The sequence below is a fragment of the Musa acuminata genome, chromosome BXJ3-5 (assembly GCF_036884655.1).
Source record: "Musa acuminata AAA Group cultivar baxijiao chromosome BXJ3-5, Cavendish_Baxijiao_AAA, whole genome shotgun sequence".
Lineage (NCBI taxonomy): Eukaryota > Viridiplantae > Streptophyta > Magnoliopsida > Zingiberales > Musaceae > Musa > Musa acuminata.
In genome coordinates, this window is record NC_088353.1 from 42,032,015 (window position 1) to 42,170,480 (window position 138,466).

A 138,466-nucleotide genomic window follows, 5' to 3' on the forward strand; every position below is an offset into this window, starting at 1 on the left:
GCATTGTTACGGCCAAGGGGTTCGGAGTTGGTAAGTCGGGTACATCTCACGGTGCGATAACCGCCCCTGTTGCTGTCCATCGTCTCATCACCAACTCGTGACCTTGTTCTGGTCCTCGAACCGGTGACGGCACCGGCGATTTCTATTGATGCGGAAAACAGAAATCGGATCCCCTGAAACGACGGGATCCGTCTTACCCCTCGCGCTTAGTCGGTGGCGTTTTCGTAATTAGATCCGAATACGACACTGTTTAACCGTCACGCTGAACCAAGAAGCCCAACCGCCGGCGAAAGCGCCAAACTTTTGAGTCGACGTCATCGCCGACACGTGCTGAATCCCCCATCGCTTTCCCAGATGGATTGGGATTTCCCACAATCCAACTTCTATTCGGATGAAGGCGTCTTCCAACATCCGACCGTCGGATGATGCCCTGGGTTTCAGTCACCCCGTTTTAATACGAATCGTTTTGGGATCAGGGTTGGACAGGATCCCGACGCTTCGGAGATTCCAATTCCTTCCGGGTTACTATAAAAGACCCTTCGCCTTCCTTTCTACGGCCGCTTCAACCACTTCGAGGTTTCCTCCAAAAAGATCGAGGGGGAGGCCCTAAGAAATCTTGAGGAAAAGGAGCGAAAGCGTGACCCTAGATCGGCTGGTTTCGGCGATCGTCCCAGTGTACTTTTCCGGTGGCAATGGCAAGCACCTCGGCAGCGCTGTCACAGCTCTCACCGCTGCAGATATCGTCGACGCAGGCGCAGGGCGGGGCGTTCGGCAGGGCGTCTCTGTACGTCGGGGACCTTGATCTCGCCGTCAACGAGGGACAGCTGTACGATCTCTTTAGCCAGATCGCGCCGGTGACCTCCGTTAGGGTTTGCAGGGACCAAATCCGCAATGTCTCCCTCGGCTATGCTTATGTAAATTTTCACAGTCTCCAGGACGGTAAGAACCATTCGAATCTCAATTAGTTTTATCATTGATGTTTCGGTTTCTTCCTCTGCTCTTGATAAGGTGTACTGGTCTTTTATGATCGCTGCCTTCATGTGCTGGTTTTTGGAATTGACATTGTGTTTGTCTTCTGCTTTTGGAAATTAATGTTGACGACGATCACTTCATGTCGTGCTATTTGTTGCTCTGTAAAAAGTCTTTTGTTGCTTCAGACTTATGGTTCAGATTTTGATTTTTGAGTTCTTAATTTCTTATTAGGACTCTTATCGTGTACTAGTCACGAATTTACTTAAGATCTATTGGTGTTAATTTGACACTACTGACCGGGTAATATCCATAGAACGGACCAAGTAGCCGAGTATTATATTGATTATATCAAGATGTTGCCTCAACAGAGCAAGTATGACAATTTTGACATGGAAGAATCTTGTGTAGTAATGTGCTAAATTTTGGGGATTGTCTTTTGAAGCCCTGTAATCGATGTTTGTTTATTATGGATCACATAAGATAGTTCAAGTGTCATTGCTTGAATGATCTAGAAGGGTATATGTGTAGTAACCTTTATGATCACTAGTGGATCATGATATCATTTCTTTTGGACAATTTTTTCTAGAAAAGCCTCATACTTTGGGGTCTTCTGAGATCGTATCACTAAAACAAACAGATGTTTTTATTTATTTTGTTTTGTTGTCTTTGTGGTTCAACCTGGCCTCCACCTGCTAATTTTATCAGGCTGATGTAATATATATGAGGGTTGTTAATTAGGTAGTCATCTTTTAGGTTTTGCTTAAATTGCAAGTTTCTTTTCTGGCTATCATTAATGCTACTAGTAATTCTAACTTCTAAGTTCAGTATCATATTACTTTCATAAATTTATATGTGAGTTTTAAGAATAAAACAATGGAAGATAAGGGCAGGTTAAGCTGTAAGCAGTCAATTTGCCCATATGTTTCAAAGGATTATAAATTGTATCCGTAGCAGAGAACCATAGTAAACTGTAAGCAGTAATTTTGCCCTATTTTTTTAGAAGGATTACAGATCGTGCTTGGTTTCTACGTTATAAGTTTCTGATCACTGAAATGTTTTCCTTGTAGTTTTGTGATTGAACTGATGATTCTTTTGAATAATGGCGACAAACAGTTTCATATATTTTTTTTTTCATTTTTAAGTAAATTAAGCAATATGTCATTAAAAGCTTAACTTTCTGAAATAATTTTGATCCCAGTTTATGAGATACAACTTGTAAGTTGTAACAATCAAATTATATTTTTTTGCACAATCTTGCCAATGAATTTAATTGTATGACATAATCCTCAATTTTTTAAACATGAACCATCTGGACCTTATTATTCAAATGCTTTGCAGCTACCCGTGCCCGGGATGTCTTGAATTTCACACCACTAAATGGAAAACTCATAAGGATTATGTTTTCTAATAGAGATCCCAGTATCCGAAAAAATGGAGTTGGTAATGTATTTATTAAAAATCTTGACAAAACAATTGACAACAAGTCACTGCATGATATTTTTGTCGCCTTTGGTACTGTTCTCTCTTGCAAAGTGGCTACTGGTATCACTGGTCAATCAAAAGGATATGGTTTTGTTCAGTTTGAAAATGAAGAGTCTGCTGAGAGAGCTATTAGCCGACTAAATGGAATGTTGATTAATGACAAACCTGTTCATGTTGGTCACTTTGTTCGACGCCAAGAAAGACATCAACCTGAAGGGCCTCCAAAATTCACTAATGTGTATATTAAAAATTTGCCTGAACCTTACACTGATGAGGACTTGAAAAGTTACTTTGGGGTATGTGGCAACATCACAAGTGGAGTTGTCATGAAAGATGTAAATGGAAAGTCTAGGGGATTTGGTTTTGTAAATTTTGAGATGCCGGAAGCTGCTGCTGCTGCAATTGAGAAATTTAATGGAACAGCTTTGTTTGATAAAGTTTTGTATGTTGGGAAAGCTCAGAAAAAGTCTGAAAGGGAAGCTGAATTAAGGGCCAAATATGAACAGGAGCGAAATGGAAGATTGGAAAAACTTCAGGGGCTTAGCTTATATTTGAAGAACCTTGATGATTCTATAAATGATGAGAAACTAAGGGAACTGTTCTCCCCTTTTGGTACCGTAACTTCTTGCAGGGTAAAAAATCTGAACCACTAACCTTCATTTTAGTAAATTTCAGGCAGGTTTTTAAGTCTTTGTATGTAATTCTATGATTCTATCCAGGTTATGCTTGATACCCATGGGCAAAGCAAGGGATCTGGTTTTGTAGCCTTTTCTTCCTTGGATGAAGCTAATCGGGCTGTAAGTAAAGCAACCATGCTTAGGAACTGCTATCCTGTTTTATTTTATGATTTAGACATTCTTGCACTTTTTAAAATGTATATCTAACATGCAATGCCCTTCAGATTAATGGATTGAATGGGAAGATGGTAGGAAAGAAACCATTGTATGTAGGTATATTTCAACGCAGGGAGGAAAGAAGGGCTATGTTGCAGGTATATAATTACTTAGCATTCTAGTACATCAATTATTTGGGAAATTTTCTATATTTTGCAGATTGTTGGCCAATATCTACTTTTTGTTTATTGCTGAGCTCCAATTATTCATGCTTGTTATCAGTGCAGCTTTAACATAAGTACAGTCTTATCAAGCATGTAAGATCTATTACAGTTCTTGAAAATTTTGGTTCTGGCGAGTGGCACTACAGTAATATTTGAAACTTTATGGTTTTTCCTTTATTTTATAATGGCACACTTGTTCCATGATTGGCATACCAGATTGAAATCTGAAGTGTATTCAAGCTAGTGACCCAGAGCATGGGGCCCTCCTGTGAGAGGCTACTTGTTTTTGAATATGCACTTGCTGATATTTCACCTCACCCTCGATGTATTCTGTAATGTCACTGTATTGCACTTGCTATAATTTCTATATACATGCCTATTACACCTTTTGATGTTTAGGAAATTTAACTCATCTTCATATGTTGTATCATTCTTTACCTTTTTTTATGCCTTCATTCTTTTATGTATCTCGATGAGTTTCCAGGCCTCAGAAAAATAAGATCTAATTCTCAGTTTATGAAGGCTGAATAATCGATTGAGTTATTCTGATATCTCATCTGGTCTGTAATGCCTTTGGTGTAGAAATACAATGATAACAAGTCTGGTTCTATGCTGGTTTTGATGTTTAGTTATTTGAACTTTAAAGACAATGTGTTAAGATTAGTATGAAATTGTTAGTTGATATGAAGTTATGGTATAATTTGTCCTGCACATAAATCAGGTTTTGGACTTGGATCTTTGTGGATCAAGCCATAAATTAGGTGTAAGTCAAACATGAATCGTACATCATTCTCCTAAATTAAGTCATTAAGGTACGAAATAAGGGTTCAGATTTACCATATTTTGTAGAGATTAATCACCGGATCTTCAAACATCCTTGAGAAATTAGTCTTGTCTTTCAACAAACTCTTGAATAAGACAATTAAATGGTAGGGAAAAGGTCCATAAAGATAGTTGAGATGAGGGAAAGAAAAGAGAGATAGAGTAAGGGAAAGAGGATTGATGATGGATGGTTTCAAGAATGAAAAGAGGAGTGACAGGAAGGGAAATGGAATAGAACTGTTAGAAGTGAAAAGAGGGCTTGTCACCTCGGAGACCTGGGTCTGTAGGGGGCCTAAGTTTTGTTGGAACCTTGGCAACATCTAGACTGTATGGAATATTGTCGTTCTTGCTTTTTTCCACGTATAAGTGTTTTAGTTTTTTTTTATTTTGAATTTCATTTTTGTATATTTCAATTTTATCTTGATATATGGATTTGGTTGACTCTTATTGGACAAGTGGAGGAATAGTATAAATTCTGTAATTTCATTTTTTCTGTCAATTGTATAGTTTGCGTTTTTACCTGGATTTTGCTTCCGACATGACTCATTAGACTTGTTTGCAGGCTCATTTTGCTCGTCTCAATTCTCCGGGAGCTCTGGCACCTGCCATGCCCACCATGCCTGGATACCATCCTGTTCCATCCAGGCTTGCCCCTCAGCAACTCTATTTTGGACAGGGTGTTTCCAGCCTCATTCCTTCTCAGCCTGCAGGCTACGGATACCAACCGCAACTTATTCCAGGCATTCGCCCAGGTGTTGTTCCAAACTACATGATGCCTTACAGTCCACAAAGGCAAGGGCAGCTTGGACAGAGAACAGGGTCTAGACGAGGAGGTGGGACACCACAGTTAATGCAACAGCAACAACAAGTAAGCTTTCATTCTGGCAAATGTTGTTACTTTTGTTTAAATACATTCACTAATGTTTTTCTCACATATTATATGAACTTGTGACTTAGTACAACTAGTTGGAAATCTCTCAAATGTCTAATTTAATCTTTAATCTTTACATAAGATGCCAGCCGGGCTTCTGGTTTCTTTGAACTTCTTGCAACTTGCTGGTCCACTCTTACTGCTGATGAAAATGTTCAAATCATTAACCAATTTAGATTGATATCCTGATGTTTCTACTCAACATACATGTTCCCTGAGTTATTCATGACTCATTACTCTGTCATTCTGATGTGCTTTGGTTCAGTTTTTCCTTTGAGGTCCTAATATAATAAAATTCTCTTTATTCAGGTTTTTCTTTATACGGCACACTCCCTGTCATTCTGAGGGCGTGCTTTATAATTGTCCCAGAGATCTTTTATACATTTTTTGCTTCAAACCTGGTGCAGAATTCTATTTATATACCACAAATTGGAATAGCATTACACTTCTATATTTTCAGAGCCCAACTCACACCAATCTGCTAATACTTGCTGAGTGAATTGAGGGAAACAATTGCCATTGCATATTTCATTTAATTGATCTCATACTTGAATCTTCTAAAATTATTATTTATGAAGTTAAAGTGCAAGCAATTTGTGAAGTCATTTGATCATCAGGTTCTCACTTATGATTTATCTTCTAAAATTATTATTTATGAAGTTAAAGTGCATGCAATTTGTGAAGTCCTTTGATCATCAGGTTCTCACTTATGATTTATCTTCTAAAATTATTATTTATGAAGTTAAAGTGCATGCAATTTGTGAAGTCCTTTGATCATCAGGTTCTCACTTATGATTTTACGCCTAGCTTAACATTAGTATAATGTGTACTTTCTGGTTCAAAAAGTTTGTCATTTCTTAGGATCTTAGTTAAAATTCCTAAGCCTAACTCGATTAGCATTGTTATTCTTTCTGGTTCAAAAAGTTTGTTGTTTCTTAGGATCTTAGTTAAAATTTCTAAGCCTAACTCGATTAGCATTATTATTCTTTCTGGTTCAGAAAGTTGTAGTCATTTCTTTGTATTTTTGATATAATTCACCAAGAATGCTTGTATTGTTGAATGATCACAAAGTTTTGTTTAGAGCTCCATAATTCTATAATCTTTCTGGTACCATTGGTACTTATTTCATTTTGCAACAGATGTTTTATTACTTGATTTCTTTTAGAGTTATCTTGCTAATGTTATGCTTATTGTCTACAAACGGAACCAATATTTATCATCACCAAAATGGCACTATCTTTCTTTGTTGATGAAGCTTCTTTTTACTGCATTGTCATGACCTGTGACTGTTCATGTTCAGATAATTCAGCAGAATGCTAATCAAGGCTTTAGATACATGCAAAATTCTCGAAATGGGGTTGACCCGATGATGTCGCCTCAGGGTCTGATGGGTTCGATGATGCCCATGCCACTTGATGCAAGTGGTATTCATATCACTTCAGTGGACGCAGTACATCCTTCTCCAATTCCAATTATGACTCTTGCCTCTGCTTTAGCTTCTGAATCTCCTGAGCGTCAAAGACTGGTAAGAATGTTTTGATTGGCAAACATGCTGCTAGATGTTAAGCTTTCAGCAACATAGTATGACAATGCATCAGTTAATTTTGGGTGAGGTCAAATGTCATTTCTACGTCTGTAGTCAGGATGACTGCTACTTTTATCATAATCATTATATTGCTAATTCTTTGATGATACCTTGGCATTAGTTTGGGCATGCAATGTAATCATGCAGGCACCTCAAGATATCCTTTTCCTCTCTTTGAACATTTTGCTTTACCTTCCATCCATCTTTTGTTGCTATTTTCTTTTGATTTCAGAGTTATGTTTTGATCAACAATGAAATAAATTGGTTCTAGAGTCATGTGCCATATAGATCTTAATGTTCAATATGGATGTACCTTGGTTACTATATATAGTGTCATATCATGCCACATGCAAAAGCACTAGTTGACCTAATTAATTATGCAGGGAGTCTATAGAAACCCTTGACCACACATTGAACTTATATGATAGTTTGCTTCACAGATTCTTCTATGTAGTATTTGCACCTAATCCTTTTCGAGTATTACTGGATTTCAATGCCTCCATTCACTTCTTCAGTTTTCCAATTAATAGCTCTCTTCCGACCTCTGAATAATTATTCTTGTACCCAAGGAATAATTTTACTGTTGCTGTGGTTAATCTATCAAGTGCTAAGTTGATAGATTGGTGGTGCTGATCTCTGGAATTTGTCCTTAAGATGCTAGGAGAGCAACTATACCCCCTTGTGGAACGAATAGAACAGGAGCAAGCTGGCAAAGTGACCGGGATGCTGCTTGAGATGGATCAAACTGAGGTGCTACATCTTATTGAATCTCCAGATGCACTTAAGAAAAAGGTGGTGGAAGCCATGGAAGTCTTACGCTTAGCGCATGCTACTGGTCCAAATGCTCTTGATCAAATCGACTAGGTAACCTAAATTAACATTTATTTCACCATAATTGTGTGATTGAGATATTTCATACCGTTCTTGGCTCCACATTTGAACCTGGATTGTCATTTTTCCGTTTTTGGGATATTTGGCATGATCGAGGAAAGAGAGTTTATGTACCTAACGGATATTTTTCTGGATTTTTTACTTTTGGACAAAAGTGGCCTACAGGGTTTTAGGTTTTAGGAATTATTTGTTTATAATAATGCTAGTACTTTTAAATGATTCTACATTGGCCATTGGAATGATTCATTGTTTATTGGTATTGGTATTGGACTTGCTGAAGCATGTTTAAGATCAACAGACTTCATTTCCCAATCACATGCGAAGGTCATCCTGCCAGTGGCATATGCAAAGAGTGTGTGCGTGTGTGTGTGTGTGTGTGTGAGAGAGAGAGAGAGAGAGAGAGAGAGAGAGAGGATGATGAGATGATAAGTGGAAGGAAAAACAAACAAGAAAAGAAAGTGAAATTTTAAAATAAAATGCTACATGTTTCGTATTATATTTCTTAAATCTATGGTCCAGTTATTTAGTTATTTCTACAAGAAAAGGAAGAGGTTGTGAACATTAGCAAGATATATTTTTTAGCTACAAAAGCCAGACTATTCAAGTCCCATGCTTTGCAAAAAGTCATGTTGAGCACTTTGCATGCTTTCTCTAATACATGAAGAGATGTTTCAATCATGAAGGCCGTATTAGACACTTTAATTGATTAGGTCACACCATGTGCTCGGAGGTACTTCGGTTGTGATCTTGCGTCTTCCTCCATGGCAGCCTCACCATGCCTTGGATGCTCCTCTGTGGTGATCTTGTGTCTTCCTCCTCCATCGTGTAATCGACTTGGTGCAAGTAAGGCAATCTGCTTGGATCGTGCAATGATCGGCTTTATTAGATGCAGTGGCGTTGATGGCATGATCAACATGAGGGTGCAGTGGACTCGAGAAAAGGGGGTTACAGTAATGTGAGAACATAATCAACTTGAGAATGAATGGTCGACTTGAAGGCACAACCAAAATAAGGACATGGCTGACTGCCTTGAAAGCACGACCAACATGAAGAAATGGCCAGCATAGAAGAACACAATCAGTGTGAAATACGACTGACATGAGGATGTGACTGTCTTGATAACACGAACGATCAACTTGAAGATGCAATTGACTTGAGTCAGACATGTCCAATGTGATCAAGTTATGACCCAACATAGAACACAACCAATTGAAAATACGACTGACATTACGCTGTGACTACCGTGGTATCAAGAACAAGTCAGATGCGAATGACTGACATGTCCAATGTGATCATGGCCGATCTAACGATGTGATTGACTACATCATATAGTTGGTTACATTTAGTATCTCGATCCTTACATTTTAAAAGTTAGATTGATATTCTTATAATTATGAAAATAAAACATCTAGATCAATTTATCATTACGCACTCGGTCTTAACAACAAAAACATAAAAATAAAGAATAAATAAATAATTTTAACGTTTTAATTGATGATGACGAATGACGTCAGTGGTGACGAACGATGATGATATCGCTAGGAGATAAGACCGCTCTATATTTACGTTGATATAATTGTCGAGTGACGAAAAGACTACTCGATATTTATATCAATACAAACGCAAATGTAGAGCGATGAAAAGATTACTAATACAGATACCGAGCGATCATTTCACAACTCGATAACTACATCAATGTTGATACAAATATAGAACAGCTCTTACCTCTTATCGTCACTCTCCTCATCCACAACCTTAATGACAATGTCGCTCACCAACATCGACTAAAACATTAAAATTATCTATTTATCTTTTATTTTTTATATTTTTATTGATGAAACCGATAACATTACGATAAATAGACCTAAATGTTTTACTTTCGTAATTATAAGAATACCACTTTTAACTACAAGGAATAATCTTAACTCTCAACTTGACAATAATTATTTTAAGTGCCCAAGCACAACCGACTTGAGGATGTAGCCACCTTAACATCATGATATCCATCTTGAAGATGAGGCCAATATGAAAAAGCAATCAATAGACCATCTTGATGGCACGGTTGACTTGACGATGATTGTGCTATTCACCATCCAACAATCCAAACGATTAATCATGCTCACAAGACAACAAACATATTTACAAGAACAAAAGTATTGATAATGAAATACAAACATTACATGTACTTTTTTTTTTCCTTTTTTCTCCTCCAAAATGTGCAAAATAGAAACTATTGCTAAAAAGTTATGAATAATAAATCAGGAACAAAATTAAAACATTCAGACAGAAAATGTTGCTCCACTATAGCAAGTAATAACCTGCGATTAAAAGAGAAGAAAGATGGGGTTGTAGCTAACAACAAACATTAGTATTTATCAGACATAGTAATCTACCTTCTGCCTGTTTAACCATATTCAAATATGGATATAACATTGGCAGGTCCAATTACCCTTTCTGCGTCATTCGCCTCAGATATCCGCTTTTCCTAGTCCTTTGCTTTGCCAAATGTTTATATAACCACATAGCTGACATTTTACAGAAAGGGTAAGGCTTACATCTGGTCCCTCTCATAAACTTCATCGACAAAGACGGCATGCTCTTTCCAGGGACTGTTCTCCTCGATAACTTATTGTTAGCAGAGTTACATTTCTTGACAAATAATGCAATAAAGAACCCTTCCGTGGCTTCTGCTGGATCAGTCCTAAGCAAGTGTTCAGCTGAGACCAAAACAAAGAAAGAAGCATTTTAAGCATAATATCATAATGACATGATTCAAAAGACCTACAAAACTTGATGAGAGCTTCCTTGTTGGTGTACTGTACTCACCACCTTCAAAGACTGGCAGGCCACGGTGAGGCCACTGTGGGAAAGGAGTTGCAAGTTCAAAGTTGAGCGATGTTGCAAGAGGGAGGACTGATTTAATTACATCCTCATTCTCGGTTTGATGAACTGAGCATGTGCTATACACAACACGTTCAACTGCAGGAACTGTGAAAGAGAAGTAAGCTGGTCTCTCAACCAATAGGGAAAATAATGATCCTACTGGAAAAAGAAATTACCAAAAAATAATCAATATGAAATTCTGATATTTATTCACATAAATAGTGACGATGCCTAAGGTAACCTCATTTAACTGGTGGTTTTATAGTATCTCCTTCCAATAAAATCAAGCAGTACAGCCATAAAATCTTCAAAGTAATATTCTCAGATAAGTTATTATGTCCTTAATGAAATCAATCAAGCTGCAAACAAGCTTGCAGTTGGTTATTCCATCACTTCTACAGTCCTGCATATCAAAGTGCTTCCAACGACACAAGCAAAATCATAATAATTTTGTCAAATGCCAGAAACACTACAGTGACAAGGATGAAATTTGTAGATCTTACAAAGAATATAGAGTATGATAAAAATGCAGTTAACATATTGTGGAGGATCCATACAAAAAACCCTTGAAGCTTGAACTGAATAAGAAGACAAAATCTGCATTGACGATTATATAAGCTCATATCTGACTATGATCCCTTCAAATCCAACCAAGATCCTTGTTGATTAGATCCGATCAAGATTTCTTAAATCTAGTCTATGTCCGTGTCAATCCAGTCAAACTGCATAGTTATTAAATAAAAACCAATGAAGTACATTCAGTATCGTACAATAATATTTGAATCCTTGGTTATCTCAAACTATACATGGAAATTTCAAACCTTGGATCAACCATAAGGGTAGTGATTTGCTTTGTCTTTAAGACAGGACAAATTAGGAGCTATTATTTCACCATACAAATTTTTTGTTCTCATGAATTTACAAGGATCATTGTATGTGTGTGTGTGTGTGTGTGTGTGTGTATATCATCTAGTAGGGGCTTCCAGACCCCTATTACAGAATTTTGAAGCATCCGGATCAACTACAAAAATTCCAAGCCCCCTATTCTAAACATGGCAAATACTACTATTACTATTAGGTATTCAAAACAGTGATAATGAGGAAATGCTAGAAATATAGATGCATTTTAGAATGATATGATGGGTGACAGAATCCAAAGACTATGATTTAATAAAAGAAAAAAAGCAAAAGATTCAACTTTATGTTTTTGTTGAAGCAACATACAAGACAGTGCATGCAAAAGAGCCTTTCTTTGAAAAGCAGCGAGCTTTTTTACTCTCTCACTGTTGCAAGCATCAGCATCATCACCTAATTAACAATAAAAAAAAAATCTGACAAACACCACATATAGAAAAAATATAAATCAATGTGTAAAAGTAAAAAAATGTAAAGAATATAAGCTTGGTTCCTGCTGATAATCCACCACAAGAGTAAAAGTACACTCAATCATTTCTTCCGTTTTAATTCCCGCTTCGAGATTAAGACAATGAAACAAACTCTAGCATAAAATAATAAATGACAATGACAGTCAAGAAGACTCAATATTTACTTCCATGAGTTACAGGAACTTCTCCTGACAGTTAGACAAGGCATTGGTATTTTTTTCCTACTGGTGCTGAAGCACTCATCTTGGTTCATGGTGGTCTCTATTATCTTTGTACTTTGGGATTTGTGAGAGGAAGCTCAGTGGAGTACCAGACGGACATCAAAAACTTCATCTTTTATAATCTTCTGCATATTCTCCTTCTGTAATTGGATTATTGGTAGTAAGTGGTTTTTGAACAAAAACCGATTCTAGGTTGAAATATAAATGGAGATCAGGCAGGGTCTTCTTTGCAATAAACCCCTCAAGGAGAGGGGTTATATATAAAAATCCTGAAAAAATGTTATACTCATAATATTGTTACTGTTTGTTTAATGTTTATTTTTTTTAATTAAGGTAAACAACCTTAGGACTATATACATATTTTTGTACATTATGGATGACAAAGACTTCTATAAAATAAGATCCAAATTAATTAAGTTATTTATAAATTAAACAATTTAAATCTTAAATTTAGAATAGGACTAATTCTGGCTTTTAGCTTTAGACTAATTCTGGTTTCCATGTATTGAGGTTTCGACATGAGTTTACTGCTAACATATCCTGGAACTTGACATCTAATAGTAATTTCCTTAATAAAAAGTAGAATAATGTAGACTTACGATGCATGCAATTCTGTGAACCAAAATAGCCACAATTAGGATTCCTAAACATGATAGGGAAGCTTAAGGTTGTGAAGATAGACTAAAAAGAGGTAAATGTTACATAAATTCCTCATTTTCAGTTGAGGTAATTTTCACATAATTTTGCAAATTTTCAAGTGCATTGAGAAAACAAACAAGAATCTTTACAATCAATGATGCAATTCAACTCCCTATGTTGAAAATATTGCCCTATTAATGGTTACCTTTTTTGTATGATGGAAGAAGGTAATCTAATCTTTCAGCTGAAATTCCAGATCCAGAGCATGAAGGATCCAACAGAATAGCGCGAACCTGCATACACCACCACCAAATATACAAAATTGTATTGTATGAAACAACTTTTGGCATATTGATATTTTGTAACTAAGTTGATCATATGGTTTAGTTTGGCCAGCTTTGACCAGGATGGACTGAATAAGGGTGATCTAAATTTAATGAACTAAACATCTTAGCCAAGGTTGTAATAAGTGAGTCATAAATGCTATCTTTGGGATTTAAGTCTGGATGAACTACTTTGTTCTCATTTGATACATGACTATATGATTTCCCCCAAAAAGCAAATAAAAAACCTGAGAAATTTCAATTACCTGAAACCATTAAATAACCTAAGTGATACTAGAAAAAGTTTTCAAGTACCTCTTTGAACACAGGGTCACTGGAATTTATGTCCAAAAAGTCGCCATTAACAATGTCCACATCTTTGGATCAAGTTAAGGAATAACAATTAGGCCTTTTGCAACAATAGTCAAATTGAATTATATATAATCATGTATTTTATAACATAAATAACATACCAATGTTTAAGTAATTTTTCAAGTTAAATGCTGCAGATCAAACACTAATGACTCGTCGAACAAAAGAAAGTATCAATCCTTGAGGAAAAAAACAAGAAACTTGAGCAATACTTTGAATCTATGAAATTGACATCCTTACTCAGAACATGAAATTAGTAATGTCATTTCTTCAATGCATTGTTCAATGCACTTGTGCTACCACAGTGCTACATATAGAATAGATCAATAATTTAAGCAATAACTACAATACGAAGCACATATTAGTTTGACAAAATCTATATTTTCTTAGGAGCCTATGAATGACAAAATGTTCATTGAACTTTTATGTCTTTTGTTTTGGCCAGTCTCATGGCTGGCTTGTAGAAACAAATACTTCTCCCACCTGCCACTGTGATTGTATGCACATCAGAGGGAAGTTGTACAGCTTATATATTATATGTCATATGGTTATGCCTGTTATAATGGATCTTTATCATGATTGGAGAATAAACTGTTCTTCTTAATAAGAAGTGGAACTGCCAATTATTGCTATAATACTCGCCAATGACTGCCCCTTTAAGAGTCAGATCAGTAGGTTACGGTAGGTGCTCCGGTTTTGAACCAGACCGCAAGTTAAGATTGGCCTCCAGTTTGAGAGAAATGAAGCTTATAGAGTGGGATCAAGAGTTTGTGTAAGAAATGGGGAAAAAACAGTTTAGGATCTTGAGAGGAATGAAAAGGAGCCAAAGAGGGGTTTAAAAAGGCTCCCAAATTCCCTTAAATGAGTCTTCAGAGAATCCGATAACCAATGGTAGGCATAGCACCTGGCAGATAGGCTCCAACAATAAAAATTCAGGTGGTATGCCCAATATGATAAGAATATCAGACGGTACCCCTAATTTCAATCTGGACCAAGCAGATTTGCATGGTCTGCAGGCCAAAACCTGATCAAACAGGTAAATAATGGTCAGTATGTACCTGTCTGACTGGTGTTATGAACAATGCTAAACTCTTTGGTACTTTGAAGATAGAGATTATTATACACCTAGTATACATTACATGTGCAGTGGCAGCACCATATAATCATGCACAAGACAGAGTACACTAACATGCAGCCTGTTATTGACACTATGGTATCAGCTCAACATGCTATACTCAACACCTGATACTCCAAAAGTTCCTAGTACCTTTAAATATATAATAAAGAGTGTCAGCTGAAATCCAAAGGTAAATTTGCACAAAATACATATGAAAAGAAATGCCCCTGAAACAAATAAGAAGTAGAAGAATATATATGCCAAAAAAGATAGTGAGTTGCAAAATAACTCATATCCAACTTCAGACCTTTTTTTAGTAACCATCAATTGAACAGGAATTTTAAAAAAAATACATGTCAATTTGGCAGGAGGATACATCCGAGGAAATAAGGAGCATAAAGATAAGAGAGTAAAATTGTTCTTCAAATTATTTTTGAAAGAAATGCACGAGTTAAAGGATACTAGGTGCTCCAGACCGTCGAATAGTCTTTTCTAAAATTCTAACCCTTTCCGCATTAAACTCACAAGCTATAATTTTACCCTTTCCCCTCATAAGTGCAGCAAGATGGACAGTTTTGTTTCCTGGAGCCGCACAAGCATCAAGAACCTTCATAAAGCATAACGTATTGTATTATAAATATGTATAATTTTATAACAAACAGAAGTAGCAAGAATATAAATAATGTCATATAATCAGCATATCATCTCCCAGTCAGTGCTGTAATCAGCATACGGTTCCTTGTAAATAAAGAATAAAATGATATCCTCTAAATTTAGAAAAATGGACCACAAAAGAGGAGGTCTTTGCACTGATCAAATGGCTTAATAAAATGCATTGTGCTGATTGAATATCTGACATGTAAAACTATACTCCAACCAAAAAAAATCATAAACACTTCTAAACCAAAAGAATGTCTTAGAAAAGAACTGGACTAGAAAACTAACATCAATTGCACTTGACGGAACAATGTTTAAATGAAAATCGCATAATCTTTTGAAATAAGCATTTCATTGGTATCTCCCAAGTTTTCCTTCTCTGAAGAAATGAATGACACTAAATTTCCTATGTATCAGATATATCATTGCCACGATGATGGGAAAAAAAATCTGGATATGGCAATCAGTGGATAATGAATAAAATCAATAACATATATTGCACTTTGATGTTCAAATGACAAGTCAATTATTTAAATGATAAAAGTCAAAGATACTAAATTTTCCCAAGTTACTATAAGTATCTTTCCCAACTTTTCTTTTTCCGCAGAAATGAATGACACCAAATTTCCTATGTATCACATCTATCATTGCCACAATGATGGGAAAATGAATCTCAATATGACAATCAGTGAATGACAAATAAAAACAAAAACATCACTTTGAAGTTCAAATGACAAGTCAATTATTTAAATGATAAAAATCAAAGATATAAACAAAAATACTCTAACACAAAATTATAGAAATAAAATGGCTTCTAAATTTCTTTTATTTTCTCTCTTTGAAGTCAGTGACCATGTTTCTAATCATTTCAAAGAAATGGAGGGAGAAAATCCAATCATGATATGGTATTTCAACGTGAGTCATGCAATTAAAAATACCAATATGAATGCTTGAACTAGAGTATACTAAGAATACCTTCCAACCTGGTTTAGGACTTAATGCAATAGCCACCATTGAACTTGCTTTGCCCTGAAAAAACATGAGAACAAACTTAAAAACAGTTAAAATAACAAACTTGAACTAATTGTGCTTCATTGATATGCTTATCTGTGCATCTACCTAATTCAGATGCATCAGCTAACGGATTCAAGATTGCACACACCAAGTGCATGAGACCAAAAACCAAGCATTTTTTTTTGGCAAAAAACATTAATGTTTTGACCATACAAGTTTGAACTGGATTTTACAAATATAACAGCTAAATGGTATATGGACCAGCAATTTCATCGAATCTCGTCCGAAATCAAGCTCCCTGGATGGTAAGCTGACAAATACCGAGTTGTACAGTGCAGTAAGCCTATCACTTAATACCGATACTCATTGTACCTTGTTTTATTTCTTCTTCTTCACTCCACTCTACTGCCTTACTGCTGCCCAATGGGTAGCACTGGTTCAGCTTATTTTGTTTGGCAAGGATTTAAAATCTCGGTTGGGTGACAATTTCAATAATTTATCACACTGATGAGGAGTACAGTGTACAATTGCTTCAGGTATTACCCAAAAAAATAAAAAAAATAAATTTATTGGAACAAGACCATATGATCCTTTATCAGCCCATGGTTGCACTTGCACCAGTAAATATATCGATATCATATTGTACGGGCTGGTATTTGAATCAATGTCCGCCTCCTACCACTGGTATGTGTCTTCTGCCTCCACCTCCTCCGTGTTCTCCTCCACTAGTTTTCTTCTTCTTTGCCTTCTTTACCTCCCTATCCTCCTCTTCCTACCCTCTTCTCTACCTCCTCTCTGGTTCAGGTTATACACACATACCAAGAATCCATAAGTTATACCAAAACTATACCGATCTGGTTGCCATCCAGTATTGGCACCAGATCAAAACTTTAAACTGACTTGATTTGATTCTTCATCCAAATGGCTGCTAATACTCAGGGCTAGCATAATTAATGACTTCACATAGTTAATGATATACATTAATAGCTTGCAAACAAAAATTCTTCCCATAATACATATAATTGTTGACTTCACATAGTTGCTATGTACCTTGATCCAATACACCAATCATATTTTAAGATATACCCTATTTTTGTTTCAGTGTCAGTTCATCAAATTTCCATTATAATTAATCCAAGCAAATCATTAATTAGAAACATTAACAGGGATGAGATTTTTAATACAGAACACAAGCAACAAATAAGGCAAGAAGGTGACATACTAAAAGATATTATCTAAACACATCAAATAGACCTACCTGCAGGAAGAAACTTCCATTTAGAACCAAAGGATGATCATGCAAATCAATGCCAGATGGAAGAACTAACACATCCGGGATAGTGTCATCTCTTGAGACCTATTAAGAAACATGTTCAATCACCATCAAAGTTTCTATGGATTCATTAAATGAAAGTGCAAAAAAGATAAAAGATAAAGATCCTAAACAAAGAATGTGATAGATGGCCGAATATTAACCATTACAAATCAGTTCAGTCACTGAAGAAAAGGCAAATTTTCACCCTTTATTGCTTGCAAAAGAGCTTCTTAGCCTTCTTTTTCTTTCAAAAATTATATAAAATTGCATTTCTTATCTTCATGTAGGATGTATAATATGATAAACTGACACAAAATTGCATAACCACTTCAGATCTAGGAATGTCAATGGGACGGGACAGGGGGTGGGGAATGCTTCTCTCATCCCCATCCCCGTCTCATCCCTCATCTCCACCCCATTCCCCATTTAGACAAGGCAAATATGGGGAATCCCCATTAGGTGCAAGAGAACCCGTGGGTTCACCATATTCTCCTAATTAATCCATTTCATTTAAAAAAAATAAAACTATTATCAAGATTAATTAACAATACTCAAATTTTCAAATAATAACAACAATATTTGTAAAGTTTACACATCATAACAATATTCAAATACAAATATATCCAAATATAACCACAACCAAATAAATACAAAATAAGAAAATATATTAACAATTTTCTCCATTAAAAATATATCCAAATAAATTTACAAATTAAAAATTTTCCCCATCAATCCCACTTTTCCAATTTCCGTACTCACATATCCATGCAAGATAGATCCTACATAAATAAAAAAAATGTATAATGTGTCAAACAATAAAAACTTAAAAATAAACAATATTATTAAAATTAAAATACATATCAATTACCTCACAATTATCTTTAGCCTCCTCCAAGAATGAGCAATGTGTTGAATATGATATTAAACATTAATTTATTGCATAAGCAAAAATAATTGAGAATTTATACTAAATAAATTATTTTGCCCAGACGAAGATTTTATTCTTGGGGTATCGAATTAGCGAATGATCCATTCGGATAGACAAAACGAAAGTGCAAGCTATGGCAGAGTGGCGAACACCAAAGAAGATACCAAAACTGAGATCCTTTATTGGTTTCGTCAAGTATTATTAACGCTTCATAGTTGGGTATTCGAAGCGTGCAACTCCACTGATGGTGTTGCTGAAGAAAGAGCAGCTTAGCGATGGTCAGACAAATGTGAAGCAATATTCCAAGACCTAAAGGCTATTCCAAGACGTAAAGGCTATTCATAAGTTTGCACGTAAAGCCTATGAGAACTTGCCAACTTGCCCAACACCTGATGAGTAGTCATCTATGAACTTACGACTATTTATTTGCCTTATCAAGTCCTTGTTTTCTCTTTCCTCTATTTTCTCTCTTGCACAACAAGAGTTTTCTGAATTACTTGTAAAGCTGCCCTCTTTGCAAGACGTTGGGACTTGTCCATCATTCGTTTTCGGAACTAATCAATTTGCTCGTTTACAGGTTCTTCGGGACCTAAACGAGGTTGCAACTAGGTTAACCCTTTGCGAATAAATAACGCAAGAGTGCCTCACGACTTAGGCAATTCCAGATAAGTCTGTGATAGTGCTGGGGAGGGGGGTGTTGATACTATTTCATTTGGTTCAATCGAACCAAATAACTCGTAATTGACTCAACCACGGCTAAACCCAACCTAATTTTAAGGCGCCTAGCTTGCCCAATATTTAGGCCCACATATTGATGGAGTGGGGACAGGACTGAGGACATGGTGGGGAGTGCTTTTGTAACATCTCGATTAGTTCCACATCAGAAGTGGGCAAGATTAAGATTGGGTTATAAAAGTTTGATAAGTGTACTACTATTAACTTCAGCTTAAGCATTTTGACTAGTGGTTTGGGCCAAACGAAGTTGATATGCCAATTAACCCATTAGGCCCAGGTCGTGACATTTGGTATCAAAGCCGACCTAGTATTTGAGCATAGTGAGAGGGCTCGAGTAGAAAAGAGCTACCGGTGGATGGAGTCAAAGGACTCGTCACGATGTGGAGCCACCATTAGGCTATGCCTCATATGCACCATGCTAGGGTTTGATTTGGGCTATATTGAACCTTGACGAGGACGTCAAGCTCTTGACTGAGAGAGATTATAACATCCCGATTAGTCCCAATTAGTATTGTGGTTAATGGTTTGGGACAAACGAAGTTGACATAGGCCAGTTAGCCCATCAAGCCCGGATCATGACAACTCTACCCATCCCCGCCTTATAATCACATGAAAAATAAAAAATGCCCCCCATCCATGCCCAACTAGTGATAGGTCCCCACAAGTATAGGTACTCGCAAGCATAATTGACACCTCAATTCAGATCGGAGGATCTTCAAAAGAAAAAGATAGGCCCATCAAAATGTATATTCTAGAAAAGGAAAAGAAGGCACCTAGAAAGAAAACATAGAAACAACAAGTTATTGAATTGAAATCATGGCAAGCAATTATATTGCACAAACATATATGATCCTTGATATCATTAGATCCCACAACCATGAGATATCTTGGAATTCAACTCCATGAATGATGATGGAATGGAAAGATGATAAGAGAGCATCTGCCTATTTCCTTAAATGTCACTTATTTTCAGAGAACCGACATAGTGTGTGCAAATTTGATGATGGGCAAGCAGGCTCCCTGTTTCACATCCCTTTGATTATTTAGCATTGACAAGCAAAAGACATTGTCCATGCTCATGGCACACATGTAATTCAAACAGCTCCAATAACCCATATTGCAGCTGCCCAAGACCTTGTCAAACAGAAGTGCTGGTTAGCTTGTCAAGAAACTTTCAGCAGTAAGTTGATTATCATTGAACATAAGGACAACCAATAGTTTGTCTCAGTATTGTGTTAGTGTCCATACATTATTTGATGAATAGTCTAGATTGTTCTTCACCAATGGTACAGAGAAACATATATATGAGAACTTGGGAATAACCCATTCATAGTTATCTATCGATTATAAATACAACTAATCTGCCACCAAAATTAATCATGCAACAAAGATGTTTTCAGCATAAAACTTGAGTAAATATTTTAGTCAAAAAATTTAATCATACTCTTAAATGTCACATAACTGTACAAGTCATTCTCTCAAAAACTGCACTAATAGGTCTTAGCTGTGGGCAACTCTCAGTAGTTGCAGATTAGTTCAAGTAAACAGAAAATATTACAAATGGTTATAATTAAATATAATAAGAGAACTAAACCACAAGTTATCCACATCATGAGAAGCACAACTTCATCTTCATTAAAACAAATAAGATTCAAATGAGAAATACCACAAAATTAGATTTCTCTAACTCTCGTATAACAGACTCTGCATCCACTTTGAGTGTATTGACACGTATATACCGAGGTTTAGTGACTGCAATAAAAAAAATGTTCAGCAAATGAATGATGAGAGCTAGGAAGTGAGTAGAGCATGAATCTGACACTAGCATGATGGGAACTCAGAAGTGGATTTCGAACAGAAATCCACTTAAAACATATGCACGAAATGGGTTTTCTTGTCTTCTGACTGCAGAAAGTACATTTCTTACTATAATATATCCGGTAAGAACTGTCCAGCTTCCTAATTTTGTCTTAATCTCAGGTGTCGTTGAGATAAAACACTAAAAAGAGGCATATTTACATGTTGGACACCATAAAGAATTATTATGGAAAATGCTTTGGCTATCTACAATTTTCTCTACTTGCAAAAACATGTAACTCATGCTGCTACTGAAAGAGAGTTTTTATGAATGTTAACACAGACATAGGTATGTGTAGTATGCTTAATTTAAATTGGATAGAGATAGAGAAAAGTATAAGTCGTGTTTCTTGGTAACATCCACGTGTACTTCATTAGTAGAGAATAAGAGTTTAATGATATTTGAAAAGCATGATACAGTAAGAAGATAATGGTGTTTGAGTAAAAAGAACTAACTTTTATCAGTAATTACACATAAAACACAATAGCGAAGAAAATTCTAGTCCATCCAGTATTTAAAACAAATATATACATCTTTTCCTGGATGTTAATTAGGCTAAGACTATGATTGGGAACACAATTGCATTTTTAATGTGCATTTAAAGAAAGAGCTCTGAGTGAATGTGCAATCCTCGAATGTTTTGAGTGGTTGGTAAACAATAAATGAAAATTATATTTTAAGTGTGCATTAACAAAGGTGTTGTTTGGTAAAATTGTATTTCAAAAGTACATTAAAAATTATATGATACATTTACCTTTATAATATTTTAATATTATTTCAAAAATAACTATATTTTTATTTAAATTAATAAAATAAAATAAATGAATGCACAATCTTATAAAAATTTCATATGACACAGATATATAATAAATAAATAATATATAATCATATAAATGAATGTAAAATAACCTTTGGAAATAAATAAATAAAATTATAGACTTGTGAGAGAAAGGGCAATGACAAAAATCGAGAGTTGAGATGAGGAAATGAAGGTTACGGTTTTTATTATATAGTGACAATCTTGTGATTTTAGATAATGTCATAGGGTACTTCAAAATTTTTTAAAATTATACTAGTAGTAGTATCCCACAAATCCTGAAATCCTAACGCTATCCTGAGATAGTGTCAGCATTCAACATACAAGTCAAATGCAATTTTAAAAATATTTACCAAACACCAATTCACATTTAAAATATTCATCTGGCCCTCAATGCACATCTCCAATGTGTTCTCAAATGCACCCTTAGAAGAGAGTCCTACATCTTCTACATTAGTTTTATCACATGATAAAACATAGGCCCAGAAGCTAGCTACAATCATCACCCATGCACAAACACAGTTTTTTTTCTGGTGAATGATAAGTCTCCATTGGTTCAAAGGACATCTGATACCATCTTAAGCATATTAAGTTGGCAATCAGATACAAATTTAGAATTATACTTCAATAATCTGCTTGGCTACTCTTCAAACAGCAGGCTCCCATAATTGAATCATAAATAAAGAACACAAAGTATGAACTTCAATTGCTAACTCATATATCACAAATAAGAAACTAGAAAGAATCAAATCACACCTCTAACATCATTATTTTGGAGCATGTCTTCAATTTTCTTAACTTTATGTCTAGCAGAATTTCGTGCTAATGCAGTCTGAAGTGAATCTTTATGAAGTACAAGAAAATTCTCAACATCACCCATCACTGCAGTTTGCTGAAAGAAAACAATATATGAGGATGCAATATGTTATATCAACAAGACTCATACAGCTCATGCAAACACCTATAAAGTTTTGGATTTGAAGATTGCATAAAAATCACAATGTGAACAACGGGCAAACAAAAAACGATGCAAGATTGTTAAAAGTTCAAACTATTTGTGCAAACAGTTGCAGTACAAAAAGATTTGGTGAAATAGCTTACCTCAAAATATGCCATGGACCTTCTGGCATATAAACAAAATTAGTTAACATTAAATTTATCAGTGGCCTCTTATTTTAGGGGAAAAAATTGTATTTATGTATCAGCCTTGACAATAGTAAAGATATGTGCTGCCTACTTGGTCTCGTAAGGCTCATCTAATTCCAGATACAAGTAGGCACCAAAGTCAGTTCAATAGACTTAAACTACAACATTCAGAAAAGAAAATTTTAAGAATCATTATCAACTAATCTCGTACGGATTGTTCTTCCTTTTCATAGATGCTTCCTCGTAACATAGAAGACCAGAATGAAGTTTTTAGCAGTCAATGCAGCTTCTATAGAACAAAAATCTAAGGTATACTATAAGCATGACAAGAAAGCGATCAATTGCAACAAATTATCTTTCAAAATTTAAATGAGAACAAGAAAATGATTAGAAACCATATGATCATTGAAATCCATATGTTCATGCACATACCGGTTTGCTTAGATTCTCAGGAGAACTTAGTATAGCATTCAATAATAGCATTCGATATATCAATATCTTTATTATGAATAATTCTAGAAAAAAAAGTTCTCTCAAAGCATAAATCTCAAATCAATATGACAGAGAAAGAACCTTCCAACCAAGGTTCATAATTTCCTATATTGATAGTGTGTTGGTCATGGCTCAGACTGGTACCAGACCAGTATGTACAGGTGTACCCAGTGTCACTGGTACATATTTTCAAAAACAAAGAAAAAACAAAACATATTGGTTTGTCCAAGGCTGCCTGCACTAGATGTCCCTCCTGGCACAAGGCCTGTACCGGGTAGCATAGACCTTTTACCAGATAGACTGCCTGATTAAGTGCACATGTCGATAAGTTGTTAAGCATGTAAATACCACTCATGCCAAACTATACCAAGCGGTGTTGCAAACCTTGCTTCCAACTTCTCCCTTAAATCTATTTGTTTTACCATTCTATAAATCTAACCTACCATGACTCAAAATGGTGTTTAGGCTCATTCCATATACATGTGTGCCGACTAAATATACTTTTCTTTTACCAAATAATAATTGGAGAAGTGCCACCATGGAGAACAAGACATCTACCAACATGTTGAAGAATGTGTCAACCTAAAATCACCTCACAGAAGATGCTTGTGCTACAAGATGTGCAGCAAGTAACAAACATAGCATGAATTATCTTTTTGATAATCAACAGATTATTCTCAGGAAAGCAATATAAAGGTTGCCAACATGAAAAAAACCTTGATGTCTAAGTCACTAACCTGGCCAAAGAGAATATCATATGCAGTAACATATATGAGTTCCTCCTGCTTCTGTTTTTTTGAAAAAAAAAGGGATATTAAACATTAGCATTATAAGATTGACAAGGTGGAATGTTGATAATTAATAAACAAACACTCAGGAAGTAGGCTAGAATAAGTGTACATTTCCATCACCTTCCACTTTCTATTCAGTATACTAGTTGCAGCTAAAACATCTTTAAGAATCGGAAGATCTGTTAACAGAAAAAGGAATTTTCAGAATTTTGTATTCATCATGTATGAAACCTAAACACAAACCAAAAAAGCAAGCATCATACAGGCAAAACAAGCATAACAGAAAGTAATTCAAAATCAGCAAAAGAGCATCTTTTATATAGCTGGGAACATCGTAAGCATTAAATTAGTTCAGCAAGTTTCAGATTATAATATTCTGCATTCATATATAGAAGGCCCCATCTCAAGCTTACATATTATAATATAAATCAGAAAATGGTGCATAACTGAACACAAAAGACTGTACTAAAATTCAATAAGGGTTCCGTTTAGCAGCACAAATGCATGTTTTAATAGCCCTTCTAGCTGAATCAGAAATACAACAGAGACCTCCTGCAGAAAGCATACGCAATAATGATAAAATCAAGAGTTTCTTTGCGTGATGTATTAGATCTCATAGAAGATCCTCTTGCTGTCTCGTTCACTCTCAGTTGCCTCCCAAGAACCATTTATCGCTATCTCAAGGTAAAGCCTTCCATAGACCATAAGTTTGTCTAACTAAGTAATTGAACCTACCCTTCGCTCCCAACTCATCATTCTCATCGGGAAAGGGTGATCGATTTGGTCCTGATATAAGAATATACTTCCAGAAAACCAACCTAATTTGAAAAAACAAGCCTACATACACCTAACCAGCAATCACTGCCACTAGATTACACCAACACGCTTTCTGATCCCAGACTCATTCAACCTAAAGTACCGTCCCAAGGAACCATATCAGGACAGAGAGACAGGGAAAGGAGCTGATGAAGACGTGTACACTTGAGGGTCTGGCAGACCAGGGCGAAGGTGGCCCTCTTATTGCGGACGGAGGGGGAGTAGACGAGGGACTTGATGGAGGCGGTGGCGCGGCGGGCATCGTCGCCTTGGAGAACGCGCCGCAGCACCCTCGCCGCCTCCCTCCTGGCGAAGTAGGCCGACCGCTCCGCCCCATTCTTGCTGCTCATCCGGCGGTTCTTGCTGAGACTCCCTTGCGGTGGAGGAGGAGGAGGAGGAGGGCGCGGCGACATGGTTCGCAGCGACGTCGCGGCCGCCACAACCGCGGCTCGAAGTCGCAGCGAAGTCAGGTGCTTAAACAGAACGGCTTTATTGCTAATCCCCTAAAAGCCCATATAACCAAAGCCGTAATTCCTGGAAATCAATAAAAGCACACATAATAATGCAAAGAAATTAATACTATTAATTTAAGTTAGAGATAATTCTTTAAATAAAATTCAAGTATAAAAAAATTCATATATTGGTCTCAGATTTGGACATTAGGGTTTCTTCTACTTGTCACTATATGATAAATAATACAGGACTAACATTTTAATTAGATCAAATATTATTGCACAAAAAAAATAGTTCATAATATTGAAGAAAATTTAAATCATTTCTTTGTTGTTGTGTTGTCACATAAAAAAAAGAAAATTCTCCTAATTTAATTTTATTGCATAAAGAAGAAAATTTATATTTATTTCTTTGATACCATATTATTGAGCCAAAAAAGAAAGTTTACATCATTTTATGGAAAAGCAAAAACTCCATTTAATTTCTTCACTATCACATTGTGAAAAAAATAAATTATTTATTATCAAAATATTGTGAAAAAATATATCATGTAAAAGAAAAAAAAATTGTACCATATCTTTATTATCATATTATTTTATGAAAAAGATTGTTCACACTATTTCTTTGGTAGTATGTTATTGTGAGAAAGAAATAATCATATAATTTATTCGACATCAAGTTTTTGCATAAAAGAAGAAAATTACTATCATTTATTCATTATTTTATTATTACACAAACTATAATCTCTCGGTGTATATTAACCCTTCAATGAAATTTCAAATAAAAAAACGAGTCAAATACATCATCATTAAATTAATATTTTAAATATAAAAATTATTATATAATATTTTTGAACTCTTATATTACCGTCCGAAATATAATAAATCATAATTTTTTAAGGAATTCAACTGAAAGAAAAAAAAATGCAATCAATCAAAATAATAATACTTCATGTGTTTAGTAACATAAAGAATATAATTTTAAAGATAGCATCAGCAAAAAATATTTGCCACATCTTCCTCAAAATGCAAACAAAAGGTCACCTATTAGGAAGAGAAAATTGATCTGCTACAACAGTGGTAGAAGTAAAACTTAGAATGCCAGTGCAAGGACAGGTGCATTTAAAAGTGATACCATGACATCTTCCTTGTTCTTAGGATCATGTAGAATTTTTTTTCCTTACATGAGACATGGATATGAGATATATATAAACATAACCAGAAACTTTGGTAACATTTGAAACATGCAAAACAAAGGTAAACATGGAGTAAATTTTGGAATATAAAATTAAATTAACAGTATAAAAAATGTAAATTATACAGCTTCATGTTTGTCAACTTGAATTCAATAGGATGTCAAACATAAACATGTCAAGCAAGTTGAAGCATCCATACATCATCATTGCCATGTATGAGGCATAATCTGTTTACCTTATATAATGGTGTAATGGCATAATTCATGTCTGAATCATCCATATATCTGTTTAGCATAGTTCAACATTTGTAGAGATGCAATTTCATAGAATCAACACCTAAAGTAGGCATAATCTCAAAAGCTGCACCCCTGAAGTCCTAAGGTTAGCCAAACATGCAAGTATAGTCACTTCAATACTTGATATTTGATGGACTTAAAAACTCAAGTTCTCAAGTAGATAAATAAAGAGATATATAGATAAATATATGTGGGAAAAAAAGAGATGACAATCCTTTACTCAAGTAGAGAAATTACACTCTTTTGATGTAGTTTTCCTGAGCTGATACATAGAAAGTTTGAGTAGATAAGCAGCATATTTATCTCTCTTGCATGTAGTTTCCAGATTGAAGGAAAAGGCAAGCAGTACTCAGGAATAAAAGCTCTGCTATGTTTGGTTGAAGTGAGTAACAGGGCATTGAGTATTGGTAGTTGGCAGTGGAGCTGAGAGACCATACTCCCAACATATTGTCAAAGGCAATTAAAAGTGAAGAGTAAAGAAGACAAATGAAGAGACTGGTGCTCCTCAGAAACCAACTTCTGCATCACAAGCTTGAATGTGTGTTTCCTCAACAATCACCTTCAGCTTGAAGTGCTCAGCTTTTGTTTTCATATAAGTCTGCCTGCTCATTGTTAAACTATTGATGTCAAGGATGGAAGAGCCTCATGTTCAACAGAGATATCCAATTGTTAGCATTAAGACCACCCAGTTTCGAGAGTGAATTATGTTGGAAAGACGAAGAATTCCTCTACATAAACTGAGATGATGTGGTGGGAACAGTCTGGTTCTATTCAATTATGTAATAAATGATGGAAACAATATGTTGGTTGAGAGGTGACATATTTGAATCACTGTGGATATAGTGAGCTCATGAATTACAATTGATTGGCTTTTCTAAACTGTCAGAAAGGTTAATCTGAGACGTTCACAGTGAGTTACTAGACAGAAGTTAAAGGAGAATGGTTAAGAAGGCCTACTTGCCACACTATACAGTCTTTAGTAGCTCAATCTATTGAGTTCTGAACACTGCTAAAACCATGTATTAGCAGACAATGAGAGGAGCTGAGGCCTGCTTTCATCTACTTGCTTTCCTTTTCCTTTCAGATTTCATGATCAATTCGTCTGCTCTGGATCAGATACCACTGTTCCACAGCCAGATGGCCTGAGGAAGACGAGCAACGCTTGCTCTTTCTATATATACTTCGGCTCAGGCTTCAGCAACTGATGCGAAGGCCTTTGAGAGCTGAAGCACCCTTGACAGTGCTGGAAAGCATCTGTCAGGGACTTCAATGGTGGTTGATCACCATAGTGCTGAAGAGTTTCCAACAATGCAGGGTTCTCTGCAGAAGAAGAGAAAGAGCAGAGATGTCATTTGCCAGAGTTCTGAGCAGTCCAATGAAGTAAAGGGAAATTGCAGAAAGTTCTCTTAAATGGTCTGTTCTGAATTACTCAAAGCTCTTTGTTTGACATGTCACTTTTTTGTCATTAGGACACAGAGGAAAGAAAGGGCTGCAGACAGAAGAAATCCACAGAAGAAACGAGCACACCTGACAGAAAGAGACAACGGACACAGGTGAGCGGAGAGCCCCCAACAGGATACATTTATGTGAGAGCCAAGAGAGGTCAGGCAACAGACAACCACAGCCTTACGGAAAGGGTAATCCTCAACATAACTCTCCTGTCTTGTGCATCGAACTCACTAAGCATCCATAATTCACATGTTGTTGGAGCTCAAAAAGCTAAACATAGCAACTTCGAATTCTGTGCTGTGCGTGTGCGTGTGTGTGTATGTGTGTGTCACAACACTTGAATGGGCATCAGGTGAGAAGGGAGAAAATAAACCAGCGGATGAAGCTTCTGCAAGGTATTGTCCCTGGCTGTGACAAGGTACAATGCTCATGTTCCTCGGTGTTCTCTCTGCTTTTCCTCCTTTCTCAAGAATAATGGAGGTGATAACATCGCGAGTATTTTTGCGATGGATTGCTTCGTTTTCGTGATCAATAGATTGCAGGAAAGATCCTTCAGCTGGATGAGATAATAAACTATGTGCTGTCCTTGCAGCGCCAAGTTGAGGTATATAGTCAAAACAGTTGCCTGCAGTTTATCATGCTGAAACTCTAATGGAAGTTTGGAGATCACCATTGTGCAGGTGCTCTCCATGAAGCTGGCTTCCATGGATCTCAAGTTCCGCGACTTGTTTACGGAATCCATTGGCTACGTAAACCAACAGCAGGTGATGAGCAGAAAGAATTATAATTTCCTGTTAGATTGTTGTCCAAATGGAGAGCACAAATGATGGTGATGGATTTGGGATCATTCATATCAGGAAACTGGAAGCATTCCGCGACTCTCTGTGCCAGTGCAATCTGTGCTCCAGAGCAGTGCAATTCAACAAGTCGCTTTCGATGAGGCCACTGGAAACAGCATCTCACATCTTTTGCTGCATGGAGGAGGAGCCACAGCTTTGCCTCAGGTTGTTTTACTGCATGGTCAAACCTTCCACCTACTACTCAAAATGACACAGGAATTCCTTCTGACACTACCAGTTTCCTGTGGTTTCAGGACAATGGAGCATGTCTCCCCATGCAGGTGGCTGATCAAAGACATGAGCTCTTCAACGAAGTAGTCCTCAACAACATCTCTTTCTTTCCAGTGAACTAAATTATGGAGAAAGATGACCTCATGAACAAGAGGTCATGGGCAGATTGTCTTCCTTTAAACCCACCTTAAATTAGGTTATGGCCAATGGCTTATCACAGAATCTGCTCTGGAAAATCTTACAATTCATAACACATGTATCCGTATCAAAGAATACCGCATATAAAAATAATTAAGATTCTCCATCATGTTTGCATATTTGATTTATCACTGCAAGATTGCCTCATTATTGACACTATTGCTTCTCATTTGAGTTCATCACACTTAGAAATATTGTTATGCTGCTGATGTAGGACCCAAGAGTAGTCATATCCCACCAACATAAAAGCAACAAATCACAGTTTTTGGATGTAGATGTAGATGTTGATTCATTGCTTCTTGCTAATTTTCATACATCTTTTTCCATTTGCTTGTTTTTTTGGAAGACATCACCTTATCCATAACAAGCTTGACTATTGATAGAAAGATTGGGACTTGAGCATGAGTCCTTTTCTTCAATTGATTTGATATAAATGTTCTTTTAAAATCATCATCAAGTATTTGTTTTGATTATTTCCTTTGTTTTTTAAAACTTTGAGCTCTTTGTCCATATATTTTAGAGGGCTAATTATATATTACACTTATAATTAGTTATATTTAGTATCGAGATTTTTATACTTTTAAAAGTTATATTGAGATTTATATACTTATATTATAGGGAGTTAAAAAATAATTTTACAAGATTAAATATTAAGAAAGAGAAATTTTATTACATTAACGAATCGAAATGCTAAAGATAACTAATTATAAAAAATATATATAATTAGTTTGATTTTAGAGCTAGTAATGATAGATTATTTTCGGATCAATTCTTCAAATTATTTAAATTGCTTGGACAATTAATTTGAACTATTAATGTCCAAATCACTCAACATTTTATCATCATAAAAATTCATGCCAAGAAATATGAAATTGTGTGCTTATTACTTGCTATCAATTTAACTATATTAATTTTACTTGGTCGTGACTTAGTTCACAAAACCACGAACCCCGTCGCGACGCATTTGACCTGCGCCTTATCCGTCAGTCAACTCAGTCAACACGGTCCAGTCCAAATGCCATATTTGTTCCAATATGCATTGTAAAATCTGCCTTCTAGCAGCATCATCGTTTGGCCACGTATCCTGCAAGCAATTCAATGCCGGCCTTTTGGCCGTTCGATGTGACCGCCACCTTAGATCCGATATAAGTTGTGCAGGGGAAGGTACGTCAGACGAAGACAAATTCCCTCACGGTGCCCTTTTGGACACTCAAACTACATACGGCTTCTCTCTCCTTCTCTCACTCTCGCATTCTCTCGAACAGTTCGCGGTAGCTTCGATGGCAGACACCGATCCGCCGGAGCCACCATCTAACGGCGGCGCAGCTGTACCGACGGAGCCTCCCGCGGGCCCCTTCACCGGTTCCAAGCGGCAGCGCCGCCCCAGCGTGCGCCTTGGGGAGATAGGCGATCAGCCTGCTGCAATCCCCTCAGATCACCACCTCCGCCGCCATAAGCACTGGAAGGTCACTTCTACTGCCCCCGGAGACCACACAAAGCCCCGACCCTACCACCATCACGCCGCCTACAGGCACACTTCCAAGACCCGCCACCTCACTGCCCTCGCACCCGGCGAGGACGATGGCGCCGACATTTTCCCTCCTCCTCCGCCACCGCCCATGTCCGATGACGGTGCCCTCCTCCCTGTAGATGATAACGTCGACCCCTTCGGCGCCGGGGGCCGGCGGGTCAACCGTGATCCGAAGTCGTGGCGGGGCGCGAGGCGGGTGCGATCGAGCTGGGTCTCCAAGGCCGACGAGGGCATGGAAGGCCCCGACTTCAAAATGGGCGGTGGCGAAGACGCCGCTGATGATGGATTCCCAGAGGGCTCCGGTAGTCCGTCGGAGAGGAACGACAGGAGGGCGGCTAGGGTTAGGGTTTCAGAGAGCAGGGATGCGGGTGTTGCTGTCGAAGGAGATTTCCCCTCCGAGACGGATGGCGGAGATTGGAACGACCGGAATGGGCTGTGGCGATCCGGGGAGGACGGTGGGGTGCGGTCATGGCTGGAGGGATTGGGGCTCAGCAGGTATGCCCCCGTGTTCGAGATACATGAGGTAGACGACGACGTGTTGCCGCTACTGACGCTGGAGGATCTGAAAGACATGGGAATCAATGCGGTTGGATCGAGGAGGAAGATGTTCTGTGCCATACAGAGGCTGAGGAAGAACATGGGTTCATAAAGTGGACTATGAAGTTTGATGAGCAAGGTGACAATGCATTGAAGCAAGAATGGATCTTCGGTGCCTGAAATAATGCTGGTGATCTCTAACTTAAATTCTTCTTTCAGTATTTCTTGGAACCATATCACCTTGCTTGTTATAAGCTAGTGTCTTGGATCCTTGTATATCTAATGCTGTTTCTTCTTTCATAAATACTATGAGAGATGCCTTCCTAATGTAATTTGTTGACATTTTAGCTTCTTAAGTCTTTTATGAAAGCACCCTTGAAATGTTTTTTTAGTAATGCCAAAATTGGAATAAAGTAAATCATTGTATGGAAGAAGGTTTAGTATAAGAATGAAAATTTGTCAACTATTTAGATTCATCTTTTTTGGATCAAATGTCACTAATGTGGGTGCTGGCAAAGTGTTGTTGGAATTACTTGTACTTTTACCCAACGAGTTTGTTGTGTGGTATAATGTGTTTAGTGGCCAATCTACGATTTATTAATTTGGCATTGTTATTGTTTTGAAACTTTTGATAGTTATACTCCCACCTATAATATCCATTTGAAAAATATATGCTTTGTTGGATGGTGCACTGTTATTTTTATTTCATGACCAACTTTTGTCTTAGTTATAAGCCTATGCTCACTTGTTATTGAGATTCTTTATAGTTCAGTCAACTTATATCTGCTCCTCTAAAAATGAATGCTTGATATATGCACAAAAGTGGTAGATGTAAGAAGATAATATGTTACATTAGTATAGAATATGAGTAAACAGCTGAACTTTGAATGAGATACAAAAGTGTCTGCACTTAATATAAAAGTCAAGTAGAGGGATAAGCTTTACTCTAAATTTTATTTTGAGTTTCTGATAACCAGCTTCTTCTCATATCATGTAATTGGGGAAGCTTTTGTAGGAAAGTTGTTAAAGCATGCATCAATGGCTATTATGGAAATTTAGATATAATTTGATAGATGATCGAATGACCATGTTGATTTCTTCATCAAAGTCCTTATAAGAACAGGGAAAATTCAATTTACTTGTAGCTGGTTTTTATGTGGCAACTACAATTTTTGAACAGTAAATCAAGTTTGTACTGGCTTCTCAAACAAATAAATGAAAAGAACTCTTTTTGGAGATTCAAGAGTCAAGACAGTAGTTAATTCTTTTTCTCAAACCCTCATCAGTGCTCACCCGCTCCTTTCTTTTAAATTTTGATGACTAACCTAATATATCACTTTGAACTTAGTTCCAAAAAGTATGAAATCTTGTGATCTCGAAAATTCTTGGGTGTATAATTAAAATATATGTATAAAGGATCCTGGAAGTAAGTAATATAGTTTTCTTGGCTTTCTGTTTTATTAAGGAGGGGAGTTAGATAAAGGTTTTGTTCATGAACTTGAAGCAGGACAGTTAAAGCAGAGAAGGATGTCAAGAGTGTTGTTTTCATTGTCGTATGCTCCTTAGGTTAAAAAGAAATCAAAGCCTTGTAAGACCAGCTATATTTTTATGATTCAAAATGTTTGGCAGTTAGGAATTTTCCAAGATCAGGATCTCTAGATGAATGTGTGGAGTTGCTTGAAAAGATTAAGAAAAAAATATTGACATTGTTAATGAGTAGTTAAGAATAATTCCTATTGAATACAATAAGAGAAACTTGTTTAAGGTGTTTGGTCTTGAATATGACAAAATGTAACAATTTTGAACTGAAGATAGTACTTTCAAACCAAGTTCTTCAAAAAATTGGGATCAGCTTGGTTATGTGATTAGATCAGGTGGCCAATGTTTTGGCAAAAAATGATGATCTAAAAACAATATATAAACATAAAAATTCAAAAAATGGGAAAATTGGAATCATATATGGTAATGGAAAGTTTAAAAAATTTAATTGATTAATAAAAAAATGGTATGAGAAAGATTTTTATTAAAATAATTAATAAGCATTTGAAATTTTTTGATTCGGTTCAATGACATTCTCAAGCTGTTGTTTAAGTTGATGCAGTCCGATCTTTGACCTCTAGTCGTAAATATCTATTAACTTTGGTTGATTAGTGATGGAATAGGTGTTTCCAGTTGAACTGGAATCAATGAGCTTTTGAAAAACAATTGTTGAACAACTTATGTCTATATAGATTCTGTGAACCAGAAAATAGAATTTTTGCTACACTGTACACATTGGCTATAGCTGTGGCAGGAAAAGAGAAAATGAAGTGGAAGATGGCATCGTTGGTATATTTGACCACCTAATTTGCATTAACTAACACATGGTACACATGTTCAAGAAAACTTATCCGTATGCATGAAAAGAAATACATTCATGTATATGCATTACATAAATCTATACATCCTTTTGATTAAGATATTAATGATATGTGACATATTTATTTATTTATTTATTTATTTTGTTATATCTAATTACTTTTACTTTGACAAAATGTAATACTATGTGTACAAGTGTTTTTTATGACAATTTTAACATTGAAATATTAATTTTCTAAATTTACTATGGAATTTTCACACTATATACATATTGAGGCTACAGCTTGGGCCTTGGGGTCAGTTTATTGTCTGGGATCACCTATGGTATTGGGTAATTTGGAGCATACAAGGAATACACAGCAAAAGATGGTAAAATAGGTAGGATGAACAGGAAGAAGAAGGCTTATGAGTTGCACAATTGTTTTCTCTCTCAAATGGAGCCCATTTGTGATGCTTGTATAGGATATTGTTCTGCTCTTATTTGGACTCCTCAGAATTTTTCGGATAGGAATCAACTGCCAATGGGATATCTTTTTTTCTTTTTACTAGTTCACCTATCTTGTATTGGAAAAGTTTGAGTCGGTCATGATTTTGTTTATGCAAACGAAGTTACAAACCTTGGAAAGTGAGGGGCTATTTGGTCTTGACTTTTTCATCCACTATTGCAGTTGAGGAAATTGTCACATTTTTTATTGTAATTATCAATTTGTTGCATGGATGCAGCAACAACAATGTACTGTAGTGATTTCTGTTCAGAGGATTCATCTTTTGTGATGAAAATGTCAACCATACCATGCGTAATATGACAAAACGGGCATTGGTTGTTTTAGACATTAGTTTAAAATAGTCCATAGGCTATTTGAACTATTAGATACTGAAAACATATAACAGCCTAACATGAAGGTAGATGCAAAAGATAGAATAAGAAAGAATAATACATGGCTTGTTGTTCAAAGATAGAATATTTCTCAAACGGATGTAAAGTGCCTTTAACGAGTTGCACAAGCCCTGTGCCACGGAACACTCTTCTACTCATACTATGGCTTCTTGGAACCTAAAAAGTAGGATGCCAGCTGTAGAAGCCTGCCATAAAAATGAAATAAACTGACAGCCTGTGCAAATGTTGAAAGCTATCTGGTAGCAATCATAGAAACCCTTCAGACTTAAGAATTTAAACTGTTGCAATTATTAGGCTGACCACTGTAGAAGTATATAGATACTGGAGAAGCTCATGGTACATTTTGTCAATAGTGTCGTCTGTATCTGCTCATATTTAAAATCATTTAAATTTTTGTGACCAATTATCCTGAAAGTTTCACTTTACACACATCCCTCTAATATCCAAGTAGGCCTAATCAATTACTGTCCATCTTTTTACTGCTCTATATATAGAAACTATAGGGTTTCTTTCCATATTCATGAGGGCATACACTTTCGTCTTCACGCCTACCTTGTATTTACTTTGTATTTGTGAATCCTTCCTGCAAGTTGCCTAATTTTGCTCCTGCTTGAGATGGATGTTGCTATCTGGTCTTTTCCAGTTTTTGCTGAACTGTGTCTTTGTTGTCATATGAATATGACTGAATGTTTAATTACGAGCTATAAAGCTCGGAACTGCTATGTTCATCGGAAGATTGTAAAATGACTATGTTGTCTTCCTGTTCGTTGATTACCTGCATATCTCATATGTGTGGTATCATATTCGGACCTATATGTTGTTTGCCAGTGGAGACCCTCTTTAGTCGATAGTTTCTTTTTTTATGTCTTCCACATTGTGTAGTTATCGGTGATTGTTTTAGCTGTTAGAAATTATCTTGCATATCAGAAAGTGCATGTGTACAAATTTCCAGTTATACATTCCCTGACTGCATTATTGTTATTGCAAGACTTACTGTTCTAGTTTAGAGAACTGATGTATCTTTCAATACACCAAGCTGATTTGTCCTCTGATTAAAGTACTTTGTTTTTCTGACCAAATATGGCTTTCTGAATCCTCTAATTGCTTCTTTTAACATCTAACCTGCTTTAAATCGGATCAGAATATTCATTAATTGAGTTGAAATCGGTATGAGGAATATAGTAACCAAATTAAGTTGGGAATGAGTTTGGATAGCTAAATTGTTAGCCAGGTTGGGGAATAGGTAGAACAAATTCATGGTTATCTTACTTGCTGTCTTTTCTGAATATTCTTTTTAAGAGTTCACAAGGATTAATTGTGTGCTAATATAGGGCATACCAAGGTGAACTAGAATGTTCCTAAAGAAGGTCATTTATGTTAATTAGCAGCCTATAATTGCCTGAGGACTGGTGGCATCAAACAGAGTAATGTTCAGAAACTACTTAGAAAAATGATTTAGAGAGTGGAAAGGGAATTGGTGCACATTACACAATGTAAAGTAGGATAGTCTTTCTAAAAGCTTTCTTTTTCTGCATAGGATGGATGTATTGAGACCCTATTAAGTATTAAAGCACTCAATAAGATTTCACATCATTAAATTTTTCCAACAAATAATAAGTGACACATTAACGATAATAAAATGCTCATTTTGATATTTCAGTATTAATATATAATAGTGGGATTATGTGACATTAAATGCATTTGTGAATAGCTCTTCATTATTTTCACGTTTCTGGCATGCTTACCGGTGATTCACACTTCAGTTCTCGAATGAGCCACATCAAATCTCTGATTCATCATTACTATATTGTAGAACTGATGGAAAGTTTTAGCATCTTTCAAGCCATTCATTTTTATCCATGTGTATAGAGAAGCTAGTTTCGATGGTAGCTGAATGGCTTACTATGACAGGAATAATGACCAAAATTTAAATTGGGTACCTTCTGCTATTTCTATCTTTCTCTGATTTATGCTTCGAATTTGTCCACAACATTTTGTAGTCATCTTTAATCTATGATAAAAAAAATTCTAATAAAATTGCTTATATATAGTCTTTTAGAGTAATTATTTTTCGCATCTATCCCTCTTGATTTAGGGTTGTTATATATATATATATATATATATATATATATATATATATGACAACCCTAAATCTTTAGATTTAGGTTTCACAATGTGAAGATTTAGGTTTCAAAACCCAAATCTTTGGATAAGTTGTCGACTTCCAACTAATTACAAATTATTTTTCGGTGATAAGTTCTTTCATCAATAAAATTGATGATGAAACAAGATTAAATATTTTATTTTTATAAATATAAATATATATATATATATATATTTTTTTTTTTAAAATAAAAAAAATCTATAATTAATCTACCGACCTCTGAGCTAATACAGGTCAAATACACACAAAATCCACCATACACATGAAAATAATCTAAACCAAATTATTTTGGCCAAAAAGCTACCTAAATGATTCTAGAGGTATGCATGATTTTATTAGAAATCATGCCACTTCCTGATTTTAGCTGACTAATTCATGATCCAGTACACTTATTTTCGGCCTCGGTGATGATATCATTGACTTTGGGTGATGTTTCACGTTACTTTTGCGCCCAAAATAGCACGAGGAACGCATGCATGCAGAAATCGTGGAGTTCTCCCCGTCATCGCCGAGCGAGCGTGTTCACTGTTCCGTTCTCTTTCCGCGCTCTCGCCTGCTCGCCACGCCTGCCCCGTTTTCCTCGTGCCATCCGTCTCCTGCCTATTCCTGCTTCCTCCTCTAAATATCTCTGTCTTGTTCCTCGGGTTCTCGGGACAAACTGGAAGAGGAAGAGGCGGCGGAAGATGTCCGGTACCATGGTAAGAGCCTCCGTGGAGCACGATTTCTTCGGCATCGGCGGCGGTGGCTCCTCCAAGAAACCCACCATGGGGAGAATGAAGTCGTTCCGCGGTAGTCGTCACCTTCCTTCTGATCATCGATCTTTCTCTCCCTCTCCTTCACGTAACTTCTCGATCGACGTCGCTCAAATGAGTATCTTGTGATCCGTCTCAGAAATCCATGGCGAGATCTCGAGGATGAGTCCGGATGTAATAAAGAGCGTGATCGCCGCCTCCAGCACAGCAGTGGAGAAGACGAAGACAGCATTCGCTGCCGCCACGACGCGGCTGCCGGTGCCGAACCCTGATTCTTCTTTCAGGCATCCGAAGATGGACACCGCTGCTCCTGCAGTGGTGGCTCCACTCACCATCTTCTACAACGGGGCCGTCACAGTGTTCGATCTCCCGCAGGAAAAGGTCGGTCATCTACGGTTCCTTCCTTCCATCTTCATCCGAAACATAAACAGGCTGGTGAACAGGCCGAAAACATTTTGAAGCTGGTGGAGGCAGAGATCATCGAGGGAGTTGACGCATCACCCACAGAGCCGGTGGCAAGCAAAGAGCAAGATGGAGGAGGTAAGCTGGCCGATCAACCCACACAGTACTAATCCATGCATACTCATGCAAACAAAGGCGAGAATGAGATGCCAGGAAACTAAGTGTTCCATTCATCTGTTCTTGGGCAGACCTGCCAATGGCGAGGAAGATGTCGTTGTTGCGGTTCCTCGAGAGGCGACAGGGAAAGCAAATATATAATAGTTAGAATTTACGATTTTATTATGTAAGAATATTAATATTTATTTTCTCTCCAAAGAAAAAACATATAATCAAATATTTCATTACCAAATGTCATTAACAGATCAATTATCTCATCACGTCGGATCATCATAACATTTGTGAGTTACAACTACAACACAATTGCCTATCAAACCCAACAAGCTACAGAAAGTGAGGCATCTAAAGAAGAAGATAGAGAAGCACAGAGCTTGGATCAATCACTGTTGCTTAATCTGCTTCTACAGACCGAGGACATGGCACATACGAAGAGGAACAGAAGAAACCCTACGTAGGAACAGGCAATGGAGATCTCAGTTCTTCCACAGAACTTCTCGTAGTATGGGCACACCTTCGTCCACCCAATCTCATCGTTCCCGTACTTCCCCACGTAGCCGATCGCCGCGGCCGCCGATGCTGCGGCCATCACCAGTCCCAGGTTCATCTGCAGTCCCAGGTTCAGATGACAAGCAAATCTCGAAGAGACCTTATGACGTTAAATGTTATTGGGAACATGGAGTTCAGCATCACCAGATCAAATAGGTTCAGCATCCATCCCTCCACCATATGGGCAGCGAAAGGGAGGGACAGCACCGAGTACCCACATGCAATCGCATTGCCGATCACAAAGAACCTGTGAAAGGAAAGGAGATACGAGAGCTCATAAAATAGAAAGAGACGGGCACCGATGCCAAAATGGAACGCATCCGAAACGACGTCTCACGGACTTGAAGGCCGGCGAGGAATTGTAGGTGGCCTTTATCTCGAACCCGGCGACGTTGCTGATCTGCTTGTTGAACCCCATCAGCGCCGCTGCGACGAGGGTGGCAAGAGCGGCCGACGCCTTGCAGACGACATGGATCTTGAGGTACTTGCCACGGGCTCTCTTTGTTGCCTTCTCCTTCTGCTCCCTCTTCAGCGAAGCACTCTCCATGGAAGAACCACCAACGGTGCATGGATCAGGACGAATGCCACGAAGAGACACGAGGGTTGGAGACAGATTTATAGGGAGGGATTGGTGCAGTGGTAACAAACTCGGATCAGTGACTCGGAAATCTCGCCGGCGATTCACGCACAGTTGGCGGCTGGAGAGTAGAGAAGGAAGGCCGGGTTGCCAAATCAATCGAAGCCCACGTAAGTACGTTTCCTCATCGGATTGGAAGACCAACATCCCACGCATCTCATCATCCTCCTCGCCTCACTACAACTGTTGCCATCGATTGCTTCGTCCTATCTCACCGATGTCAAGCTCTATCCATATTGCCATCGGCTTTGGTAAGAGCTCTCCTTTTTCCATGAAAGGAAGGATTACAACCAGACAACAATAATGGCATATTTCTCCTTTATTATCATTACAATTTAAGCTGATGTAGAAGATTTATTGGCCTGATTTGTGATCCACAAGGCAGGCATGCATTGGAGGGATCATATTTCTTTGGTTGGGTTGGGGAAGCTTAATGTATTACAATTTGTGTCATAAACTCTGATTTTTTATGGCAATTTGGGTCCAATATTACAACTTCAGAGTATAAATTCAATATATATGTTATATAGTAAATTATTTTTTTTCACTTAAAATTCTTATCTCCTTGATCTTAATTTGCTAGATAAAACCCGGGCGAATCGGACCCTGGGTAGACCTAATCCTTGGGTTAACTTAACTTCCAAGTAAATCTTAGTCAAACTAGTATAGTAAGTCGATATTTTAAATATTTTTCAAAACTTAATCAATTAAGATCAAAATATATTTGTAATTCAAACAATTTATTATAAAATTCATGTCTAACTCAAGATGAACATCAAAATGCTTGTGATACTTATCTTACCAACGAATTTATATGATTCAAATATAGGGTTTTTTTAATCGGTGTTCACTGTTCTCTTTAATTATACTATTTCTTTTTATTGTCTGTATATATAACGATTGGTAGTGTGTCACAAACATGAATATTGATTCGACACTAAAATTTAATAACCATGAGCTTAAGACTAATCGTTACCATGTAATTATAGTTCTGACGACAGATTGATGTATATATAATGATTGGTAGTGTGACACAAACAAAAATGTTGATTCGATACCAAAATATGGCATATTGATGGTCAGATGAGTTATGTAATTGTTATCAACTTTAATCATAGTCTTGACTTTGACTATTTTATCGAATTCTTTGAGCTTCTATTGATTTAAATATTAGAGAAATCTTATCGCATACATGTAGTTTTTGTAAGCTTTGTATGTGAGAATCTCTAACTTCCAATACTAATAATAATCAGAATATTTTTCTTTACACCATTAAAAGTGGACATAAGGAGAGGATATTATTTAATTTGTAAGATAATGGTTTTCCTCAGGATTTAGAATGGATTATGATATACGTTTCTTATGCATTGATATCAATCGTATCGAACAAAGCCTTATCCATTTTTCTTGTATGGGTGACCAAATACCTTTTAGAAGAAATAGATGAAAATTGCAGATTTATATTTCATTTCAACCATGAATGTAAAAAGACTATCTATATTTTGTTGATGACAAAACATTAAGATTACAAGTTTGCATTCAATCCAAAAATTCATTAATGTCTTTCGAGTCATTCACTCCACAAAAAAATTAAGTTCACAATTTGAACACAAGTAAAATGTAATATTCATGAATTAACTATATTTTTATTTTTTTTAAAGATAAACGATAGACATGAGATTCAAACTCGGGACCTTATAATATATTGTTAAAATTTTTATCGATTAAGTTAGTTAATACATTCAAAATATGTTGGATGAGATTTCGAACCCTCGATCTTTTACAAAAAAATATGTCATCGAGAACCATTATGAGATGGCTTATGAGACTCGCATCCATGACTCTTTTACTCTTCTCTTACAAAGCTTACGCAAAGACGTCATGAATGGAATAAACCCATGTCACTTATTTACCCCGTATAAATACGATAGGAGGAGGAAAAAAACTATCTCGATTACAATACACATTCCAAAAATATTAAAACATATGCTATTGATATTATACATATTTTTGCATAATTTATTCACATCGGTAAGGAAAATTGTTGTTAATTGAAATTGGTTGGATAAGGATTTACAGTGTTATTAAGAGAAATAATTACAATCTATAAGTGAGCAAGAAACATTTTTCCCAATGCAGTAAACTAATGTAATCTCTGTCATCAAAAAAGGAGTAAGAGATTTAACTATATTTTAGAGAGATTTTGATGTCTAATATCCACTTGCATATTTCTTTTGGATGCCAATTAGTTGAAATTACTTCTATTTTTCCTTGAGATAAAGAAAAAAGGAAAACAAAGAAGAAGAAGAAGAAGAGAAAGGCATTCATGACCGTACGTTCACCTGTCGAACACCTACGCTTCTGCTTGTCTCATTCTCCACTAACATTGGGATCTCACTCTACAGATGGAGAGAGAGGTCGAGGTCGGCGGTGGTGGTGGCGGCGGTAGCCGAGTCCTCGGCCGCTGGGTAGGAGGGCGGCGGCACTGAGACGGGACGTTGTGGCAATAAGCCGCCGAAGTACGGCAGTCCCCCGCCATGGCTCGGCACGGCCGGTTCGAGGAAGACGGGCACGTGAGAGGTGCGCGGTGTGAGGTTGGCCATGTAGTATGAGGCGGCAGGCTTGCGGCCCGCGGCCGCCCGCTCCTTCCTGTGAGCGTTCTGGTGACCGCCGAGGGCCTGCGATGTGTGGAACCGCCGGGAGCAGTAGGCGCAGGGGAACATCCGAGAAGGTGCGGCTTCCGCCGCAGGCGGCAGCCCCACCATGGTCCCGACCGGAACCGCCTCCGCCGGCACCTTCAAGAAGTTGTAGTAGCCGTTGCTGCTTGGCTCTGACATTGAGAGGAAGAGGGACCACAGAGAGACGATAGACTCTACGCAGTGGAGGTTTTACTGAGGGTTTAAGAGAGAGAGAGAGAGAGAGAGAGAGAGAGAGAGAGAGAGGGGTGGAGGTTTTGATGTGTTCTTTACGTGGAGCTGATGGTTTGGTGGATGTGGAAGTCCAGAAATGTCCCTGGGCTTGATATCACCTATGCAGCTCTCAGAAGAGCAACCGTGTGTTTGGGTGAAGTGGGAGTTCTTCAAACTGTGTTTACATATATCATTCATCCATGTAAGTGAAATTTTTTTCTATTTTGAAAAATTATCTAAATTTTTAAAATTTTTCCATCTCTTATTTCATAAATAATAATTTTGCTCTTAGCCTCTATCGAACCCACCTCCGCATCTGTCCTGCACCACCATTATCTCCATGGATCTCATCGGTTTTTATCGGACTCGTTCGACCCTCACGTGAGGAAGGAAGAGATGTGACGATCATCATCGCCTCCACGGACCTTGGCGACCCTTATCGAACTCAACCCTACGCACTTCACCCTCATTGTGCTCATCGATAGCCCTTACAAGAGAAAGGTAACGATGGGTTTGACGAAAGCTAGCAAGATCCATGAAGGTGTAAAGACTGTGGGTGAGAACGACAAGGGTGAAACATGTAGAGTCAGATTCGACAAGGTTTGCAAAGGCCCTTGTACTCTCTCGTTCTTTTCAGAAGGGTCGTGGGTTCCATAAAGACAATAATAAATCTGACGAGTTAGAAGGAATTAGAGATGATGGTGGAGGCGACGTAGGGGCAATGCTGAGAAAACGAGTGATCCCACGGATATACGAGTAAAATGATCATTTGGGTGTTTTATAAAAATTGAAGCATTATATAATAATTTTTTAAAAAGAAGAATTTTTTTTCAAAAATAAGCGCTGCACACTATAAATAATTATATTGGATCAGAAATTTGAGAGGATTATGGATAGCCGTTGAAGAAATTAGGAAGCCTGAGATGTCAATGCACGGAGACCTATTCGCGGATGCAGTTAATTTATTGCATGTACTCAATTATTCTCACTTCCCCAGTAATACAGATGATGGTATTTGTCCGCCTTCATCCCCTCTCTTTCTTTTCCAGGCTGTTGCGTGAATGAAGCTCTTGCCATCACCTTTCCACTCTGCGTTGTGTCTGACACTGTGTTCATGATTGATGCAATCAGATTGTTCCCTGAATGAGTAACAATTTAATCTTATACAAATATATAAGGAAAAAAAAACTCTTATTTTTTTTTTTCTTATTCTTCAAATCACTGCTCTGATTTCCATTTATTCATGCAGATTTTTTTTTTCCAATATGAAAAATACTTCTTGGAAGAAAAGTAATAAGGAACTTAGGAACAGTAATAAGGATTTTTTTTGGGGTATATTTAGATTTTATTTTCTATCATAATGGATACGATATGAAAAATATTTATTTTCTATCATAACATATCCTCTTGGAATGATAAAAATATTCAATTATCAATCTTGGATTCTTTCATAATTAATTTTGTTGGTATGGTATTGTGATCTTATTAATGCATATATTATAACAAAAAATAGTATGGATATATGAATTAATTAATTTGATAGTTTCTTGAAACTCAAACTAAGAAATCTAATTTATGCTGCCATTCATAACCTAACAGCCTAAAATATTTCATGGAAATCAAGCTAAAAGAATAATATGCAGAAGTTAACAAAAACTTAGAAGACTTTCACATAAATAACGATAAAATTTATGGAAAAACAGAACATATGCTCAAAGCAAAAAAGATTTGAGGCAGTTATATATGATAAATCCCTGAGTACTAATAATTAATGTCTAAAAGGAAATAACAATATCACAGAAGAACAAGAAACACCATTGGTGGTTCCTTTGAGGCATATTTCCATCAAGTCCTGTATTCCCTGATGCTTCTTACATAGACAGCAAAAGATCCATCAAGAATGACTTCCATCTTGACATGATATATAGACCAAGCAAAGAAAAATACTAACACTGAGCCAAGACAATGAGACTCGAACATTAAAAATGACCTAAGAATATCCAACCTGATGACATTTGCCGCAAAATGGAATGCGATTAAAGTAAAGATGAATGCTATCCACTGCACAAAACCAATGTCATAAACGCTTATCTAATTCAGATGGAATAAGTCGACTAAACAAAACCCAAAAGTGTAAGCAAAAGTTATTGAGAAAAGTTTCAGCCATATCAAGAAAACTTGAGAGTATTCTGGCCTTGTACATTATTAAACAGTACTCAGCAATGTTTCGCTACAGATATATGTAAGAATTTCAGTAGCTTTAGACTTCCAGTCAAGTACTGAAATGAAATATAAAAAGGCCAATAGCATCAATTTTATGCCAAGTCAGATGTATACAGGAGATAACCAAAGGACACACAACATTCATGATTTAACTCCCCCAACTGGAAAGACAAAAGGCAAAAAGGTGACATCAAAAGCAAAACTTCCAAACTAAGCTGCTGCAGCCATGGAGACTGATCGATAGCATGCACGCTTTGCAGCACGTACTATGTCGTCTACCTGCAAGAAACAATTCAAAACCATTATCTCAGACACTAGGTTTCTCTAATAAGCCTAGTTGTTCAAATATTTCAAGCGTGTGCACAAGAATCCAAAGGCATAATAACCTGTGGCACGGCCATCCTCTCAAGATTTGCAGCATATGGCATCGGAACATCAGCTCCAGCAATCCTCTCCACTGGTGCATCAAGATACTCGAAGCTTTCCTCCATAACAGACATGCTACTCAAGAAATCATGGTGTCAGATGTTTGCGTGCACAGAGTGGATGAGGAGTGGAAGAGAGCAAGAGTGCTAACCATATTTCAGCACCTACGCCATGTTGAGGAAAACCTTCTTCAACAGTGACCAATCTGTTAGTTTTCCTGACAGAAGCATTGATAGTAGCTCTGTCGAGTGGTCTAATTGAACGGAGATTTATAACCTGTAAACTAGCTTCTTAGACAATCCAATATGTGGAACATTGCCAAGGAAAACAGGTGTATGAGCTCACCTCGGCACTGATTCCTTCCTTTGAAAGTATTTCCGCAGCCTGAATATATTTCACAAGAAATCGGATATTGGTTTAGTATATAGCGCATTGCACCAAAATTGGGAGGAATAGCATGAGTAATGCCTTGTTAAGGCTAGTTTACAAAGTTGACCTGTGCATATGTTATGAGCAATAGTGAACAAGGTTACACATTATGCCCCTATGAAGCATGGACATACATGAGACAACACAGATATGCTGACATGAGAGTATTAAGAATGCAGCATGCAACACAACAACGACAACCATTAGTATATATGTATATGAGACTTGGTGCCATGGTGAGGTTTCAAGAGTCATAACCTAACCATAGCTCATATAAAGAGGATGGACCAGCAGGAGATTCTTCCCCCTGATCAGAACAGGGGCCAACAGATCCTAATGATTCTGAAACAAGGGGAATAGGTGCCCCATCATATCAACCGCATAAACTGTACTGACCATACAGGAAAGTCATATCAACCCCTCAAGCAAACCCTTGTAGGGAACTCTAAAAGGTTCAGCAAGGTCATATAACATCAGGATTAGCTGCAGCAACATCATGGAACATGATTTGATATGACTTGATGGGATATTTCATGCAAAAAAAAATTAGGACTAGTAGTAAATACTAGTAGCCTCTTGGACATTAGTGGCCATATTAAATGAATCACCATAAAGCCATTAAGGCATGTCTCAGGTATTGGATCTCTATTATGAACTATTCCAAGTGGCAGCTATTGGCAGGTATGTTCTCCTCAAAATTGGACTATACCTTGATAGAAAGGATCATATTCTATCAATTAAAGAATCACTATAGAAATTGTTTTCATTTTAAGAATATATCAGAAGCCTTTGGTTGTGTTTTGAACACCTATAAAAAGTGTAGGCAAGATTTGATCAGTTTTCCTTCAAAAATAAACTTAGAACATGTATAAGGCACCTCTTCCCAGGATGGCTTTGATTATAAAATACAACCTGAATATCAAAAAATTGCATCTATTATCTAAGAGTTGCTGAGATCGAGTATCATCAGGAGTTGCTGGAAGCTATGGTAACTGTACCTCAATACATCTACTTTTCAGCATATGGTTAGCTTAAGCATATGGGTAACATCTCTAGCATCAGTTCATACATCTCTACTTAACCATTCTGCATTTTTTATGGTCAATATTTCTTTTAAGAAGACTGAAATCAGAAACCAAGATGATCGACAGAACATCCAACCAAGATTCGCAATTACTAAGTTGAAGTTGCTGAATCTGCATATGAATAGTCAAATATATTTTTCAAGGGATAAAACGTGCAGTAAGATTTGTTTACAGCGAGTGGCAGATATATCCCTTACAGATTCAAGCCTTCCGAAACATAGAGATGTTCTCTGTAGCCCTTTCTAAAAAGTGCTCTAGCACCATCATATATGTAGTCAGAGAATCAACAACTCATATAGCCCATAACTATATAATAAAGGCCAAATAAGAAAATAACAATAACCAATATACGCAAAATCAACTAGAGAATATGAGTTGTATTGTAACATGGATATATGAAGCAAAACATGTAAAAAGGACAGTGATGAATGATGATCAGATGATGTATAAATGTATATGTTTCCACATAGTGCGCTTGCTAACCTAACACAATGCAATCTCTACAAGCAGCAGCAGCATAAGTCAAACTCTAGAGTCCAAGCTCAATAATGGTTATACCGATCACCCATTATCCTAGTTATTTACGCACCTGCAGAGCATACCCAACCATCTTTGAGAATGCAGTGACTGTTACATGCTTCCCTTCTCGTTCAATCTGTCAATAAGACAAATTAGCAATTAACTGAAATGAAAAGAAAAAAAAACCTGAAATGGAAAGAAACTTTCAGCACATATTTCACCATAAGAAAACCCATACCTTAGCTTTCCCTATTGGAAGGCAGAAACTGGAATCAAGTACTTCAGCTGAAACAGGAAATGATTCTCCATATCTGAAAAGACAAATATGAAACACGAAATCTACATGGTAAGGTCAAGCTTTAATTCATCAAATGATTAACTATTTGATGACTAATACATACAGAAGTTCATTTTCAAGAAAAACAACTGGATCGGGATCTCTAATAGCAGCCTTTAGCAAGCCACGAGCATCTTCAGATGAATATGGACTTAGCACTTTCAAACCAGGAACATGTGCATACCATGCTGCATAGCACTGTAAAAGATCTCACAATTAGCACTCCACATTTCACATCATTAGTCGTTACTGTGATTAAATTCCATATTTCTTGACTACCTTAAATCGAAGAAACCAAAAACCATCTTACAAGACCTAGACTCTAGAGTTTTTTACTTTGTTTTTACAATCCACAAAGTAAAAAAGGTGAAAGAAAAAGAAACTAATTGATAAATATTTTAACCGGGAATGTCGTTTTGCATATCGGATCCATATCACTCGCTGACCACACTGATATGTACTGGTCGGTACCAATGTACCAGTATATCAACACATAGTACACCGGTATGTATTGGTGTCTCAAACAAGAAGAAGAAGAGGAAGGGGCGATGGAGGAAGAGGAGGAAGAAGAAGAAAGTAGAGGAAGCGATGAAGATGAAGAGGGGGAGGAAGCATACTGGGGAGGTAAGCGACGACAAACGCCAACAGTGGGGAGCCATGTGGCATCGGATGGCAATGGCTCGAGAGCCATTCTACTCTGTCTGTGTACAGAGATTATGGCTCTCACTCGTGAGCCCTAATGGAGCTTTGTTTAAGTTTTTTTTTATTTTACTAATGCTCAGAATGGATTGAAGCGAGGGCCATCCGCATACCAATTTGGGCACGGTCCAAGAAAAATGGAGAACCTTGAGTTCAACCATATCTAAGAAACTTCCTCTATCCTTTTCCTCTTTCTATTATTGTGTTGAATGAGGTGAAGAGTGGATAATCATATAAGATTAAGGAAGCATCCAAAGACCAAACAAAAGAGGAAAGACTCTATAAAAGATATTTTAATAGTGTAAGGTCCCAAGTATAATTGAAAAGGCAAGTGTATTGATGACTCTATAAAGCGTAGAATTATACAAATAATATGTTAAATTTTAAGATCAGTGTTTGCTTTCTAATAGTTTTATGCCTAATAAACATCTCTCCAATTGTGTGTTATAGAATCCACAGAAAGATATACCAGATTGATAGATGTTTAAATTGTTAACAGTCCAATGAAAATTCTATCTACATATCGAACAATAATAATTATAAATAATATATTACAGCAGAAACTTGTTCTATAGTCACCTGTGAATGTTGAGCACCAACTCCAGCTGCAGCACCATTTGGTCCTCTAAATACGATAGGGACAGATATCTGACCCGCTGACATGTAGTTGGATTTTGCAGCAGAATTGATGATATGATCAATTGCCTGCAAAGGGCACAAGTTTAAAAGTTTATAATGATAAAAAAAACTGTAATATATTGATATATATTATCCTGATGCGGAACCTACTTGGAACAATGCAAAAGCCAAGTAGGTTCTGCATCAGGATAATTTGTCAGACCTGCTTAATTGCTAGGGTAGTACTCAATGCACTAGGCCTTAACCCAAAGTATCCTAGCTCAATGGACTAGATATACTTAACCAACTTGTGAAGTAGTTATGGTGTATTGCTACTATCATATTTGTTGCTGATCAGGTTTAAATGTGGTAGTTACCAGTTACAAAAGACCTTAACCCATGGTGATATAAGAATATCAACTAGCACATAACCAAGACTGTACAAGAAAACCTCAAGTTAGATTGATGACAACACTATGGCAGAGAATCAAATTATCCTTAACTTGCATTTGATGATAATATGATAGCATAAAGTGTTCATCACTTTTGTGCACCTTCCTGAAGATGTGATTATTTCTCTCGACCCAAACATGGCAAACGACTGCTGCAAATAGGCTATTAAAACAGCTACTGAAATTAGGTTATCAAAGATAATAAGCCCATTTTTTGAACATTCATAACTGCAGTCACAGTCATAGATAAAAAGACTGGTCCGTACCCCATTTAACAGTCAGTGCATCTGACAGTGTCCCAACTGTATAGATAAATAATGACATACAAATTGTTCTTTTTTGTTATATCAGCGATGACCAGAGTGCATATTATAAATACAACGTAGTGTATACTGGTCCAACAAGATCTCTGTAGGGCTACACCAATATTTATTTCCTTGCTCAGATCCACTGATGACATAAATCAACCAGAAAAGTATGTTCCCACTTAATCATCCAATTCTCTGACCTAACTCTTACATACTATATCCTAGCTAAAGTGCTCACTGAGATCTTTTCTTTGGACAACATATCATTTGAGAAATAAACTGATGCACAGATGTGAAATAGCAAATCTAACCTGCATAGAGAAGTTAAACGTCATAAACTCCACGACAGGCCGAAGACCATAATAAGCTGCGCCAACACCAATCCCTGTGAATCCAGCCTATAGAACAGATAGATTCATGAGATGGATGTAGAAATGTCTTGAGTATTGAAAGATACAAATATAAAAGCTTGCAAACAAAATATACATTCTTCAAAATTTATGTCAAGAGATCATGTCAAATTATAATAAATTATAAACAGTAAGAAAAAGATGGCTTTTATGGAAACCTCTGTGATTGGAGTATCAAGAACTCTATCGGGACCATACTTCTCAAGAAGACCCTTAGATATCTACAAAAAAAGACAATTGAACAAGTACAAAAAGTTATTTCATATAAACAAAAATAATGAGCAAATAACTATAAAAAATAATGAGCAAGTAAATAATGGAGAAAATGGAGAAACTCTCAAAAGACAGAGGGATGCCAAACCTTATAGGCACCCTGGTACTCTCCAACCTAAGAAGGTGTAAGATTCGTTAGAACAAGAACAAAGAGGACCCAAGTTCCAAACAATCACTTTTAATGTTTTACCTCTTCACCCATCAAGAAAACTTTGGGATCTGCTGACATCTCCTCATCAAGTGCAGTGTTAAGTGCTTCACGCACTGTGATCTGTGAGAAAGACATAAAATTAGGTTTTATGCTCTTACTGTTAAAAAGCAAAGATAAAGCTACCAAATTAAGGGGTATGTAACCAAGTTCTCATAATCATTTGAGTTATGAGCCAGCAGGAACATAAACTTGTCTTGATTATCAAGTATGTTTAACCAACCATTATTTGCCATTTTTGGGAGAAAAAATTAATCTAATCAAATATGCGAATCAAGACCATTATCATCACCATGACAAGCAACGAGAGGATTAAAGCACAATGAAACAACAAATTGGTATTTGTTTCAAGCTAGAGAAGCCATGGTTCATGCTTTCCTATGATTCATAAGCACATGCTGCCTTTTTTATCTGATTAATTGAAGATAATATGAAATTACCTCTTTCGCTGCGGTCGAGTACTTCTGGGGCAAAACAGATCCAGCAGGCAGAACCCTCTGCAATAATGTAAAAAGGGGAAGAAAATTACACCTGCAATCGAACAACCAGAAACGGCGGAACCACTTAAGCTAGGACAAAGAACAAAAATCTGTACCGTTGCAGACAAGAGTCCGAATCCGAGCTTCCGCCTCGCGACTCCCAACATCTTCCTATCAATCGAAGGCCACCAGCACAAAAACAAAAAGATATTAGATTCATTGCCACAGATACACGAAAACACAACAAGATACGACCCGTTCTTGTATACATGATTCGATCAGCTCAACAAACAAGAAAGGGGCGGGGAGATGGGACAAGACACTCCTGATATCGGCATCAAACCGGAAAATAAAAGAAGGAAACACAATCGGATACGAATCAGACGATTCAAGAGGGGAGGAAAATAGATTACCTCGAAATCGAGAACGGCCAAAGGAAAGATCGGAGAGAAGGGAGAGGAAGACGACTCGGTTTGGTGGCGAGGACGTAAAAGACGCCGCCCTTGGAGTTCTGTATTAATATAGCAAAATATTAATATATTTAAAATATTAATAGCTAATCATGAATAATCATTCTTCAAATATTTAAAATATTTTTATAGCTTCCACCAATTTAGAAAATTAAAATTTACAATAAATTGGTCAAAATAAAACGTCTAATAATTATTATATATACTTGAAGATATCAATTGATAAAATAATAATGATAATGACAATTACATGTATTTATCTACTTCTTATAAAATTATTCTATTTTTATCTTATTAAAGTATGTGATCATGATAAATATATTATAAATATGATTAAATTCTGATTAAATCATCTAATTATGATATAATTTTTTAGAAGACTATCTTGATGGAAGGAACTTTTCTAATTATTTATTTATCTGCTCTCGTCTTTAAATACACAGAGACATAAAAATAATAAAAATAATATAAAATATTAAAAGATTACAAATTACAGCTCTCATATCATTGCACTGATTATTATAAAGGAAAAGAAGATGAGGGAATACATTCTAAACTATACGTAATGATATATAGACCACAATTTCAAATTCTTGGCAGTGGCAGGATGAGTTGTCTAATTCTTAACGGCAGAAATGAAAACAAATAAAAAGAAAAAGAAAGAGTATTTGATCATCTTTCGCATGAACAGTAGTGTTTCATGGTTCAGTGATCCAATGGTCCATGAAATATTCTCAGCAATCATCGTATCATTTTTTTCGGAAGAACAGACGTTGACTTCGAAAATAGAGTCTGAGGGTGCCATTCTCACGTATGGTTGAGGACAGAGGAGTCAACTACAACACAAGCGTCCATTCAATATTTGAAGGGCTGTTTTCTCAGTCACCAACCAATCCTCACTTTCTATTATAGCAGCCAACAGCTCCCGTCACTTACTTTGTTACACCTTCATTTTATATCAGCAGATTGATGCCCATAACGGATCGGCCCATTACGGCCCATAATGGGCAAATGTCTGACCGGACCGAACCGGCCATAACGGTCTGGTCGTTTCGGCTGGACCGTTCGGCTGGCGGGTCGGTTCAACACGTGACGTGGTAGGGTTTTAGGGGAAGCTCGCTTTCGTGGAGAGACGCCGACGGGGAAAGATTTGGGGTTGGAGGAGGAGCCGGTCGAGGACGACGTCGTGAGATGGACAACTCCGCCGAGCTGCAGCGCTTCCTCGAGGTTAGAATTGTTTCATCTTGTAGTGTCCGTAATGTAATGTTTTTCATCGGTTGTTTCTCCTCTTCCTGTTTCTCTTGGATGGTAAGTGGTGTTTAGGGTTGAATGTCGAGGAGCCTTGTAATTGTTGAACGGGGGGCGTATCAGTTGTGGAATATGGGTAGAAGATGTACAATTTGACCTAAATACTCACAAAAAATGTGTGGGTTATTAAGATCAGGGAAAGATAATTTACATTGTGTTATGGCCTGCTTCCTGTAGCAGTTCTGTCTTCGTGTATGCATATATGCCAATTAATTGTTGTTTGAAACTACTCTACTTGCATTCAAATTTATATTTGGTTGAATTGATGTTTCTAATATACTTTAACGTCTTCAGTGGTAGCCATCTTTCCTATTTATTCTCTCTTGCTTATTCTCTAGTAGGAGTTCAGTGGAAATTTTACCTTAGATGGCCTGTTATGTATGAAACTTTTGAGAATCCAGTATTTTTTATAGAGGCTGGGGTACTGGAGGAGCCTTCGGTATTGGTTAGAGAATGAATTTTACAGATGCAAGAAGAGAAATGTAAAGCATTGAAAGTATATTGATTGAAGGCTCAAGAGATTAGTTAAAAAAAAAAAAGATTATAACAGGTAAGTTTGGATTTAAATGAAACGACTGATAGGTTTTTAATAGTCAAGTTTCAATAAATAATTTAAAGGGTGTTTCAGCTTGGACTATCTTTTTCTGAGAGTCACCATATCCAGCTGATTAACTTATCTTTTACCATCAACTTCTTTAGATATCTGCATATCTGAAATGGAGGAATTTATGATTTAGTGCACAAAACTGGAGGCCATAAGTTCTATTGCCTTTATGTTTAAGTACTTGTTTTTATTATTTTGGTTTTTTATCTTTTCTGACTTCTGAAATTTAAATTTGTTGAATCTTTCGTATTCAGATTCATTTTATTCTAATTTTATTCTGGAGAAATGAAAATCATAGTAACAGGAGACATTGCCACTTTGAATAACTTTGTCCTTTATAAACGCTTTGTCTCTTGATAAAATTGAGGACTTGATGAATAGTTGTGGTGGGTCTTCTGACTGTTGAAAGCTCTGAACTTCCTCAGTAATGATTACAAATTGCAATCTTCTTTATACATGCAAAGTTTTGTGCTTCCTTTTATGCTTATCGCTATACAACATTCATGTGAGCGACAACTAAAACCATTTACGTAATGTATCTTTATCCACCATCCCATAAGGAACTTCAATTTAAACTTTGTTAGCTGATAGCCACGTCAATGTTCTACTAGTGTATACATTTGCCATTCAATTCAAAGTAACAATTGTGTTATGTGCTACCAGTTATTGTTTGGCAAGATCTTCTGTCTTGAATATAATGATTGGAAAATCTCAATTGTAAGTAACATGGTAAAAAGATTATTGCAGTTGCATATTATTCTTGCAGAGAATGTTTCTTAGGATGCAATGATAATACGACAGGTGTAGATAAGTTGGGCTTACTTTGAATAATATATATTCATTGCAATGTCAGGTAGATTAGCTGGTAAAGACTTTTAACAATTTGTCTTATGTTTGAATTCTGCCTTCCTCATTTACCCTTTGGCCTTCAAAAAAAAAGAAAAGTATATTCAGCACAATCTCTGTTCCATATCACCATTTTTCTTACTTTCTTGACAAACAAATGGTGATTTGTAACGGCATAGTGTTAGTCACAGAAGATTATAGTCTGTGTTGTATATTATTTGATTGATTTTTTTTTGTTTGTTTGTTTTTGTGTAGCAAGAGAAACAGAAAGCAATGGTTAGTGAGATGGTGGGGAAGCTTACAAGCGTATGTTGGGATAAATGCATCACGGGCACCCCTGGCAGCAAGTTCAGCTCTAGCGAATCCACCTGCCTTACCAATTGTGCCCAACGATACATGGACATGAGCATGATGATCATGAAACGTTTCCAATCCATGCAGTAAATTGTAGTTTCACTGCTTTGTAATTTCTCCTTCCATCTTTCAGCAGCATCTAATTTTTGTTATGTGATGCTTAGACATCTACTTTGTTCTTTCAGAAAATAAAACCCAGCTCGACTTATGTAAACTTTTATGCTCATCTTCCTAATTCTACATGATGTCTTATGTGATCGTTCTCCTGAGAACTCGTAGGACGAATCAGAAAATAAAACCTTGCTTCCATTCTATTGTTTTAATACTGCATGTGTGATGAACCAGGAAACAAAGCCCTGTCAGCATCACTCCAAATCAATGACAACCAGGAACTATTTTATCTATGATCCTCTGCATATAACCTGTGTGCCTCAATTTCTGCTCATCTCTGCTATCATTTGAAGTCTTGAATTTTGGTAATGCTTTAGATACGTCTCAAGTTTCTTTTTTCGATTTAATCTATTTTATCTTTCTGTTTATTTCTCTCTTTTTTTCTTTTGCATTTTTCCTGCAGTATTGTCATTTGGCCTCCGAGTAAAATAGTATTCTATAGAGGTGTCTCACTCTCCAAACCAAGTGCACCAAATGTGCAAGGATCAATTATTTTTGCAATAATAAAGTTGGTGATTCTTCCATAAAATCAAAAGAGACATCGATCCATTACTAGCTGAAGTAGGCTAATTCCTAAATCCAAAAAATATATAAATAACCTAAAAAAAATGGACTAATAACTAAAGGCAGATGGTATTGGCAAGAAGCAGAATAGAAAGATGAAGCTGGGGGCATCATGATGCAGAATGGAGGGACAATTCAGATAAAGAGACACAGCTACAGCAACAAAAAAGTTCAGTGTCACTTTCCACCTTTAAACACAAAACTTGCTTTACAGGTTCATTATGGAAATTTTGTTGGTAGGAGTACAGAATAAGAAGCTAACAATTTTCTCCAATGTAACATAAATAACCCGACTGGACAAGCAATCCAGCTATTCAAAGATGATGCACAGAGTTCTATTTCTTTGATTCAGATACATTTGCCTTCACAATTCTACAACAGATGCAGGAAGGTTTTAGAGTATAATCGAAACAGCCTGCCTACTCAAATTGGGATGGATAAAACCTTCCCACAAGTTATTCAGTCAGGATGAAGAAAAGGCAAAATACAACATGCAAAAATTTCTTGAACTTACAACAAGCACAAGAAATCCCGATACTCTCTTCAGTCATTACCCATCTTTACCGGATGCAGAGTGTGTTTTCTTTCTCTTCCCATGAAAAAAGGAATTAGATAAGGAAAAATAAGCTAACTTGTTAACAGGTACTTGCTATAATTTGCCACTTCTCTTGTACAGGAAAAAAATGGGAAGAGAAGTGTTCAGCTTCAGCTATTAGCACTTGAAGCATTTCGTGAACTGGCTCGTGTTTTCCCCCGCCAATTCTCTCCCCACATCTTTGCCTCTGCCACAGCTCTCTCCCGATCAAAATCCTTTTTGAAGATCCCAGCCATCTCCCTTGGTGAGTCCTCTTTCTCTGATCCTTCTAGCTCGCGTTTTCGGCCAGAATCTCCCACTTCCTCATTCTTTGTAATCATTCCACTCCCTCCGCGGATTCTTCTTTCATCATGGTCACCCCCAGATCTGTTACTAGAGGCAGGCGAGGCATTCGGATCATAAGCTTTGTTTGCCAAGTAGGACAAAGCAGTGACGACATCTGCAATTCCAGGACGGCTAGCAGCTTGTTCTTGGATGCACATCGATGCTACAGCAAGTGCTTGGTAAAGCCCACGCATTGGAAATCGGCCTTGCAATCTAGGGTCGGCAAGCTTTGGGAGTTTTTTTCGGTCGTTGAACATGGGCCTTGCCTGGGAATACATGAAATCTGATGAAACACATGGAGAAAATTTGCATGTCTTTTCATGCATCCTAAATCATAGCATTGAAAACCCGACGAACTTTTCTACCAATAAAATATTATTCACATTTATGCTCATAAAAGTCTCTGCTGCTCTCCAATCTAAACAATAATCCCAGTTTGCCATAGAAATATGCATCTTGAATAGGCAGATGAATGCATTACAGTTGTCAAAATGTTTAACCCAGTCTTTCATCAATTTAAAGTTGGTCCCATATATATGGATAAACTATTTGCTCAGTTGATATTATGTTATATGCAACCAAGTCATCAAATCTAACTTGGAGCCAGTTTCATTTACTATGCAGCAGAATTGCTACTAAAGTTAGTAGTCAACTTAGTGCTTTAAGTGAGTGAATTTAAACTAACCTGTATGGTTGGAACTTGGAACATTATGGCTTCTTGTTGTATGGTGCTCATGACTTGGATTTTCCATTGAATTTATTCAAAAAGATGTATGCCCAAATTATCTGAGTAATTATAAATACTTCATGATTAAGAAGAATTACATTAATTAACGCATATGGAAGGACAAGAATACAAATAGGTCAGTCATAACAGGTTGCTGTGCTCACTTGATAATTTTCCACCATATATTTCTAGATCAAACTTGACACACCTGATATAACTCACAAGTAGTCTCCAACATTCAAGATCATGATAATAGCATCAAACGATAAATTTAGTATGAACAAATGAAGAAGCTTACCCAGGAAATAAGGTTTTGTTCACCATGTGGTAATGCGCTATCAATGGCCTTCCGCCCTGTTATCAGCTCCAGAAGTACAACTCCAAAACTGTAAACATCAGATTTAACTGTCAGCTGTCCAGTCATAGCATACTCCGGAGCACAATAGCCATAGGTGCCCATCACCCTCGTTGACACATGAGATTTATCGCCAGTTGGACCGAGCTTTGCAAGACCAAAGTCTGAGAGCTTTGGGTGAAACCCCTCACCCAATAATATATTGGACGATTTGAAGTCCCTATAAATGACTGGTGGGCTGGCTTTATCATGGAGATATTCCAACCCCTTAGCTGCACCTGCAGCAATTTTCATCCTTGTGTTCCAGTCCAGGGGTTCCTTGTCAGGCGGGAGATCTGTAATCATTCAAGCTCTCAAATATATCAAAACATTATTAGGTTCTTAAAGCTTTGCAGGACAAATGACTTTTTCCAATTTAACTATGAAATAACAAAGGTTCTCGTTGCTTTTAGGTAAAAGTAGTAATTTACTATGTGCAACATGTCCAGCATGCGGGAACAAGATCAAAAGGTGCTTTGGACATGATATACATGATTTCCACCAAGAATAGAAAATCCCATCCCTATTGTACTGAAATATATTCAGACGATCAAGGAAGAACTGAGTTAATTGCACCAAACCAATTTGTGAACAAGTCAAACGATCATATAAATCACAGAAAGTCATATGAATAACTAAAACTGGAGGTCTCTTGAGGTTTATTGCTTAAAGATAAAAGCTAGGACCTAAAGAAATGTGATTCCAAGTCTAATTGAGAACTAACAACTTAGTCTTCAAATCTTAAAGTTTCATGATTCTTCTCAAGGAATTGTTACTTGGTGAAAATTGCAGGCATCATTACATTCTAAATATTGACATTGAACAAAAACCAAAGAAAGATTTCCTTGTTTCTGTTAAAAGTAACAACACCACCTGGATAAGATTTCTCAAAACCCTGTAAAACTAACATGATATAACAAAAAACTTGCATTTGGGAAGACTGGTGCCTGATTTTATGTGTGTGCTGGCACTCAGAAAAATACGTTGAGCCACTATGAATGGAGAACTTGATACTCAAGATACCAACCTTAAAGCAAGCCAGTCCAGAAAATGTTTAGAAAAGTTTGTGGGCCACATGGCTATCCAAAATCATGAGATGATGCTTATCCAAGAAAGCAGAAGAGAATACTTTTATTCCAAAACAGACCTTTTAAGACTGATTTCATTAAATTAGGCTCTACCTACACGTTTCTTCTTTTTTTCCGTTGTATTGAATGTCAATTCAATTTGTCATTTTGCAGCAGGGGTAGAAAGTCCACACATATAACCTATAGAAGGGCTATAAATCAACTAATGTAAACAATTTTAATAGTTCTACTTAAGGAGAGATTTGCCTATTTGGAAAATCAATTGGAATATACTATTAGTTCAATAACTAAGTACAACAACTAGTGGTGATATAGATTGTTTTTGTTTGCAACTGTTAGAACTTTTAAAAGGAAGGAATTCAGCCAGCACACTTTCAAGTTACAGACCAACAGATCTTTATTATGAAAAATGTCATGTTCTTTTACATCTGTTATTTTCTGTTCTCTTTAGATCAACTAGTTCACATCAGATTCCATATTAGAGCAACAGGACATGCTGCAGCTCATGACTTTTGGCCATGATCCTTTTAAGAATTTCAAGCTAATATTGATCAATACTTTGTTTCAAATTTGAGTTCACAACAACGCAAAAATGAGAATGCAGAAATGTCCAGAACCCAAGGTTTGATAATCATGGTTAACTGCCGCTGAACATACAAAAATTTGGCTTTACCATAAGCATATGTTGTCAAGGATCTGAAGAATGAGGAAATCATGGGTTTCAATATGTCGCTTGTACATTCTTGAATTAAGGATCAACAAACATGATAGATTTCCTATTGAGATCCTTGAAGCTCTGACAACCATGAGTTTACAAGTTTATATACCCTCTTTGACAAGATCTGTAGGACAGATTGGTCCTGTAATTCCTACAGCAACCGGAGTGTTGATCAGATAGCAAGCTAGCATAATCCCAGATTCAACTATGAGAAGAAACATCAGGGTACATCAATTTCCGATGATTCTTCAGTAAAAGTGGGGCACATCATTCAATCAATCATGAGCTACAAAGTTTCTGATAGTAAATGCCTTGAACATGATGGCATTATAGTTTGATAATGGATAACAACATCCCCATCACAGAAATTGTTTGGTAAAACTTGTTGTGGATTGCTATCATATCTATGCTAACCGTCTGGCATGCTCAAGCAGGAAAGAACCCAGAAACTAATGTAACAAAGTTTTGGTGACAGCTTGAATTCATTGAGGTTCGACTTCAGAATTCTTTGATCTACATGTTGTTTTTGGTCCTTATGATCTTCCATATGCAGCACATTTATCTCTTCCCTGCAAACTTGAGGAACGTCTTGAGTTTGTGCTTGTCAAGATTTAGGGGCAATACAAGAAGATAAGCATTCTCTCATCTTTCAAGAAGAGGGTCTTGGAGAGTTTTAAAAGTGGCCAATAGGAAATCTAAGGAGAAGAAATCCCAATGTTTTGGTGACCTGATCAAATTAGGAATCAATATACTGCTAAAAGAAATTAGTAGACTCAACCCTGACTAAAAGTTAGAATGTAAGAATATAGAAACTTCCACCTAGTATTATCATGATTTGATCTTAACCTGAACAAGACCCGACTTAATTAATCAAACTTGTCATCTACCAATCAAACTTGGTTTCATTATTGTGTAATGTTGAATTAGACTCACACAGCTGTTTTAGCAATACTAAGCAATTAAAAATTCAGGAATGAGATTTGGCTGGATAAGTGGATTAAGATCATGACCTCAGAGATAATTAGATTTCCCTACTAACAAACTTGAAATGTAGCATTAAAGAAGAGTAAGACAGGCAACCTTTTTCACAAAACTAAGCAAACACAGTGGCCTTTGATTTTCAAAGTATGCTATCCTTAATAGAGCTAATCCTTTCGCTCTTTGGGATTCCATCTCAGACATAAGATGTATACAGCCAATTAACATGTGGCCTAGAGACCTAGATGGTACTTGATGGATGACAATGGAAAAGCATCTTTCTTAAAGGTAGCAATTCACAATGTTAATCAATTGTCATAGAAACTCTGTTCCATTCATGCCACATGAACAAAGACCAATTTGAAAGTTACAGGACCTTACTTGCAATGGTTGTATCACAAGCTAGCAACATATGGAATAGAAAGTCTTCACTCCTACTTTCATATCTTTGACAGAAGAACATAAAAAAGAAAAGGAAATGAAGACAAAAAAGCAAAGTATAAATATATGAAACATACATAGGGCTGGCATCGGGGTAACATGGCGGGTTTGAGTTGATTTTATTCAAACCATTCTTGCCCCACCCCGCCCCTGCCCTGGTTATAGTATCTATCATCCTGGCCCACCCTAAAACAAAAAAGGACTGACGGTTTTTGTTATTCTCCACTCTTCCCCAATGTGAATAGCCTATAAGAGTACATGTAAGCACATGGATTATTTAAAAGATAGGGCACACACACACACACACATAATTGTTGGACCAAATTTTTCATAAGGCAGGGACTTCAGAATATGGACAAGTGAGATCGTCCAATCCCCATCAGTTCTAAAAAATAATCTGCTGGCCCACTTCATTTCCAGTCAAAGACCAGCCCAACCATGCCGGCTTTAGATAATGCACCATGGTTTGCTTTGAGATAGCCATTCCTAAGCATAGGTAGCTGATACTAATCTATTTTCTTGTTCTCTCTTATTTTTTGACAATTAACAAGATACAGTGCTTACAATGCCAGAAAATAAAAGTTAAAAGACTAGAGAAATCCAAACAATGAAATTCAAACTAGGATATAGAAACCATACCATGTAAATGATCTTCCAAAGATCCCAATGGCAAAAACTCATAAACAAGAAGACGTTGATCTCCATCAGCACAGTAACCTATTAGATTTACTAGGTTTGGGTGATGCAGCAGGCTAAGCATCAGTACCTCCACCAGAAACTCTCTATTTCCTTGGAGGCCCTCTCTATCCAACTGTTTCACAGCCACAATCTGCCAACAGAAGTAGAGACAGAAAAGATTCTAATGAACAAGAGCAAATTTAATTCTTTTAATAAAAAAGGAGAAGAATGAAGAGAAGGGGAGGTTCACACAAAAAAAATCCAAATCTCACAACAAAATATGCATATTTTTTTCCTAGGAAACATGTTTGTCTGAAAAGATCAAGAGTACTTATACAACAACTAAAGCAAAGTCATTTCCAAAGAAACTGACCTGACCAGTGCTCTCAAGACGCCCTTTGTAGACCCGCCCAAACCCCCCTTCTCCTAGAAAGCACTCATCTCTGAAGTTCCTAGTTGCAGTTGCAAGCTCCCGAAAGGTAAATGTATGTGCTGAAATGTTAACACTAGACACATCCTTCTCACTCTGCGCTTCCCTTTTTGAGCCTGAATTGCTTCGATGATTCACACTATCAGCTACTGCAGATCCAACAAACATACAGAATAAAGAACATTACAAAATTGTAAGAAACAGATATCGATAGAACAATTTTATCAACAGTAAATGGCAGATAAAAATCCATCGACTCCATGTTGCATCATAAGGGAAAAGGGAACATTATTGAACAAACATCAGCCTGATTAAGCATAAAACTGGGTAGCAAAATATACCATGTTCGTAAATTGTTGCCATAACCTACCAATTTCATACAAAATCACCAGTACAATGACACCAGATACACGAACCAGATCAAAGCATCGAAAGATAAATGGGGTGATCGACATTACTACCAATCCGCATTAAAAATCATCTTTTTATTCCGTTCAATTAATGTTGCTTCTCTAATCTCCAGATCGGATCAACCTTCGATTAACAAGAAAAAACTGAAAGAAAGAAGACGAACCCGAGGACGAACGATCGATGTGGGGAGGAACCATGGGGTGCTCCTCCCGGCTATCGTCCCTCCCATTCCCTGGATTCAACACCCCTCCCCGCCTCGACTCGAAGCACGGGAAGCAACCCATCCCTCCCCGCGATCAGATCCGAGCTCAAGGGGCGAAAAGCCCCTAAAGATCGGCTTTTTCGGCTCCGGCTCCCATATTCCCCTCTCCTCCCCCGCCAAATCGATTCCGGGCATCAAACTCGATTGCGATTCCTTGTGCTCTGCGGTCGGAACCACCGAGCCACCATGGAAGAAACGATCTCTAGCGCCGGGTAAGGGGCACAGCAAGGGGACGGAGGCAAAAGAGGGGAAGCGACGGCGTACGCGTCGGCTCCATATGCGCACGTTCCTATAAGAATCTATCCACGCCTCAATGGAATTTATGAAGTAGAATAATGTTGGCGGTAAGAGATGTCCACTTAAGTCAAAATAAAATTAAAATTAATAAAGGATAATTAATTTTAAAGGCAAGAAAAAGAGGACACATATCACATATATTAATATTAAAATCTATATTTATAATTTATATTATATATATATATATATTAAAATATTATTTATGAGATCCCGAGTTAAATATTTTCTCTAACTTTTTTTTAAGATACTTAAAAATTCATAAAAAATTTCAAGAAGATTAATCCTTTATAAACATACACACAAAATGTTCTACGACCTAAATAAAATTAATTAAATTATATATATATATATATTTTAGAAATGCACATTATATGATTTTTGATGCTACTGTCCTCTTTTTGTTAGTTGGCATACCCAAACTCTAAAATGTCTCAAACATGATTTTCTAAGTATACTTTAAAGCCTTAAAATGTGATTTGGGAAAAAGTAAAACATCCCCAATAAATTCAAATATAACTCATAAATAATTAACACAACATTAATCATATCGATAGGTAATTCTGATCTCCAGGCATAGCAGTGGATATTTTCTTATGTTCTTGAACCTTGATTGGTGCAATTATGTTCCTTTAACTCGGTTAGCTTCCTTCAATTCAACTAAATGGTCATGCCTTCTTCTGTTCTGATCACAGTTATCCTTTATTGGATTAAAAGAGACGTCGGAAGTATCTAATGCCGCCATCAGATTGCTCATCATATGTAGTTATTGTAATTGTTTTATTGTGACAGTCTTCATAATTCTTGAAGGGTTATTGTAAGCTCCCGTTGTCGGTGATCCTCATCGAGGTTATTGATCACCGACGGCTTCGTTCGAGGCAACCAGAAACGTTTGTCAGGAAGATCTCTCTCTCTCTCTCTCTCTCTCTCTCTCTCTCTCTCTCTCTCTCTCTCTTTAAAGACCTGAGTTTAGAAAAGATTCTCGATTAGATTCTTAAACATTTAAATTAGAAATTACTGAAGTAGTTTAGGGATAGAAATTACTGTAGAATCTCTTTTATGATTAAAATTATCTGAACATTTGATTAGGAAAAATATTATCTGAATCTGCGATGGAGTAGCTTAACTTAGCTAATATTCCTCTCTCGATTATGATTTTTAAATTGGGATAATCTAGATACTTAATTCTTCGTAATATGATGCTATAAACTATAATATTCAACCCTTGCATATTTGCATGAGTGAGGTTCTCACCTTGGAGTCATCTGTCTATGTGTCTATGTTGTGGATATTGTGATTAAACTATAACCATTTGATTGAAAAAAATATTGGTGATGTTTAGATTTATCCAACTCGATTTGGCTTACGAGAAAGACTTGAATATTCGCTTAGGCATTAAGATGGGCTCAAATGCTTGCTTTGCAACTGATTTAGTCAAATAGGATTTTTAACATGATTTCTTTGATGCTCATGTGAATAATCAATAAGGGTAGAGTAATTTTAGTAAATAGTATCTGACCTTGATTACTATACTTAATGTAATCTTTTTATAATAGGTTAATCGATAAAAATATTTAGAAAAATAATCCTCAATCTATCACAATTACACATAATATTCTCTAGACTAATATTACGAACTAAAGTTCACGTGTCATAGTTGTGGACTAGATCATCTATGCTATCACGCATCAAGCTACTATTAGGGGATCCAAAAGTATAATTATGTATTGACGGGATATGTTGGTTAATAGTAGGCCAAGTGCCCTTCGACACTTGGCTCGGGATTGGTGTGTTGGAGGAGGCGTTGCCCTAATTACTTCGACTTACTTTCCTACATTAGGCATCAAGTTGGTTTGCACACATTGGGTCGGGACCTGGTCATATTGGGTACTTGATTGATTTAGCCACCTTGAGCATTCATCGACCTAACCACCTTGAATGTCAACCTTGTCGCGTTGATTGTGCGACCATGTGGGTGCTTGGCACATCTAGCTATCTTGGGCATTGGCCTAGTTGCCACCTCAGGTGTTGGCTAACATGATCGTGTCGAGTGCTTAATCGAACTAGCCATCTCAAGCGCTTGTTTGACCTATCACCTTAGGCACTAGCCGACTTGGCCATCTTGGGAGATGGTTGATTAGATCCCTCTAATGTCCAAGTTAATAATCAATGAAGTAATTTAGGGGTAGCAATGAGAGTCTAACTTCGGGGTATAGAATTCCCTTTTATCATAAAAATTCTCTAATAATTTATAATTAAGAAAATATTATCTAAACAAAATAACATTGAATGAGTAACTTAACTGACCTAATATTTCCCTCTCAAATATGGTCTTTGAATTGGGATAATCCTTAGACAATTCTTCACAATACATAATACCATAAACTATAACATTCAATAATGCAAAATAATCCTTCTACGGTTATAGATGTCGATGGTTGTAGTTCTTATATGTAAATGTCTATATGTAAATGAATAAGATTCTTACCTCCGAGTCTTGTACCTATGTTTTTATACCTTGTGATTGAATAATATGCATTAATTATAATCGTATGATACAAAAAATATTAGTGATGTTTGGATCAACCCAACTTAGTTCGAGCCTATATATGTATGACAAAGGGGAAGACTCAAATGCTCCGGGGTTGGGAGGGGGGGGGGGGGGGGGTGTTCGAATATGTGCTCTATGACTAACATGTAGAAAAACTAAGGTCGGGTGGAGTTCCCGATGTAGTTATTCCGATGCTCAAGTAAAAAACTCACATTTTAGTAAACAATAATTAAGCTTAGTTACCAGCCCGAGGTAGTCTTTTATAGAGGATTAACCAAGGAGAATATTTTTAAAAATATTTCTCACTCTGTCATTTCTTGGTACAAGTGGGATGTTCTCTAAACTGTTATTTTAGACTAATGTCCACGTGTCTTAGTTGTAGACTAAGTCTTACCTTTCTCACTCTACTACCATGTATTGAGCCATGTTGGGGGAGAATATTTCCTCTATCATTTATACGAAGGACGTATTAGATATTTTAGAGGCTCTCATTTATGAAGGATGTATCATGCATGTAAGATGTTTATATCATGAAGAATATGTCAGATGCCTCGAATGCTTTTGTCTACAAAGGACGTATCACGTGTTAAAGATACTCACATTCATAAAGGATACATTGAAAGTTAGGATGCTTTCATTTGTGAATGACACATCATACATTTCACATGCTTTTATCCAGAAATGATGCATCATACATTGCAAAAGCCTATGTCCATAGAGGATGCATCAAATATTGGGATGCTTTAGGTTGTTTTAATTGTACTATCATCGAAGGGAGTGCTTCAAGCTATTTTGACCACATTCAGGCTATGTTATCGCGCTATCGTCGAAGGGGGTGCTTCAAACCATTTTGACCACTCTTCAAGCTTTATTGATCGTGTTGTCATTGTAGAGAGTACTTTGGGTTGTGTCAACCATATTATTACCATAGAGGGTGTTTTGGGTTGCGTAAGCTGTATTGTCATCGTAGAGAGTGATTTGAGTTATTTATGATCGTGCTATCATTATAGAGAGTACTTCAAGCCATACAATCATGCTATCATCATAAGGAGCAACATATGTCATTTTGGCTACGGTTTGGGCCATGTCATTTGTGTTGCATCGTATTAAGCGCTTCAGGTCATGTTGATTGTGTTGTCATCATAGATAGTGCTTCGGGCCATGTTGGCCATGCTGACTTCGTAAAGAGTATTTTAGGCCATATTAGTTATCCTGGTGTCATAGAATACTTTAGGCCATTTTGGTCATATTTATTATCGTAAAGAACACTTCAAAACACATTGGCGATCCTATAAGTTGAAAGTAGAGTACTCTCGCTAGAGCGCTTGTTAAGTGGGTTGATGGAATGACCTTCTTTTGATATGGTCCCTCCTAATACCAAAGTGATAGAAAAAATATTGGTGATACCTATATGAGGCCAAGTCAATTTGAGCCCATATGTGCAAGAAGTCTTGCGAAGGACCATATGCTTAAGGATTAAGGAGGACTCAAAGACATGCTTCATAGTTGATCGACACAAAGATCAAGATAGGATGGAGTTTCCAACATGATCTCTACGACACTCAAGTGAATAATCAATAAGTGTGGAGTAATTTTAGTGAATGGTATCTAACATCGATTACCATGCCTAAAGTAATATTTTATAGCATGTTCATCAAGAAAAATAGTTTATGAAATATTTCTCTGAAATATTCCCTCAGACTGGTATTTTGGACTGATGTTGGTTGTGAAACTAGTCTTGCCTTCTGACTGCTGCTGACAGTATTACCATACCTCCCAGCTACTATTCTGGGAGAATATTTGCCTATTATCATCCATCCATCCATCCATCCATCCATGTAGGTTAGAGGTTACAAAAGTGAAACTTCATTCTCCATGTAGTTCCTCTCTTATCACTCTTCTTACTGAAGAAAGTTATAAGCAAGAGAATCCTGTCACATAACATAGTTCTGCATGATATATCCTCTCTCTCACTCTCCATGTAGTTCCTCTCTATCACTACTCCCACCTTATATTTGCAGTTTATGTTAGTAGAGAATAGATAGAATATACACACAACATTCACCAACAACAGTACACTTCTTCTGCACAACCAAAAAGAATATTGAGGTCCAAAGGTTAACTACTGCAGTTTCATATTTGAGTAGAACACTGCATGCATTCTTTTCCCCCAGAAAAACCCATTTTAATTCAAAGTTATTCAAGAAGGAAAACTCTTCAAAGATCGAGGTAATGAAAACAAACTTTGATCTCTTTGGGTTAAGATTGCAAGTTCCATCCTTTTGATCTCCTAAAGTTTTCTACAAGAATTCCAGTCATTGTTCTCACTCTTGTGAATCATCCTGTGTTGGAAAAGCTTGCTGCTGTTGCTGCTGCTGATGGTGCCGCAATTGCCCACCTTCACTGGAACCTGCTCTGCCCCTTGCACGCCCAATCTGCGGAAACAACTGGTACGTGGCCTGCGGATGGAACTCCCCACCGTGGCCATCCTGCGAGAGCCCCAGCTCCAGTCCCGGCGACTGCTGCCCGTGCGGCGCCAGCATCGACACGAAGCTCATCGCACCGACGTCGGCACCAGGCAAGTCCATCCCGTGCATGCCAACTCTCTGCAGGAAGCTGCTCATCGGTCCATTGCCAGTGCCGAAGCTCGAACTGGAAGCCATGAATCCGGAATCGAGCACACCAGGCGGCAGCAACAAGCCCGGGAGGGGCGGGCCGAAGTTAGCGGCCGCCAGCATGGGCCAATTAGGCCGGGCCTGTCCCAGCTCATCAAGCCTGCGGTGGAGGCCGGCGGGGATGGAGGCGCCCGGGCGGGACGTGGAACCAGCCACGGCGGCGGAGGCGAGGGCCGAGGACGGGACGGTGCCCGTGCCTGTGGCGGCGATGATGGACGACTCTGCCTGCTGGAGGAGCCACTGGATGGTCTCCCCGTCGGACTTGTGGCCTAATTCCCTGGTGAGCTGAAAGATCCTGGCGGCGCAGAGGGCAGGCATCCTGATCCTTCTCCCCCTGCCCTCCACCTTCGTGTGCCTGTCCTTGTTGGAACTCCTCTTCGGCGCAAGCTGCCTCCTTTGCTCATCCTCCTCTGCTGCCACCACCTGCGACCACCTCTCCTTCACCGAGACCGTGGAAGGCAAAAGATCTCTGCTTTCTGCTGCTGCAGAGGCCGTGGTGGCTTCTCCTTTCTCTGCCTGTCGGAGGCCCAGGGCCTGGTGGAACCTGGGGGCCTCTTGTGGCTGCTTGGATGAGTCTCTGCGATCCATGGCAAGACAAAGCTTGGATTTTGGGGACCTGGCTGTGGAGATGGAGGCGAGGAGAGGGGGTGCGGAGGACAAGGCTCACAAATTCTGGCGCAGGAAACACCATATACTGGAGTTAAAGACCTTTGGCAATCAGGAACAGACCGTCGGAACAGAGATGAAACCCAAGATTCCCACTTTTCCGGTTCACAGTCTCATCTCGAATTCTTATTCTGAACACTCAGCAGCTTCTCTCTTTGGCTCAGAGACAACAGAGAGGACGTGGAGGGTTTTGTATGGGTTTTATCTGGGAATTTGGACATAGACAGCAGCAGAGAAGAAAAGGCTGAGGGCTGAGAGGAGAGAACAAGCCATGAATAGTTGCTGGTTTCAGCAATTGAGGCTTTTACTCTCTGCCTTAAGTTTTAACTGTCCACTGTTCTCCCCCCAAGAATTCTATTGGTTACTGCCTCTCTGAGTCTTCATGGTTGCCATGCAAAATCCTTCCCATCTCACTAACCTTTTTGGTATTCCTTGTCTTCTATGACCTCTGCCATTATTGCTTCCAGCAGAAAGATTTTGCTTCTTGTAAGGCAATCAAAGGTCTTGGTGGCAGTGGATCCACATTTGGCAGCTTACAACCAGACATCCTGTCCTCTCTCCCCTCTCCCCTCTCCCCTCTCCCCCTCTTATACCTCACAGATGATGTCACATATGCACAGAAAGAGAAAGCACAGAGAGGGTTGACACCAATCACAGTATGCAAAACTAGCCTACAAGTTTGAGAATTGCATTGAAAATGGGAGTTTTGTAGCTCAGTGTTGCTGGGAGATAACCCAACCAGCTCCAAGAAAATGACGTCAAATCCTCACTCATCCTCGGCTCATGGACAATTATTCCTTTCCTTCTGTGTTCTCCTGTTGGCCATTCATGTCCAGCTTGCGCAGGATGGATGGTGGTGGAGGATACTGTTTTCCTCACTGACAGATCCTGTCATCCCCAGGAAAGCTGCAAGTGCTTCCCTTCACCTGTTTGATGTTTCCCATCGTCACTGACCTTTGGTAAGTGCGATGGGTTGGCTGCACACAGTTCAAGAAAACTGAGTTGGAATTTTCCCCACTATCTTCACCTTCTCTGCATGGCTGTGAGGGAAGGATAAATCTCTTCTTCCTTCCTCTTACAAAAGATTACATGGTTAATTTTTCTAACCTTTTGTAAATTCTTGAAAGTATAGTTATAAAATATGAATGGGATTGAGTTGTTAATTCAAAATCAGAAACTAAACTTTTGATCTGTGCAGATGATTAGATAAATTGTTTGCCACTTTAAAATATAAGTTTTTTAATTATAATAACTAAGATAAAAAAAACTATATTATTTTCACTTTCTTGTCCACTTAGTATGTTTGATCTGTTCCTACATTCTCTTTTAACTATATTATAAAATTAATTAATAATATTATCCATATTTTTAATTTTATTAAACATATGGTATGATGAATTGACCCATTTGGTTAACCCAATTATCACTATAAAATATATTATTGTGTTAAATGTTTGCCAAACTTAGTTGAGGGAAATAAATGGGTGTGCTTGTATACATTATTATGAGTTATGTGGGCTTGACAATGATTTGAATGAATCTTTTATATATGGTATGTAATTTTGAATAGTATCGTCTGGTACGAGCAATATACAAACCGTTCGTTACCGAACCGAACATACTATAGTACTATAGTGTTTACTGTAGTACTGTACTATAGCAATACTAAGAAATATTCAAATAAAGATGGTTTGTAGAAGCTAGCAATACTACAAGAACAAGATTATAAGAAAGTTTATATAAATAATAAAAATAGGGAAATCTATATGCAATATCAAAAGATCCACAGCCTAATATATAAAAAAAGGAAATATTTTTTTTCTTGATTATGCACAGTTCTTGGTACATTGTGGTTCATTCAACATATATTTTTAGTTTTTTACTCTACAAATTCTAATTTAGCACATATAACCCTCCAAATATCAAGATTATTCATATATAATATTTTCACTAGATCCATCAAAAAAACTAAATTGAATTACTATATTAGCCATGGTTAACAATAGTTAGTTTGAGTTATAATAAATTTAAAATTTTAAATTATCTAAAATATCATTAATATTCTCACCATCATAAATATTTTGATGATCATTTTAATTGGTGATAGTTTCAACTGCAGTTCTGAAATCCTTTTTTAAACAGCCAAATAAATGAAAATAATTAGCATATTTATGCAAGTTCTTAGGTTAATATATGCTGCACCCAAATTTAGAGGGATAAGTATAATGAGATATCTGCACCTAAATTGAGCTGACTTGCTCAGCTGATCACCTTTGGGACCCTTCCAAACAATTCCATGACTATTGCCACACCTTAATATGAGCTGATGAGTTGAGTGTTGGGATCTACAAATATTGATAGCTAAAAAGCATAAATGATAGAGTTCATGTCTTAGCCATCTAAATGTTAATATTTTTTGCTGGAAATCTACAGATGTAAATCATAAGAAAACTAAACATCTGGAAAAAAAAAAGCTAATCCATTGTGTTTGATTCCAGAATGTAAGTTATCATGCAAATTGAGTGAACAAAACTAAAACTGGATAAGAAAAATTGAAGGGATCAAGCAAAGAGTTATTGCATACAGGATGTGGAGTTGGGGGAGGGGGTGCTCAGTCAAGGAGATTGGTTCTGATGGTTAACAAGATTCAATCTCTTTTTATATCAGTAGAGGAACCATGTTGATTTGAGATATATGAGTTCAGGAAGTTTCTCCCTTAAGTAATTGCTTCCTCCCAACTTGTCCATTGTCACTTCAATAGACACTCCTTTATCAATTAATTATGGTATTTCTGTTCATTAGTTTGAACAATTCCTGATCAAATAACAGGGGAATTTGATTGTTCTTGGTATTTGTAGTAGCTTCTTAACTCTCTTCCACACAATTCAGCCTTTCCAATCATGCAATGTTGACCACAAGGAATAAGTTTTTGGTGGTTGTCTTTGTTGTGGAGCATTTTAGAAGAACCTTTGTCAACTACACTTTTTGTTGATTCTGTATGCTTCTGAAGTAAGTTTGGGTGGTAAAAGTGGTCTGCAATGCAAGCTGAATATTTGTGCTGAAATGCAAAAAAGGCAACCTATCTTAGTGTTTAACTACATTTTTATTATCACCACCTTATTACTGATTTGAGCTGAAAATAATCCTGTTGTCTTACAATAGTGATATTTAAGGAAATATCTTTAATCAAATCAAAGTATTCAGAACACTTTTTAGAGTCTCTAGTAAAATTTTAATCATAATATTTATGAGCATACTACCCTAAATGATTCTTCCTCATCTTATTTGTAGTTGAAACTCTATCTTTTATCAATGTAATTTATAGGTTAATTTTGATTAAGTAGAATTGGCTTGAAGATGCAAGCCTAAACATCATCATCCCATTGTAGCAAATTTGAACTTGTGTTGAACAAGTTGTAATCTAATACAAGTTATTGTCAGACTACACCTGTGAGTGGCTGGAGTCTTAGATTGGGCAATTCCAGCTGTTGGACAAAGAATCTAAAGCTTGGAAGGCCATTAAGAATGAAGACAGTTATAAGATCACATCTCCATCTGAATTGTGTCAAAACTCCCCCAGAGAATTGGTTAGATGTCAATCACAATCACACAAATCATGGCACAAATGCAGTCAAGAAGATACAGATGATTCATAAAGCATTTTGACTTTTTTCCTCAATCCATGGCAAATGCTCTTGCACAAGACAGATAGGAGGCATGTGGGCATTAAATCTCCAGATTAGTTTAAGTTAGCAAGTTGACTAGGAGATCAAAGTTAAATCAAGAAACAGCAGACCTAGTATTCTATTTTCCCAATCCTGGATTCAGTATGGTATTAGAGTTATCAGATCCAATGGCTTCATCTATACAAAACACACCTGATGATATAGGTTTCACTGTGAAAGGTTGAGAGTTGCTGGGATGATACTGCTAAACAAGTCCCCAAAACCCTAATCATTAGAGCAACAACAGATTCCACTCAGCCAGAAGAAAAAGAAGAGAATGTTTAACTCACAACACTAACTTGCATTTGATTACTTCTTGTTCTTCTTGCTGCATGTGAGGGTGGATGCCAATTAGGTCAAGACAGCTAGCCTCATGGAATGTTAAAAGTTGTGATCACATTCACAAGTCAATCCTGTGACCCCACAAAGACATTAAATAGATATATTTATGTACACCTCTATCAGCATCCAACCAAGTCCTCAGCACATCTGTAAACAGGCAAACACAGCTCAGCTTACACAAGATAAAGATGCAGGCTTGGACTTTGGCCTCGAGCTCTGGAAACACAAATAAACCATTGCCGTGTAGAGATCTTATTGGACTGGCAGCAACTCCCAAAGCTAAATAATATGGTGGTGTTGCTCCACAGCAAGTGCCTTCTTGGACAAAGTGGACAAGCACATGGTAAAGGAAGGCTTTTGCGTTTCCCCATCACCCCAATTGGCTCTATATAGCTTGCACTCTTCGTGGCTCTTGTTCTTTTGGCATAGCAGAGCCTGCAAAAATCCATCTTCCTCCTTGTGTTGCCCACATACAGGTGCAGGGTGGTGGGGATCAAGAGAAGGCATAAGGGATGGAGCTGTGGAAGCTATTGCTTGCTTGGATGGGATTAGCGTTGATGCTGAGGACTGGAGAAGCTCAACTGAATCCCAACTTCTATCAGGTTTCATGCCCCAATGTGGAGTCGATTGTTAGGCGGGCTGTTCTGAAGAAGCTGAATCAGACAATCGTCACGGTGCCGGCGACCCTCCGTCTCTTCTTCCATGATTGTTTCGTTGAGGTAAGCTTCCAAACCTTTCATCAAGCTCATTGAAGCATGCTGTAGAGTTTCTCATTTGAGGTGCTCGAGAGTTAAGATCTGCAACATTACCCAAAAGAACATTAGGAGGAGGGCCGCTTGAAATTTCATACAATCAAATTGACATAGAACCGATAGTGAATAGATCTTATGTTATATTTCTTGCCTGAATCTAGTAGCTGGATTTGTCTTCTCAAAAGACAGAGTCAGCTCCAAGAGTTGTACTGCAAATTGCTTCAATGTTCCATTTATGGGCTTTCTGCTCCCGATGATAAGAAGATGTACGCTGATATGGCTTGCAGGGTTGCGACGCGTCGGTCATTATAGCCTCACCCAGAGGCGACGCCGAGAAGGACGCGCCCGACAACCTCTCGCTCGCCGGCGACGGGTTCGACACCGTCATCAAGGCCAAGCAGGCGGTGGAAGCGCAATGCCCGGGTGTTGTATCCTGTGCTGATATCCTCGCCATTGCCGCCAGAGACGTCGTCGTCCTCGTAAGTATTCCGACCGATCTATATCTTTGCGCCGATCTTGACATGGATGAGTTCTGATGGAACCTTGTGGACCAGTCCGGCGGTCCGACCTTCGCCGTGGAGCTGGGTAGGCGCGACGGGGTCACGTCGCGAGCTGATCGAGTAACCGGCAACCTCCCTGGCCCCGAATTCAGCGTCGACCTCCTCTCCTCCATGTTCCGCAAGAACAACCTCACCACGAGAGACATGATCGCCCTCTCCGGTGCTCACACCGTCGGCTTCTCCCACTGCAACCGCTTCGCGGACCGCCTCTACTCCTTCAACTCCACATCAGCCGTCGACCCGTCGCTGAACCCAGCGTACGCCAACGCGCTGATGCGGGCCTGCCCGCGCAACGTCGACCCGACCATAGCCGTCAACATGGACCTCAATACTCCCGTCACCTTCGACAACGTGTACTACAAGAACTTACTGAACGGGGAAGGCCTCTTCACCTCCGACCAGGTGCTGTTCACCGACCAGCGATCGAGGCCAGTCGTGAAGAAGTTTGCGGCGGACCAGAACAGCTTCTTCAAGGCCTTCGCCAGGTCGATGATCAGGCTGGGGAGGCTCGGGGTGAAGACGGGATCGCAAGGAGAGATCAGGAGGGACTGCACGGCCTTCAACTGACGGCAATTCGCCGCACAGCACCAGCCGATGAGGCCAAATTGGATCTGAACTTGTCAATACATTTTTGTCACAGCTGCTGCTTGGAATCTGCAATGGGCAGCAACAACAGAGAATAACATGATTACATTCATGTCGTCGTTTCTAATCGAATATAGTCGATCACATTGTGTTGATTGTTAGATTCTGCAGTGGTGTTTGTGGAGCGCTTAAATGTAAAGCAAGGCTTACATTGGAAGGTACACAGAACAAAAGATAACACAAGCAACAAATAGACTGCTTAAAGCTAAGATATAATAATCAGAGGTGTAATGCAGAACAAGCATACAATCAATTCCAACCAAATAGAAAAAAACAAAATTGATTCAGGCATTGAACTAATCTTGAAGAGAATAATTCTTGAAACATACATATAATTCTTGAGCAAAACCAAATGGTAGTAATGCCATGATACCTCATAAATAACTTCAAGTACTTTTAGTTCTGAATGTTGTGAGGAAACTAATTTGAGGATGACATTAAATGACAAGAACATTCTGAGAAAGCAATCAGTAGTGGTTTCCAGGGCATTCACTGCAGCAATAATGGTTGTGTATCAACTGGCACCCATCAGGCAGCCTTGAGTTCTAAGCCACAAGATGCGGCACATAGTGGAAGCATAATCTTTGAGACCTATGACCGAAATAATAGTGTTACAGTAATACTTGATACACATGTTGATTAAAAAGAGATGCAATAGTTCAAAATTTCAGGCAAAATAATGGATTCAAAAAAAATATTTGATAATTGCAAACCATGATCTAAACGAGAATTAATTGCGTTCTTTGCGAGTGACCATTCAAGAATTAAACCGTCGGCATAGGCATATGCATATGAGACATTGTCGATTGCCTATACATCAGCACAAGTGAAATTGCATGCATAAGGCTGAAAAGTTCAGAAATACCACATGAACTTCTCAAGGCTGCAAATAATTTATGCCCCTGGAATCATTAAGAACATTCACCAGGTCTTCTTTCATCCAATGATACTGGATGTTACTGATTGGTATATGAATACTAGTATAATGCCTATCCAATAGGTTAAAGAAACCAACATCAGATCCAGCCTGAAATCATCAAACAGTTTTGCAAAAATCAAGAGCAATCCAACTTGAAGATCGAGACTCAATATTGGACTTTGAAGTGAAACAACTTGTGTAGGCTTTGAAAGCACTGAAGACAATAACATTCTAAACCAGCAAATAGTAAGTAGATCATACCTGATCGCTTCCCTACGATTTTTCTGGACAATCATTATCAAATCTATGGAAATCTAAATCAAGCACATATACTGAAACTGCTTCGTTGATCATCTCGTCCAAATCAGCAGAATGTTCATTTATGAACTCTTCCATTCTTCTTGGGAGTACTCTGCTACACCTCATTCCTAGATTCATCTAATGTATCCTGCTCAGTAGAATCACCACAAACCACATGCTTTATATTTTCTTTATCTTTGCTTGGCTTCTGTCTCTTTCTTGAATTTTCTCTCTTCATTTATAGCTATGGTAGAAGAAAGGAACTCTTCCAACTGGTTATGGATTACCGACTTGGCCTCTCAATCAACATAGCTTTGTCTATCCATGTATGATAGATATATCACTGCAAAACTTGTTTTCTGTAGTACTCATTCTTGATTTCAAGATGTCCCCAGAAACCCCATTGAGAAATAGCTACTTCAGAAGCACCAATGTGTTCATCAAAGACCCTTCCATTGTCATTCCCAAGGTCATCACTGATGCCTCTTCCCTCTCTTTGCAAGCAAAACTGTCACCAGAAGCGGCATTGCGAACTACAGATGCCTAACGTTCCTCTTCAAGGCATTATTCCCCTGCGAAAAGTCTCTGCTGTTTTTAGCAGCGACTTGTGCTTCTTCATGCACTCTTCTTACTTTCTCATGAGTTTGACGGACAACATTTGCAGCAGCAGTGCTGATATAGAAAAGGAAGTTTGGTCATATACAAACTCAGATTGGTCCATGGTGAAATCCAGCATCTCTCATGCCCATCAAATTGGAGTTGTCTTTTTTCCGAGACCATACATAGAATTGTGGCCAAAGTTCTGACGGAACATTCTTTCCGCGATCTTTTGGCCCAAAAGGGCTCACCTTTATTGCATCCAATTCCATAAACTGCTCCTTCCCCTGTTAGATTTCACCACTATGCATTCTTCGACAGCCGAAGCACAAACTCTCCTTCACTCCGAACAAAAGGCATACAACCGCCGACAGAAGATAAACTCCAAAACACTGAATGCGACGGGATGAAGCCAAAAATTTGTCAAAGTAAGAATTGCTGTGCCCATTTTTTGTGACGGAAAGGAAATTGATGAACTCCAAACCACAGACACGGCAAATAATTGGGAATCTTCCAAGCCGAACAATCCTCATACTTCGACTAGCTTCCATAATTCAAGACAGCAGACAGTTAGAAAATGGAAACCTTGTTGAGAAAAAGGCCGGAATCAAAGAGAAAAAAACCTTCAATGAAGTGTTCCGGAAGTGAGGCTGAGCGATCACTCGGAGAGTTTCGGCTCTCCCAGAATGGAACACTGAAACCTGTTAGTGTTACAACTTTAAGTCGTGGCCTCGGGATCGACGCGGCTTGGTTCGGGTCCGGATGACGGGATCTTCCAGGGACGCTCCTCCTGATTGCTGAGGTGGCCGATCACGGTATTCCGATTGGGACAAGGTCACCGTTTCTGTCGAGAGAGAACTCCCACCTGCGCCTTTGGTGGACGACCTTCGCCCTCGCACCTGCACCAAGGTCGGGTCGGGGAGCTCGACCCGACCCCTCCGACGTTCAAGTTAGTTGATAGCCTTAGGGGGTTTTTTTTGTTGTCTCCGTTCACTCTCCCTTTTTCCCGGAGCGCGAGGGTTTTTATAGCGAGGATTATCGTTGTTTGATGTGCCTGCCCACAGGGAGCAGGATTGTACTTCTGGTGGCGTCTGACATTGCCGTTGGCGTGGCGTGGGGGATCGAGCCTGAGCAGGGTGGTTAATGTGCCTTGGTAGGCATTCCGGTCCGCTTTGACCGGGTGCCTCATCAGGTCAACAGAGGCGTGAGGCGTCATTTGGGGCAACTGATTTCACGCGAGTCTTATCGCAATTATTACCCTCATCAAAACCCTAGATGGTTCCACCTCTTGCACCCCGCGACAAATCTGGATTGAAAGGACCGAGAATGACGAAGAAGAGATCGAGACATCACCGATTTGACGAGTTTCCATCATTTCACGACCGTTTGAATTCGTAGGCCGCTATGAGCATAAAACCACCCATTAATTTCAGTAGATTTGTATTGACAATTTTTTTACCATTTATAATTATATTTTAATAATTTTTAAGATATTTATTAATATATATATATATATTTCTAATGACTAGTGAAAAACAACATCCAACGATATCAAATGAACATAAATATTCTTCTCATAATGATGGGCAACTACTCAATATCGTTGGATAATTCTGACAGAATTCGAAGGGAAATCCTTAGACATTTATTCAGAGCTCGTAAAGTATGTTTGTAATTTACATTGTATATTTTCGAAAATATTTACTCGTGGATCTGAGTGATGTGTTTTTTCTAACCCGTTTTCTCTTTTATAAATCCTAAGGAACCATAGGAGGCTTCGGGGAGACCTTCGCGGACAGACACGTAAGAGTACCATACGACTTAAGCAAAACCATCTAAATCCATGATAAAATAGCATCAAATACATGAAGTGATAGAGAGTAAAATCAATATAACTAGATTCTGATAAATATAATAAAGAGGTGTGAGAACAATAATATAATTAATAATAAAAATAATAAAAATGATATTTTATTATTATTTTTATTATGTATAGCAAATATCTAAAGGTACAAACATAATCACAAGTCAAAATTGCACGTGCAGGCTTACAATTTTTTAAATTAATTTTCTCTTATTCAAATTCCAAATAAAGTTATCAAACTCCCAAGTGTACACTACACATCAATGATATATAGTTGGCTGATAATGGAAATTAGCTGACTTGTGAACTCAAGACAAACTCGACTCGACATCCAGGAAAGAAGGCCTCATCCTCTACCTTGCTCCTTTTCGTCATCTCTTAGACTGACATCAAAGACAAATCCATTTTGTATTCATAAAATCCGATTTTTCGACCAACATATGAAACACACGCATGCAAGATGTATAAAAGGAGTATCGAATCATGTAAATCTTATATATATATATATATATATATATATATATATATATATATATATAAATTGATTAGTAATATATGAGACTTTTCTTTTCGTTTCCATGTATTCTCTCCTTAATACTTTCATTATTTTCGTTGTGTACAATCAAAACTTACATTAGTCATCAAATACACTGTACCTAAATATGAGAGAAAGGATAAAAAAGGAAAAGAAGACGACCGATCTCACAGTCACATAGGCCATTTCCAAACGCGAAACTAGGAAGACATATTACAATCCAAGTCAAACTTGGTCTTTTACCAAACAAAAAGTCAAAATCAAGGCTGGTAAACAAATCCTCTCTAGTCTTTAAAATCTGGTCATAGAAGTTGCAATTCGATGCGTAACGAGGTGTCTTTCTTAACTGTTATCGCAGTGCCGGGTCAATATGTACATTCTCCATTTCTACGTTGCCTGTTTCTGCGACACAGTTTGCATGCTTATCATCTTCGCCCCGCACCGCAGGATTCTCACCTCAAAACTTCCCATTCTACAACTATCATGGAAGTTGCACGAGGAAGACTTAATGTTGTCGTAGCGTATGCGTTCCTCGTAAGTTGTATTACTACAGCGAATGCATGACGTCGCATCTCCGTGGTTTTGGAAGTCTATATATTGGCTTTGCACTTTGGAACCTTTCACTGCAACGAACCGAGATCTCCAAACTAATGGCTTGGGGTTGGATAGTGGGCTCAACAAGCCTCTCGATGGCTTACCCTGAAATCCTCATCTCCGTGGCTTTCTTACTTTCCTTCTTCTTCTTCTTCTCCTCCTACCGCTTGCGGAGGCATAAGCTTCCGTTGAATTTGCCTGTTGTCGGCATGGTTCCAGATTTATTCTCTCATATCAGCCGGGTCCATGATTATGCGGCCGAGTTCCTGGCCGCGGCCAACTGGACCTTCGTGTTCAAAGGTCCGTGGTTGTCGGGCATGGACATGACGATCACATGCGACCCGGATAACGTGAACTATGTCTTCGTTACGAGGTCGTCCAACTATCCCAAGGGCGAGGAGTTCGCCGAGATCTTCGACATCTTCGGCGACAGCTTGCTCAACAGCGATGGCGAGGCATGGAGGAGCCAGAGGAAGATGATTCACAGCTTGATGAGCAACAGGAGGTTCCGCTCTTACGAGCTCAAGGCTAGCCGTGACAAGGTGGAGAAGCGGCTCATTCCTCTTCTGCAGGGCGTGGCGGAGCAGAACAAGGTGGTGGACTTGCAGGACGTGTTCTTGCGGCTGACCTTCGATACTGCTTGCTCCTTGATCCTCGGCGTGGATCCCGGATGCCTCGCCGACGACTTCCCGGATGTGCCATTCGCCAAGGCCTTGGGAGACGCCGAGGAGGTGATCTTTCTGCGGCACATCGTTCCCAAGTTCTGGTGGAAGGCGCTGCGGTGGCTAGGAGTCGGTGAAGAGAAGAAGCTGGCGATGGCGCACAGGGTGATGGACGATTTCGCGACAAGCACGATCACGAGGAGGAAAGAGAGCATCAGCAAAGAGATCAGGTCCCACGAAGACGGCGTAGACGATGAGGAAGCAGCAGCCGACCTGTTAACTGTTTACATGCATCAGCCGACCGTGCGAGAGAAGAACGCACTCGAGTTCGACAAGTTCATCAAGAACAATGCACTGAACCTACTGCTTGCGGGGAGAGACACCACCGCGGCCACGCTCACGTGGTTCTTTTGGCTGCTCTCCATGCACCCACACGCGGAGCACGAGATCCTCGAGGAGCTGAAACAACACTGGCCCGCGGCACCGGACGAAACCCCGAACCCTAACACGCCGTTCGACAGGGACGGGCTTGGGAAGCTCGTGTACTTGCACGCGGCCCTGTGCGAGTGTTTGAGGCTCTACCCACCCATCCACGCTCAAAGCAGGGAAGTGGCGAAGCCGGACGTGCTCCCCAGCGGCGAGAAGGTGCGTCCCGGAACGCTGCTCGTCTTCCATGCGTACTCCATGGGAAGAATGGAGGGACTATGGGGGAAGGACTGCATGGAGTTCAAGCCCGAGCGATGGATCACGGAGAGCGGAGACCTGAGGCACGAACCTGCCCACAAGTTCTTCGCCTTCAGCTGTGGCTCCAGGATCTGTCAGGGCAAGGATATGGCTTTCATTCATATGAAGACTGTGGCGGCCGCCATGCTCCGTAACTTTCGCTTTGAGGTGGTGGAAGGACATGTGGTGGAACCGAAGCTTTCCATCATACTCCACATGAAGAATGGTCTGATGGTGAAGGTGTGTAAGAGGGAAAGGAGCGCTGTTACTGTATGAAGATTAGAATTGTGGCACTTAATTTCGTTGGTTGCTAATATATTACGTTTATTGAGACTATTTGCGGTCAACAATATGTCCTCTCACATGGCTAATTAGAGCGTTGACCGAAGCCATAATTGGTTCCCAATGTTGGTGCACTGCCGCACAGCAGATGGCTTCCACACTTCCTTACCGACCTCGTTATTGGAAAACATAGTGGGTTCCACAACTGGGCCCCACCGAAGTATTGCTAATCGGTGCGATGCATTAGTATTGCTGTATCAAATGTTAGCGAGTCGTACTCGTTTCTTGTCTACTCTTTATTCCACCGGTTTCTCTCACGTCTCCCTCACTCTTACTCTGCCGCCGCACTTTACTCATTCTGCGTTGTCATCGCCAGCGATCATCCGGTGGCCGTTCGTCGGAAGAACTAACAAGAGAAAGGGGAGATTGTTGCTCTATGGCGGATTGGGCGCCGGTGGTAGTTGGGGTGGTGCTATTCGTGCTGCTGTCGCCGGGGCTCGTCCTGGAGGCGCCCGGCACGCACCGGGCGGTGGACTTCGGCAGCATGCGAACCAACGGAAAGGCCGTCGTCCTCCACACACTCGTCTTCTTCGCCCTCTACTCCGTCATCATCGTCGCCCTCCGCCTCCATATCTACACCGGCTGAATCGACGCATCCGGCCGTCCTCTCGTTGTTTCTTGTGCTCGCTCTAGGGTTTCCAGGTCCTCTCACAACTCAAGTTGCTGCTTTATGTAGTCTATCCCTCAAGATTAGAAGGGAATCGAAGTGGTGTTGCTTCGCTTTACTATTCTCCAAAACCTAATCTAGTTGGAATTTGCAAGGGGATTTCGATGCTTTGCTTACATTTGCTGCAAAATATTCTTTTTCTTGTGTCTGTGTCATTTTGATCTGATCTACAGCCATATAATATGGGTGCTCAGAACCCTAGAATTTTAAGAGCTCTCTCCCCTTTGGGTGGAGTTGTTCTGATAGCCACCACACCTCTTTCATTGATGCACACATACTGCTCTGTATCAAGGATTGCAAATTACAGAGTGAGAGGACAAAGTATGAGCGATTTATTATCAGTTACAGATGCAACATTTGGTGGTGTCTCCCTTAAGAAACACACATGTCAGACGAAAACAATAACATTCTCTGTGTATCAATCGTTCGGGTAAATGCCAAAGAGAGCACCGCCAAGCCGGTGGTGGAAAGCTCCAGGGATGGAGGAGAAGGAAATCAGCTCTCCATCTTTTGATCAAGCTGCGTGGATGTGTATGCCGATGGCAATGACCAAGATGGTTAGCAAGCAAAAGAAGAGGATGCTGTGAACAAGAATCGAGATGCCGCTGGTACTCATGTTCCCAAACTCCACCACTCGAGACCTTGCGGGCAGCTGGAACAGGAGGCCCGGAGACAGCAGGATGAAGAGGATCACTGCGACAATCACCGGCCCCCAGTCGGTGGACATCTTCCCTTCTCTTGGTCTGCCTGCGACACTCGGATGATTGGATCGATCAGCTGCAGATGGAGCTTATAACATGTGTTGTGGAAATGGTGGCGGAGAGGGGGAAGGAATTCATGGCATGCTTAAGGACTAAGAAATGGCTGGGGAGAAGCAAAAGGGAAGGAAGATGTAATGGAAGAGCATGCTTTTGAGATCATGCCAACCCTGCACTTTACATACTGCTTTAGGCCTGAGAGGAGAGGAAGAGATCTGGAGACTTGGAAGGCAGGTCAGTTTCTTCACAAGAAAACATGGGTTAGTGATTCCTAGCTTGGCTCTGCTTCTATCATGCACAGGAATGAATTATGCTCATAAGTAGATTGATGGAGTCACTCTCAAGGGAGATGTAGCAACAGGTTGGCATGAACTGAAAGTTCAACTAAGATTTTGTGGTTGGTAGTCTTTTCCTAACAAAACTTTGAGAAGTGCAAAGCAAAAGCATCAGATGACAAACAATGTGTTGGAAGCCGGAGAGGAGACGATCAATATATACGGTCTTATCTTTAAATATTTTAACGAGACTTTCTAATCATATTGTCTCCGTTATACTAAGATTTGTCTTCTTCTAACAAGTAAAATCTGTAGGTGTTGGCTATTGATACTCCATGATTATTTTCTATAGAAGAAAATTAATCTGTAGGTGTTGCCTATTGATAACTTTATGGTTCGTTTGTTAGAAGAAAATTAATCTCTAATGAGTGGCAATACTTTTGTTGCATAATTATGGAGATTGCAATGACACAAGTGGGAGTCTGTCTAGTGGGGTCCATTGGCCTCCATGATGTGCTTACTTTGGAGTACTTAATGGCATAAGCGTCAGAAACATGTCTTTTATGGACTTCCCGGTAATACCAACATAATATGATACGCTATTCCTCAGTATTGCTTATCTGTCGGGAGAGTTCATAAACAAATCAAGATGGCTGTCATTTCTTGTATTAGTTATCCGTCGGAGAGTTTATAAAAAGTTAAAGGAGTATTTAAATTTTTATTTATAATTTTTGTTAAAAGAATTTATATCTTTCTTTAACTCTAATTATATCATTAATAATAATTATTCATCTCTTTTAATTATCGCGTCGATAAGTCTCTTCAAAGTATGTACATATTATTTTATTTTTTTTATTAAAGTCATACTTAATTGTTTATGATTAAAAATATTTTTTTTTTTAATTTTTTAATAAATCCACACATTTAAAGAGTAAAAATATGATGGAAAGATCAATGAATGTATTATTCGTAGAGTAAAAATATGATGATTAAGATAACGACAAATGTGTCTTGTGGGATCATAAGATATCCTTGAGATTAAAAGAAAAAATTTATAGGATAATTATGAAACTAATAATGTTTTATGGATCTAAGTGTTGGGTAGCTAAAAAATAATATGTATAAAAAAAAATGAATTGTCAAGATAAGAATATTAAGATGGATGCGTGGAATTACAAAAAAAGATAAAAAAAATATTTTTATTCATGAATAATTAGGTATTACTTAGGATAAAATTAAAAGAAAATCATTTAAAATGATATGAGCATGTGCTTTGAAAACCTTAAACTGTACTAGTAAATAAAATAAAAAGACTATAATAGAAACTAAAAAGATAGAAAAAAAATCTAAAAAGACTATAATAGAAACTATACATAAATATTTAAGTATATTAAATTTAACTAAACATATGATTTTTTTTCAGATCAATGATAAAAGAAGATCCATGTAATTCAATAACAAAAAAATATACTTGAACTCAAATAATTGAGATTTACAATTTTATTGTAGTTATTATTATGTTCATCTTAATTTTTTTGGCCATACAAATTTTTTATAGATATTATTTTTTAACTATCCTGAGATCCATAAAATATTACTGTCCAATGCTTACATTCATAAAACATTATTCATCTAACAAGCTCTATAATATTCGTTAGTAGATTGAGTTGGTGTATCCTGTTCTATTATTGTTATGTATAAAAGTCAACAATATGGCTTTCAAATCCAAATACATGAGCTAAAATCCCAAGAACAACAGCAGGAGCTGCCTTTTGAGTTGTATCACTTTCACTGCCATCAAGAAAATTAACATCAAAGAGTTCAGCATCAAAATGTACTGCTTCTAATAATACATACAAAGAATAGTTGGAATCAGAAGCCACCACAAGTTCAGAATACAGGATACCATAGCAAACACAACAATCTTAATCATAATTCGATTCCAGCATTGGTTAGTTATTCTACCACAAGTAAATTAAGGTAGTCCATCTTCTTCCAGGTCATGGAAATAAAATGAGAAAAAAAAGCTTCAGATCATGGAGGGATCAGAAGCTGTGCCCCAACAATGTTTAGCTAAAAGATACCTTACTGGAGCTGGACCTAACACTGCCAATAAAATGGAAGGCTTTGAGATGTCCCCACCGATGAACCTTCACCCCCAACATGAAGTACATTTGGGAAATGTATCTCAGATTCATTAGCATCAGAGACCAGAAAAATGCCCGCATGATCGTCTTCCATCCCTGAACATGAAAACACAGATGGTGCTGTGTCGTCGGAAGCCTGCAAGTAATGTGGTAGACCACAATGGTGCAAACTTGAAGCATGAGGCTGACCTGCAGGAATCTGAACCATTTGGCCTAAGCCTGTGTTGATGCTCGGAGTTGGTGCTGACAGAAGAGAGAGAGCACAATCGGAGTCGATAGGTTCAGATGATCCATCAGAGAATATCTTGCCGCCGCTGCAGCTGTTACCGGACGGCATGAATGTCCTGAGATGTGGCTGGCCTACTGGGATTCCTAGTGTTATTTTGCTGAAGGTGGTCTTGTTCTCCTGCAAGAAAGGAAACTGCCTTCCTTCTTGGCTCCAGCTGTGGGTACTGAGAACATTATGGTTTCTGTTTGTGCCATGAGAAGGCAGGCAATGTGCATAGAGAGCAGTGTCTTCGGTCTTGACAGCTCCAGGCCAATTGGGTTCTGGTGTAGCTGTTGGAAATATTGGAGGATATGAAGAAAATGTGGCCCCTGTCCAAGAAGCGGATAAGAAATTGATTCAACTCTCCTTGATCTAAATAAATATGGAAACTTGACAATATTTTTCGAAATAAATTGAAAGCATCCATATAATAGAACTTTGGAAAAAGTGGCACTCATGCAGGTGCAGCATCAAAATCCATACCTGGATTACTGGATACAAGTGGTTCAAACATTTTATTTATTAGGATTGTTCTCAGATATTAAGACCAATGACAAATATATCATTTTAGCATTGTGTGTCTTTAAAATATTGCAGCAAGTAGTAAATAACAACATTTGTTAATGGTCAACCTGTATCTAATGAATTAGACAAAGGTTTAAACTTAGTAACTTAATATCTGGTAACAGTTCACCCATAAAATAAATTTTAGATAAAACTATTTCTCTAATGAATGAAAAATCTCATGTAAGAAAGATCGACAGAATTGCTTAGCAGCTGGTATATTAGCATACACATCATTTTAAACTGTAATGACACTATGTTTGCGTGATGAATGGGCACCAGACACATATAGTGATAGACTTAGCACCTTGATGATTTGCAAACAAGCTCCCTGAGTTTATGGAATCTGGCTGCGGTTTCCTTCGACGTCTATTATGACCTTCAAGACGTCTTCTACAGCTTCGTTTTACTTCATCAAATTCCACCAGTAAATGGAATCTGCATCAGAAACATATGAACGATAAGGACATTAAATTATTCACGAATAGAGGTGAGGCGTAAAACATTCATGGACAAACAAAGGTTAAATGGGAGGAAGCTTTGAAAATGCTAATTGAACTCAACTACACATGACTGGTAGATATGCAACTGCTCTCCTCAAACTATAACACATACTACATACAAATAAAAAAGAAGGAATGCAAACACATCAACAAGATGAAAGCAAGTGCAAATATTCGAAGAAATAACTAGACATTTGAAGAGAGCAACTTAAGGATTGATGCAAAATTAGAGTGGGCACAAAAGAGTAGAATATTCTCCCTTTATTTCACTAAATGAGAAAAAAAGGGAGGAGAAACAATTTTGTGCAAATGCAAGAATTAAAGAAAATGGCTTCAATAAAAAGTGTTTTAAGCACATGGTTAGGCATGGTCCAGATATTTGCAAGATGGAACAAGTCACTGATAACACCAATCTGCTTAGACTGAATTTAGATTGAGGGCAGAATTCAGAAAATGATTTGTGAGGATAAAGTAAAATGTTACTTGCAGACATTGTCAACTTGAACAGTGGCATGGCATCATTTTTTCCACTACAATTGATACATAAATTTATAATGTCTTATTTGGATGTGTAGTTACATAATCAATAAATTTTGAAAAAATATATAAAATCAAAGCCCAGCCAGTATGGTTGATAGGCCTGTTTCTGTTTAAATGATATAAAATAAAAGAAACCTAGTGATGCCATTTTTATTTCTTCTGACGTTCAAAATTTGTGCAAATTTCATACCTCTAACTAATATTTGTTCAAGACTTAAAAAGGAAGAACTAAGGAGACGAAAGATATCTCTAACTAATAAATCAATATAGATTTTTTCCATAAAAGATATAGTAATATCATATTAAAGGAAAAAGTTCCTGAAGAAAAATATGTTCTGATCCTTTACCATGACAAATAGACAGTTGCAGATTCCACAAGTGATATTTAGAAGGCAGTCTTGGAAAACACTTCAGATCAATCTTATCTATGAACAAGCAACAAGATGCCTAAGAATTACTTTGATGAACTGATCAAGAAAAGCAGAGACAAAGGTTATCATAAAATAGTTCAGCATCAGATGAGAGATCCTCACAATGAACATTCATAAAAGAAAGTAACTTAGAAAGCAATTCGACGAGCACGTTGCGTACACAAAACTTGGAGTAATAGAAAGGAACACATCACAAATGGCTACTGACCATGCGATGATTGGGGAATCGGCAGCAAGAAGTTGTTGTGGTTGCATTACCTGCTGCACTGCTGGCAGAAACGCTGCTCTCGCCCACCGACCATCACCACCGGCGTCTTGGAATGGGCTTCGCAGACCTTGTGGCGCCTGTGATACTCCCTGCAACCACTCAAATCCGCCTTGCACCCGTCGACCGAGCATGCCGCTTTCTGGCTGCCATTTCCAGGGTTTCGGGGAAGCCTCTTCGACGCACCAGACGAGGCCGCCATCGTCGGCACCTTAGGTTGGTCTTTCCAGCCATGTGACGGCACAAAATCTCCAGATCCCCCAAGCTTCAGATCGACCGAGCAGTCCACCTCGCTCGGCCGGCGTCCCAGGCCGCAGCCGATGCCAACGCTTGGATCGGCATCTCGGCCGAGGTCTGCTAAATCCCATAGAGGGATCTTGGAGTCCCAGTCCATCAGGGCAACCCCCCTCTCAGAACTCTTTTTCTCGCCTCCCCTGTTTCGTTACCTTACGCTGTTCTGTCTTTCCCTACTCCTACCGCTCCTTCCTCTCTCCATCCATCTTATACCGCTGTCTCCCTGTACGTGACCGATCGACAACACTAAAAACCACCATCAAAGGAACCAGAACCACTAGAGATGGCAACTACACAAGGAGAAGAAGCAAACCCTAAGATGAATCCATGTCAAAACAGGGGAAATAGGAAGAACAGAAGAGTAGACTGAACAAAGTGAGAACAGTGGAGAAGATAGAAGGTTGGATAAAGCAGCAGCACAACCCAAAAGGCTGGGAAGAAACTGAATACCAGTCAGTGGTTGCAGAGAGCAGCAGCAGCAGCAGCAGCAGCAGTAGACTGCTTTGGTTGGGAGCTACCCAACTACACAGTTCCTGACATGGATTCACATGTGAAGGCTCAAAGGGAAGCCAAGCTTAATATATAACATCTCTCTCTCTCTCTCTCTCAAATGACAGTTGTTGATGGGTGTGTTCACTGTAGGTAGGTTTGCAGCTCGTCAACATGACCATACCGACTACAAACAAGATTCAACCTTTCGAGGGTGGAGAGAAGAACAGAAGGAGGTGTTCTCCATTTACTGATCTCTCCAATTACAACGTGAATTGAAGGTGGCATTCCGGACATCAATGGCAGCTCTTAAACACGTAGAATCCCTACCCAGAGTACAGAATCTTCCTGTTTGACACTTGGATTGGACTTGGAAGTCTTTTATTCAACACATAGATGTTGATTTAGTGAATCCCAAAACAGCATGATTAGCTACAACCATCAACCACTGAGTCTTGACCGAAGACAGAGCAGAGTAAGCCATAGTTGTGAATCTGTTCTCCACATGAGCATGCATACGACAGAGATTCCGTTGTGTTTATTGCTTTCTGCAATGGTCCTCAACATTTGAATGCTCGAGGATTTTTCTGGCTTTAGATAAGATTGGCCTTTACATCGGCCTCAAATTTTTGGTAATTCCATTGCAACATTGATTGCAGGGTCAGATGACTATATGAACCTACAAACTATGGGCAAATCCATGACTTGATAAAGTCTACATATGATACAGTACTCTATATATATATATATATATATATATATATAATTGCATTGATGATCGATGCTAGTCATATCATAGACTCAATGCAACGAAAAGACAAAAGGAGAAACTGACAGAGGATGCTCACAAGAGGTTCTCTGGAGAACGAATCGAGGGAATGTCCCACGCCTCTTTCCTTCCAAAAAAATCAGTCATGAGGAGTATAGAGGCAAACTCTCCTAGTTGACACTAGGATCAAAACACAGCACGTTGAGTTCTACAACGCACATCAAGGATACAAGGATAACACCTTAGGCCTTGTTATCAGCAATGGTTGTGGTATTTAATATGGTCCCTCGAAGCATGGAGAAGACAGGAAAATAGAGCATGAAGAGCATCTTAGTCATGGGTTCCACTTGACCTAGAAACAGCTTCTGGTAAATGGACCACCGTCAGGTTCAGCTGAACCTGGTACGAGGAATTATCACCAAAGAACAAAGTCAGAATATGTCACAGGAATCAAATGGACCACAATTAATGTGGATGCCATTGTCTCAGTGGTTCGTTGGATCACACCAAGTTTGTGATAGACACTGAAATAAGTGATGCATTTCGTGTTGTTTAACAAGTAAATAGCTAAACTTTAGTAGGAACATTCGTATTTGTATTTCCATAAATATTTGAAAGAAAAAGACGCAGACCATGAACCTCAAAGACAACAATTGAGTGAACTACTACTCCCATCAAGAATTCAATGAACAAGATTCCACCGATAAATAACATCTATTTTCGTTTCATATAACGCAGGCTGTAATACTTTTATGGTGTACTAACAGCGATCCTTTGTCCTTCAAATTAATGATGATAAAAATGCTGGTAAGAAGATCTAAGGATAAGAGTGAAGATATTAGAAGAAGCGAAGAGAGTAACGGTTATTGACTCTGAGGAGATGATGATGGTAACTACGTAATGCCAATCCATAACACACCTAATCACAATACATCTAGTTGATTTGAACTTGAGCCTCCCACATCTCAACGATTCAGCAGAAACATCAGTAAAGTTTTCTACAAAAAAGAAATATTTGTACACTTAATGCAATTCATATAATTGACTATACGTAGGGGAATGGCAAGAAAGAGATGACGAGTATTGATGTTTCAGAGGCCAATCATAATGAACATGTTATCAATAACTATTTACAAATAAAGATGAAAACTGTTTGGAGCATACTACTAATAATGTTTATTTGCAAGATCATCCTCCATGAATGCCCTCAAGTGCAAAGCACAGAAAACTATTTCATTTTTTCAAATTTTGTTTTGAAATACCCCCATTACGATTTTGCTTGGTCTCGATTTTAGAAAGAGTTAATGATTCGGCTGACCAAAATTCCATAGTATAAACCTCACCAATTATTTCTGAATAGAGTATCATCCAAACAAACAAGTCATGAAGAAAAAGAACATAAAGAAATAGCCCAAAGTGGTCATACATTAACCCTCTCAGAAGGATCCAAGCATATCTAAAGGAAAAAGGAGAAATCTCCTTGGCTACACAATCCATGCTCTTTAAAAGGGACTAGTGGATTCACAAAAAAAGTTGAAAAAGATGTCACACTTACCAACCTCCTCCAATGTGTAGCATCCATTGAGAACCTACGCAAGGAAGGTAAGATTTATCACTAACTTGGATCACTATAATTGAGACAAGACGACAGTATGCACTTCTGAAACACCACTACCTTCACACCTAGAATGTCTGATTAACCCATGCAAGGAAGCCCATAATCATCTCTAACTAAATCACTGCAATAACATATTAGAAGTTTGAAGTAAAGAAGAAATTGGATTATGCAGTTCAGGAAAAAGGGTCAGCAAGCATCACTTACGTTTGAAGTAAAACAAAATGTGAATGAAAACTATAAATGTAAAAAAGAATAGGACATATGTGAAACAGGGTACAACTTGAAGACAAATTGAAGATTCCAAATAGGGTATTAGATATGTAGAAATAAACAGACTACAACTTGAAGACAAATTGAAGAGGGTTTTAGAAATAGGACTACTGAGATACACCTCAATTTTCCAACTGACCCCACTGGAAAGAAGATGATTTCTATCAGCTAGACTGGAATCCCAAAAGACAAGAAACCAAAAAACGAACTTTCTATTAAACCCATTGATGGCAAACTGAGAAGCATATTAATAATTCATGAAAAAAAACAGAAAAGTGAGCGTAATCCCCATAATAAATTATATCCATTTTTATAAGCCCAAACACAACACAAAATCCTTATATAAGTAATGCATAACTAGCAGAACCATCTTGGCAGCCACCTGGATCTAGCAAAAACATTACCATCAGGATTGCAAGATTTCATCAATATTCAAGATTCTTCACTGCATTATTAGTTGAAATGCCTTCCAAAGAGAATTAGGACAAAGCTTTATGCACTGAGATGTGTTTTAAGGACAGACATTCACTTTAAAGAGTCTAGTGCCTCTATGATCCTGATGCAGAGAAGTCATAAACCTGCAATATTTACTCAGACTTGATAGAATAAGATATGGCTTCTCAAGACTAAACATGCTGCACAATGAAGCTAGTCCTGATGATTGAATCTCACCTGGGTACCAAAATTAATCTAAGTAGAATCTTGAAAAGGGAAAACGAGAAATATTTCACACACATAAGAATGAAGTCAATCTATATGTCATGCAAGACCCAGAGAAGAGCCAACATAAAAGAAACTTAAAATGGGCCAAGGGTATTTCATTGATAAAAAGCAAACAAACCACTCCATATGCTACTCAACTCCATAAACCCCTCAAGATACTAGAGCTAGCAACTATATTTACTTGCATAATTGAACATATAGGCCAGACAGATTAGTCAACATATTTACCGGATAATATAAAAGCTTGATTTCAATAATGCTTTTCATACTAGATTGCACAAAATAGAGCAACTGCAACATGGCACAATTAGGCCCCTAAACAACAACAATAAAAACAAAACCATAAGTCTCAATCATTTAAGGTCGGCTATATATTCTGTTAAGTTACAGATATTTAGATCTTTATTTATAGTTTCTATAAACTTCTTTTTAGATGATCTTCATCTAACTCTCGTCATACTACTAAGCATTTCACCTCTTCTAACTACTGCATTTGTAGGTCTCCAGAGCACATGTTCATCCCATCTTAAACAATTTTCTCTCATTTTATTCTCCATCGAAATGGTACATAATTATTCATGACTAAAGTATTATTTCACCTATCTTTAACTCCATATACTCGCCTCAACATTATCATTTCAGCAACATAAACTTTTTGTATATATTGTGATCCTTTATGTATCGTGCAATACCTTTAACAAAACAAATTCTATCTGACATTCATACAATTCAAGAAGACTTTGTATCACCACATGCCATATAGGCCAACAATTGACATGCACCCTGATGTTTGCAATCTATTTTTCATGCAAATATAAGTTGTCAATTTCATCCCATATTTAGCGCTCATATAAGTGTTCTTGTTATGTCTACAAAGACAACCACAGATATCTGGAAAGACATACTAGAAAATTACTAGTCAACAGAAACAGAGTTCTGTGGATGCTATTTAATGCTAATTGGTAGTACTATCATCCTACAAAGAATGACTGATAAACTGGTATCACCTCCTAGATTCCATGGCACAAAAAGGCCTAAAGGAGATGCTAGTCTATGTCTAAACCGATACACATATTAAACATGAAACAAACACATGGCCCAGTAAATTCTGAGAAAGCCAGAGCTCCAAAATATAAAGTAGTATAACAAAAAGTAAATACCATAAACCAGAACTTGATATGTCAACGATAGAAAATAGAAGACCAGCCAAAGAAAACCTAATAAATTAAATTCTACTTGTAAGAGAATTTTGTCAGCTACCGTTATGTTAGACTGCAACTCTCAACTATGACCATACAACTTAATCAGAAACTGCCACAAATAATCAGAATCCCTGTTTTTTTAAGTCTTATGCATTAAACATATTGGTACAGGCCTTCTTGACCATGGACACAAGATTTTCCACCTAAAACTGCAATACAAAATAAGAGTTGACAGATGGAGGAAGAACATTGTGAATATAGATAGTCCTTGATGTCCTCATCTTCCCTTCAGTATAGGCCAATTCCTAGTTAGTGCAACTTTCCAAACAAGGGAAAAAGAATCATAAGCTCACTGAATTCTACAATGCTATCTATGCCTGCAAACAATTTTCTTGTACCCAACACCTCTCCACATACATAGTCTGTCTTGAGTCCTCCCCAAAATATCCCCACCATATTATTACCAAAAAAATAAAGCACCGCTATTTAAATTCGTCAACAAACCTCTAATGCTGTGATGTCATCATACACCATTTAACTACAAAAAGATTATGTTGGTACATGTTATTGTGCAAAACGCACCAAGCAACTAATGAGAATTTTATTAATAAATGTTTGACAACTGAAACCTTAAACTTTTATAATCTAAAATATATAACCTACATATGAGTGCAGCCTAAGGGACACTATTTTGCAAAACTTGGGTCTTGAAACCAAATTACATGTAACAGATTTCACAAGAGAGATATTTAGGTAAAATATTCTTATTAAATAACCTAAAAGTTGACGTGCAACCTTGATTTAGCCAAGTATCTGCACTTGAGTGTATAAAGAGTCATCAAGAGAAGTATGGTCAGCAAATCATTAGCATAAAGCATGGTATCACCATCACCAACCAACAGTAATATCAGCTGTGGAGTCTATATAGTCCACACAGAAAAACTGAGACAGTACCAGTGAAATTGTTGGTGCCTCATGACAAGCAATTACTAACTCATATCATCAATGCTTCCCAACCAGTAACCTGATGCACCATTATAAACAACTTAGGTAACTGATCTTCTGCTGTGTCACATAAAAACTTGAAAGCATATTAGGTAAGTGATTAAAAATAATCTGACAAACAATCAATTGAATAAATTAGTAATACCCATAAATTTGCATGCTGAATGGACGATGCCCTTACAGATGACAGGAGGACCTGCACTGGATTTGACTATGTGCAACACATCAGGCAGCTTCAATAGAAGTGGTCTCAGAGATGTAGGAAAAAGAAAGAGTCCAACAATAGCAACTAAGTTCACCAGGTAAACTATAAAGACTACTGAAGACAAACAAATGATTAGTCCCAGATGCAAATTTGAACATCACAAATTTATCAAAAAAGGTATTTCTGAAGCTGTCATATAAGAAACAGACATAGAAGAAACTAGGATAATTGCACGAGTGCCCTCCATAATGCATATAGAACCATTGTCCTGCTGGATAAGAGCACGGTTAGGCAAAAGAGAAATCAATTACAAAGTTTTCTTGATCCATCCAATATGCTAAGCCCATCTAGCCCGGTGGTCTCTGCAATTATCAGTACACTACAGCAAGATTAACATGTGAGTTCCAAACGTCCAACTAGTTGAAGTCATAGCAATAGAAATAAATCAGGACTTTAGCTCCAAGAAACCACAAGCCTGCCAAAACACATTGAATGTCAGTTGAGAAAAAAATCCAACAGATAGATGCATAATGGAGTGGTCACGATAACAAATGCAGCATTACACGACAACAACAAAAAAAATAAGGGCAACAATTCTCTCCACAAAGCCCTTTGCCAAGAGTCTTTCCTGCTAATTTAGGGGAAAATAAATCATCATCAAATTGTACAAATATATATAGTCTTTGTAAAATGTAGTGAAAGAAACATTTGTCTTTCTCCACACTAGTTCAACACAATGGATATCAAACAAGGTCCTCAACTACCTTCAAAATTATATAAGTAACAAGAACAATAAAGACCAGAAACTACTTAATCAATCTTTTTTTTCCCGTATATGGTCCACAACTGTTCATTATCATACTTATCAACAAACATACTAATGATTCCCCATATTTGTACACATGATCTTAATATTCATACCTACTACAATCCAAAACATTAATAAAACCATCAAGTAGACAGACATATATATATATATATATATATATATATATATATATATATATATGCGCATGAACATTCCAATAGACCTTTAACACAAAAGAAGGTTACACATCATCAGACAAATTCAAAACCAGTGATGCGCAGACATTAAAATTACAGAATCTAAATGCAGGTAGACTGACTGATTTTCGAGATGGGAAGAATGAGTGTCTATAATTATCAAATTAAATATATAATCATGATGACAGAACAAAGAGAAAATGTCGAGAGTGATTACAACCAAAGCAAGTATGTTCTACATGACATGCATATATTCTTCAAGATGGAAAAAACAAGACATGACTATCTACTATAATCAAATCAAATACACAATTTTGGTGATATAACAAAGTGGAGAATGTTGAAAGCAAGGTATACAGTTTCGAATAATACCGTCGGTACGGGCAATGTGTACCGGTCCGTTAGCTGATCGGTACACAAACCATCCGTTACTGGACGGTATATATATATATATATATATATACTGAGCGGTATACCAAACGGAATATCGCTCGGTATACAGTATCATACCGTACCGAGCGAATGTCGAAACGTCGGTACGATACGATATTTCAAATCTTGGTTGAAAATAACATTCACAAAAGCAATTGCATGACTAACACATTAATTCTTCATTCACTGATTTGTTAGCAATTCATTAGAAAGATAAATATAAGAATTTATTTGTAATGTTCTTACAACATGCTTGATCTGCATGGAAAAATGTATAAATCTAGTTGATTGATTCAGAAATGTATTCAAATATACACAAAACACAAATTCCAAAACATGTGTAATTATTAACACAGTTATGGAAGAGGAGAAAAAAAGTGATTTTTATCTTGTATAAGTTCTCTAATTTGAACAATACTCTCAGCAAGTATGTACACCACAATACTAGTTCACAATTAATTCAATATTCAAGTTTAATACTTCTCAACTTCATAAATTTCATCAATAACCAAAATCTCATACAAACTTGTACCATCCAAAATTTTCTCTATATCTAGATCCAGGAGATCAATATTAGTCAATATTGTTTGTGAGAGCAGAATTATGTCCACAATGCACAATTCGCTGTGACACTGCCCCTAACCTTATTGAATATCTCTTTTCCCACAAATAAGAATTTCTATTTTCTCAAGAAACACCTCCAAAATGCTCTCCATCCAATGTCTTAAAAGAAACCTGTACATCTGGGACTATGTGATCAAGACTGAGCAAATTTCCTGAGCTTCTACAACTAGTGATGACAATATCAGCTACACATCATAAATGGGTATGATACAACCAAATATGGTTCAATGACAAACCATTGTGAGTTATCTCGCATACATTTACAAGAAAAGTTCTTTAAGTTCATCATATTGTTCTGCATTTGTGGTCCATAAATCCTGAATGTCTTATTTTCTTACCATCAAACTAACAGGCCAATTAAAGCCCTCTTATACTAATCTTTGATATGAACAGTACCTACAAAGAGTTAGACAAATAATGTACAAGCCAAGCGATTAATCAATTACAAAATGCAAATTATCTTAAAGCTGACTTCCCTACTAGCATTAGCATACTTCACAAACTTGTACACAGACAATTTTTCATGTGTATGTAGTTATGGAAATCTACCATCCTCTTTCTTGCGACGAGTAGACATTAAGAGAAGTGGGCAAGTATTATTTACATTTTTTATGAAAGTTGTATTCAAATTGCAGAGTGGACAAATCAAGCTACTAGTTCAGCTTAAGAGCCTAAGTTTAATACAGGTCAAGCATTATCAAAAGTTGCTTGATATAAGACTGTGTATCCATGAATGTTATTGGAGGTAACATAAAGAGAGAAGTCCTTCAATGGTAGGTTTCCAAATTAAATTCGCAAATTCAGCTATCTCCATCGAACATTTGCAGTGAATCAACATATGAATAGAATCAAGAGATTACTTGTACTTTTAGAAATGGGGTCCTCGATTATAGATGCAAGCTGCAAGGAGAGCAAAGATGATATGTGCTATAGATATTACATTGGCCAGAACAGTCATGTGATTGATTTTCCTGACAAGTTAATCAAAAGATTTAAATTACATAGGCTTTACAAGTAAAACAACTTTTCATTAGTATAGATGTCTTTTATCCTGAGAAGCAAGAAGCAAAGCAGCATAATGTGGATGACAGACCCTATGAAACCACTAAGAGAGTTCTTAAGGTTCCAACAAAAAAATAATATGTGGAGGCTGATTTTATCTTCAAGAAATATTTACTCTTTTAATTCCTTCTGAATTATACTTTAGTATATGAACTAGCAACTGAAACCTAAAATTTTTTGTTACCAGTAAATTTAGCTAGATGCAAAAAAATCATAATATGTAATGGCCCTGAAAAGAGAAACCCAAGAGAGTAGTTAAAATACCTTGAAAGAAAAAAAATAGCATGGCAGCATCATTTCAACTCTGACATTAACTTCTCATACTCCACATCTGATCCATGAGTAGTTGATTGTTCTGCAGAAGATACAGGCTGGGGCTGTGTCGTGTTCGTGACCCATGGTACATTTCCAATGCTCAGCGAAGGATCGAAACTGGGAGGTGGAACTGGTGGCACAACTGGAGCATAGTAAGGTGGATATCCATAAGTAGCAGGAGAAAATGATGGTGGAGCAATGGCTGGAACAACTCCTGGTACTGAACCAGTACCATAGATGTCACTTGGTACAGGTGGAGTAACTGTACTAGCACTCTGTGGCTGCACTCCAGGAGGAAGGTTTTGCATTGCTTCACTAGAAGGTGTATTTTGCACTGGCACACCAGGAGGAGCAGCTTGTTGCTGAGGTGGATACTGCATTGCATAAGGAGGCAGTGGCTGACCTTGAATTGGAGTGTACATGCTAGAACCAGGTGGTGGGGGGACATAGGGAGCATATGGAGGGGGAACTGGTGGACCCCAAGGGACCGGGGCATAACTTCCAGGTGGAGGTGGGGCGTTTACAATGGGTCCACCAGGAATATACTGCTGAGAAGGATATCCACCTGCTGAGGCAGGGGGAGCTGGAGGACCTGGGGGTACCGTTGGCTGTGCTGGCTTCCCAGCCACTCTAACAGCTATAACTCTTCCTTCTAGATGATAACCATTCATACTAGCTATTGCTTGATTGGCCATAGATACATCAGAGTACTTCACAAAACCATAACCTTTGCTTAAACTAGAGACTCGATCCTTGATAACCTTTGCCATCACAATATCACCGAAGGGCGAGAACAATCTAATCAAGCTATCATCATCAAAAGTAGGGGGTAAGTACCCAATATAAAGATTTGTATCATCGATCTCCTTCTTAATCAGGTTTCCTTGTGCACCACTAGGATTGCTCCCAGAAGTGCTTGAACCAAGAAGCGGCAATGCAATGTTCTGCTTAGTGGAGGACTCTGGAGCAGCACCACCAAGTTCAGCTAAGAAGTTCTGGTATTCATCATCCATCTTCTTGCCAGCACCTTTCATGGGGCAGTCGATAGTTGGATGTCCTCCATCACCACAGATTTTACACAGAACGTCACTCTTAAATGTTGAGGTACGTGCAGGACAAGCATACTGCCGGTGCCCGGGCTCACCACACAACCTACAGAACTCCTCATCTCTGATAGTTCCATTCAGGGCTGCGAGTTCCCTCAGCTGCTGCCTCTTATGTTCATTCAGCACTTCATCGACAGGCTGCAGAAGCTTCTCAATCATGGCAGAAGCAGCCTCGAGTGATTCCTGTGTCTCAGCTTCCACCAGCACGTGTAAATCTTCGTTCTCTGCAGGGTCGGGCTTATAATCCCTCTTCTGCAGCAATTTGCCCTCCTTTATAGACCCTTTACCACGGATAACGATCTTGGCACCAGTCTCCTTCTCCATCCTTTTCTGCGTGTTCCCTCGTGGACCAATGATGAGGCCAATGAAGTTGTAGCCTGGATACTCCTTCATGGGGATATAAAGCTTCTTCTGCAGCTTGGGAGGCCGGTAGTCTGCTGGAGGTCGGAACGCTGGATTCCGCTGGATGAGCTGAGAGATGATCTCTTGCCGTTCTTTATTGAGCCGCTCACGGGCACGGTACTCGCGGGTATTAATCCGGATTCCCATATTATCATAGATGGGCTCGGGGGACGGCGAGCGAGCACCCTCAGGGCGGTCATCCAGAGGCAAATTTGATTGTAACCGACGGCTGATCTCAAGAAGCCTAAAATTTAGGGCCTGGACCTCAGGATCAAGGTCCGCGGTGAACTCCTTCATGAAGTCCGGGAGCTGGACGGTGGGCTTGGGCTCCTCCTCCGCCCATCGGGACTTCCTCTTCCTCCCAGTACCACTGCCGTCACCGGCCCCGTCGCCGCCGCCGTTCTGGTCACCCTCGGACGGAGGGGGGTCCCACCGGCTGCGCCGGCGTCGGCGGCGACTGCTGGCCTCCTCCTCCCCGCCGGAGCAGTCCTTGTCGGTGCCGCTGTGGGTGACGGCGTTTCCGGAGATCACCGGCCGCTCGTCGGGCTTCGAAAGCGGGCCATTCGGATGCAAATCCTTGGCTAGGGTTTGCGGATCGAGGGCATGATATTGGTAAGGATCAGCGACGGTTTCGGGAGGTGGAGGGGGAGGGAACCCGTGATCTAGGGTTTCGTGCGAAGGGGGAGGAGGGGGCGGTGGATGAGAGGGAGGCGGTGGGATTAGGGTTTGGTGGGCTCCGAATTCGGCGGAAGGAGCGGAGGAAGAGGAGAAGGCGGCGGCATCGTCCATTAGAGATGAAGAGAAAGAGAAGACGAGGCTTCGGGGCGAGATGTGGAGTCGCCGCCTAATCGACACACGAGAAGGGGAAGTGAAACGCCGCGATGGACTTTGAAGGTAAATATATAGGGTATTTCGTGTTACATGGGCTGGCCCGGTCGCGCTTGGCCCATCATGAAGTTTAATCTCAGACATTGATCTAAATTTAACGGTCAAGATTTAAGCAAACTCGTCTGATCCCTCGTCTTCCGCCCCGCCCTCTCCTCTCGTGTCTCTCGAATCTTCCCTTTCCCGCTCGTCTCCTCCTTGCCTCCATGGAAACCCTAATCCGTTGTCCAGTCCATGATATATCCGGCGTCCACTACATCTGAAACCCCGTTCTAGTCTTCCTCGGGCACGCACACCTTGGCATGACGGCTAAAGAACCCGATCTTCGACATGGTATAACCGTCCTTTTTTATTTCGTTTTTTTTCCACTAAATGCATTTAGATTACGGCTTCGACTTCACAGGTTTCCTTCCCAACTTCAACGCTAGAAAAAAGAACACCTTTTTAATTTTTGGTGCTGAAGCGTTCTCGTAGATAGTGTGTATGAACTGTTTGATGTAATGTCTCAACTGAAAATATTGCAATCAACAAGAACTAGTTGCTATTTGATAAGAGGTACAAATATTTTGTGGATGCCTAGGAGGAAGTTTTAGTGGACATCATTATGCTTTAGCTCTTTATGAAGGCAATTGAAATGCAGGTGGTTGTTTACATATCTGAATGGATCTTACATCGTATGTTCAAAGAGTATGCAGAGGAAAGATTTTTTTTTCTGCCCTAGTGATTTGTCATGCTGTGTTCAAAGATAACTCAGCCCACTGAATGTTTTTCTATAACCAGCCTCATTGTGTTTTTTCTTTAGAAACACACAGGTGGAGAAACTTCTAAAGAGTATGCATGATTAAGATCAGTTGAAGTGAATCAATATAATTGGACTATATATGTGTGTATGTTTATACAGGACCCCTTGTGAGGCATTAGACGTATTAGAATGTCATGTAATCCTCAGGAAACTGGTTTGTCCTAACTTTGTGACATCATAAATGTAAAATATTGATAAAAAATAAAGAAACACTTTTGATCAATGCATGCTAGAAAACAAATCACGTAAAAGATATATGTAATTACATCCCACTGTGAACGTGGGTGTGATTGGAGACTGTAGGAGAAATTGGGTCTATGCTTTTGTTGAATTGGTTTCTCTCAAGTTTGCTAAGCCTTCGGCCCAAAGTAAACTTGGCCCAAGTTGACTTCACTTCTGAAACCAAAACAAATGCAAAGAGGGGTTTGGGTTTAGCTCACAAATTTCCAAGGAGCAAGTACAGTTTTTGCCCTTAAGGGCACTAAACCTTACGGGCTGTATCTTGAATACGTTGAGCCACAATTTTGTGGACTCAGTCTACCTGAGAAAGCTTTCTGACGTAGCTCGAGAAGTCCTCTATAAATTACAAGTTTCTTTCCTGCAAGTGTTACTAAGTTGCATATGATTATAACAGCTTCTGCAATGATTTTTTTTTTTTTGTCATGGACTGTAAATGCTTTAACCAATGTGTCTCTGTGTGTAGTCATGCATGTGATCTAACAGATCATTCCTCTTTGATGTATACTTTTATGTTATCACTGGATGTCTCAACTTGGGATGGGGAGGTGCATTAGTTGCAGTGTCTTTGTCAAACTTTTTGATAATAGAGAACTGAAAACAGTCTGAAGATATATACAGATGACCGAGCTGATCTCATTTCATGTAAGTTTCAAAGAGATGATGAAGATACAAATAAATAATGAAGAAATAACAAGAGAGAAAAACATTGATACACACATTCAGAGATAGAGAAAGAGAGGATCCAAATGCTTGGAACCATTATAACATTTGTTTTTTCCTTTGTTCTTTTCTCCCCATTAACCTCATGATTAAAGATGTCATTAATATGATTTGTTAAAGGGTAAATTTTGGGGATTAGCTTTCACCAAGAACCAAGAGTTGCAATATTATTGCCAACTTAATCATTTTTTTTATACATACTTTGCTATAATTCCCAGTACAGCTATGAATATGGCAAGGAAATAAGTTCCACAAGGTGCGTGCTATTGCATCATTTAAGATCATCAATCATCCCCTTCTGAATTGAGGGGCAAGCCAGCATAGAAAGCTACTCTTTTGATAAATTATTGAGCATGTGTTATATATATTTAGCATTATTTATGGATTTGATTGTAAAGACTATACGAGGGGGGAAGGAAACATAGGATGCTTATCTTAGTTGATGAATTATTGAGCATGTGATATATATTTACACTAACCATACAAGCAGCAACAACACTAAAACAATGAGGGTATAAGATCCAAAGGTCATTGAGCTGGCAAAGAAGTGCATCTTGAGGCCACAACAAAGCCAATAAATGGTACATGATAAAGGTGGCACAATGGTACATCAATTATGAAACATTTCAGAGAGTGAAGAACGTGGGAACCAAGACTCCAGTCCTGTGCAGGATCTTGGTCTTGCTGTGATTCCTCTGGGTAATTCCATCAGTTGGATAAAATGCTGGTTGTGAGGCTATAAATTGGAGGAATGACCAGATGAGCAGATGAGGTGCATAGGGTGGAAAGTGGTCGTAGTGGGATGAGGTTTTGTCCCATGCATACATGGCCTAGGATGATGAGAAAAATTTGAATAACATATAAAGGCTGTTCAAAGTAAGTTTGGTGAGTAACTTACAAGTTGACATGGTTATCAGCTTTTAGTTTTGCCTCGATTAACATATGTTGAAAAGGCTTCAGATGGGCATTGACCACAGAAGAACATATCAATAGTGCTTGATCAATGGATTGGATCGTGACTCCTCCACTAACATGATCTGACAAATGTTTAGAGATCATGAGTCAAATCTGAGATTGGATAAGTGATAAAACATGGTAATGCTCAAGTGATACACTTTTTCACTTCATCGTGCATCATCAACATAATCTTTTTGTCATTTTTGCAGGTTAATTTCTTGTTGCAGCACTATTGTTTATGCCTAATGCCCCTTTGTGCTTGAATCCATGAATACATTGGACCTGGCTATTTAGGTGGAAACTTCCCGACTTGGCACATTGGTAAGCAACTCAAAGATAAGAACAACTTTTCTATTGCATCCTGATGTACTTAAGCTTAAGCAACTTTGCTAGCACTAAAGAAAAAAAGTTGTTGGTCTCATCATGGTCATCAGGTTCCTTATTTTAGGGTGACATGACCCCATGCCGGTGCCTTCCAAATGCCTTAGCCTTGAGACCTTGTCTGTGCTAACCTTTTTAATGGAGCATTCAACCAAGAACAGGTACCTAGTCTCGCATTATCCCCATATTATGAACTAACAAATTAGTATCCACCCCAACTATTTGGGAGTAGGTTTTGTTGATCATGTTTGGTTTGAGGTTATGTCTATTTTATATCCCTTATGTGATCTCTCTAATCTTCTATCACTCTCCCAACTGTTTTAGATCATCATTTGACATGGTTAATGTGATCCAAATTATGTCAAGAAAGAGAAGTTGATTGTGGGCATATTATGGGTACATATAGATTTACTCTTAAATGAATAATTTGATATTATCTTATATTATTAAGACCTTTATGGCTATTTTATCTTAGTATTCTAAAGATAATACTTTAGACCTTTCATAAATCTTTCTTTCTCCAAGTCTTAATTGGTTTGCTTTGGATGATTGTATTGATCTATTAAGTGGACAAATCTATTCTTTTCATGTCATGGACCACATGGAAGCACAAACAGTAAAGGACAAGGATTGTTTATTTCTTGTTGGTCAGTTCCATTGGTTGTCCCCTACACTCCAAGTAGATGTTAAGTAAGATGGAAACTATAGATTGTCAACATTGTATTGGGTTCATCTTTTATCAATCATTGACTAATGGGTCCATGCATGCTCCTAAACTACAGTCATTGGAAAACAAGTTCATCAAGCAATTGAATGATTAAATTAAAGCTAATTAAAAGAAAAAGAGTTGATGGCTAGTTTATCTTGGTTTATAGTGCAAAAAATTAAAATGTGTAGGAATAAAGACCAAGCATAGGATGCATCAGCCAATATATATATATATATATTAGATTCCAGTAGATACAAATTTGTAGATGGTGGTTGTTTGGACGGCATTCTTTTCATTACCTAAACATATTGTTTTCCACTTCTCATTTAAACTTTGCTATACTAAAAAATTTTATATTGTCAATTTCAAGTTGTTATGTCGTATGAAATTTAAGGTAGAAGTTGTTTTTGCATCTAAAATGTTGATAGATGTACTGAATTCGCTTATCGTAGTTTGAGAGTTTGAAATTTCATTCGATAATGTTTTCGTACCTAAATCATTACTTTGATAATGATGTGAATAATTCATTTACAAAGATTTAGTACGAGAAATCTCGTCCAACAAAAAGAAACACCTAAAATATTGGTCTGATTTTACGATACAAAATTTGCTTATCAAAAATCAAGAGTCTAAAATTTCATCCAATAATTTTTACATTTAAAATAATTTTTTTGTTGTGGATGTATTAGGTGCATCGAATTCACTTACCCGAGAGTTTGATCTTTGATCTAATAAATTTAATTACACTTAGAAAATGATGGAGAAATAGAGTCGATGAGTAAGATCATATACATTGATCCTCGGAGTTTCATTTATCTTTTTTCTCTAATCAATCATTAATTATTTCCAACTTAGATGTCTCCCATTCATGCATATATCTGTTCTTCTGATACTTAGAAGAACTTGCAAGAGGTTTGTGCCCGGGAAGATTCAAGCAAAGCACGCAATACAGATGAACATACCACACAACACGCAATTTCTACCTATGTAGTTGAGACTTGCCGCCTTGGGATTCAACTTGATTGCATTTTGTGGTTGTGATTGGACTTCCAACACAAACTTATTTGGATGCGAGCTACAAAGTTCAGCAGCACGAGAAGTTGCTTGCTGAACTGAAACACCAGAAGCGAGAGGAAACCAAGCAATGCCATTCGTTTAGGTTTTTGTGTGTAGAGATCCCTCCTTAGCGTTAATCTTGGTCCAGTTATGGAAATGTAGGGGACTACTGAGGTTGACTTGCTTTCAGGAAGGTTTCTTGAAGCTGTGGAGTCTTCCAAGGAAATGGTGTGTTGGCTTTGGAAGAGAAAGAAACGTAACAGAGAGTGCTTGATCGAGGCCAAGTTTCCTTCCACTGATTAAAGTGGGATGGATGTCTTCTCCAATATTAAGGTTTAGGTTGTCTATGTCAATTCACATAAATAAATATTAATGTGATCATAGCTTTCTTCTTTTCTTTTTCTTCTCGAAGGAAATCAAGAAAAAAAAAATCGAATAAACAATATTGTTAGGGACTACCTATGGTTACTTGAAAGAATATAAGATAAATGATTAAACAGGTTGGTCAAATCTATTAGATCATCATAAATCATAAAAGAAAACATTCTTTGTCTTAGGATCTCAAGCTCTCACCCTCTTGCTTAGAGATCTTGTCAAGATTACATATGATAAAGAAATCTATCTAGATTTATTTTGGAATATTCTTGTCTTATACTAAGATTCAGAATTAGATTTATAATTTATATTGATATTGATTTTGGGACTAGGATAGAAAGAATCTAAGGAAAAGGAAATCATCATACCAATTGATGTCTTTTTTATTTATCATGCATATCTTGTTTTTCATGTTGAAAATACTCCAAACTATTCCTGACATAACAGTTAACTGATCTGACTCTATTTTGACTACCAAAATCTTAAAAGATACTTAAAATAATCAAATGAAATCCTTTATAATCTTCTTGATTCCATATTATAATTAAATCTAGAAAATTGCAGACCCACACCAAGTGTCCACCAACATTTCTCAGTATACAGTAACTAAGTACTTGCCTCACAGCCATGTTGAAGGACAGGTCCATATGTCAGTCACACTAACCATTGTTTCTTTGCTCATCAGCAACATCATCTTGAGTGTTTTTTAAGCTTTTCTTATTGAAGATTTAATGCATCTATGTGCTTCTCCAATCTTGCATAGTCATTTATCTTTATATGTTAATTAAATATTTTATTCATGTTTACTTGTGTGATCCCGAGTTTACGACGATGGTAGTTTATTCCGTATTTATCTATCACTAATATGTTTTCGTTTTGTTAAGAAATAACAGTTATGACATAAAATTAAGAGAATAAATTAATAATAATAATATTAATATAATTTTCTCACACATATTAGACATTGTGAGATGAGAAATGACAACATTAAAGTTGTTGTTGGGATGCAACTTTTGAGACACAAAAGTATCTCCCTCCTAAAACTATTAAAATAATAATAATAATCAAAATGTCATTATTGTTGGACATCATTTAAAATTTTAAATGAATGATTTCAATGTAGTATTATCACTTTTTAACTCTCTAATGAGTATTAGAAAGATAAAATGATGATCGATTATAGTCGTAAAAGTTTGACTTTTTGGATTACGACTAAATGAGTTTACACAACTATTTCTTTTTTTTTATCCCGCAAATAACGTTAACATGTGTTTTCTAAGTTATAGAAACAACCTTTGCACCCATATGTAAAATTTAAAATTAGATTTTTTTCTGAATTATTTCATTTGACTCTTAAAAGAAAATTAATCCTATTGTTAGCAAATATTTTCAGGAGTAATAACATGAGGCCCTCAACAACCTCTTCCAAATAATGGAAAGTCTAACTTCAACTCCATTGTCATTAATATTTGGGATTAATTGAATTGGGTGCTTTGGAAGTGAAACCATTCTCCACATATAGAAAACCAACCAACCTTTTCTATTTGCAAGATAGAAATAGTTTGTCCACATATTTCATCCCACCTGAGTTCGTTAAAACCGTTTCATTTCTTGTTGACTGTAACTGCCATTTTAATTAGGGCATTTGACAATCTTAAATTAAGTGGTAAGAAATAGATATTACTAAGGAAATCCTAACACTAACCTGAGTGATTCCTTTGAATGCACCCTAAAATAAGACATTAGATTATGAAGTACAAGAATTTTGGATCAATTAATAAAATTTTTAATGTAAAAATCATTATTTTTTTGTTGTTGTTTTAATGCTTGTGGGATTATAATTAAAGGAATATCTAATCCTAATTAAAAACACTAATAAGAGATTTCCATTTTCGTAATTTGTGGGTTTCTGATGGGTAAAATAGTCATCAAATTTACTACAAGTCGTCGGGTCGGGATTCCTGTTGCCAATAATGGATAAATAGTCGTCCGTTCCCCCCTCGCCTCCTCCGTAGAGCTCCGTGTCCGACTCATCTCCAATCGCAGGCAGAGATGCGTAGGAGAACCAGAAGTGCTTCCCAATGCCTGAGGGCCCGGCCGCGGATCGACGGCGGAGGAGCGCCGAGGGAGGAGAGGAAGAGGAAGAGGAGAGGAGGCCGGGCAACGGAACGGGGAGCGGAGTCCTGCGGCCGGAAACGGCCGCGAGGTGCCCCCGCGGGGGCGCCGGCGGAGGTCGAGGATAGGGCGGATTACTTCGATGGGCTTCCTGATGATCTCGTCGTCTCCGTGCTTTCCAAGCTCAGCTCCTCCGCTCGTCGCCCGTTGGATCTTATCAGCGCCATGTTGACGTACGAACACTAATCTGGCCTCGCTTTGTTAGAGAGTTTTGTGATGTGATTTTCGAGCTTGATCCTCCCAAAATCGTATCTTTGTTTGGTGTTGTGAGTAAAGTTTTGTTCTTTTTGGGTATCTGCAACAGATGTAAGCGATTTCATGGTTTGGGGCACCATCCGCTGGTATTGTCCAAGGTCAGCGCAGGATGCCTCGGCGTTCGTGCGAACACGTGGTCCGATTCGTCGCATCGATTCCTTAAGCGCTGCGCCGATTGCGGGAACCTGGAAGCGAGCTATATGTTGGGAATGGTATGACTTCTTCGTTGGCTACTGAGATTGAAGAAATGTTGGGAGTTTAGCTAAAGTTGGAATTTTTATGGAAGCAGATTCGATTCTACGCTCTGGAGAACAGAGGGAGCGGCGCGTCGTTGATGGCCAGGGCGGCGATCGGATCGAACCCGGCAGCACTGTATTCGTTGTCGGTAATCCAATTCAACGGAAGCGGAGGCTCCAAGAATGACAAGGATCTCCGAGCCGGCGTTGCGTTGTGCGCCCGTGCAGCGTTCCTCGGCCACGTCGACGCCCTACGAGAGCTCGGCCACTGCCTCCAGGACGGCTATGGCGTCCGTCGGAACGTCGCCGAGGGCCGGCGCTTCTTGGTCCAGGCCAACGCCCGGGAGCTCGCGGCTGCCATGACGTCCTGGCCCGCGTGGCAGAAGCAGCCTCGCCAGGCCGCAGCAGCGGCGGGTGCGACGTCACCAGGGTGCTGCCCCCTCCTCAGCGACTACGGTTGGAACGTGCCGGCGCCGGCCCCGCATCCGGCCAACCGGTTCCTGGTGGAGTGGTTCAGGGAGCGGGGATGGCCGGCCGCGGCTGCTGCGGAGGGTCTGAGGCTCTGCTCCTACAGCGGCTGCGGCCGTCCGGAGACGCGCCGGCACGAGTTCCGCCGATGCTCGGTGTGCGGCGTAGTCAATTACTGCTCCAGGGCGTGCCAGGCTCTGGATTGGAAGCTTTCCCACAAGTCGGAGTGCGTCCCGACGGATCTCCAAGCTCTCGACGGCGATGGCGCCCCCGCCGGAGACGACGTCGCTCCCGCCGTCGACGGCGCCGCAGGCACCGACTGATGTCAACGGCAGAGTTTCTACCAACTTTGAACTATTACTGCTCTCTCTTTCCTTTTTTTTTTTTTTCCTTTTTGTCCCCTTTATTTTTGTCTTGCTGAGCATATTGTAATCTAAAATATTTTTGCTGTTCTAATTCGAAATTAAACCGAAAATTCATTTTATCTTATATATATATATATATATATATATATATAATGCTCTGAAAACAGAGCATGACACCATCTTGATATTAAGTGTTGCTGTGTGTTGTCCTCCATTCCTCCATTAATTCCAACAGCTTCCTCTACCTTCTCCCTGACATCGATATTCCATGTCATCATCGAGTTTGATCCATCAGAGAATGATGCTCTTCAAATCTTCAACTCATTAATTGCAGGTCCATGTCAATGTAAAGTTAATCCTGTTCCTCTAATCCAATTATTCACACCATGTTTGTTCCCTGGCTCATAAGGTAGCTCAACAAGAGTTGCAATTACCAGCAAGCAGTAACCTTTGCTTTACCAGCAAGGAGGAATGGATCAACACCATCAAATCATACATTGATTCAGCTGCAAAGCATAAATAGAGGGAAAGAAAAATATAAGGTCCAGCTAGCTGAAAGGGCCAATGCAACTTCCCCACATATGCCTCTTATCTTATCCTGAATGGATTCAGCTCCACCAAGAGACAGCAAGTGGAGATGGGGTGTGATTTGGAGATGGGATGGTAGATGGGGAGGTGATTTGGATCAGGGGAAGAAGGTGGTGGAGCACTGACACCACTACCTTTCCACCTGCTTGTCCTCTTCCATTTTTCACTTGAGTTTAAGCTTCCCTGCCTCTTTCTCTTGGACTCTTCACTCTCACATGCAGTTTCTTCCCCACAGTAGAGAGAGAAATGAAGGGGAATTTAATTCACTGCCACTGACTTGTTATGACTACACTGACAAGAAGCTGATCTTTGTGGTTCAGTTTGACTTTGGCTCCCCAATTCAAGATGGATTATTTTAGGATTTTAGGTGCCAGCATCTAATGTTTGTGTTTAGGTGGGGAATAAGGGTGGAGGATGGAGGGAGAGGGTGGGGAAGGTAGTGGTAAATAGCTCCACCATCATGTCAAACACCTTCAAGATGCTTGTTGGAAATGGAGAGGAGGGCCTACATCACACTGCAGTCCCATGGGTTTGAGTTAGAAGCTTTAAATGATTGAACCTCTTCTAACATATCTCAAGCAAAACAATAATTTCTTTCAGCACAAGCAATTAAGTATTCAGAGTGCCATATTTTCAAAAAATAAGTATTTAAAAGGCTATATAATGAGTTAAGAAGAATTATTAGGTATTCTTTTTAACCATTTCCAGTGTTAATGAATGCAAATTCATATCCTTAATTTTTTGTTACTACTGCTAAAGTTAAGATCTATAATCATATTGTTTTGATTGTTATGTTCACAAAACTCTGAACATATGATACTACCAATTTAAGGATCTGTATATTATCATCCTATAACAAGTATTGGAACAGATCTAACTTGATTTGATAGCCTTCAAACTCTCTCAAAGTTAGGCAGTGTAATAGAACAAAATCCAGTTCTTGGCCTTGTAAATTTCTTTGGAAATACCTAAAATAATCATTCAAACTCTTTTTAATATTGTTTTTGTCTCCTTCTATTTATTTTAATGAAACAAGAAATAAAATTATTATTTGCTATTACCACCACCAAATTAATTTCTTTACTAGATGATAAAATTATTATTTTGGTGTGGATATTTTGATTCTACTGTGAAAAATGGAACTAATCCTCTGAAAATTTTTGATACAGACTTTGCAAACTAAATCAATCCTACACTAACTATACTACAATGATAAGTAACTTCCAATCTCTCTTTTGCTCATGAATTGGCATTATCTCCTTGGATCTGCATGTAGTTGAGCAGAGCTATTCAACCAAATGCTTATCTACCATGCATTTGGCATTATCTTATTTCTTTGATGCATCACAAAATACTGATCATAATAATTCTGAACCCCCAGTGGTCTACCAATTAGGTATATGAATCAGGTCTGACTTCCTGACAGGGATCTTTTGTCTGCTTGAAGCAGAGTCCAGCAAAGAAGACATTTATTATGATCTTAGTTCATAGTTATGACTTAAATTGTTTCTCAAGAATGTTAAAAGCTCATCAGATCACAAATTATATATGATATTAATCATCCCCCAAACCTGCATTTTGCTGCAGGTTAACTCAACTCTCAGCAAAGCACATTTCAGTTCAGTTATATGCTTATCTACCTACTGCCTCTTCTAGGAAACCTAACAGGTAGTCAGTACTGATGATACCATTTTCATAGGCAGAGAGATAAGAAGACAGAAGAACTGAAAGGTTGGAGTGCATTGGCACCTCCACCTGACCACCATTTCATTTTCCTGGTCAGGTGAACTCAACCAATTCCCATCAATTGCCTCATCCAACCCTACCAACCTTCTAATGGATTTGCACCAGTGAGTAGGTCAGTCCTGAACTGCCACCCCTAACCTACTGGTAATAAGAGAATGCTTTGCCTTTGCCCACCATGGAGTTTATGGTTCTTTTGAGGGCAGTGGTGGTTGCAACCCTACACACTCAGCTCTCCATCACTTACTTTGCACTGCATGCTAAAAACAGAGAGCTCAGGAGTGGGGATATGGTTTCTGTCACCTAACCTTGAGCCCAAGAGGGACCCCATGTCAAGTCAGAGGTGATGCCCAATTAGCAGTGGGAGAAAGGACCAATGAAGAGACAAGTTAGTGAGTTTGGTATGAGGGAGGAAACCAACACCCCATGTTGCACACCAACAAGCCTTAAGTGTCACCTGAACCACCTCCAGCCATGATGACCACCTGCTGTTTCTGGTCCCAAACCATGCTGAAAGATCTGCAGATGATCATCCACTTCCATGATTCCTGTTTTCAGATGTGGAGCAACAGTAGATTTACTCCTACAATTGCCAACTTAAGTATCTTAATTAAAGTTCAACAAGTTATTCAATACATTATCTTATCAGATAATAGTGAGTTATAGAGTCTTTTTTTGTGTTAGTACTTCACACTCATTAAATTAATGAGTTAGTTTTCTTAGAATGAGTACATGAATTTAGTGCAAGCAATGAAGATGAGGACTTCAGTAAAAGATTAGGAAGTTAAAAGTCTCAATCTTTAAGGTTGACTAAGTATAAATATAAAAATATTACCCATGATTTACCAATCACCATCAATTACATGCCTCAAGTCAAACCCAAATTAAGTTTGAAAGCTATACTGCATACTGCTACAGTTGATATTGCACAGTCAAACACAGTACTGAGGCATTATTTTTAGGCATGAATCTTCCTCAACACAAACATAGCAATCCTCAACCCAATTCGGCCCATTAACTCATGACTCTGCAGGCCGATATCGGACCATGAAATCTTAATTTGGCATGTGTAATTGACAGTTGAACCGGGTTCGATTCGGTTCGGCTCGGCTATCGGCCACTCGAGATTTCGGGTCTAACGATATCTATAGGATTCGGATTCGGATTCGGATTCGAATTCGGATCCGGATCCTAAGCGGTTTAAAGGCGTATTGGGGGTCCCTATTCCGAAGCGTCGGTAGACATTGAAAGAGTAGTAGGGCACGGGCTTCTTCACGCTTCCCCCTCCGCTGCTTTCTCCCCGTCTCCTTGACGGTTCGCCTTCTGCTCTCCACCGATCGCGAAGGCTTCGCCTTCGATCTAAAGGCTTCCGATCGCCACCAGTAGCCATGCCTCGGTAATCAAACGACGCTTGCTTCTACGTTTCCGCTTGTCCTACTTTTTCTCTTTTGTCCTCCTCGACCGTTATTGTCTAACCCTGATCGTTCGCTCTCAGGTACTACTGCGATTACTGCGACACTTACCTGACTCATGATTCTGTAAGTTTTCTTCGTTTCTTGCCCCCGCAGATTATGTTGTTTGTTGTTACAATATAATCGATCTATTAATCAGTTTTTTGCTGCTTGATTTCGGTTGCGGTTTTTGATTCGTTTGAGAGCATGGAATAGTGTCACCTAATATTACATGTTCTTATCCCGTGTTGGACTGTAGGCTACTAGCCCTATTCAGGTGGCCAAAAGGTTGATTTGGTTTGTTCCGACTGCTTGAGTTAAATTAGGTACACCCTTGTAGCTCTATAGGGCACATTGAGTCCTACTGCTTTAATTTAGCCCGCACCGATGGACGTTTAGTGGAGGCTTTTGGTTTCAATTTAATCTGTATTTGAGTCCTAGTGGTTGGTTAGGGTCTAAAATTTGTCAATTGGGTCACTTTTTTAATCAAGTAATGGGTTGATCCATAAAATGAACAAACATATGTGACTTGTGAGCTTTATTGGGCCATATTTTGGGCATCACATAGTTCATATAAGTCTCATGGTTCATATAAGTCTTACCTAAATAGGATTTATACTTGATTTGTTAGGGATAGGATGATTGGAGGAGGAAAAAATGAGGTGTTTGAAGAACCTGTTTGGTCTTATGACTAGCAAATCAACCATAATAATTATATATTTATTTAGATAGTTACTGCAAAATATAAAGAGAACAAGAACCACTTACATGTAGTTTCTATTGATGTAGAAAAAACTTATGATATAATTTATAGATAATTTACTCTAGTAGGTGTTAGCAAAGAAATTGTTTTTCAACAATTGTATTGGTGTGACAAAAGCAGTGTATGAAAGAGTAGTTACTAGCATGAGGACTGTGTGAGCATAAGATCACATCATGGGTTATCTTGAGATCTTTTATCTTCTCACATTAATGTTGGATGAACTCACTAGCTATGTCTTAGAAAAGTCCTAGAAACTAAAGATTTTAGACTAAGTATAACTAAAACTGAATATATGAAATGCAATTTTAGCAATGCTAAGAAAAGAATTGAATGTGCAGATATGGTGGTTGCACAAGACAAAAAAGTTTTAGGTATCTTATATCTATTACTGAGTAGGAGAGACTGATGAAGATACTTATGGTCGAGTAACCACAAACTGCTTGTAGTGGAGAGTAACAAGAGTTTTGTTTTATCTTTGTGTGCTCCTTAAATTAGACACAGGAAAAGATGCATAGAACTGATTGCAAATAGTTAGGAACTATGTCTGTCAGTACTACCATATTAATTCAGTCACCCTTTGACTATAACTGTGGACTTATATTAAATAGTTAGGAACTATTTATATTTCTCTTTTTTTATGCTATAACTGTGGACTTATATTGTGGTTAAAAGTTTTAAGCATAATCAAGCTTTAAATTCTTTTTTATTTGTGCCATTTGGAGGTGTCAAAATTAACCATGACTTTTCATATTTCGGTTATCATATATTTTAGGTACTTTATTTGCAGTCTGATGAATTATAAGTATTTTCGGAGAAGTTAACATTTCTAACTGAAATTTATGATGCTGCAGCCATCTGTCAGAAAGCAACATAATGCTGGCTACAAACACAAGGTTTTAATTCTTTCTTCTGTGTGTTCAAGTTATTTCTACCTCTACTTTGCTGATACTCTTTCAAGAACAGGCAAATGTCCGTGCTTATTACCAGCAATTTGAGGAGCAACAAACTCAAAGTCTAATTGATCAGAGAATCAAGGAACATCTAGGCCAGGCTGCAGCATTCCAACATCAAGTTGGTGCAACTTATAACCAACATCTCATGTCCATGCCAGGAAATCGGCCCCCTCTTCCAGTTTTAGGACCACCTATCTTGCCTATGGGAGCACCATCTCAGGGAATGCTACCGGGAGTTAGGCCCCCTCTCTTGCCTCCTCCAGTTGGAGCTCCAGGTATATTAAAAACACCTTAGGTGCCTAAAACTATTCTCGATCATTTGTTTCCTTGCATTTCTAGTTCTTTTTTAGAAGTATCACAGTTAAGAGAATGTATAGAAGATTCTCGTAAAATTTAAGGTCCTTGTCGCCTCGGATCACAAAGGTGCCAATTTCATTATTTGGTAAGCTAGTGGAAGATGAAATAAACACATAGGGAAATTTTTTTTTATAGAGAAAAAAAGATAAATGGATATTTTTGTTTTAATATGTTAGAAAAGAACAATGTGTCAATAGTTATTGGTTAAACCATCCATCTCTGAGTCAAGCTGCTCAATTATAAATACCTGTTTGGATCTAGTGGGTTTTTAGACTAGCTGATCAATTGAGGAAAAATTGCTATTTTGTTTTGGAGGATTAATTAAAGTTAGGATCCTGATACACTTGAGAACTTGTGACAAAAACATGTGTCAGATTCTGTGAGTCTTAATTAGGTTTCACTTGAGCCAAGTTTTAATCAATTTCACAAGTTAATTGGGTTTTGCCTTTCTTTACAACTTAAAAACAGACCAAGTGAAACTTACTAATTGTCCAGCTGCTCCAACATTATGTTGACATGAACAAACATTAGGTTATATTAGGCATTAGAGCATGCAAAAGCTCATCAGGGTATTACAACCAAGGGTAATCGAGATAAAATTGATGTCAAAACTCACCTAGGATAGTATAGCAAAATTTTAAAAATCTGTTATGGCAAGATTTCATCATGTAAACATTTTTGGAGCACATAAGATGGAATTAATAAGTATTGAATCTTTCATATAGATATCTAGGAGCCACAATTGGTCTTTAAATAGAAGAAACATATCATTGTACTGTAGTGGACACTGGCATTAAACTCTGAAGTATATTCTAAAATTGCTAGATTGCCATAATTCTATTAAAGGATTGTGAAAACAACTTTTTGACTGACTAATTTTTTCAGATATATATTTCCAAACAACAGAACTAGCTATGAATGCTGATGATTACTAAGAAAACCTGATGACTTGGCATGTGTTAGATCACAGATCACCCATGGTTATATATGAATGAATATATAGAGAAGAAACCACTACTTCATCTGACAGTTTGTCTCCAATCTCCCTCGACTCCAAAAATAACCAGTTTTGTGCTCCCATTGAAGGCCACAATTGCCTTGTAAGAGGCATGTATCATTTCGTAGATATTGCTGCCTCACCTTTTCTATTTGAGATATGGTCTTCGTTGTTCTAGGTTTAGTTGATTAGTGTTCGAACCCATGCATCTGTAAAGCGAAGCAGAATTGACCTTGCTTGTTCATTCCCCGTTGTCTTGGTAATTCTTCCTTTGCTATTTTCCTTTCATCAAATGTTAAAAGGTTAAATTTTCCATTTGTCAAAATTGGATCAATCTTGATCAGATCAGGCTCTAGAGAAGAGTAATTTTTCATGGCCAAGAGTAGGCACATTATCTTACCATGATATAATTTGTCTCACACACACTGCTAAAGTGAGAAATAATAGGTTACCAAGCTTATGATGAAGTTAATGTGAAGTTTTTATCAGTACAAAAAAAAACGATCAATGACATAATCAAGAGTATTCGATAGTAGACAATTTAAAACTGCAAATTCAATTCAGATTGGTACAGTTACAATTCGCAACAGCAGTTATCATAAGACTTAAATAAATTAAGGTCAAACAATCTCTTATTACATCACATTGAAAATAGTATTCTTCTTTTTTTTCCTCTGGGGCCTTATTGTATTTCTCTGAAAAATTAGTAGAATTTGTTTTCTTCATGTTACATACTGATTTTTGCAAATGATAGAGCATGATTAAGTACTGAAGGAGTTTAAATCTGATAAACCCAGGTTAAAATAAAGGAGTATATTAAATTATGCTTATCTCCTTTGCTAAATAAGATAACCAGCACTTTAGATAGATTGTTCAATCAAACCAAGAAAAGAGGATCAAATTTGGATATTTGAGTCAGAATAATTTAATGTATAATTTTGAGACCCTAAACCGAAGGCATCATAGAAAATACACATAAGCAAATAGGAAAAATCCAGTCACAGCAGTTTTATGTGTAGGCAATGCAGTTACAGTAAGTGCATCTATTGCATCTACTGTGGCTACAGAATCAAGTTACAAGTTACAACAACTATATTTAAACAAATACTGTTAGGGGCACTACAGATTTGGAAATGACACTTATCATTTAGTTGAAAAATCCTATAATACCAAATATATACTTCATAAAAGTAAACTGATAGTAAAGTTCAATAACCAATAAAATGCGTTTTGGTTGCATAGGTGCTTTTTTGAACTGATTGAAAATGTTTCTTTTCTTTGATCCTAGTTTTTAGGGACCGCCAGCCATGTTGTCAAGGGTCAAAGTAAGCAAAAAAGGCACTTAGATAAGTTGAAAATTTGCAAAAGATTGACAGTTTGTTTTTGCAATGGTCGTTTCAGTGGCCATGCTCTATAATGTGGTATTGGCGTTGGTATTTATGCTTTTGTCTAGGTTTTGCACCTTGTTGAGGCAATTAGATGAGTTGTGAATTGCAAATGTTTGCCAGTAAGGTAAAAATGTACAACATTCTCGATTTTTGGTGACCAAGCTCTAAAGTGAGGTATTGGCATAGATATTTGTGTTATGCCAAGGTTTGCTACTCCCCGTTTGTGGCAATTAGATAAGATAGTGAAATTACGATAGTTTGCGGTAAGATAAAGAAAATGTGCAGCGAGAACCTTCTTCGCATGGTTGGTTTTTGATGGCCACGCCGTATTCTGCGATGTCAGCATTGATATCTGTGTTATCCCAAGGTTCCCTACACCCGTAGACGTTTTGCTAGCTTGTTATCTGGCAAGACTAGCCTGTTGTCTGTCGGGATTTGTGTCAGCCCATGTCATTGGCTTGTTATGAGTTGCTTTTCATTCATTCAACCCGCATTTTATTATGTAACAAATCTTATTGAGCTTGGCTAGTACAAGCCATGCCAGTCACACGTGGTTTATTTTCATTTATGGTAATGTTCTTTTTTCTCAATCAATAATCCTATACATTCATCCTGCATCCTGATCGGCAGGTTATGGTCCTCTTCATACTATGCCTACTGCTCCACCATCAGCGGTACCACCTGGTGCTGCTGCATCAGCACCGATGCAAGTTAGTAATCTTCCTAGGCCTCCTCAATTGGCACCTCCAATTTCCGGGGCCATGTCAATGCCAACCACCAATGGTGCTGCACCTGCCATCAATCCTGTGATGTATCAAGCCAATCCATCGTCGACCACAACTGGAAGCTTTGATTCATTCAATGCGGCTTCTGGATCTGGTTGACAGAGGGCATCACATGTATCCACCGCTCCTGTTTCAGCAAAATGCCTTACTATGATGCCTTTTGATCTGCCCCGACTAAGACTAATCTGCTAAATTTGGGTACAAGTTTTCACTGTGTTTTTACATGTATGAATGAATTACTATTTTGCCGATTGCTTCTCGCTTATATTCGTGTTGAATCAGTTCACAAACACCATATGTGCAGACTGAATGGATTGCTATTCTAGAGCTCCGTGGGTCATCGTGAGATGGTTAAAGGTAGAGAGAGTCCACTTGTCTGTATTATTTCTGGAGTTGTGTAATCAAATATCTATACACACTCAGGATCAGTAATAGTTTGCATCGGCATTTCTGACACTTGGAACCTTAAACGAAACTTACTACTTTTTAGTATGATCTTTATACATGTCGAAGAACTTTTTCTTCTATGCTCGTTTGGTCAACAACGAAATCTTGTTTTTCTGAAATCTTTTTCCTGTAATTAAACGTTAATTTCCGTGGCTGCTTGACGAACACTTGTCTTCGACATCTCATACGGATGGATTTATTTGTTGTTTGCTTTGGCATGCAGGAGGAGGTATGCATGTTTCCACGATGATACCATAGCATCACGAGATTATGCATGCCTCTTCCCTCATTTGAGTCTCCCCTTCTCGTGCAATCTTATTTCTGTCTATTTAAATTAAACTTCACCCGAAGGACAGTTTTCTAATCCTCCATATTAACATTAATGCATCATTTTAGTAAGTCATTTTATCCATGATGGATAAGGTCATTATTCTTGGGAATGGAATTCCATATTTATAGCTTATATTAATCTCTCTGCAAACAATAAAACATGCGAAACTAAAATATAAAAGATAAAAATAATCATGACTTGCATATAAATTCTAAAGCCATGAGAGCATAAATGTCCATAATAGATAATACCTCTTCTACCTCCACAAAGAACATATAGACGGAAAAGATTACTACCATTATCTTAATAGTCATCAGTCATTCTCAGTGTCTTCGTTTATTCGGAACGCAACCCTCCGAACCAGCCAAAGAGACACGAAGGAACGGTGTGCTCGATCGACATCGATGCCTCTCACTGTTCGCATCTACTTGTGTTGCTCCAAGAAAACCCTCCTCCCCCTTCCTTCTCTTCCATGGAAATCGACCTGTACTTGTTCCAATCCTGTATCAGACTCCTCAGGCCACGCACCTTCTCCTCTGCGCTCCCACAACAGTTGGCCTGCACCGTGCAGACCTTGCTCGGCTCTCCCCTGGGCTGGCAAAACCCTCCGAAGTTAGCGGTGTCGAGAAACTGGAATCTCAAGTTGAATGGAACGACACCATCGGCCAATCCCTTGGATAGAATGGATTGCCGGTCTGCGGTAGGATACTGCTTGCACAGCAGCTTCCAGTACTTGTACAACTCGACGTTGTTGCTGCAAGCCTTCACGTACATGAGGCCTCCGTTGGGCACGTTTTGCAGGCTTTTTGCATCTCCTTCGAAGAGATCAGTAGCAAAACCTAAGTAGGTACCCGACTCGAGGTGATGCCACGGAATCCGAAACCACATCACATCCAAATCCTGCCATGGAGAGAGAGTAGATCACATCAGTCACATCAAAACAACAAGGCCTCCTTCACCATGCAAATCGATCTTCCCTCCCACCGTGTATATGAAACTGTATCCGAGTTCTACGAGCGTTTGCTGGAACTCGAGCTGCCTCATCATCACATGACCATCGTCAGCTGCCGAGCGTTTGCTGTTGCCTTCTGCGCCGAGAAGATGACAGTGCATGTGGGAAGACCTGCAGTGCTCCAAAGCCTTTTGATCCGTTGCTAAGACCAGCAAATGTCTTAACAGCACATCTGTTCGCTCGCCGACTCGGAAGCTCTCGATGAAGAGATCGAAAAGGGATCGTGAGGCTGCATCGAGCGTAGCAATTATGAGAATATTGTCATCTCTTGCGATTCTTCGGAGTGACTTCTTCAGAACTCGTAGTTTCGTTTTTTGCTGCAGAAGAACACATGATGAGTTATTTATCGTCTCCAAGCTTCCCATTACTGACCATTTCTTCAAGAATAATGACATCATTGATGAGACAATTAGGAAGGCGTTATAAACGTACATAACATCGAACTATATTGACAAGATGATATTTATTTTAGGTTTTGTAGAACGCTCAAAATGTTTCTTTTTGATGTATGGTTGAGAAAAAGGTTTATCAGTGCCATTGCCATCATTATTATCATTACAATCATAGTTTCTAAGATCATCATCATCACTATCACCACCACAAATTGATCTATCAAATTAAACTAGTATAACATATTTTTCTTTTCTCTTCAGAAATTAGAATAAAACATGAAATTGTTTTCTAAATTTCTTTTTCTAGACATACTTAGTTAGAGATAGTATATATATATATATATATATATATATATATATATATATATATATATATATATATATATATATATATAATGTGTTGGACATGATTTGTTTGTAGTACCAACACATAATTTGGGAAGATAAAGGAAATTTTGACATCCTCTAGTAAACTTATGCCCTCTTCTTTTGCTAATCTACTAATCAATCACACTTTAGATGGAGCAAAAGATTGATCTTTCACATCAAAAGAAAAGAAGAAAAAAAATTCCATAAACTAAAGAAGAGAACATCTAACACAATCATTTAAGCCAACATAATATGAAACTAGATTAAAGAAAATTATTAGGAAAATAGAGCAAAATAAAGCCATCAAACTAATGAAATTAAAACAAGATAAAAAAAGCCTTGGCCAAGGCCATAGCAAAGAAAGAATGGACCTCTGAACTCTCCATTGGCGCCATCTTCTTCCCTAATCTCCATTTCCTCTCTAGTGTTACCACTTGATTTGTGGATAGGTGTGAAACTATACAAGTGAGAATTATGACTATAACAAGAACAAAGAGAATGACAAACTTCAACTCAGACAATCTTCTCATCTTTGATGGCAGAAGAATCGCATGTGTGACGGGATGGGGGTAGAGAGAGAAAGGAGGAAGAAAGAGGTGTAGGGGAGAAGACAGATTCAATAGGATTCATGAATCCGAGATGGTAACAACATGAATCAAAGGCAGTCGAAAAGGTAACATATCCTCAATAAATATGGTAAAGAGTTACTTGACTTATTTGTGAAGGCGTTTATTCATATCCATCCTTGCAATGTTTCGTGATGGTGTATTTGCCCTCATAAATCTTAATACATCATATTTGATCCTCGATCTCTCACATATCCTCATGAAATATATGAAGATACAGAAATTTCTCGATGTCTCTAATATTTTTTATCATAGTACATGAATGTTTAAAGTGTATTAATGTTAAATGAAAATTCATCTATTACTCAAATGACATAAATTTTAGAAAATTATGTATCTTAAACATCGGTTTTCTAGCGATACATGTGTGCACAATTCTACCTATTTGTGAAGAGATTAAATTTATTCGATGTCACAACATTTTAGTTTTATGTGAAATATATCATAAAAAAGTTCATATGGATCATTTTCAAATGGTTTGATAAATTGATTTCCCAATAAAAGTAATTGTTGTAATGTAAATATAGTTAGCTGTTCCTTGTAAGAAAGGTTTGATAATGTTCATACCACAATTGGGCGGTCAACTTTGCAAGATCCAGTAGATCATCGAGAGAAATTTTTTGTCAATCAGAGATTCATACATTGCTCTCCTCTAATTTTTGTTGGGAAGAATGTAATTTGTGGTATTGGGTAATGGTTAATTTTGCTTTTGGGAGAAAAAAACACGAGTATGGATCCTAGATTTACAGCCAATGATGTGCATAAGGCTGATACCCTACACGAATCCAGCTATAAATGCCAGGAAGGGATCATTTTTATATCTATATGCCTCTTTTGATCCGATCCAGATCCATAAGCTTCAGTCACAATGCATGGTCCCTTCAGAATTCTGCCTCCATTACTCTGCTTGGCTTTATAAGATGCTTAGCACAAGAAACAACACACAAGACTGTCGAGAGTAAACATTACATTGGTATGGATCACTCCGACGGAGGAGCAAAGAGGAATATTAGGCGATGCATTCATCAAATTGTAGAAGGTTAATTTCCCGGATGCATACCACAATCTTACAGTATGAGTATCTTTGCTCAGGGTATTAATGCGAAGAAAATAATTTATAAATTGTAATTTTTTATGTTGAGTAGTAGGTTGTTAAATATATTCTTGTCTGCACTTCAATCATATAATGAGACACAAATCGATAGCCGATGATGTTCTGTCAGTTGTCAGTGCCGAAATATCGATCGCCAAACTCGCCCAACCCTGGAATAACTCGAAAATCCTCGTTCAGTGCCACATCGATCTCCGAGGTGACTATCTTCACTGAAGGGAACCTTTTACAAACACAATGAATCCCCTCAGGTGCCTGCACCCGAAAGAGCAAACAGAATTTGATCAGAATAATTGCAACCCGTCCAATGACTACGAAAAACAACAGGAAGCTCACCGAGATGAGGTTGAGGAAAATTATCCAGCTCTCAGGAACTCCTTTCTGTATGAGGAGCTCTATTGCTTGGTTAGCTGAGTTACCTAAGCAAATCAAGGGTATGACTCATCAATGTGCATGTTGACAGAAAGGAGCAGTGTGAACAAAAGATGAAACAGTACATATTATAGAAAGAACAGTTAGACACAATCTAAATTTGCACATATTTCTCACAAAAGAAAAACCTCAAGAATGAGCAAAGATGATAGAATTCAAGCTTCCAAATAACTTGAGGTTTGATCTAAGCAAATGCCATTTTCTGCTATTCACAGTTAATGGAGAACTAGATGTTACAAGTTATCAGTCTTTTGCCAACAAAGTTAGCCAGGTGAAACAGTCAAGCTTTGTTCTAAAACCTAATCAAATAAGCAATGGGCGTTAGAATACAGAAGGATTTGTCAATTCATAAATCAAATACTAGAAGTTTGTGTTTAACATTTGCCGATGTGCAAAAATGAACAGTAATAGAATGCACAATACTGACCTGTACCAAGAACAGGATCTAAAAGTAGAACATGCCGTTCAGAGATATCCTTAGGCAGCTTCTCATATATGAGCTGAGTGGGACACACCATATAAGATACAGAGGCAATGAGAAATTATCCAGTGTTAAAAGAAATATATATTTTACTTCAAGCATTAACAAAAGGTGTTCATTGTACGTGAGTATTGAGTAAGAAAAAAAATTTGTGAATACCAACCTGTTTACCATTGTCTCCATCACGATGGATGAGAATTTTACCGATCTTTATTCCCTTACAACATGCCCGCAGGGCGTTTTCCATGCTTTCGCCACTATGGCAAATTAAACAAGTCTTAGCATTATACATACAGAAAAGGAGTTCATTCTAGACATGTTTTTGTTAAAATTACACCTCCCACTGTCATCTTTACTTTTGAGTTTCAGTCAATGAGGAAGTATAATATTAGTTACCAATGAAATTGAGGAAACACATAAGAGACATGAATCCGAGTGTTGTGAGAATCAGGCATAGCATCAGTGATGGCACAAAATGGGATGGAAGTGTGCTTAAAGAATGAATAAAGTGAATGCCAAACAGTAAAAAGATCAGAAGCCGTAACAACTATGAAACCAGTTAATAAAGATTGGCGTCTTGGAGACTGAAAAAAATATAAAAACAACATAGTATTTTTCTAAAGGTCACTTATTGAAACTCCACATGATTTGACCTTACATTTCTGGACCAATATTATTAAGAAATCAACGCAATACCTGAATCAAGTCTCACCTTCGGACAATAGACACTCCACAGAGTTTCTTACAAAAGTCAACTCCCATGTATACAGATCCTGACCAAAATAAGAACACAATTATAAATTTACAGCACATTTTTTGTTCACATAGAGTACAAATATATATTGACTGCTGTATCTTTTATAGTTTTCTTATTTATAGGGTTTCCTATTTGTAAAACTGCATAGATATACACACACACATATACATACATATATTTTATAAAGGCTTTAACATGTGAGATTATTCGTTTACTTGCAGGAGTAACATATATATATATATATATATATATATATATATATATATATATATATATATATACACACATACATATATATACATATAAATATATACACATACATATATATATATGTATGTATATAGATACACATATTATATAAAGATAAAAAATACCTGTAGGGGTGACCACTTGCTTCTCAGTAAATGGCAAATGACCAAGACCATGCTCCACAACCTGGTATATTACTATTTTGTGTTACAAAGATAGTTTAATAATAACTATTATGAAAGCAAACCTAAGTTCATAGCAGTAATTGTATCAATTTGGATCCATAAATTGGAAAAGAAAATTGTAGAGATTACCAGCCGTATAAGACGATCTGAATAGAATACAAAGTCAGGTGTTGTTATGTCCCTATCACGAATAAGTGTGTGCATTCCTCGTATCTGTTCAGATGATATTTGAAAGTTTTATGTTATGTGGTCAATCATCTTAAGCTTAACAGGACAAAAAGGAATTGAGAAGTCCCATTTGCTCAATATAACATACAATAGCAATTTAACTAAAGAAAGTCACCTGGAACGTTGACTGAATAACATACACATTATTATAGATTTTGCACAAGTCATGCAGACCAAGCTTTGTCCGTATATGCTGTACAATAAGATCTATTGCAACGTGGTTATCACCTCCACGTGGTATGATCACATCAGCATATTTCTTCGATGGAAGAACAAAATCATCAAAAGCAGGCTTCACAAACCTTCCATACTACAAACCAAAGTTGTTTTAGATAGACATGGTAAAACATTAGATACAATGAACATGTTTTAGATACCGTGAGTCCCTTTTATGAATAAAGAAAACCTTCAGGTGATGAAATTAAAGAAATATGTCTATGGGCAGCATATATCAGCAATACTAACAATTGCTTGAGTTAGTATTACTGCCGTGTTTTGATGGATGAAAAAAGAATATGAGCCTATTAACTTCAGTGCACCAACATCATTAGTGAAAGAAGTTCTTGATAGAAATTTTAATAAAATCACAACATTTTCTAAAATTGACTTGATCAAGGGAATTTTCTATGAGTAAGCATGAAAAACTTTCCATGGTTCCAAACATAACATAGATGCTATTGCCTACCAACATATGTGAATCATATGGAGCATCCCTATTTCTTCAAAAGATCTAAGGATTACCCATCCTTTCTCTACTCTAACCCTTGCCTTTCTAATTTATATGATAGTGAATGGTAGATACTGCAATGACAGTAGTAGGTGCCAAATCGGATGGTTGCAACACAAAGCAAATCGTAAGATTTTTTTCCTCACATAGTCATATGTTATACAAGGTTTTTAGGATGCATCAATGTGTACAGAATCCAGTTAGGATATGATTAAACAGATTGGTGGTCGGCAGGTCACAAAAAAGAATAATCATACGGTAAGCACCCGTTGTTAGACAAGAGGCGTTTAGTTTTATAAACATTTTCTATGGGGGCATTGCATACGTGTGTATCGACCTGAATAGTTTGCATCCGTTACTAAAAAATCTTGAAGGACTAAATCCACCACAGAATCTGATCAACTCATACTGGTAGGATTAACATATATACACACACATCCATATGCATACACATGTCTCAAAACTTTAAAATGTGTGTTTTAGAGTCTTTTTTCATATACTACCTTTGGGTCTTGATATAAGAGAATATGTAGAAATCGTGTTCCTTTTAGACACAGTATTTGCACATCATTACATATGCAGTTTTACAAGATAATGAATGCACATATCCTACCCAATTTCCAGATTAACAACAGAGAAGCCAAATAAATAGAATATGCATATCTACATGAAATAGTAGAAACCATATTATAGAGTAGCATACCTGCTCAAGCACTGAGCTGACATCTCTACCTCTCTCAACTGTATCACGCCTTATTCTTCGGGCAAGCCTTATATCAGCATCTAAAGGCACCATATGACAGAGAACAAGGGACTAATTATGTAGCAGAATAAGATAAAGATTGAAATGCTGCACATGTATGTCAAAGTTTTGTCTATTTTTACATGCTTTTGTACTCACTAGGGAATGATGCCTTTAATTCCTTGTTTAGATAATTTTTAAAGCACTAAAGCCATTCTTTGAATAGTTTTAAAGTACTAATTCCTTTAATTCCTTGTTTAGATAATATTAAAGCACTAAAGCCATTTTTTGAATAATTCTTTTGATATTTTGGATTAAGGGTGTAAGTTCGTGGTTGATTCTATGGTTTGTCTTTTATCTTCTTGCTTTATGTTTATATCCTATCTTTTACTTTCTGCTTTGATCCCTCACCATGAAGGTTCTCATTACCATAAAAACATCACAAGCACTGGCAATGAACTAGTTTGTACAAATTCATATACCTTCAATTGCAAGTAAATCTAATAAAAATAAAGTAATTAACTGAGCTTTGATGAGTATCCAAAAGTGCAGCTCAGAAGTTTAAACAAATGAAAAGTTTCAGAGGGCAAAGAACTTAAACTGTACCAGAAGTTTTCACAAACCACTATCCAAGACCCTTGGAAATTCATAAGGATCTGATCATGACAACAACATATATGAACTTCATGAAATCAACTAAAGAGGCTAATATAACCTACCAACATAAATTACCAAGAAAAAAAATTCATGTAAAGATCTTAGAGAACAATTGCCAAAACTGTAAGTTGTGAGTTCCATGCCATTTCTCATTGACAATCCAGTATAGATTATAATAGAGCCTAAAATCAAACCTTCAAATATGATGCTTAAAGTGAACTGTCATCTTGCAAACGTATAAGAAAATGAAGACAAAATATAAACCTGTATCAACAAAAATCTTCATGTCCATCAAGTTACGGACTTGAGGATCATGAAAAACTAGGATGCCCTCCAAAATAATGACATCTGATGCATTTACCTACAAGATAATGTTTGAGTGGAAAGATGTCAGATTTTTCATATTAAGAAATTAAAGAACACTATATATTTAAATATAAAGGTAGCTATATTAGCATTGTTCAGACTAGCATGTGATGATATCCTAAGGTTCAAGTCAAAGTCAGACAATAATTTTAAAATACACTTCTAGATACAATACTGTTTCAGGAAAAAGGAAAATCTTAGCCGTCTTGTTAGTATGGACCGATTTTTATCAGTCAGATGGCAGACCAACAATTTTGCCCAATCTGGTCCAAAACTGAGCTCACCGCCTGGTAATCTTACCTTATGAGACCATTAACTAACTGGAAATATGCAGTAATTGATAGTGTGACTCTCTCTCTCTCTCTCTCTCGCTCGCTCGCTAGTGGTCCAACCAAAACTGATCCATACAAATTACAAACACTCATTCACTATATGTTTTGGTACCGGGCTGAAATTTTTTAATCCTTGGTACCACATTATATTTATAGCACATATTTTAAAAAAAAATCAACTAAACACATTGGATCATCGGGATGTTGGCCTTGAGCAATCCTAGCCCCCATTTGTTTAGGTTGAATGGTCCTAGTCACAGTTTGGCTAGGTTGAATCCAAATGTTCTATGCAATATTTAACCACACATTTTGGATACAGCTGACTCGAATAAAACTAGCTGGAACAAGTTTAATATGACAGCCATAGGTAAAAAGGTCGAATAATCTACAAGTACTCCAATGTGAAACCATCAATTATTTTTCATCATGGAAGCTCATGAATCATCAAACGGCCATTATCATCAAAAGATGAGGATCAGCACGCCCATCACTCTTCCTGGAAAGCATACCATCCAAAAATGAGGTGCCCATCTTAGGCATCAAATCATGTTTATTTCTTGATGAAAGCAAAAAAAATGGATTAAGATTACCATAACTAGCAATATACTGCTCATAGGATCAGATTATGAGCAATCTGGCAGAGAATCAATTTAGAATGGCCATCCACCAATCCTGGCTAAACCATGACCATCTAATAGTTCCTTTCTCTGATCTTTTGTCAAGCTAAAGTGCTCGGCACCAAATATCTTGTTGGAAAGAAAGTAAAAGTAAACTGAAGCCATTATTTCATTTTGTTTTTTAAAAAATAATGCCATAGGTGTCTTTTGCAGCATGCTCATCAAGCAAACACAAATCTGATTTATATTCCATGGCTACAACTACTTCCACAATTTGGTCTTTTAACCTTCATCCTCCAAAAAAGGTAGCACGCAACATCAATAAACTCCCAGCACGACATCTCAACCAACATAGAAGTTCAAAACCCTTTTTTCCAAATAAACATAAAATAGAATAGCTAGATATAACTTTCAGAATTAATCATTAAATACCTTTCTGAAAGATTCAGAACAACGCCGATGATTCTTAAAATCATATATGGGAACATTGACAGAATGCCCACTCTTGAGCTTTCCCATGCACTCTAGAAGTTGTTCAGTATCAAAGGCATCTATCCAAAGAAACAAATAGATACTGTAAGAAACTATCACAACCAAATTACAAAAATAAAATAAGTAGCCAAATAGTGTCATTGCTCATTCTGCATGCAATTTGCAAGTAATGATAACACTGCACAATATGATTATCACCAGGATGATCAAAATTGTAGTCCTGGACGTGCTTAGATTCTTCACCAGTTAGGCCACGGTAAAATGAATCCTACATTCAGCAAGTTTAAATTAATATGCAAAACATTTAACCAAAAAGGATTGCATTGTTTAGAATTTAAAATTTTAAATAGCTACACTGGTAGAACTGCAGTAATATATCTTTCACAATGGATAATATGAGGATCCACCGTGCAAAAGAGGTAAATTAGATCTTCAAACCAACAAAATGCATTTAAATTCAGTGGAAAAGAGAAAGACGGATTCTTTCATGTTGAATTAAAGAAACAACATCAATTATTATAATCACTTAGTTTCTTAAATAAAAAAAAATCGGCATTTAAATAAGTCATGGGGTTGCATATAGTATAACTGCATCTATTCATATGGACACCCCAGATATCTATCTAAAGCTAGAGAACTAGAAAACAGGAGCTACATATGGTGATAGTAGGGACAGTATCATGGCTCTCAAGATCAAGATAGGAAGAGCTCAAATGCCTACCAAACTAAGACATAGGACGACTTCATCGTACATCAGCTTTTAAGTAAAAATTCAAGGTTTCAATGCATAAGCAGATGAGTTAAAATTAAGTTGCAGCGATTACCATCAGAAAGATGAGATTAACTCCTAGTTTTCTCAATAATAAGCCAACATGTATATCAAGATGCTCAGTAAATCTTCCAATCACTCAATGAAGGTACAAAGTCCATAAAACAATCGATCAGCAAAAGTCAATAGCTCTAGGCTCATCCTTTTCAGAACATTTCATTAAACAGGGACAACAGAGAGAGGTAGGATAGAGTGCCAAAAGTTATAAAAATATGCAATAAACATAGAAGTGATCAATCAAACACTTCCACTCCCAACTCCTCACATAAAATAATCCTTTGAGATAAGCTTGCAATAAAATAAAGGAAACACAGAGATCACATGTTAAACTAGACAGATCTCCAAACTACACCTAAATCACAGGCCAACTCGCTAGTATGTTGTTTCAACCGCTTTTCCAGTAAATTACAACTTTGGATTACCTCAGAGAAGGCACACACAAAAAAAATAAAAATAAAAAAGAACGGAGAACGATAAAGAAAAATCGCACCTTTTTCCTGTCTGAACATCGTAATTAACAAGGAAACAAAGAAGGAACAATAAAATGCCACACAAGGATCCCAAACAACAACTTCGTACCTGATTCACGAGAACGACACGGTGATCGTGAAGCTGCTGGATGATCATGTCGCAGACGGTGGTCTTCCCGGAAGCCGTACCCCCACAAACCCCTAAACAAAACCCCACCGACCACAAGAAAGGCTCGGAATCATAAAAGAAAAGAACCCCAACAGCCCAATCAACAATGAAGGCTTCTAATGATCTCAAACGAGGATGAAAGCCCGATTAGGGTTCTTCAAACTTACCGATGAGGAAGGGCTGCCTCGGGGCGGCGGCGGAGGAAGCAGATTCGGGGGAAAGGACCTGGGAAGCCCTGGCGGAGGAAGGGGAGGAAGGGGTGGAGGGGGAGGAGAGGCGGAGTGAGTCGAGGCGGAGCCCGCTGAAGTGAGCGCCGGCAGCCGCCTCCATCACCTCGTCCATCGACTTCTCCGGCATCGCCCTCTTCTCCCTTTTATGGTGTTATTGGAGAATATATTCCTCGAGCGTAATTTAATTTTATGGGATCAGAGAATGCTGCACAGCCCTATTTATAGGTTTGGCGAAGAAGCCGAAGCGTGATTGGCGGAAACAGTGGCCAATTGCTCAATGTCTCAATTTATAGTTGGAGATGACCAAATTAACAAGAATATATATATATATATATATATATATATATATATATATATATATATATATATATATATATATACTTATTTTTATTTATTTTATTTAAATTTATTTATTTAAAATATATATTTATTTATATATTTAAATTTAAAAAATATATATTTAAATTTATTTCTTTAAAAAAATAAAATAATAAAAGTAAGATTTCATCATGAAGTGAATATGATACACCATCATCAAAATAATATCATGGATATAAAATATATCGAATTAGTCTCTGATTAGTTAGTTGATTGGATTTTAATTTTTGATACTTTAGAAAATCTAAATAACAAATAAATATATAATTAATTGTTAGAATAATAAAGTATTAAGAACATAATTTAATATTATTTGTTTATGTCTTTAGTTGAAATGACATTGATTAAATTTATATATCTATCATCCAAATTTGAGTGAAAAATATTATGACAACAATGAAACTGTAAATCTTAATTATTTGGAGTTAGTTAATTTATAAAAAAATTATATGCTTGATTAAGTTTAAATTATATTTAAGAAATATTAAGAACAAAAATTAATATCATATCATAGAAAAAAATAATAAATTGATATTGTACATTAAACAAGGGTTAGATTAATGAGCATAATTAAATCCATACAAAAATGGGCATCACTAAATCTAAAAATCACTTCAAAAATTGAGGGTGATTAGTGCAACCACATAATTTCTTTTTAGGAAGTAAAAAAAAAAAAAAACAGGAGCTCCATTCAATTAAGGTCGATCTTGTGTTCTAACTTCCAAAAGATTATTCGATTTTATCCCTCTTTTTCGATACATAATTGGTACTAAATCATGAATTTGGTTGTTTCCAAAAACAAGACCTTTTGATTAAGTTAATCAACATAATATTTTTCGAGAGATTGAGAAAGGGCAAAAAAATACATGTAATAATCATATTGATGACAGAGGTACTCATATAAGTCCATCAGGAATGACATGCTGTTCATAATTGGGATCACATCTATGATTATGATTAGATTGGTAGGGAGAGTAGCTTTGATGTCTCATACAACTAAATACAACTAGCATTACAAAAACCAGTCTTTCATATACATTATAATATACTAACTTGATCGTCGAAAAAGATTTTATCGGTACATACTCTAGAACCACATCAACTCTTATTTCAGCCATATCGAATATTGATCACATCATCATCACATGATACAAAATTAAGAATTCCCGGTATCAGAAAATAGCATAAAGAGAAGATTTCTCTGTCACTGTAGATGTTTCAGACATGGTTTTTGTGGAGATCAGAGATCTGTAAAAGAAGGTACATGCATACATACAAACCTCAGAAGAAAATTTCATTTACCTCTCATGGAGGATTATATTTTGACAAAGCTTACACAACTACTCAATGTTTGCATGTTCAGAGCACATACATCACACAGAAACCACCACCATAGTTTCTTGTAGAGCTTCTGTCTTAATGGCTCTTTGTAGATATAAGTTTGGGTTGCTCAAGTTGCAGCTACAGGTTATCGACAAAATTTTTCATGCAGTGCAATGCTTGGTGGTCATCTTCTGCTTTCTATCATCCAATCCAAAACTCTGCAAGCTTGGCAAGCAACAGTGTTGTGACTTGCATAATCTTTCCTTCCTGTTCTTAGGATCTCCACTTGATGTCACCGTGCTGCTGCAAAAAGAAATGGCCCTGAAGCGATATGGTGTTCCATTTAATTGTCTTGGAGGCGGATCGGTGTTGGTTGTGTGCAGGTTGATCCTTTTGTTAGCCTCTACTTCAGCAGCATTTGGCTCACTTCCTTCCTGTTCTACTAGCAAGGTTTCCCGGAAGAGTTCTCGTAGTTTCTTTCTCCCAGTTGGAGAAGGTTCAGAGCTGGTTTCTGGACTCCTGTCGATGTATATGGAATTTACCGGTCGAGGGGTCAATGGTGCACTTGATTGATGAATTGGAGTACTACCTTGAGAAGGAGTAAATTCTACATTGAAGACAATGAAAATGTAAAAAACTAAGAGCAGTGACAAGGAAAAAAAAAAGAAAACCATACATAATTTATCTAGAAAGGAAATAAAAAAAGAAGCTAAAGTCTCTCAAGGTAATGAATGAATACAGAGATCATACCTCCTTTGACACTGAAGAAGTCGTCTTCGCAGTCTGAATCTAGCCATGCATATGAGTCAAAGTAGATATCCTCTTTGTTAACTGCTGTCATAAAGTTCATCCGTTGAATCAAAATAAAATGATAATAATAATTTGAGGACCTAATGTTACGAAAACACACACACACATATATACATATATTTTATCAACAAAATAGAGTTAACACATATAATGAGGTTAAGGCCTTTGGTAAAGTTAAGAAAAGGGGTGGTGAAGGCAGGAGACTTAAGGAGAGGTGCATCATAGATTTAATCTTATGAGTTTATTGGAAAAGATACAAAGTTAAGATAAACTCTGAATATAATTTAAAATTAGCAAAGGCATATGTAGAAAATTAGTTACATCTATAAGAAGTTTCATATCTAATGTGGAGTCCTTGTCCCCTTTTGCCTCAATGTGGTTCCACCACTTGTTAGAACAGATTAAATTCCCAGCAGCAAGAAGTGGAAGGCCAGAACACATGAAGAAGAAAACAAAAAGAAAGGAAATGACTATAACCAACGTGATAACCATTACAGAACTTAAAGACCTACTCAATGTGTATGCAAATTAATTAGATCTGAGACAAAGAAATCAAGGGCTTGGTCAAGAACAAGAAAACGGAGGAGAGGACAAGAAAAAGGAATGACAAGAAAACAGAGGAGAAGGCAAGAACAAGGAATGACGAGATCTTCAAAATGGACAGTAGTTGTCAAAGTCGCAGAGCACAGGAACATTCTCACCCTAATTTATGCTAAAAGAGACATCAGAAGCAACATTAAAAGAAAAAAAAATCTTAACATTCATACTTCATGGGAGAAGCACAAACTTCTAAGTGAATCATAAGTGACTTATCTTGATGGTAGTAGAATGGAAGAGGTAATATAATTCATGGTCTCTATGACAATCCTACAATCACTTTTCTGCCTATGTCGCTTCAATCAAGCTTCAAACATTTCAAAAATTGAATAACATGTCAGAGAAAAAGGATTTTTGCTGATTAATATTTTATTGTATTTTTATAAGCTCAGACGTTTCTTCTCAATGAGAAACAAGTGCAGGCAGTTGAAGTGGGTAAGCCTATAAGTACCAACTAGTCTCTAAATTTAAAGTTCCTGGATTAATAAAATGATGGTTCACAAGGCCTTGGTATTCCTCACCAACTTTCAAGGTGCACTTGGTAGATAGTGCAATTACCAGCCTAAATATCAATTTCAGGCCCTTCTTCAGTACATTTGAACCTTAATTGTTACATATGTTGCAATACCATTTTTGCCCGATGTATCCATTTAGATTGGGTGCAGAATTCACCTATGCTGGCTAAATTAACCTAGCCTAGGGAGTTGGATGAGCTAAGAGAGTTGCAGACCAAACCAAGAGATAGCTTACCAAAATCATTCAACATGAAATTTGACAACCGTACTCTACTTCCTTTGAACAATAAACCAGATCAGTCACTTCAGGAAATTTGTTCAAGTTTTGAATGTATTCACTTCAAGGCTTGAACTCATATGGGACTCCATTTCAACTGTCCAAATGCTCGAACTGATCAAACTCAAGCCATTTACCATGTGCCTGACCTACTAAATCAGAGCTAAGGTTTCCATGTGTCAAGCCACTACCATGTTTCTATCGAAACTTGTTGGACTGTATTAAGTAATACTTCTCATATATTTCCAAGACGATACTCTTTTTTTGTACCAAATTTAGTGCATGTGCAATAAAATTCCACAGAAATCCTTACTAAACCACCGACTGCAACATTTTTGCCACAGTATGATGTTCACTTTTATTACTGAAATAAATTTCAATAAGACTAAATATCAACCCCATAACAGGGGCTGAGAGGTGGAAAGGAAAATTCTTGACATCTGAGCAACTCTTTCAAAGTATATAATCATAACAAAAAGCCATAAAGCAGAAAGAAAAGGTTCTTCTTAGTGGAAATCAGCATCTTAGATTTCCTGCCATAATATGATCAAATTTCAATAAGACTCAATATCAACTCTATAACAGGGGTTGAGAGGTGGAAAGGAAAATTCTTGACATCTGAGCAACTTTTCAAAGTACATAATCATAACAAAAAACCATAAAGCAGAAAGAAAAGGTTGAAGGAGATCAGCATCTTAAATTTCCTGCCACAATATGATCAAATTTCAATAAGACTCAATATCAACTCTATGACAGGGGTTGAGAGGTGGAAAGGAAAATTCTTGACATCTGAGCAAATCTTTCAATGTACTACATAATCTTAATTAAAAGCCACCAAGCAGAAAGAAAAGGTTATTCTTAGTGGAGGTCAGCATCTTAGAATTTCCTACCATAATTTGATCAAATTTCAATAAGACTCAATATCAACTCTATAACAGGGGTTGAGAGGTGGAAAGGAAAATTCTTGACATCTGAGAAATTCTTTCAATGTACACAATCATAATAAAAGGCCACAAAGCAGAAAGAAAAGGTTCTTCTTAGTGGAGGTCAGCATCTTAGAATTTCCTGCCATAATTTGATCAAAAGTTGCAAGCTCTAAATTTGTGCACCTCTTTAGTCCTTCCTATGGTTCTTGTCCTCAGATTAGCACTTAAATCTATATTCTGGATCCATAACTTTAACTGATGTCTCCTTTGTGAGTAAAGCAGAATCAAGCAGCACATGTTATTGTCAAAATATGATGAGCTAAATTTCAATTTCCACAGATTTGGAAAAGGACTAACTCTGATGAACTCTGGAAGAAAGATACTAATGATAGAATTTAAGTTGGACTATTTGTCTAATATAATTACTAGTCAACACCACAACAATCTATTGATCAGGCACCATTACCCACTTACTATATCCATAACAAGAAATTCCAAGAACCAAGAAGAGGATCGTTAATGCCTTCAAAAGACCATACCAGATTCCGGGCTCATAGAACCAACTTCACCAAATGGTTTTTTCCCATCAAAAGGCTTTTCCTTGGCAGGCGATGGGATGAAGAGCCTCCTGCCCTTGTGATTCACGCCCAGACGATATCTTATGGTAGAATCTGTGTCCCTATCAACCGAAGAGCACGAACCCATCTTCAAAATCAAATCTTTGTCATCACCGAGCATGAAAAGCTCTTAGCCCTGCCATTATCAGCAGAAAAAAGTTGGTAGGAAAGCTAAACTAAGTACAAGAAGAGAAAGGCAAGAGGTAGGGCACAGCAGGGGAAGTTGGTTCTACCTCTTCAGTGTAGGATATCAAAGATCATTTTTTTAAGACAAAAAGACTCTCTTCACATCACAAAGAACCCAAACGAACTTTGTGTTTCTGAGACTTAGCAGAGAGTACATATAAAGGGAAATAGAAGTGGAACAGGCTCTCTCGCTTTCTTGCTCATCTTAATGTTACCGTTTCACAGAAGAGGAGAAGTCACTTGGAAGGAAAAAATTGGGCTTGAAATGAAGCCATAAGACTGGACTTACTCCCATGTACTGGCGCCATGGTGAATTATTGAGATTGTCTCCTTGTTTTATTCCCTGCTTCTATTATCACATGAATCTGTACTGTAGCTGTTGTTTCTTTCCTAAGGTCAAATGCCAATGTATGAGTGATTTTTTTTCTTGCTTCTTATAAATAGATATGTGCTTTGGTAATTCAAAAAAATCTTCGTTTTTACTGAAGGCTGTGGAGCTTCTCAGATTCTAAATAAGATTTGAGAGGCATGAAGTGTTTCTTATTCTTTATATCAACCATTTGGTTATGATCATGTAAAAACCAAAAGCACCATAGTGAATTCCATGGATGGACATAAGCTAGATGGTAGAACTGGTAAGACATGCTTCTCTCTCATTCTCTATGCATCTAGAAATAATTTGATCTGTGTGCAGAGAGAAGGGCCTGTTGTTTCCAAACAACATCAAGCATAGAGAAAGAGGAAACATGGAATGGTTGAGGTTCATCAGGGTCTTGATGAACCTGCTGAGAACTGATAGTTTTATCATGTAGCGAAGGATGTGTCTTGTTGTCTTGTCTGGCCTACAGCTTTGGAAGGTAGTGTTAGAATCTTCATCAGGGTCGGCTGTCCTCACAAGATAATTTGTGTCATGCCTCCATCAAGGAATAGTCCACCTTTTGTGAGTGCATCAACATGAGTGAAGATCTAATCTAGATCAAGTGTTTTGTCTTGAAAGGGCAATTAAGAGGAAGAATGTTTGTGGTTACTGGGATTTGCTCCATGAGAAATGCAAGTATCTTTTAACTTCCTGAAGCATAACAATAATTGTCTCCATAACACAAGGATTCAAATCAAAGCATCTCCAAGATGAAGAGGGCAAGCAAACATTAGGATAACAAAAATCACAAGTAAATGCAAGAAGTTGCATGAATGCGGAGATTATATATATTGATATTTATATAACTGTAATCTCATACATGGAGCAAGATTTAAAGCATCTTCTTTATTAGAAAAGAGGTAATTGAAATTTTAGAAAATAAAAGAAATCTGATCTGAGATTTTTGTTTGTCCTGTGGGTAGTCAACCACATCTGGTCCACATTATCTATCAGCTCTATCCTGCTTTGTTTTGTGCAGAAAACTGGCAAATTTTACTGCATGACTGTAAGTTCAGGAGTCCCCTTATGCTCAGATGATACAAAGGTAGACTACTCTAAATTTTTATATGGATTTCCTTTATGTTTGGATTTGGAAACTCTACATTATGCCTAAGTATCAAAATATCTTTGATCAATGCTGATGAATGAACAGACTTTAGCCTACTAGTTTCTTGCCAGTTGTCTTGGCTGAAGTCAGAATCCACTCTTTCATCCAAACAAATCCACTTCAACATTGTCTCTTTCTCTAATACAAACACAGGTTGGTGGTGAGCATACATCAGAAAGACTCATTGGATTGTCATGTTAATGATAACACCAAATTGCAAACCAATGTGTGGTGTTCAATACACACCTCAACATATGGGTTCATACAAGCAATTGCAGAATATATCTAAAACCAGGGAAAAGAGGACTCAGCCATTGATTGCCATAAAATGTTTGACAGAGATCATTTTATGATGCTGCATCTCTGTTAGATCAAACTTATAAATTCTGAATCTGAAGTGGTGAGGTTTGATTGGTATGATCATTGTAGATAATTGTCTTTGTATGTTCTAATAAGGATCATCAAATGAAAGCCACATATTTTAAGAAACTAATTACATGAATGAGAATCAATTTCCATATTTCTCTATGGCTTATAGATGCTCTTGGGAATACTCTTTTTCCTTCTTGGTTATCTTTACTGTTACTGTTTCTTCTACTCTGTTGTATGATTATTATCTATGACCAGATCAACTGTGCAAGTAACAGAACAAATTTTTAGCATGTTTCTTGTGTTGATGCATTGGTTAGATAGAAGAACAGAAATAGAACAAGGAAGCTTGTGGCCTGGATAGGATAATGAAAAGATGTGAGAAGACATGGATGGCAAAGATTGTCTGCCATATGCAGATTAGGAGGCCTTGGTTGGATATGTTCAACAAAAAAAAAAAGTGTTGATCTCTTTTTCATTTTTATAGTTCTTAAGCTTTCAAGATTTTTGGTCATTCAATCAAGGCATTTATCATAGCATAAAAGCAGGCCATCAGATTGAATCCTGCATTTGTCCCTCTCTCTTAGTATTTAATTAAATGAAATTTATACAATTCTTGTTCTTCATTTGGACTTATATCATATATTTGAGTTTTATTTACACAATTCTGATTGCACATGAGAGGATGTTAAAGCACAAAATATACT

At 37.7% G+C, this 138,466-nt stretch overlaps 21 protein-coding genes across 28 annotated transcripts; 9 read left to right on the plus strand and 12 right to left on the minus strand.

Annotated features, from left to right (window-relative positions):
• The first annotated feature begins 586 nt into the window (after positions 1-586).
• On the plus strand, positions 587-7,916 carry LOC103986021 (polyadenylate-binding protein 5-like). Its single transcript, XM_009403885.3, has 7 exons — positions 587-939; positions 2,311-3,086; positions 3,174-3,251; positions 3,356-3,445; positions 4,896-5,201; positions 6,565-6,789; positions 7,504-7,916. Exons 1-7 carry the CDS (start codon positions 693-695, stop codon positions 7,711-7,713), a joined length of 1,932 nt encoding a protein of 643 aa, XP_009402160.2. The 5' UTR covers positions 587-692; the 3' UTR covers positions 7,714-7,916.
• Positions 7,917-9,971: 2,055 nt separating this feature from the next.
• On the minus strand, positions 9,972-25,726 carry LOC135637623 (25S rRNA (cytosine-C(5))-methyltransferase NSUN5-like). 3 transcript variants are annotated; one of them, XM_065150277.1, is made up of 13 exons: positions 25,413-25,726; positions 24,554-24,612; positions 24,380-24,430; positions 22,761-22,896; positions 20,996-21,081; positions 17,610-17,708; positions 16,313-16,366; positions 15,143-15,287; positions 13,507-13,568; positions 13,074-13,161; positions 11,848-11,931; positions 10,567-10,728; positions 9,972-10,457 (listed from the first exon to the last, which is right to left on the minus strand). In XM_065150277.1, the coding sequence occupies exons 1-13, from the start codon at positions 25,660-25,662 to the stop codon at positions 10,186-10,188; spliced, it is 1,548 nt and encodes a 515-aa protein (XP_065006349.1). In that variant the 5' UTR covers positions 25,663-25,726; the 3' UTR covers positions 9,972-10,185. The 3 variants fall into 3 exon arrangements, with proteins under 3 accessions (XP_065006349.1, XP_065006350.1, XP_065006351.1); XM_065150278.1 differs by lacking the exon at positions 11,848-11,931; XM_065150279.1 differs by lacking the exons at positions 20,996-21,081; positions 22,761-22,896.
• A 2,736-nt stretch (positions 25,727-28,462) lies between these two features.
• Positions 28,463-29,469, plus strand: LOC135638439 (transcription factor bHLH137-like). The gene is made up of 5 exons (XM_065151552.1): positions 28,463-28,573; positions 28,663-28,746; positions 28,995-29,060; positions 29,178-29,246; positions 29,323-29,469. Exons 1-5 carry the CDS (start codon positions 28,463-28,465, stop codon positions 29,467-29,469), a joined length of 477 nt encoding a protein of 158 aa, XP_065007624.1.
• Positions 29,470-31,081: 1,612 nt separating this feature from the next.
• On the plus strand, positions 31,082-32,454 carry LOC135638012 (uncharacterized). The gene has a single exon (XM_065150936.1). The coding sequence runs from the start codon at positions 31,191-31,193 to the stop codon at positions 32,088-32,090; it is 900 nt and encodes a 299-aa protein (XP_065007008.1). The 5' UTR covers positions 31,082-31,190; the 3' UTR covers positions 32,091-32,454.
• Positions 32,455-38,061: 5,607 nt separating this feature from the next.
• LOC103986025 (protein TIFY 9-like) lies at positions 38,062-38,929 on the plus strand. The gene is made up of 3 exons (XM_065151013.1): positions 38,062-38,187; positions 38,290-38,531; positions 38,594-38,929. The coding sequence occupies exons 1-3, from the start codon at positions 38,082-38,084 to the stop codon at positions 38,720-38,722; spliced, it is 477 nt and encodes a 158-aa protein (XP_065007085.1). The 5' UTR covers positions 38,062-38,081; the 3' UTR covers positions 38,723-38,929.
• Positions 38,930-39,105: 176 nt separating this feature from the next.
• Positions 39,106-40,059, minus strand: LOC103986048 (CASP-like protein 1F1). The gene is made up of 3 exons (XM_009403920.3): positions 39,617-40,059; positions 39,420-39,522; positions 39,106-39,333 (listed from the first exon to the last, which is right to left on the minus strand). The coding sequence occupies exons 1-3, from the start codon at positions 40,057-40,059 to the stop codon at positions 39,106-39,108; spliced, it is 774 nt and encodes a 257-aa protein (XP_009402195.3).
• A 2,252-nt stretch (positions 40,060-42,311) lies between these two features.
• On the minus strand, positions 42,312-42,749 carry LOC135638440 (zinc finger protein KNUCKLES-like). Its single transcript, XM_065151553.1, has one exon. The coding sequence runs from the start codon at positions 42,747-42,749 to the stop codon at positions 42,312-42,314; it is 438 nt and encodes a 145-aa protein (XP_065007625.1).
• Positions 42,750-44,987: 2,238 nt separating this feature from the next.
• On the minus strand, positions 44,988-51,806 carry LOC135638959 (pyruvate dehydrogenase E1 component subunit beta-1, mitochondrial). The gene is made up of 15 exons (XM_065152585.1): positions 51,701-51,806; positions 51,404-51,458; positions 51,249-51,305; positions 50,791-50,871; positions 50,689-50,715; positions 50,486-50,548; positions 50,229-50,315; positions 49,119-49,244; positions 47,905-48,038; positions 47,742-47,814; positions 47,574-47,639; positions 45,816-45,854; positions 45,622-45,746; positions 45,431-45,545; positions 44,988-45,323 (listed from the first exon to the last, which is right to left on the minus strand). The coding sequence occupies exons 2-15, from the start codon at positions 51,452-51,454 to the stop codon at positions 45,255-45,257; spliced, it is 1,113 nt and encodes a 370-aa protein (XP_065008657.1). The 5' UTR covers positions 51,455-51,458; positions 51,701-51,806; the 3' UTR covers positions 44,988-45,254.
• Positions 51,807-52,827: 1,021 nt separating this feature from the next.
• Positions 52,828-55,083, plus strand: LOC103986027 (mitochondrial import inner membrane translocase subunit TIM8). Its single transcript, XM_009403893.3, has 2 exons — positions 52,828-52,984; positions 54,771-55,083. The coding sequence occupies exons 1-2, from the start codon at positions 52,949-52,951 to the stop codon at positions 54,957-54,959; spliced, it is 225 nt and encodes a 74-aa protein (XP_009402168.1). The 5' UTR covers positions 52,828-52,948; the 3' UTR covers positions 54,960-55,083.
• Positions 55,084-55,915: 832 nt separating this feature from the next.
• Positions 55,916-62,940, minus strand: LOC103986028 (serine/threonine-protein kinase PBS1). The gene is made up of 5 exons (XM_009403894.3): positions 62,552-62,940; positions 61,921-62,126; positions 61,509-61,698; positions 57,549-57,940; positions 55,916-56,789 (listed from the first exon to the last, which is right to left on the minus strand). Exons 1-5 carry the CDS (start codon positions 62,670-62,672, stop codon positions 56,310-56,312), a joined length of 1,389 nt encoding a protein of 462 aa, XP_009402169.1. The 5' UTR covers positions 62,673-62,940; the 3' UTR covers positions 55,916-56,309.
• Positions 62,941-67,599: 4,659 nt separating this feature from the next.
• On the minus strand, positions 67,600-69,395 carry LOC103986029 (transcription factor TCP20-like). The gene has a single exon (XM_009403895.3). It carries the CDS (start codon positions 68,756-68,758, stop codon positions 67,820-67,822), a length of 939 nt encoding a protein of 312 aa, XP_009402170.2. The 5' UTR covers positions 68,759-69,395; the 3' UTR covers positions 67,600-67,819.
• A 3,731-nt stretch (positions 69,396-73,126) lies between these two features.
• LOC103986030 (peroxidase 51) lies at positions 73,127-74,955 on the plus strand. Its single transcript, XM_009403896.3, has 3 exons — positions 73,127-73,622; positions 73,943-74,134; positions 74,210-74,955. Exons 1-3 carry the CDS (start codon positions 73,416-73,418, stop codon positions 74,780-74,782), a joined length of 972 nt encoding a protein of 323 aa, XP_009402171.2. The 5' UTR covers positions 73,127-73,415; the 3' UTR covers positions 74,783-74,955.
• Positions 74,956-79,756: 4,801 nt separating this feature from the next.
• LOC103986050 (noroxomaritidine synthase 2-like) lies at positions 79,757-81,340 on the plus strand. Its single transcript, XM_009403922.3, has one exon. It carries the CDS (start codon positions 79,765-79,767, stop codon positions 81,328-81,330), a length of 1,566 nt encoding a protein of 521 aa, XP_009402197.3. The 5' UTR covers positions 79,757-79,764; the 3' UTR covers positions 81,331-81,340.
• Positions 81,341-82,372: 1,032 nt separating this feature from the next.
• LOC103986032 (uncharacterized) lies at positions 82,373-83,293 on the minus strand. The gene has a single exon (XM_009403899.3). It carries the CDS (start codon positions 82,788-82,790, stop codon positions 82,578-82,580), a length of 213 nt encoding a protein of 70 aa, XP_009402174.1. The 5' UTR covers positions 82,791-83,293; the 3' UTR covers positions 82,373-82,577.
• Positions 83,294-84,916: 1,623 nt separating this feature from the next.
• Positions 84,917-94,384, minus strand: LOC135585295 (squamosa promoter-binding-like protein 16). 4 transcript variants are annotated; one of them, XM_018826250.2, is made up of 6 exons: positions 91,042-94,384; positions 90,922-90,955; positions 88,559-90,364; positions 87,808-88,331; positions 86,383-86,513; positions 84,917-85,840 (listed from the first exon to the last, which is right to left on the minus strand). In XM_018826250.2, exons 4-6 carry the CDS (start codon positions 88,206-88,208, stop codon positions 85,197-85,199), a joined length of 1,176 nt encoding a protein of 391 aa, XP_018681795.2. In that variant the 5' UTR covers positions 88,209-88,331; positions 88,559-90,364; positions 90,922-90,955; positions 91,042-94,384; the 3' UTR covers positions 84,917-85,196. The 4 variants fall into 4 exon arrangements, with proteins under 4 accessions (XP_018681795.2, XP_009402176.2, XP_065007918.1 ...); XM_009403901.3 differs by having other exon boundaries at positions 87,808-88,398; XM_065151846.1 differs by having other exon boundaries at positions 84,917-85,339; positions 85,433-85,840; positions 87,808-90,364.
• A 137-nt stretch (positions 94,385-94,521) lies between these two features.
• LOC103986034 (splicing factor-like protein 1) lies at positions 94,522-100,204 on the minus strand. Its single transcript, XM_009403903.3, has 2 exons — positions 97,777-100,204; positions 94,522-94,864 (listed from the first exon to the last, which is right to left on the minus strand). The coding sequence occupies exon 1, from the start codon at positions 100,122-100,124 to the stop codon at positions 97,806-97,808; it is 2,319 nt and encodes a 772-aa protein (XP_009402178.2). The 5' UTR covers positions 100,125-100,204; the 3' UTR covers positions 94,522-94,864; positions 97,777-97,805.
• Positions 100,205-100,367: 163 nt separating this feature from the next.
• Positions 100,368-109,083, plus strand: LOC103986035 (F-box protein At1g67340). Its single transcript, XM_065152789.1, has 5 exons — positions 100,368-103,260; positions 103,374-103,481; positions 107,507-107,808; positions 107,940-108,102; positions 108,180-109,083. The coding sequence occupies exons 3-5, from the start codon at positions 107,513-107,515 to the stop codon at positions 108,915-108,917; spliced, it is 1,197 nt and encodes a 398-aa protein (XP_065008861.1). The 5' UTR covers positions 100,368-103,260; positions 103,374-103,481; positions 107,507-107,512; the 3' UTR covers positions 108,918-109,083.
• A 3,437-nt stretch (positions 109,084-112,520) lies between these two features.
• Positions 112,521-118,440, plus strand: LOC135637542 (U1 small nuclear ribonucleoprotein C-like). 2 transcript variants are annotated; one of them, XR_010496317.1, is made up of 6 exons: positions 112,521-112,686; positions 112,786-112,828; positions 114,356-114,397; positions 114,468-114,732; positions 117,830-118,182; positions 118,289-118,440. XR_010496317.1 is itself a non-coding variant. In XM_065150118.1 (5 exons), exons 1-5 carry the CDS (start codon positions 112,679-112,681, stop codon positions 118,081-118,083), a joined length of 612 nt encoding a protein of 203 aa, XP_065006190.1. In that variant the 5' UTR covers positions 112,521-112,678; the 3' UTR covers positions 118,084-118,311. The 2 variants fall into 2 exon arrangements, 1 of the variants encoding a protein (XP_065006190.1); XM_065150118.1 differs by having other exon boundaries at positions 117,830-118,311.
• Positions 118,441-119,173: 733 nt separating this feature from the next.
• On the minus strand, positions 119,174-120,139 carry LOC135638441 (uncharacterized protein At4g15970-like). The gene is made up of 2 exons (XM_065151554.1): positions 119,747-120,139; positions 119,174-119,662 (listed from the first exon to the last, which is right to left on the minus strand). The coding sequence occupies exons 1-2, from the start codon at positions 120,137-120,139 to the stop codon at positions 119,174-119,176; spliced, it is 882 nt and encodes a 293-aa protein (XP_065007626.1).
• A 1,998-nt stretch (positions 120,140-122,137) lies between these two features.
• LOC135637753 (uridine/cytidine kinase UKL1, chloroplastic-like) lies at positions 122,138-130,494 on the minus strand. The gene is made up of 14 exons (XM_065150519.1): positions 130,173-130,494; positions 129,946-130,037; positions 128,736-128,805; positions 128,478-128,596; positions 126,995-127,091; positions 126,035-126,114; positions 124,720-124,914; positions 124,506-124,589; positions 124,317-124,377; positions 123,898-123,958; positions 123,349-123,442; positions 123,132-123,204; positions 122,609-122,691; positions 122,138-122,527 (listed from the first exon to the last, which is right to left on the minus strand). Exons 1-14 carry the CDS (start codon positions 130,360-130,362, stop codon positions 122,381-122,383), a joined length of 1,446 nt encoding a protein of 481 aa, XP_065006591.1. The 5' UTR covers positions 130,363-130,494; the 3' UTR covers positions 122,138-122,380.
• A 1,388-nt stretch (positions 130,495-131,882) lies between these two features.
• LOC135637754 (uncharacterized protein At3g27210-like) lies at positions 131,883-136,143 on the minus strand. Of its 2 annotated transcripts, none has more exons than XM_065150520.1 (4): positions 135,912-136,143; positions 135,601-135,814; positions 132,687-132,770; positions 131,883-132,543 (listed from the first exon to the last, which is right to left on the minus strand). In XM_065150520.1, exons 2-4 carry the CDS (start codon positions 135,797-135,799, stop codon positions 132,098-132,100), a joined length of 729 nt encoding a protein of 242 aa, XP_065006592.1. In that variant the 5' UTR covers positions 135,800-135,814; positions 135,912-136,143; the 3' UTR covers positions 131,883-132,097. The 2 variants fall into 2 exon arrangements, with proteins under 2 accessions (XP_065006592.1, XP_065006593.1); XM_065150521.1 differs by having other exon boundaries at positions 132,687-132,767; positions 135,912-136,138.
• Positions 136,144-138,466: the final 2,323 nt, after the last annotated feature.

What these genes read in the sequence shown, in the direction of transcription:
- LOC103986021 (XM_009403885.3), top strand. Translation starts at nt 693, where the DNA reads ATGGCAAGCACCTCGGCAGCGCTGTCACAGCTCTCACCGCTGCAGATA. An exon ending in TGGATGAAGCTAATCGGGCT is followed by an intron (nt 3,252 to 3,355) that starts GTAAGTAAAGCA and finishes AATGCCCTTCAG; the next exon opens with ATTAATGGATTGAATGGGAA. An exon ending in CTCCTGAGCGTCAAAGACTG is followed by an intron (nt 6,790 to 7,503) that starts GTAAGAATGTTT and finishes TTTGTCCTTAAG; the next exon opens with ATGCTAGGAGAGCAACTATA.
- LOC135637623 (XM_065150277.1), bottom strand. Translation starts at nt 25,662, where the DNA reads ATGTCGCCGCGCCCTCCTCCTCCTCCTCCTCCACCGCAAGGGAGTCTC. An exon ending in ATGATATTCTCTTTGGCCAG is followed by an intron (nt 22,897 to 24,379) that starts GTTAGTGACTTA and finishes GTTTTCTTTCAG; the next exon opens with CAAACTGCAGTGATGGGTGA. An exon ending in CCAAAATAATGATGTTAGAG is followed by an intron (nt 21,082 to 22,760) that starts GTGTGATTTGAT and finishes TTTTTATTGCAG; the next exon opens with TCACTAAACCTCGGTATATA.
- LOC135638439 (XM_065151552.1), top strand. Translation starts at nt 28,463, where the DNA reads ATGGTGGTTGATCACCATAGTGCTGAAGAGTTTCCAACAATGCAGGGT. An exon ending in GTTCTGAGCAGTCCAATGAA is followed by an intron (nt 28,574 to 28,662) that starts GTAAAGGGAAAT and finishes TTTTGTCATTAG; the next exon opens with GACACAGAGGAAAGAAAGGG. An exon ending in CCTTGCAGCGCCAAGTTGAG is followed by an intron (nt 29,247 to 29,322) that starts GTATATAGTCAA and finishes ACCATTGTGCAG; the next exon opens with GTGCTCTCCATGAAGCTGGC.
- LOC135638012 (XM_065150936.1), top strand. Translation starts at nt 31,191, where the DNA reads ATGGCAGACACCGATCCGCCGGAGCCACCATCTAACGGCGGCGCAGCT.
- LOC103986025 (XM_065151013.1), top strand. Translation starts at nt 38,082, where the DNA reads ATGTCCGGTACCATGGTAAGAGCCTCCGTGGAGCACGATTTCTTCGGC. An exon ending in GAGAATGAAGTCGTTCCGCG is followed by an intron (nt 38,188 to 38,289) that starts GTAGTCGTCACC and finishes GATCCGTCTCAG; the next exon opens with AAATCCATGGCGAGATCTCG. An exon ending in TCGATCTCCCGCAGGAAAAG is followed by an intron (nt 38,532 to 38,593) that starts GTCGGTCATCTA and finishes GCTGGTGAACAG; the next exon opens with GCCGAAAACATTTTGAAGCT.
- LOC103986048 (XM_009403920.3), bottom strand. Translation starts at nt 40,059, where the DNA reads ATGTTGGTCTTCCAATCCGATGAGGAAACGTACTTACGTGGGCTTCGA. An exon ending in AATTCCTCGCCGGCCTTCAA is followed by an intron (nt 39,523 to 39,616) that starts GTCCGTGAGACG and finishes TTCCTTTCACAG; the next exon opens with GTTCTTTGTGATCGGCAATG. An exon ending in TGCTGAACCTATTTGATCTG is followed by an intron (nt 39,334 to 39,419) that starts GTGATGCTGAAC and finishes CTGGGACTGCAG; the next exon opens with ATGAACCTGGGACTGGTGAT.
- LOC135638440 (XM_065151553.1), bottom strand. Translation starts at nt 42,749, where the DNA reads ATGTCAGAGCCAAGCAGCAACGGCTACTACAACTTCTTGAAGGTGCCG.
- LOC135638959 (XM_065152585.1), bottom strand. Translation starts at nt 51,454, where the DNA reads ATGTTGGGAGTCGCGAGGCGGAAGCTCGGATTCGGACTCTTGTCTGCA. An exon ending in ACTCGACCGCAGCGAAAGAG is followed by an intron (nt 50,872 to 51,248) that starts GTAATTTCATAT and finishes TCTTTCTCACAG; the next exon opens with ATCACAGTGCGTGAAGCACT. An exon ending in GGCGTAGGTGCTGAAATATG is followed by an intron (nt 45,546 to 45,621) that starts GTTAGCACTCTT and finishes TTTCTTGAGTAG; the next exon opens with CATGTCTGTTATGGAGGAAA.
- LOC103986027 (XM_009403893.3), top strand. Translation starts at nt 52,949, where the DNA reads ATGGACAACTCCGCCGAGCTGCAGCGCTTCCTCGAG. An exon ending in AGCTGCAGCGCTTCCTCGAG is followed by an intron (nt 52,985 to 54,770) that starts GTTAGAATTGTT and finishes GTTTTTGTGTAG; the next exon opens with CAAGAGAAACAGAAAGCAAT.
- LOC103986028 (XM_009403894.3), bottom strand. Translation starts at nt 62,672, where the DNA reads ATGGGTTGCTTCCCGTGCTTCGAGTCGAGGCGGGGAGGGGTGTTGAAT. An exon ending in CATCGATCGTTCGTCCTCGG is followed by an intron (nt 62,127 to 62,551) that starts GTTCGTCTTCTT and finishes TTGGATCTGCAG; the next exon opens with TAGCTGATAGTGTGAATCAT. An exon ending in AACAAAACCTTATTTCCTGG is followed by an intron (nt 56,790 to 57,548) that starts GTAAGCTTCTTC and finishes ATGTATTCCCAG; the next exon opens with GCAAGGCCCATGTTCAACGA.
- LOC103986029 (XM_009403895.3), bottom strand. Translation starts at nt 68,758, where the DNA reads ATGGATCGCAGAGACTCATCCAAGCAGCCACAAGAGGCCCCCAGGTTC.
- LOC103986030 (XM_009403896.3), top strand. Translation starts at nt 73,416, where the DNA reads ATGGAGCTGTGGAAGCTATTGCTTGCTTGGATGGGATTAGCGTTGATG. An exon ending in TCCATGATTGTTTCGTTGAG is followed by an intron (nt 73,623 to 73,942) that starts GTAAGCTTCCAA and finishes TATGGCTTGCAG; the next exon opens with GGTTGCGACGCGTCGGTCAT. An exon ending in CCAGAGACGTCGTCGTCCTC is followed by an intron (nt 74,135 to 74,209) that starts GTAAGTATTCCG and finishes CTTGTGGACCAG; the next exon opens with TCCGGCGGTCCGACCTTCGC.
- LOC103986050 (XM_009403922.3), top strand. Translation starts at nt 79,765, where the DNA reads ATGGCTTACCCTGAAATCCTCATCTCCGTGGCTTTCTTACTTTCCTTC.
- LOC103986032 (XM_009403899.3), bottom strand. Translation starts at nt 82,790, where the DNA reads ATGTCCACCGACTGGGGGCCGGTGATTGTCGCAGTGATCCTCTTCATC.
- LOC135585295 (XM_018826250.2), bottom strand. Translation starts at nt 88,208, where the DNA reads ATGGACTGGGACTCCAAGATCCCTCTATGGGATTTAGCAGACCTCGGC. An exon ending in TTCTGCCAGCAGTGCAGCAG is followed by an intron (nt 86,514 to 87,807) that starts GTAATGCAACCA and finishes TTTCTGATGCAG; the next exon opens with ATTCCATTTACTGGTGGAAT. An exon ending in CTTGTTTGCAAATCATCAAG is followed by an intron (nt 85,841 to 86,382) that starts GTGCTAAGTCTA and finishes CTTCTTGGACAG; the next exon opens with GGGCCACATTTTCTTCATAT.
- LOC103986034 (XM_009403903.3), bottom strand. Translation starts at nt 100,124, where the DNA reads ATGGACGATGCCGCCGCCTTCTCCTCTTCCTCCGCTCCTTCCGCCGAA.
- LOC103986035 (XM_065152789.1), top strand. Translation starts at nt 107,513, where the DNA reads ATGCGTAGGAGAACCAGAAGTGCTTCCCAATGCCTGAGGGCCCGGCCG. An exon ending in CTTATCAGCGCCATGTTGAC is followed by an intron (nt 107,809 to 107,939) that starts GTACGAACACTA and finishes TATCTGCAACAG; the next exon opens with ATGTAAGCGATTTCATGGTT. An exon ending in CGAGCTATATGTTGGGAATG is followed by an intron (nt 108,103 to 108,179) that starts GTATGACTTCTT and finishes TTATGGAAGCAG; the next exon opens with ATTCGATTCTACGCTCTGGA.
- LOC135637542 (XM_065150118.1), top strand. An exon ending in ATGCTGGCTACAAACACAAG is followed by an intron (nt 114,398 to 114,467) that starts GTTTTAATTCTT and finishes TTTCAAGAACAG; the next exon opens with GCAAATGTCCGTGCTTATTA. An exon ending in TCCTCCAGTTGGAGCTCCAG is followed by an intron (nt 114,733 to 117,829) that starts GTATATTAAAAA and finishes CCTGATCGGCAG; the next exon opens with GTTATGGTCCTCTTCATACT.
- LOC135638441 (XM_065151554.1), bottom strand. Translation starts at nt 120,139, where the DNA reads ATGGGAAGCTTGGAGACGATAAATAACTCATCATGTGTTCTTCTGCAG. An exon ending in GATACAGTTTCATATACACG is followed by an intron (nt 119,663 to 119,746) that starts GTGGGAGGGAAG and finishes TCTCCATGGCAG; the next exon opens with GATTTGGATGTGATGTGGTT.
- LOC135637753 (XM_065150519.1), bottom strand. Translation starts at nt 130,362, where the DNA reads ATGCCGGAGAAGTCGATGGACGAGGTGATGGAGGCGGCTGCCGGCGCT. An exon ending in GTTCTGAATCTTTCAGAAAG is followed by an intron (nt 127,092 to 128,477) that starts GTATTTAATGAT and finishes ATTATCTTGTAG; the next exon opens with GTAAATGCATCAGATGTCAT. An exon ending in GAAGATTTTTGTTGATACAG is followed by an intron (nt 126,115 to 126,994) that starts GTTTATATTTTG and finishes TGGTGCCTTTAG; the next exon opens with ATGCTGATATAAGGCTTGCC.
- LOC135637754 (XM_065150520.1), bottom strand. Translation starts at nt 135,799, where the DNA reads ATGCTCGGTGATGACAAAGATTTGATTTTGAAGATGGGTTCGTGCTCT. An exon ending in TTCTATGAGCCCGGAATCTG is followed by an intron (nt 132,771 to 135,600) that starts GTATGGTCTTTT and finishes ACTTTATGACAG; the next exon opens with CAGTTAACAAAGAGGATATC. An exon ending in CTTCTTCAGTGTCAAAGGAG is followed by an intron (nt 132,544 to 132,686) that starts GTATGATCTCTG and finishes TCTTCAATGTAG; the next exon opens with AATTTACTCCTTCTCAAGGT.